General features: G+C 41.2%; 7 protein-coding genes across 15 annotated transcripts; 5 read left to right on the top strand and 2 right to left on the bottom strand.

Moving 5' to 3' along the window:
• Positions 1–9,681: 9,681 nt before the first annotated feature.
• gcc2 (GRIP and coiled-coil domain containing 2) lies at positions 9,682–27,026 on the top strand. Its single transcript, XM_028393143.1, has 24 exons — positions 9,682–9,863; positions 10,251–10,319; positions 10,471–10,555; positions 10,634–10,707; positions 10,796–10,900; positions 10,985–11,489; positions 11,559–13,396; positions 13,508–13,577; positions 13,680–13,780; positions 13,913–14,011; positions 15,004–15,123; positions 15,981–16,145; positions 16,339–16,443; positions 17,228–17,390; positions 17,627–17,727; positions 17,937–18,014; positions 18,113–18,250; positions 19,273–19,394; positions 19,636–19,812; positions 19,927–20,135; positions 22,904–23,131; positions 23,389–23,528; positions 25,109–25,310; positions 25,521–27,026. The coding sequence occupies exons 1-24, from the start codon at positions 9,858–9,860 to the stop codon at positions 25,592–25,594; spliced, it is 4,974 nt and encodes a 1,657-aa protein (XP_028248944.1). The 5' UTR covers positions 9,682–9,857; the 3' UTR covers positions 25,595–27,026.
• On the bottom strand, positions 23,606–24,694 carry tmem223 (transmembrane protein 223). The gene has a single exon (XM_028393144.1). The coding sequence runs from the start codon at positions 24,612–24,614 to the stop codon at positions 23,751–23,753; it is 864 nt and encodes a 287-aa protein (XP_028248945.1). The 5' UTR covers positions 24,615–24,694; the 3' UTR covers positions 23,606–23,750.
• Positions 27,027–28,470: 1,444 nt separating the features above from the next.
• On the top strand, positions 28,471–49,674 carry lims2 (LIM and senescent cell antigen-like domains 2). Of its 8 annotated transcripts, none has more exons than XM_028393102.1 (11): positions 28,471–28,608; positions 42,472–42,631; positions 43,739–43,805; positions 43,927–44,047; positions 44,238–44,387; positions 44,763–44,913; positions 45,822–45,914; positions 46,655–46,703; positions 46,895–46,970; positions 47,259–47,448; positions 48,253–49,674. In XM_028393102.1, exons 1-10 carry the CDS (start codon positions 28,580–28,582, stop codon positions 47,401–47,403), a joined length of 1,041 nt encoding a protein of 346 aa, XP_028248903.1. In that variant the 5' UTR covers positions 28,471–28,579; the 3' UTR covers positions 47,404–47,448; positions 48,253–49,674. The 8 variants fall into 8 exon arrangements, 7 of the variants coding, with proteins under 7 accessions (XP_028248903.1, XP_028248904.1, XP_028248901.1 ...); XM_028393103.1 differs by lacking the exon at positions 28,471–28,608 and adding an exon at positions 32,441–32,528; XM_028393100.1 differs by lacking the exon at positions 28,471–28,608 and adding an exon at positions 33,982–34,242.
• A 341-nt stretch (positions 49,675–50,015) lies between these two features.
• ranbp2 (RAN binding protein 2) lies at positions 50,016–68,473 on the top strand. Of its 2 annotated transcripts, XM_028433642.1 has the most exons (30): positions 50,016–50,237; positions 51,336–51,403; positions 51,483–51,594; positions 52,320–52,472; positions 52,625–52,855; positions 52,938–53,080; positions 53,230–53,425; positions 53,654–53,794; positions 53,955–54,114; positions 54,229–54,410; positions 55,498–55,700; positions 55,896–56,019; positions 56,450–56,611; positions 56,763–56,900; positions 57,177–57,308; positions 57,442–57,663; positions 57,764–57,847; positions 57,991–58,129; positions 58,593–58,687; positions 58,778–63,233; positions 63,677–63,754; positions 64,729–64,905; positions 65,060–65,146; positions 65,224–65,399; positions 65,574–65,856; positions 66,110–66,199; positions 66,288–66,436; positions 66,516–66,789; positions 67,031–67,383; positions 67,514–68,473. In XM_028433642.1, exons 1-30 carry the CDS (start codon positions 50,166–50,168, stop codon positions 67,817–67,819), a joined length of 9,186 nt encoding a protein of 3,061 aa, XP_028289443.1. In that variant the 5' UTR covers positions 50,016–50,165; the 3' UTR covers positions 67,820–68,473. The 2 variants fall into 2 exon arrangements, with proteins under 2 accessions (XP_028289443.1, XP_028289444.1); XM_028433643.1 differs by lacking the exon at positions 63,677–63,754.
• A 708-nt stretch (positions 68,474–69,181) lies between these two features.
• On the top strand, positions 69,182–71,862 carry tpt1 (tumor protein, translationally-controlled 1). The gene is made up of 6 exons (XM_028393756.1): positions 69,182–69,335; positions 70,094–70,167; positions 70,663–70,847; positions 71,291–71,396; positions 71,567–71,683; positions 71,795–71,862. Exons 1-6 carry the CDS (start codon positions 69,308–69,310, stop codon positions 71,795–71,797), a joined length of 513 nt encoding a protein of 170 aa, XP_028249557.1. The 5' UTR covers positions 69,182–69,307; the 3' UTR covers positions 71,798–71,862.
• Positions 71,863–72,786: 924 nt separating this feature from the next.
• LOC114426382 (general transcription factor IIF subunit 2-like) lies at positions 72,787–105,376 on the bottom strand. The gene is made up of 8 exons (XM_028393755.1): positions 105,221–105,376; positions 104,744–104,817; positions 104,530–104,548; positions 104,099–104,243; positions 76,439–76,520; positions 74,993–75,092; positions 74,276–74,419; positions 72,787–73,565 (listed from the first exon to the last, which is right to left on the bottom strand). The coding sequence occupies exons 1-8, from the start codon at positions 105,284–105,286 to the stop codon at positions 73,431–73,433; spliced, it is 765 nt and encodes a 254-aa protein (XP_028249556.1). The 5' UTR covers positions 105,287–105,376; the 3' UTR covers positions 72,787–73,430.
• On the top strand, positions 88,792–89,969 carry kctd4 (potassium channel tetramerization domain containing 4). The gene has a single exon (XM_028393754.1). The coding sequence runs from the start codon at positions 89,008–89,010 to the stop codon at positions 89,782–89,784; it is 777 nt and encodes a 258-aa protein (XP_028249555.1). The 5' UTR covers positions 88,792–89,007; the 3' UTR covers positions 89,785–89,969.
• Positions 105,377–109,101: the final 3,725 nt, after the last annotated feature.

Below are 109,101 nucleotides of genomic sequence, written 5' to 3'. Positions count from 1 at the left end.
ATTTCGTCCGGTTTTACATCTCTCATGAATCAAGAGGAATGGCTGTGTTTGACTGTGGATATTGGCTGTCCTCTCTGTTTGTGGACGTGTGTGTGTGTGTGTGTGTGTGTGTGTGTGGGTGTGTGTGTATCAAATCAACCGTAATGGCTACAACCCATGCACATGAACAGCACACAGCATATTAGGTCTGGCTGATTATCATGGTCCCTGAAGTAATCACTAATTGAGGAGACACATTACTTATTAATTAATCAATTAATAATTGATTAATTAACAAGAGAAAGTGTGTCCAGTGGCACAACAGAACCTAATTATGGTACATAAGCAAAGCTCACAGTTTCTATAAATAGATAGCTAGCTAGAAAATAAGCTTACAGAGATAAAAAATTGTTTAAGTGTAACCTGAGGCTCTGAAGACATAGAGCTTCTTGCAATGCTCTATAGAAGCCTTAATGTATAAGATCATATACTGCTATGTTTCCAGGAGAGAAGGTTTTCTGAAAGAATAGAAAAATCCAATTTTTTTCCACAATGTAAAATAGTCAAATTTCTTTTCAGTGTAGTATGGACATATATTCATTGACAATTTTGTGCAGACAGACACCAGTCATTTCAGTGACAGCCAGCATAACAACCTACAACCTTACACCTAACCTTAACCAGTGGTGTTCTAATGCCTAACCTGATGCCTAAGAGTGGAAATTAAGATGGAACTGATAGATGAATGATGAAGCACTGAACCTGGGACTAATGGGTGATGGTACCTCCCAACATGGCTCCTAAAATGGCTGATTTGTGCTCATGTGCACAAAATAATCAATATTATTGTGACCATTTTACATAATGGGAGAGAGTGGTTAGTTTGGCCATCTAAATACTGGAAAAAAAACAGAGGGAGGATGAATTATTTGTGAATTGAGTGTGTCATGTTTTGTGCAACCCTTAACATAAATGTAGGTCATGGGAACCTTTGTACCCTTGGATTCAAATGAGGGACAGTACAAAAAGTTAGCCTGGCTTTCCATGTTTGCTCCTCTCTCTCTCTCCTTCATCCTCTCTGTCCTGCCTCCCTCTTCTTCTCCTCTACCCGGCTGACTGTCAGCAGGAAGGTTCTCCTCATGAGTCGGATCCTGTTCAAGGTCTCTTCCTGTTAAAGGGAGTTTTTTCTTGCCACTGTTGCTCTTAAGGGGGTTCAGGCTCTGGGTGTCTGTAAACACCTTGAGAAAGGCTTTTGAAAACAAAAACTATAAAAGGTTTGCAGAATTTTGAGATATTTGTCGTCACATGCAGAGAAGAAAAGCAGGTTTTAGCACTCATGAGCATAAAGTAGCAGAGTTACTCTGGCCAACCAGAATGAAAGCAGTAATCCCAATTGAAGGAACATTCACTGTCTGAGTTTAAAATACTGACGTTGACATTACATATTACAGGGTCACTGCATTGATTCAATGCACTTCTCAGCAGAGGGTGATTGCAAAATGTAATGTCTAAATCAATGAAGCTGAAATCCTAACGTTTAGTCCTTATGTGGATGCTGAAGCCCATTCCCTCTTTCCTTTGGTTAAAAGAGATTATAAGGGTCATATAATAAACAGAAACATATGAAATATATGAAATTCCCTTTACATTTCTTGGATATTCAACTCAAATGGCCATGAAGGTGCATTCAGCTGGTGAATATTTATGTGTCCCTTTAATATGTCACTGTAATCTTTCTGGTGTTTACTGTCACTGCAGCTGTACGGCTGTCATCCTTATGTCTTTGATATTGTTTAAATGAAACTGACAGTAACACCAGCTGAAGCAGAATGCTTGGACACATGCAGATGTACACAAACAACTGTTGTGTACCTTCACTGCTCTACCACAGCTGTGATTCATGTCTCTCTTCACTCTGTACAGGAAGCAGCAGATGATAATTGGATTCTCTGTTCTGAATGGGGAAAGATAATTAAATATAACATGAGCTAACCCATTTATCGATTTATTTTTCCTCTTAGGGATTGGGACACCCTTTCTTAATGCTGAGGAATGACCCTTAAATGGAGATCAATAAAATTGAAATCACATGCTTGCATTTTCTTTACTGTCTATTCATTGTAAATATTGTTCTGTACTGAGACGTCTGTTTTCTGATACAGATGAACTGCCCTCTCTTCTGTCTGTCTCTGTGTTGGAATTCTAAAGTAAGTTAAGTGCACCATCTGCGTCATTATAGAGGTGGTTTTTGGTTTGAGGCTGTGAGAGCGGACAGCTAAATGGATAAAGCCCTGAAGACGGTGATGAAGCCTGGAAAACAACAGTTTCTGAGTGACACAGGCAAAACCTCGTTTCAAAAGGACTGTCTGCTCTAGATACAACGGCTGACCTAGAATAAATGCCTCATGATGCAGAGAACCCTTTGTATGTCCATCACTAAGTCTGAAGTATACATTTCCATACTACACATATAGTGGTAACTACATCCCTTCAAGTGGTTTAGATAGTTTGATTTGAATGTTGTGCTTATGAACTTTCTTTCTTATTGGTTACCCACAAGATAAAGGTGAAGCTCAGGGTTATTTTTAGTTTAGTTACTACTTCATGCTGGGGAATTCTAGGGTGTTCCTATAGGCCAGATCACATACCTACTTCTTCAAGCAAATCCTGGAACTAGCTGTTCCCAGCTGAGCAATACAGTCCATTGCTCATTGTCCAGGACAATCTCCATTTGCAACTCCATTTGGATGTATGAGCACCTCACTCAAGCTGCAACTCTTAGTGCTGAAAAATATTGTTGGATACAAATATGGGTCCAAAAATCCAAGATAGTATTGACTAAATACCAAAGTCACATCATGTGTCAACACATCTTCACAAAGATTTAAAAAAAGAAACACATTTATAGTTTTTTTTTATTATTTCCTTTTTTTTGGTCCCATGATAGTTAGTCATAAATGGTAATGGAACTATCCTGGGTAGCATGCTAGCATAGTGGAGTCTGGGGTTTTGACGCCACAAGGTGCAGGTTCCTTTTTCAAGGACTTACATATCAAGCTCATGTTATATTGTCCTGCAGATGACAGGCTGGTGTTTGCCCCCCCTCTTATATATTACGTTCTTTAGCCACACTCAATAATGCAGAGCCGATCCTGCTTTGATATAAAGCCAATCAAAATTGCAAAATAAATTGTGTGTTAAGCTGACACCTTAGCCTGAGGGCACGTTGTTTATGGACATCTGCTGCACAGGGAATGAATATTGATTAGAATTTCTTTAATGCCTGGTGATAACATGACAAAAATGTATCCTGCTGGAGGCAAACATATCCGGTGTCAGCTTACAGCTAATTAGCTTAAACAAAATCCTGCTTCTGACCCAAGTATTGGACAAACAACATAAGTGACTCATGATGCAAACAGACCTTTTCTCCTGAGAGGCAAAATGGAAAACTGAACACATTAGTTATTGCTGTTAGGTGAAAACTGCTCTGACACTGTAAGTATAACCAAACTGGCTGATTGTATCCACACACTGTGCATGGATCCCTCTCCTCTTGCACAAGGTTTAATGACCAACATGATAAAGATTAATGCTGCTTAGTAAGCACTGTCTTTGTGAAGGTATTAGTCTGCTGATGTTAGCATTTAGCTCAAGGCACAAAATATCAAAATATGCTGTAGTCCTTAGTTTTAGAAAGCATCTTATGTATTTGGGCATGAATAAAATAATTATGTGGAGAATACTGAAATCTTGGTTGACATTTATTGATAAAAAAAACAAAAAGATATATTGAGCAAATGCTCAAAAAGAAGGACCTGATACACAAAAAGAATGTGTAATAAATGCCACAATTAGCATGCAGCCTTGATCAGACAGGGTTTGCAGCCCTTTCAGTCTATTAAAACGATTCCTCTGCATTGATTTATTTGACACAAAACAAGTATAAAAGAAAACAGGAGCAAGAGGGTGTATTGATTGACCCCTTCTTAAAATAGGAAGGAAGCCATACTCACAGATGTGGAGAATGCACAGTCCATCATTGTGATGCAAAAGTCCTAACTGTGACGTTTTGACACCTACAATGGTCAACAGGTCTCAACATGCACACTTCAGAGTCCTCACTGAGGCCTTTCCATGTGTTAAAAACAATGATATTAAATGAGTACAGTAGACAGTTTGTGACATCAGAGCAGAGAGGCAGATGCAGTATAAAGTATCTCTTTCTGCAAAATGAAATGGGTTCTTCAGCAGAGGCCGAGAGGCTATTTGTCTCCTGGTCCAAACAAGCTGAATCTAAATAGAAGATCGATACTGATATCTTTAGGCTGCTAACTGCTCCACTAATATATTATTGATGTCTGGGTCTCGCTGGATTAAATTTGGCCTGCGCACAACAGTTCATCTTGATCAGTATACACACAAGAGGGATGCTCTGACAGATAAATAAATAAGAATTCCCCAGAAATTGTGTATCTGATGCTCATACAAGCACCAAAAAACACAAAGGTGTTAAAGGAGCAGCCTGGGTGAGTAATGAACAGGGTTACAGGGAGTGACTGGCCACAGCCTTTGGTTTTATTTATCCAGTGTATGTGGCTGCAGGGTCTGACAGGAATGCTTGTCCATGGCCTGAAGGATGAGCTGAGCCACTTATCACTTACCACTTGCATGGCCTTTGACCTCATTAACATTAACACAAACTGCTGCACTTCACACCATCAGCAGTCACTGTAAATATCAACGCCTGGGACGTTTACCACAACGCAACTGTTTCTAATGATATGCTCCTATTCACGTGAATGGTTGCAATATATACTTTACATTACTTTATTGTACACCACAGATACATTGTAAAGCTTGTGTCTGGGTTTCCTGCACATATCATAACTAATGAATAACCAATTGGAATTCCTTTACTTGTCTCGTTAATTCGCCTCGAACGGCAGCACTCTGCAGCACTCGTAATTCCACTAATGGAGTGCTTACCATTCAGAGCCAGTTTTCTGACAGGGACTGATGCTGCTAAACTGATGGAAAAAAAGTATGAGCAGCTCTGAGGATATTGCTAAATACAGCTGAGCTACAGAGAAGGCAGGACTCTCATCATGAGACCAAGACATGCTAAGAACTGGCTCACATAGGAGTAATATTAAATAACTGTGTGCTAATGCTGAGTCAGGCCTCTGCATTTCACATAACAAAGCAATGATTTTGCAGGGCTAAAAATTAGCAATATTAAAACTAATAGTACAGAAAAAACTGCTAAGTAGCATAGGGGGAAAAGTGATATGAAGGTATTGGGCAGCAGTGGCTCAGTGGTATAGCAGGGTTATAGCAGGGTTGTCCAATAACCAGAAGGTTGGTGGTTCAATCCCAACTCCTAGTCACTGTTGTGTGTCCTTGGGCAAGGCACTTTACCTGCATAGCCTCCAGTGTACTCACTGGTGTATGGAGCTCTTTGCTGGGCTGCCTTAAGCAATTTCCCCATTGTGGGACTAATAAAGGTTTCTTAATGAATTTAATTTAATTTAATTTAAAATTATTCAGTAACATAATTTGGACAAAAAAATATGTATTCCTTAGACAGTCATGTTCAAAGGTTAGTATCCTCTGTTCTTTTTCAGTCTTTTTCAAACAGTGGACCATGCAGCATGTCCATGTATCATGGTGGCATCACTATGTTTGGTTAGTTTGGGTACTCAGCAGTGTCCATATCAATATAAAGACAAATGATGTTTTTGGAGATGGAGCAGCAGATTTTTATGACAGTGTTCATCAGAGCATGCACTGAGTTTCAACTGAGGCAAAGTGACACATGTTGGAGCAATGTTCACATCAATATTCATTCTGAGTAAGGCATGTCTCAGGTCATACTCACCCACACTGTGTCCGCTCTGTATGCAACAGTGAGTGTGTGAAACACTCTTAAATCTTGATCAAACTAAATGGTTTACAGCAGTAAAATGATGAAGTCACTGTCTCCCTGCTGAATAGCTATTTTGATGTAGGGGCTACAGATAACTGTGGATGCTGAGCTTGGACTTCACACACATTGAATGCATGCAGAGCTGTACTTGTGTGTGTCTGTGTGAGAGCTGAGCTGAAGATTGGCCAGCGCTTCCATTAGCTTTGATTGAAATTGAACAGTACAGATAAAATATATGCAATGTAAGGTTAAGAGTCTTCCTCGACACACACACATGCACATAGCTGCTGGCCGATGGTTACAGGCCACAGCTCCTCCAGACTGATGGTGAATGACAAGAAGCAGCAGAGAGCGAAAAAGATGGAGGGAAAAGAAGCATGAGAGGGAGATGGAGCGAGGGAGGAGGCAGTATTTCAGTCACACTTAGTAAACGGCTGTCACTGGAGAATCCAGATGCCTCATCACTCTGGAACCATCAGCTGCTGTGCTGTATCCCCACTGCTGATAATGAAATCAACACTGACCGTTGTACGTGTGTGTGTGTGTGTGTGCTTTGTATTTGCAGTGTGCTTGTGTTTTTAAAAGGATCATCCATTAAGCAGGACTGGCGTTTCAGGGCTGCCTCACTCAGCCTAGTGAGGCAGCCCGTGGTGACTGCACAACGGAGTAATGTGCAACACGCTGACAATGAAAAATTACGTTTACACTGATGGTTTAAGAAAACTGTTTGCAATTCTGCAACAGCTGGCCTGTATTAGTGTTTAGAACTGGTCCTGACTGCTTGGCAAAATTCCTACAGAAGACAGGCGACACATCAGAGCTTTGGAGGTGGATGACGGCATCCTTTGCATACAGGTGGCTAAATCCAGCATTAGAGTTTCAGCTATGATGAAATCAAACTTGGTGAAAAAAATGACCTGGTTGAAACTATGTTTTTGGGAAGAGGAGACAGCATCTGTACAGGATGTTTAAAATGTGGAGTAAGCACTCGGAGGGACAGCAATTTGAGAGGAGGAGGAGGAGGAGGAAGAGAGGAAAACGGTTGTAATCAAGGCTGGGTGCTAGTCTAAGTGCAGACGGATGCAGGTTGTGCCCGTGGTCCTTGATGAAGTGCTGTTCTCCTGCTGAGCCACCAAACTATTTATATACAAAACCCCTGACAGCCTATGGGCATGGAAGAGAATACTGCTCTCTCATCCTAATCACTCCATCCCTCCATCCCTCCACTCCACAGAAACAAGGGCAGACATTTACTAGACATTAAACTTAAAAAAGACAAAAATAAAGTCAGGCTATTTTATTTAATAAAAAAAGGCTTAACACAAGCTATGCTCACCTGTTTTCTTTGGTCTTCACACAACCTGAGATTCAGATCATTGGGGATCACTGGATCTACTGGATAAAACTGTAGATACAAGGATAAGAGAATAAATGACAAAACAAATCTTAGAAAAAAATGATAATAGGAGAAAATGTTTTGATAATGTTGATATAAGATTAAAAATTATATTTATTCATAATAGTAAGAAGATATTTAAGAAAGATAATGGCATTTTCTTGGGATGTTTTGCCTCTAACCCTTGACATAAAGCCAGTAACATTAGGTGCCTACACAGCATCTGCACTTCTGTAAAAAAAAATCTTTCAAAATAATAATAAAAAAAAATCATAATGAGCTGTTGAATTGCAGTGGTGGTTTGGCCTTCAACATCAATTCATGCACGATTTGTTTCTGAATGTTCATAAAAGTAGAAAGTGTATTAATCTCCCATTTACAGCATGTATAGTTGAGTAATGACACCCAGGCACTGACAGATTGCCTCCTTGTCTGTTATGACACACAGAATTAACTAACCTGTTGTGTAAAGAGCCAACCTTATTAACAGCTGCACAGGACGTAATGGCATATTCTGTCATCTTTCAGTCGACTAAGCTTCGGTCATTTATTAGAAACCCTGCACTCTCCGGGTCTGTAGTGAAAAGAACAATCTGAGAGGTTCAGTTCCCACATTAATACATTAAAATGTCAAAGCTATATGTTAAAATGTCAACCCTATTAATGGTTCTGCCAGTCTGCTGAGGTAAAATGTCAGCAAGGAAACAAAAACAGGACACAATGCAATGTGCAAAATAAACCCTTAGTAAAGGTGACGGTCTTCGTGTTTCAGATAAATGCAAATTCAAGGAGGCAGGTGGGAATGAATGAGCACTGCTAATAGAGGGACTAGTGTTCAAAGATTGAGGGCATTAGAAAGGAGCTTGTGGAGTCACATCCTTGAAGCTATAACGTCTTAAATTCACCTATACACATTGATTATTATTAATCAGCTGTCCCTGTTGTTTGGGGTTATTTAAGCTTAAATTAAAATCACAGTGTTCTTACAGTGAAATTGTTGTTTTTCCCAGAGATAATCAACAACTCTCTTTCCAAGGCTTCTGAAGGGCCCCCAGTGAGAGGCTTCAATCACTCTGTGGGAGTCCGTGACATAACCACCCCACCCCTTAAAAGTCACCTTTTCCTGATTGGGTAGGAGCTTGAGTGCAGTGGAGTGGAGGAGCAGGTGGAGAAAAAAGGATGACTGTGTTGTCCTCTTCTTAAACGACACTGACTGATTTTGTTAGGATAGGTGTGAAAATTATTAGCAATTTATACATTTGCAAAGTCAGTTTTTCCACTTCAAAGTATAAAAAGTCTTTCCTACCCAAATGTTTAAATCAAAGAGAGGAGGCAGAGAGAGATGAATGTAGCTTTCCACGCTAGTTTGAAATGTGGTTGCTGTGACAAAAGAAAAAAGTGAGAGAGCGATGGAAATAAAAGAAAGACAGAAGCATGAAGGAGCGTCTGTTGCTCCTCCTGATAGACCCAACCAGGTCATTCATTACTCCCTGAACGCCAGCCAGTGTCAGTTATATTACTGCAAAGCCGTTCCTGACTGACGGCCACGAGTGGGGGGAGAAAAATGGCAGCAAAATACTGCTCCATGCCCTGGGAGAAAACAAGGGAGGGGCCGTGATGGATGGGTGTATTTGACCCAGGCGGGTTGGAAGCAAAGATGGGTCCCTTCCAGATGAGACAGGGAGTTGGCAGAGTCTCTGCCCCTCTGTCCAGAGCATCCCAGACTTGTCAGGATGAGAGGCATCTCGCTAAGTTGCCTCCGTCAGTGCTTCTATCACTCGTGTCAAAACAGACGCTCTCCATATTCAACAGATAAACTGGACCTCACGTGATGGGAATACAGAAGCTCAGCTCAGCTCTTCGCTGTGTTCATGACAGCCCTGAAGTCAGCAAGAGGGCAGAAACCACCAACCTCTCTACAACAGTCCCCAAAACAACATCATTGTAGCAGCATGCAGACAGCTTTAGGATGAGCACGGATGGCCTCATGGGCACAGTGATGTAACAGGTTTTAGGCTCAGGTATGGAAGGAGTGCAGCATTTTCTGACTTGATTATACTGTTCGCTGCTTATTCCTATTGCACAGTAAATAGATATGAATGTACTGTACTTTGGCAATGAGATTAAAATGTAATTCCTTGACAATGGCAATCACTCTTGATTAATTATTATTAAAATAATGAGGACACTTATATATCCAGACTTTTAGTAACATGTTTCACGTCTTGATAAAAAAAACCCTATCCAAATTATCAAAGATATAATTATCTTGTCACATTTAAACTTAAAATTTTGGGTATGTTGATATTTTATCTTGGGGGCGTGGGGTAAGTGAAGCTGTGACGTAACTTAGAGAACGTCACATGGCTGACGATTGCGGAAGCAAGCGAGACCTTTAGCTTGTTATCTCAAAACCAAAACAGAGGAAATATTCTCGTTTTAAATCGCGGAGGGATCGGAAATAATCTTAGATATTGATTTGACTCTCGAGTTAAATTACCTACTTTCTCTCCGTGCTTGAGAGACGACTGATAAGTATCTAAATCGACTGAGATGGAGGTAAGTGTTCAGCGTCGTTAGCTTTAGCCTGTCTGCCAGAACTCAGTATTGCATCTTCAAGTTAGCCTTTACAGTCCTCTGTCGTGTTGTTAATTGCTACTTTGAAATAGATGTTTACAGTGAGCACCGTTGGAAGCAAGCGATAGTACCATTGTATTAAATGTAAGAAAGACGCATGAGCTGAACCAGGAAAAACACCACGCTGATAACGCCGAAAAATGGGTTGTAATAAATCCGAACATGTTAAAATGTGCTCTGTCAGTTTTACACTTTGGCAAATAATCAGAGCAACAGCTGCCACTCTGGAATATTATCAGCCGCATCTGTTTGGCAAAGAGGTGCAAGAACCTGTACAGTCAACATCCTCTGTTCTTCCACTGTTCAAAGGACCCTGGTGGAACTGGAACTGAGTCAGTGACTCCATCACCAGCTGGAGCAGGTGGACCCAAGTCAAAGGTAACGTGAGCCTTAGGATCATTTAGATTTTAAACCTTGCAGCTCAGGATATCACTCAGAAACGTCTCTCCTATGCATGATCTTGTTAGAGTTGTTCTGTTTTTAATATAGCAACTTTCTGCTATATTTTTACTTTATTCCCTGCTCTCAGCTGGACATGCTGTCCAAAGATGACCTCATCAAGTTTGCCAAAAAGCAGATGGCTGCCCTCCAGAAGCTGAAGACAAGCTATGCAGGTAGCTATAAATGTTATTAAAGCTTATATTTGTGTAAATGGTTAAACGTTTTTGATGTGCATGTTTTTGCCTTTACAGATTTGGAAAAAGAAGTTGAATCTCTAAAACAGCAATCCAGTAACAGCAGTTCAGACGACTCTTCTTTGATACAGGTTTGTACAGGTTTGAGTCCCTCTGTTTTCATGCTGCACTTCATTTTCATATCGCCTCATGTAAAACATGTTGGTTTGTGTGCAACAGGAGCTAACTGAGAAAATGGATGCATTGCTGCTGGAGAAGGCAGAAACTCAGCAAAGTCTTGCACTGACCCGTAAAGATCTAGAGAAGATTAAGCAACAAGCAAAGGTGAAATACAACATAGTTATTCCAGATGCATGTTTAATGTTTAATATCAGATTGTCGTAACTACATATCTGATATTTTGTTCAGAATGATCAAGCGGCGCTGCAGACTGAGCATGAGCATGTGATAGATGACTACCAAAAGAAGATCAAAACCCTGGAGAGCAAAATTGAGGAATCCAATAGCAGACACCAGGAAGATGTGGCCCACTTCCAGAAATTATTGCAAGAGCGAGAAGAACAAGACAGAGAGAGGGAGAGTGAACGAGAAAGAGCACACCAAGCAGAGAATGCCACTGCAAAAGAGAAAGCGGAAGAAGTCCATCGTAGCCTAGAAGCACACCTGGAAAGCCTTCGAGCTGAATTAAAAATGATAAAAGAGCGAAACTCCCAGGAGGCTGCTGAGCTAGAGGAGAGCCACCAAAGAGAGCTAACCAAGGCCCAGCAGGAGGTGGAGAACCTGAAGGAGGAGCTGGCTCAGAGGGGTCTGCAGCATGAGGAAGAAATGAGAACTCTGGAGGAGGACTATGAGATTGAGAGGGAGCGCCTCTTGTTGCTCCACGAGGAGCTGACTGAGCAGCTTGCTCTAAAAGGTACAACAGCATTTTAGTTCAATTCACTTTGAAATGACAGTTTCTGAACTAACATTACCCTTTTTTCAGATAGTTTCCTCCAAGACGTGCAGGAGGAAGATGAGGAACCTGCCCGTGGTTCAGGCATTGCCAAAATGCTGGAACTGTCTGCTTGTAGTCAGGGAGACTCCAGCCATAATGATGGAGAGGAGAGTGAGACCAGCAGATTGAGAGTTTCACTGGATGACCTTCAAGCCCAGAACACCATGTTACAAGATGAGCTCACTCTGCTCAGCAATGTGAAAGGTGAGCTTGAGGCAGAGCTGGAGAGGGCCAAAGAAGAGTTCCAGATGGAGAGAGAAGAGCTGGAGTTTAAAATCAATGAGCTGCAGATGACCAAGGACAACCATAACCCTGCCGAACCTTTAATTACTCTGGATCCTGACCAACAAGAGGTCCCTGAAGAATCTAAACAGCTGGTCACCAGTCCAGCCCAAGACCAGGACTCCCTGAATCCTGAAGAGGAGCAGAATTTGGACCAGAACCTGAGGAGTCAATGTGAGGCCTTGACTGGAGAGCAGGACTCTGCACTAGCTGAGTGTCCGCACATGAGAGACATACTTCAATGTGTGGAGACAGAACTGGGAGAGAAGCCAAATGATGGTGTCTTACTGCACAAAGCCATGAAGGAACAGGGAACCAAGGCTGTACAAGACCTCCAGGACAAGCTCGAACAGCTCAGCAAGGAGCGGGATGAACTGTTAACAAAGATGAGGGAGGCTACAGAGGAGAAAAACACTCTGATGGAGACTGTGGAAGGCCTGAAGCTGAAGCTTGACATCCAGGAACTCCCATCCTGTGACCTTGAACAGTCTGTGGTGGATCTGACCAGGCATAATGAAGAGATTCTTTCCCAGCTGGGTATGAAGGAGAACATGACTCAAGATCTGAAAGAAATGGTCACCACACTGACTGAAGAGAGAGACAAAATACAAACTCTTCTGAAGCTCAGAGAAGAGGAGGTGCACAAGCTGACTGATGAGAACGCAAGAGAACTTGGGAATCTGCTGGAGGAGAAAGACAGAGAGGCACTTTTGCTGAGAGACAAAAGGGAGAAGGAGTTAAGGAGCTTGAAATTAGAAACAGAAAATGAAGTTCAACATATAAAGGAGGAAAGAGAAAAGATAGAGAGACGTTTGAAGGAGGAGTTGGGACAATGTGAGAAGATGGTTTCTGATTTAGAACTGACTGTGAAGGAGCTCTCCTCAGAAAAGGCAGAGCTCCAAGAGAAACTGAACGCAGCCTTCTCTGGTCTTTCTAAGGCCCAGGAAGACATGGAGCTTTTGAGCTCTAAACTGGCAACTATGGAGACTCAGCTGGAGCAGGAGATGTCTGAAAAGCAAGAGCTAGAAGCAAAGGTGAATTCACTTACCGAGCAGGCAGAACAGGCCTGTGCTTCTATGAGAGGACTGGAGGAAGTTCGGTCTGAAGAATTAAAAAAATCAACAGAAGATATCAAAGATCTCCAAACACGCATTGAAGAGCTGGAGAAGGAGAGAAACCTGTTGTTGAGGAGTAGCCTTGAAGAAACACAGGCAGAGAGAAAGTTAGAGGAAGTGCAACAGGAGTTCCAGGCTCACATCAAAGACCTGGAACAGGAGAAAAACATGTTAAGAACAAACATGGAGGAAGTAGTGAAGGATGCTGAGGGGCTGCAGAGAGACCTGCAGGACATGAAGTCAGTTAATGAGAAGATTAGTGAAGAGAACCAGAAACTACTGGCTCAGATTTCTCTCATGACTAAAGATGAGGAGGAGGAGGGGAGCAAGGTGCAGAACATGGAAAAAGAGTGCAGAGAGTTGAGAGACCAGCTGACGGACCAGGAGAGCCTTATTTTACAGATGAGGAGTGAAATGGCTGCTGTCCAGGTGAGTGCCTGTTTTCTATCAGTTATAGCAATAGGGTTGCATATGATAGTAGTGCTAAACAAAACAACAACAGTAACACGTCGATAAGTAATTTGGGGTGTTTCTCTGTAGTCTCAGCAGTCGACCATTCAGTCTGCTTCCTCTGAGGAAAATGCCTCCAGTGAACTCGCAAAGAAAATAGGTTTGGACATGACTGTCATTTTTTACTATTATGTAAAGTGTATATCAGTGTGTAGATTGAATTTTTAAGCAAGTTGTGTTATGTACCCTTATGTCCCCTCAGAACTCTTGGAGAAAGAACACAAAGAAAAGGATGACAAGATGAATAAAATCAAGGCTGTTGCTGTCAAAGCAAAGAAGGAGCTGGGCATCAGTAAGAAAGAGGTAAATATCAGAACTGCGAAATATCATTAATCCAACATCTTGAGCACAGTAGATACACAGAGATTCCCTTTCATTCATCTGCTGTTAGTTACAGCACGTGGCTAATAACACAGTTTCTTTCTTTCCTTCCAGGTTATAACCCTAAAGGAGGAAGTAGAAACCTTGAAAGCAGAAAGGGAGAGAGTAAACAATTCCATGAAGGATATCATCCATGGTGCAGAAGGCTACAAGGTAACTGTAATCCAACCTGTAGTTTCTGACCGAGACACCAGGTAGTGTAACACATTCAGTTTGAAATTTAGTTGATCAGAAAGAGATCCAGTTTAAGTCAGGAAACCATGAGTTTGTTGGTAACCTGTTAACAACAATGCATTATGGGGTATTTAGTGCATGCTGATAGAAGGTGGGCAGTGTCTAAGTGAAGCTATAGAGAGGACTGCTGTGTGAGCCATCTTTCATAATAAAGAAATAATGGAAAATTCCTACTGGAAAAATAGACATTCTGTCCTCCATGTTTAAACGGAACACACCGTAACAGTACAATACTTACAATTGTTTGTATATATTTATATTGTATTATATCTAAGTCCTAAAAAGATGTGACTGTTACACTTTTATACCGTTCTTTCAGTTGATCTCAGATTCACACTGGGTGCATACTTTAGTCAACATTCAAGTTATCAGCTCTAAACATGCTTTGTTTTGTATATATTATATATTATTTCTCGTGTGTACTACAGATTTTCTTGCATGTGCTGCTATAGTGCTACTGCTATATTTTTATCTTGTTCTGCCTTTCCTCCATTGCTCATTATGTATCTTGGTATATCAGATGTTATTCCAGCTGATGGACAGTTAAACCATTAGTTTTACTTCAAATCAGCTACATAATTTAACTTAAGGTTTGATTAAACATTTGATTAGTGCCAAGTGTTCCTAATATAGTATGTTGCTAATTGGCAATTGGAAGAAGACTTTCTTGAAAACAGACGCTGTGCGTAACATTACTCCCAGTGGTCTCCTTAAACAGCCCCCAGACTGCACTGTGCTTTATGACTGTGTCTCCATTAAAGAAGAAACCACTCTGTTGTGTCTAATGAGCATTTTGTCCCATGCTAAAATGTAAATTCAGCCAATATTTGAGATGCATAGTGTTTACCTTCACTGAGCTGTTCAGCCGGTTTCCAGTAATGAATATTGAAAGCGTGCGTGTGTGTGTGTAGAACCTGCAGATAGATTACGACCGGCAGACAGAGCAACTGGATAAAGAGAGAGAGAAGGTGGAGGCGGCAGAGAGACAGATTGCTGAGCTGACCAAACGACTCAGCAGTGCTGTCACACAGGTAAAAACAAATACACACTCAATCATACACTCTCACTAACAGACACACAAACCACCCTCACCCTCCAGTAAATCTAAGCAATGGCACTTTGTCCACCAATGCATCTCTGCAATACTTATCGCATAACTCAGTTTCCATGTGATTTAGAGGGAACATTTTAGCCCACAGCATGTCACCCAGCTATATCTGACAGCACAGGCAGCCCCATCAGATGGGACTGGGTGAGCTAGGGAGAAATTGTATATATATATATATATATATATATATATGTATACACTCCTTTTCCCAAGCTCATAACTGTCTCTTTCCAGTGAGAGAGCAAGAAGCAGGTAAATGGAGCGAGGTATAGCCTCCATCTGCTGTGTGCCAGTGCTTTTTCTGAATCACAGGTTTATTCTTGTGTGTGCTCATGGTTCTCAGGGGGTGCGTGCTGACTGGAAGTAGTCGGGGAGGACGCCTGGACATCTCTGTTCACCAATCATAGTTTCAGTGTTTGGTTGACAGACGATGGGGGGGGGGGGGGGGGGGGGGGGGGGTAGCTTTCTGCAGTTGCTGGTGGCTCAGTGTTCCTTGCAAAGAAAGCCCACAGAGTCTGCTGCTGTCAGATGTGCATGAATGGTTTTTAAAGGCGTGCTTAACATCCTTCTAATTTAATTTAATGGCACTCAGTCGAACTCTGCAGAATGAAGTTAAATTGAGTAGACATTGAGTAGAATAGATCCTTGAGGTTAAACAATACTATGGTACAAAAGTTAGCGTTCACATTTCTTTACTTTGTTAAACAGAACATTAAGAAAAGAAGTTTGTCTCAAACTCTATATGCATGAGGTGACACTAACATAATAATTCTTTTGTAGATAGAGACACTGAGCAGTGAAAAAGAGGACATCCTGACCGGTATGGAGACCCTGAGGAGCACAGTGAGGCAACTTGAGGCCAAGAACCAAGAGCTGCAGAGGCAGACGGCGAGTTTGGACAGAGAGCTGCTGGCTGAGAAAGCAATGAAAGAACAAAAGCTCAAGGTGGATATTTTGCTTTTAAGGTTTCTCTGCTGACCAGAAGTCGCTGCGACCTATGTTCCCTGTATTATTTAAGTAGAAGTATCTTCATGGAACAAATCATTCTCTTTACAATATAGAATGTAAACTATGTAGATGTGGCTCTTACAGCTAAAAGAAAAGCCCTCTGTATGCATGTGTCTGTGTGTCTCTCCAGGAATTGTCATGTGCTACAAAGGAGGTGGAAGAGCTGACAGCTCAGCTCCGCAAGCAGCAGCAGCAGTCTCAGCAGACTGCCCAGGAGCTGGAGCAGCTACGCAAGGTATACACACACACCACGAATAAAACACACAAAGTGTCTCTCAGACTCTCGAGCGTCTCAGAGGGCCTATCCGGTCAAGCGACTGAGCTGGTGATGGCCGGCCTGCAGCTACAACAGCGCCTCACAGAGAGCAGTTCTAGCCCACGGTGCAGGAGCTGCTGTTACTTTTCCATTAGTGGAGACCCACATAGTACAGCAGTATACATGAAAGCTGCCCTTAGCTCTTACCCTGTCCTATGTCCACTTTGTGGAACAGTCTGACAAGATCACCGTTTTGAATGATATATTTTAGAGATACAAAGAAGTGGAAAGATAAAATACACATTAAACAAAACCTTACAGTTTGCTTATAAATTGACCTCATAGCAAAAATTAGTTCAAAGGCACAGGATGTGCATTTTTGTTATGCACTACCTTTGGTGAAAAAAAAATTCTGCAGCACATTTTTACACACAATTTTATTTACATCACATTTGAAGTCATTGTGTGTCATTGTGTGTTCTCTCAAAACATGTTTGACCAGCTGGTGTGCCTGAGCAGTTGGATGAGCGCTGTCTTTTGCTGATGATCTGCTGCTCACATCACACCTACTGTGCAGCCACAGTGTAAATCTAAAGGTTACACCAGTTACACATATGCAGATTTCTTAAGGACATGCAGTCTGTTGTATGTCTGTGCTTAGCAGGAATTTTTAAATGTCTACCTTAAAAAGTTCAAAATAAGTCACCTGAGAGATATTCGTTTTGTTCCTTTTCAACAAAATGTGTGGTGACTGTGCCCGCAGGAAGCGCAGCAGAGTTCTCTGCTGGACATGGAGATGGCTGACTACGAACGTCTGGTGAAAGAACTCAACACCAAACTCTCAGAAAGAGAGGAGTATGCTGAGGAGTTAAAAACCCAGATAAACACACTCAGTCAGAAGGAAGAAACACTCAAACACGAAATTGGTATGGATTTCATGTTCCTATTTGCACAAAAATGCTGCATGAACTTCTGGTTGTTAATGAAATGGGATTTTGGCTAGATGATAGTAAGTTCTCAATAGTAAATACTCTATATTGGAAAATGTCCTTAGATCAAAAATTCACTTTTTAATTTAATTTAAATTAAAAAAAAAAAAAAAAAAACAAGCTTTCTGTTTGTGAGCATGTTCATGTGTCTCTTCATGCGTGTCTGTCTCCAGAGGCTTTGAAGTCCCAGCTGGACCAGGGGGAGGAGAAGACCTCTAAGATGAAGCAGCTGCTGATGAAGACCAAGAAGGACTTGGCTGATGCCAAAAAACAGGTCTGTGTGTGGATCTATGTGTCTGTACGTGTGTCCCAAAGAATTACTGTGTGTAACATTGCTGCATGATGAATGTGAGAAGTGTTATGCAACCACATGTGGGCATGATTGCGGGAATAGTTAATCATTTGTGTGTGTTAATGTGTTTGTGTAAACAAGTGTATGCATTTCATTTTTCATGATGTTTGTGTATGCATGCATATGTGTAGGAAGGGGACCTCATGGTGCTGCAGGCCTCTCTAAAAGGAGAGCTGGAGGCTAATCAGCAGCATCTAGAAAGCGCTAAGGTAGAAAACTCCAGCAAACCAGTCCATACCTTTAGATAAAATATTGCATTTGGCATCTCACGATTTTTCTAAAATTCCTGCGTGTTCTGTGCATCTAGATTGAGGTGTGTGAGCTGACAGGCGAGTGCCATCGTTTGCAGGAGCAGCTGAGGTCTGCTCTGGAGCAGCAGCAAAGAAGCAGCAGCTCCCTGCAGCAACGCATACACAGTCTGCAGCAAGAGAGAGACACTGCTAAGGTACACACTCAATGTTTCTCTATTTTGAACACCTTCTTACACACACACACTTAGTACTCCACCAGAATGTATTGCTTAAGGGCACATGAGCAGTAACCTTCAAGGTGCTGTTGCTATGTATCTGAGTCACATCTGACTGATGAAATCAGGCAGCCCCAGTTTATGCTCAGTACTTGAAGGGTGTTAAATAAGGCTGAGACTAATGAACCTTTTCATTATTAATCCTACTATTATTTTTGGTTAATCATTAAATCTTTAAAATGTGTGATTGTCATATATTAGTGCCCTAGGTAACAATTGGTAATTGCCTGTCTTATGTACCCAAAAGGACCAATGTATTTAGTATACTCTGATATGAGCGGAACTACAATTATAACTAAAATTGATGTATTATTTATTTAGAAATTAAGACAGTCTCTTTTGGTATTAAAACGATTACACCATATAGCTGCAACTTTTCCCCCAGAGCAAGGGTTAAAACAGACTGCTGTCCAGTTAGTGGAGGATTTCAGCCAAATGGCAGATTCATACTTCTTACAGGAACTCAACAGCTTTTTAATCCAGCAATTCTGCAAGTCCAGCTAATCATTAAGTTGGTTGACTCTGCTGATTAGACTTTTTTTGCCCATAAAGAGTGTTGGAAAGAACAGAAATGCACATTCAGTAGAAAAATCACCTAAATCTATAATTATAATATGCACGTGCAAGCTGAAACACAAGAATGTTTGAGATGGGTGTGTTTTCCTGTTAAAATGTATATTAAAGTTTTAATCACCGGAGTCCTTTACCTGGTGATGCTTGCCTATGTGAGCTATGTGAGCAGCAGTCATCAAAGAATATTATTCATCATGGCAAAGATTACTTTACTTACTTTACTTTACTAAACTTCTACGACAAGAAATAAAATGTTCTTAAAGAATCGTCCGTTTTTAAGAGTTGTATCTACATTTTTTTGAAACAATAGATGTTGTGTTATGATATTTTATGTTACGTGTGTGTGTGTGTGTGTGTGTTGATTCCAGGCTGAACTTTTGGCAACAACAGGCGAGTTTGAGAGTTATAAAGTACGAGTGCACAATGTACTCAAACAGCAGAAGAGCAAAACTGTTTCCCAGTGTGAAGGAGACTCTGGCAAACAAGAGAGGTATGCTCAGCAAATGACAAAAGGCTTTTCCCTGCATGTTATATGATATAACCTCCGTTAAACAGTGATATAACTGCTGTGTTGGTCCGGTTCTCTAGCTCACTGGGTTTGAAATGAAAGGTTAACAGACAGACTTCTAGCACCAATTTGGTGGTGTTCACATTCAAGGGTGCAGCATCCAGACCCAGGCAGTCTAAGTCCTCATATGTGCCCCAAAGTGAGTGTCTGGCATGTCTTGCAGGGAACAGTTGTCCTCACAGGTAGAACAGCTGAGGACCAAGTTGGTGGAGACTCAGCAGAATCTCCAAAGCAGCACAGCAGAGCTGCAGCAGCTCCAGGCTGAACACGACACTCTCTTAGAGAGACACAATAAAATCCTCCAGGAAACAATCAGCAAGGAGGCCGAGCTCCGTGAGAGGTGAATCACAGTTTTTGTTCAATTATTTTGTAGCACCACGTTATTAACATGTTTCTCACGCTTCTGATGTTGTCTCTTCATCAGACTGTGTGCTTTCTCTGTCTCCACCACCAGGCTTTTGTCATTGCAGTCAGAGAATGTGACCCTGCGCTCAGACCTGTCCCAAGCTCAGGCGGACCTGTCCTCTCAAGTTGAGGCCCAGCGGCAGACCTACAGGGAGCAACTGAGGAAGCTGCAGGACGACCACCGGGCCACTGTGGAGACAGTGCAGGGCCAGCTGACCCGTGTTGAGGAGCAGCTCTTCAACCTGCAGAGCCAGAACAGTAAGCATCTGGAATTTAAACAGTCCTGTTTAAAAGTTTTTGAAAGTCTTAATGTTAGGCATATACACCTCAGACAAACGACAACATATAACATTTTTTCACAATGATATTATTTATTTAGCATAAATGAAGCCAAAAGGAAAACAACAACATGTAGGTAATACAAAGTTACCTCGTGGTTTAACAGCTTGTAGATCCTTCATCAGTCTCTCACATTATTGTGAAGAATTTTTGGTACTTCTTTACAACATTCTTTCAGTTCAGTTCGAGTTTTTGGACATTCACTTATGCACAGTCCTCTTAAGGTCCCATCACAGTATTTTAACTGATTTGAGGTCTGGACCATCATCTGGACCAAATCATTGCAAAACTTTAATTCTTTTATTTTTCAGCCATGCTGATGTAGATTGTAGATTGTTTTGGATCATTGTTCTGTTGTATGACCCGGTTTCACCCAAGCTTAACTGTCAGACAGATGTCTTCATATTTTCTTTAGAATACTCTGGTGTACAGAGGAGTTCATGGTCCACTCAAAGACTGCATGGTGTCCAGGTACTGTGGCTGCAAAACAAGCTTGACAGTCTGTATGAGGTGTTTCTGCTTAACTGCAAACAACTCCACTTTGGTCTCATCTGTCCACAGGACATTGTTCCACCAGTGTTGTTCTTTGTTCAGATGCAGTTTAGTGAACCTCAGTCCTGCTTCCATGTGCTTTTTAGACAGAAGAGTCTTTCTCCTGGTAACCCTTCAAACAAACTGTACTTGTTCAGTCTTCTTCTAATTGTGCTGACACATTAACACTGAGCATGCTCAGTGAGGACTGTAGACTCTGAATTTGCTGGGACGTCCGCTCCTGTGAAGACTTGACAGCTGTCTTGAATGTTTCCACTTGGGAATAATCTTTCTCACTGAAAAGTATTAAATGTTTAACAAGGTCTGTACACCTGCTGATACTCAGTTCATCAAGACTGATGATGAGCAGCACTGCTCACCTAATTAAATCCTATGGAAGCAGTAAGAGAGGACGCAGTGTTGAACACATTTATTTCTTTTTGGTTTCATTTTTGCTAAACAAATTATTATACACAGTAAAAAAAGTTCTGCTGCTGCTTGTCTGTGGATGTAGTTGCTTAATACTAAGACCCACTACAACTAGATGATTTGATTATGAACATGACTCTTAATAGCTCTTTAATAGCTAAGTGTTACAGGTTAGGTGTTGTCTGCCATGTTATGTCTATCATAAGTAAAGGTACTCTGATGATACAAAACAGCTTCACTGGATAACACAGCATTCAGGGTGTGAATAACATGTAGCATGTAAAGAAATCCATCAAAGCATCAAGTAGCTTATAGTGTCTCAAGTTTGTCTTTTCTTTTCACTTTTCCTGTCTGTGTGAGGAATGATGGTCTACAGAAGGAGAACAGTGGAGTGGGGTATCAGTGTGTTTATCGGTAAAACAGCACTGAGAGCTCATTCATCACCTCCCACACAGCTGCCCTCTGGAGTCAAACAGCAAACACACACATAGTAATGACCAGGAAAGCCAAGTGTGTATGTGTGCGTCTTCTCTGTCACGTCAGACTGGCCAGGTGTTGGCATGGTTTCCTCAGAGCTGTCCCCGCCTCTCAGTGTGGCAGACAGCTCACTGTGGCATCTGGAGAGACTCATCATTAGTGGCTCGCAAATGGATGCCAGGATTAGCTCGATATATGGCCTCTTTTCTGAGCCTCTTTTACCACTGTATTTGGGTTTAATGGCTACTAAAATGTTGAAGGATTCAGTGTTATGATGTGTTTTACTGACCCTATTGGATACCATAAGTCATAATAACCAATAGGTACGGAACATGGATTTGTCATCTTGTTAGGTGTAATATGTGCTTTCATTTTAACATTTAAACAGTACATAAATACACACTACAAATACTACTTATACAGCTCTCCATTTGTGTTTGTGAACAGTATAAATCTGTGGTTTCCAGTATTATGTCCATAATCCTAATTTTTACCATTTTTATTGCTTCATAGACAATTTCAGTCTGACACACCATATCTTGAATCTCTTTCCCTGTTTGATTGATCCCTGAATATAAACTTTATAATAAGAATTGTCAGGAGCAGGAAGTAGTGATGGAGCACATAACACAGGCTAAATTGTCCATTGTCTGATTGGCCCAATCAGGTTTGCTTAATGAAGCTTTCTACTACTCTGATCAGATTACAAAAACTAGTCTTACTGTAATGTATTCACAGACAACAAATGATGTGGTGTGTAGCAGGCTCTCTAACCAGCTGGCTGCATGATAACGAAGGGCCCAGACATGATGTTAGGATGTGAGTGGAATGGTTAGAGGTCTGTCCCCCTGGTTCGGGTTCATCAATCACAATCCTTTTCGTTTGTCCACCCACTGCCTCCAGTGTGTTATCCTTCCCCTCTCACTCTAGTCTTCACACTGCTCATGCCAGCTGAGCTGGGTAAACGCTGAGGTTGTCTGGTGCCCCCTCATGTTTCAAATGAAGTAGGACACTTACAAACAACCACTGTATGAAGTATGAAGAATCCAGAGGTGGTTTTTCCACAAAAAACAAAAACATAAAAAACTTTTATTTTCAGCTCCGAAAATGTTTTATTGCTCTCATTCATCTGAATGAATAAAATGAAAATCTATATTTCTTTTTTTAAATGTAATCCTAAAGTTATTGGAATGTCATTTTATATAATTTAAATATTTATTATAAACTTGTTCTTCTACCCACCCATTCAGGCTCAGTGCAAGTCCAGTCCAGCCGGAAGCCCCTTACATCAGACCTCCAGCGTAGAAACACAGATCAGAACCAAGCAGGATTAGGACTGATGGCCCTGAGCGAACTGCAGTCTATGGCTCGGGAGGAGGGCGAGGGCATGGAGACCATTGAGACCGAGAACTCCTCCCCTGCTCTCACACCTTTACCCTCTCTGGAGCAGCTCCTCACATCTCCTGACCCCAAACAAGGTGCGTTAGAAAACAGGGGTAAATACCCGTTTTATGACCCTATGTTCATTTTTTAAAGGTTGGATTGCAGTTTGCTTAGGTCTCAACTGCTATATTCTGTCTCTCTTACCATCATCAGTATAGAACTGTCATTACTTCAGGCAGGAATAATAACATACTGAGGTTTACATTTGTTATTCTAACAAATCATATACAGTTATTGCCAACACACTGATTATGAGGCATGAACTAGAGCTAACCTTTATGTGTGTTTCTAGAGCCATTTGTATGGACAGTCGCGCCAACCAAAGAAGAGCTGAGTGAAAAGCTGATCACAGCCACTCGCAGCATGGAACACATGAACAGCCTACTGCATGAAACCGAGGCCACCAACGCTATTCTCATGGAGCAGATCACTGTATGTATGAACACTAAATTATACACAGAACACCATGATGTTGACTGGTTTACTTTTACAGTGCTTCTAACCATATATTAGAAATTTCTCTGTATTTGAGAGTGTGGAGACACCATCGATTTTATTTAAATGTGCAGATCAAAAATACACTCATTAGTTTGACAACCAAGTCCCAACTCAGATGTTTCCAGTGGTGTCCAGTAATAATGTCCGTATCACAGCCTAAAATGGCCGGTATGCACCAACAGTGACATCAAACAGCCTGGCGTTGTTCACAGTCCCCTCTTTGTCCAGAAGAAAGTACAACCTGTATCCTTTAATCTTGAGGGGAATGTATGAAGGGGACTCCTGTCTGTGGGCGTGACAGGCCACCTGGGACAGTGGGACTGTTATTCTCCTTCCTTGGCCTGGTCTCAAGGGCGACTGTGTGCAAACTGTCACCATCTTCCCACCTTGATGTAAAACCACCTTGAAAACAGAGCGCCGGCAAAACAGAACCCCGAACCCGGCTATCCCTGCTCCTATTGCCAGGCACCCGAGCGTAAAGCCGTACCTCCAGGCGCTAGACCCCAGATTCATGTCAAAGCTCCACATCCCAGCCAGACCCGTGGTGGTGCTGCTGCTGCTGGTGGTGGTAGGGACCTTTGCTTTCTCCTTTACTGAGGTGCGACTGGTATCTTTGAGTCCGGTGTAGGCGAAGTCAGCCAGGTATGTCCAGAAGATGAACTGTCCACCGCAGAACAGCGACAGAAGGCGGAAGAAGCGAGTCCTGTCGTGCTCGAACAAGGTGACATCTCTGGGCGGTTTGGCGAAGCTGCAAAGGCCTCGGCGGGGTGTCAGCTGGCGGCCTGTACAGACAGATAAACCGCTGCACAGTCCCGAGGCACCGCACTGACTCTTTACACCGCTTTTAAGCAAAGCCACCCACGTGTTACCAAAGAGTCGGATTTTCTGCTGTATGTCCCCGAGTCGATGCTGCCTGGTGGAACACCGCAAAGCCGCACACAGGAGGCGCTGTAGTCCCATTTTTAGCGTAAGATGTAAAACCTTTAAACTACGACAGTTTAGCTTTGACTGCACATACATCGCCTTTAACTCTTCTTTCCCAAAGCGCAGGCCTTCTGTGGCACAGAGGGCGCCGCCATACTTGTTATGTGTGACGTAAGTCGTTTAAGTACGGAAAGAAGCGCGGGCCAAAACTAATGCTGCCGTTAGACGCTCTCTGTGCATATTCCAAAATTTCTTTTTCTTATTATGATTAATGCTCGCATTTCTGATCGAATAACGACCATATTCAATGACAGTGTACACCAAATAATTAAGAACTGCTTTATCATTGTATTTATGGAGCGATTTTTAAACGAGATGTTGATAAAGTTTTGATTAATGTTTAGTTACATACTTCTACCATGTGTTATTAATTACTATTTTTTTTAAAGTTAGAAATATTTCTGTTATTATTATTATCATTATCTTTAGACATTAATCAAAATGATTCCTCAGTAAGAAATGAATAATGGTATACAGGTTTCAAGGCAAGCTTCAGTGATTAAATGTTGCTGGTGTTGTCTACTTCATAGCTGTTGAAAAGCGAGGTGCGTCGTCTGGAGCGAAACCAGGAGAGGGAGAAGAGTGTGGCCAATCTGGAGTATCTGAAGAACGTACTGCTGCAGTTCATCTTTCTGCGGTCAGGCAGCGAGAGGCAGGCACTTCTACCTGTCATTCACACCATGCTGCAGCTCAGTCCAGAGGAGAAGAGCAAACTGGCTGCCATCGCACAAGGTAGGCACTGTAGCAGGAGGAAAGCAGTAATCTGTCCACTAACTGAAGAGCTTCTAATCACAAGGCTTGTATCTGTAATATCGTTTTAGTGGTTGTAGTTCATTTGTGCATTTACATGTTTGGTCTACATGGATATAACAGCTACAGGATATAACATCCTTATTGCCTCAGTAATTTCTAACCTAAGGTATTTTTTGGCTCTCTGTGCAGGTGAGGAGGAGGGGACCGGGTCTCGGGGGTCAGGCTGGTCTTCCTACCTCCACAGCTGGTCTGGGATCAAATAAATTTGATGACCAAAACAACTGAGAGTACAGTGCAGAGATGTTACTGAGCCCTTTTGTCTGTGAAGTCCTGCATTATGCAGAGACACTGTACATTTAAAGAGGAGCAACTGGCAGGTCAAAAGGGGGGCATTTTCTAATGGAGTAAGAGAGGACCAATGAATGTATCAGTAAAGAAAAGGTGTGGAAGACATATTGAAAACCAAAACAATCAACACAATTGATTTGAATTTGCAGTGCAATAGGTTTATTAGTCTCTTACCAATGAATGTTAACTGTGACTAAGTTTGGTTTTTGTTAAGCTTACTTTCTAACTGTTGACATGTACATTTATCTATAGAAACCTTAGTAGTTATATCAGTTCCTTGAATAGGGGCTCATAAGGCATTATAAAGAATTCCTAAAATAATACATGATTTAAAACAGGTTTATATTATGTTCAAATCACAGCCTTACATTCCATGTGTTGTTAATAAGTTGAGAGAAACAGAATAAGTGAAGGGAGGAAACACATACTGAAAAATTACCTGAACTAATTTTCATATGTTTAATTACTTAAAGTTTTTCCTTGTGCCTCTGAAGGGGTTGTGTACGTTTTAACAACCATTGTTGTGTTTTAGCTTTTCTGGTACAGATCACACATACTTTACATTTCAGTTATTATCAAGGGCATTCTTACGTAGACTATTGATTGTGGGTGCGTTAACTTAGAGTCAGTCATTTTCTAAAAATCAATGTGTTACTTTCTTGGCACAAAAATCACATCTGCTTTTACTTTTTTACAGGCTGTTGCTTGGAAGGTAAAAAAGGAAAGATACTAAAAACATTAAATGCAGCATGCTTTGGAGAACATCAGCAGCAGCGGTCAAACATATCGCTGATGTTTCTGTTGTATCATTAATCTCAATGCAGTTAGAAAGGATGCAGGTCCAACATGATGGACAGGTTTGACAGTTATTCACTAATGCCTCACATTCTTAACTCAGGACCAGAAGCATTTTAATTCACAGAGGTTTATTTCAGCTTAGCCCATTTTCATGGTTGGTTTGTTCTGACGGTAATATCAAATGATTATTTTCATTTTTCTGTATATGTCTTGTGATTGATTTATGGTTCCTGAAGCTGCTGTGATGCAGTTTAATCACAGAGCCAATGACAGCAAGCACATGTGTCATATCATAAACTCTGACCCCTTCTTGAAAAAAGGCAAACACTCACAGACATCCTCCCTCCTTCCAGCTTATAACATCTTTACACATACTATGAGGAATCAGCCTGTTCTTATTCCAGTGGCAGCTTCTTTTGGGATTCATTTTGCATAAGTGACTGTATTTCTATCCAGGCTTTTATATTTAAGAGAGGTTAAAGTCGGAGTGGTGTGAGAGATGACTGTAACTCTAAAATCTGTAGAATAAATACATTGAAGTTCCTTGAAGTTTGTGTGATGTAAACATATAAGGGTGATTTTCTTTTCATTTATTTCCAAAATATAAAAAAATAAATTAACAAGATGAGAGTGATCGCTGACCCATTCAGTTCTGCTTATTTATTAATTATGATGGTTTTTGATGAAGCTAATAATCTGCATCATGAGCTATGCCAGACTCAGTGTTTATTCCCCCCTCTCCACCTTCTGGATTGGATGCCTTGGGTTTCTCTGGAGGTTCTCCTCCTCCCTGAAGGAGGGCAGAGGGAGTAGGGACATTCCTTTTAAGGAAATAAATGTGGTTCTTGTATCATGATGCAACCGGGGGGGAGGAAACGACACATAATAGCCACTGTATCTGTCAGTAGTCTGGGAACAGGGAAACATACTGTTATGGTCTTACCTCCGGGGCAATATTCACCACTTACTGTTATCTGCATTCTACCAAACATGTTTTTCAGTTATTTTATTTATTTGAAAATTTCATTTTGTGTCATCCGTTTTGCAGATTGACAGCAGACACTTTCTCTCCAAAGTTGGCCACATAAATGTAATAAAATCAATTTAAAGTGATTTTTTATTAGCGGGCACGCTGGCACCCACCGGCCATATTGAACTTCTGTGCAGTTTTCCAAGAGTCGCATATGAAAAGTCAGATTTTCCATCTATCCATAAACTGGTGCTTCCAGACAATACCGCAGGACTACTGCGCAAGTACACGCAGCAGCCGCAATCTGACTAATAACATGTGTAATGTGCTGATACAAAAACAGACCTGGCACTGACTGCACAGGGCGGGTCTTCCAGTTTCCTGCTAGTAAAACATAAGAAAATACATAATTCGCTCGAAGCACCCACAGATGTTGCCACAGATACACAGAAAAACAATAAGAGCATCCCTTGGTTTTCAAAATAAAAGCACAGAAAATGTCTCCCCTCAACAGGAGTGTTCTTGTTTGAGCATCTGTTCAGTAGACTGCAGATGTGCATTATATCACCATCTCTTACAAATTCACCAAATACCAGTGCTTTTGAAATGATTGTCATCGTATTATTGTGTACTGATGCTAATCATCACCTTTTTACATTCACTGCAGCAACAGTGATTCAGAGATTACATAACTTTATTTATCAGATTTCATTATATTATTTACATGTTTGTTTTGCCATTAGGGTAATTGAGACAAAATGTATCTAGAACAGGGCATTTCCTGAACAAAATGCAAGTTGTCCTCTGTGACGAAGAATAAAAAAGAAGAAAGAGGGTGAAGAACAATAGTTAAAAACATACATCTTTGTGTGTTTATCTTGCACAGGACAGTGTTTTCTTAACCATAACTCAATTGCAATACTTCTACTGATGTTCTGTGCAAATTCAAACGAAGATGCAGTCACTTATTGTGCCAACAGTTTTACTTTGAAAGTCCCGGGCGGAAGTGCTCCGTGCCGCGGTGGACTGAGGCGAGGCCGCTTCTCCGCCATTCTGCTCGGAGAAAACTTAACATCCAACATCTGGGCATCTGCAGCACAGCTCAGAACACGGTGTGAAGGAGAACGGAGAGATGCTCGGTGTTACTGAGATGACCAACGGGTGAGTGACCACTTTACACGTGTTTTTCCATGAAGGAGCATTTGAATAAAAAGTGTTGAAGTTGACAGTTTGTTCGCGGCCCGCGGCGCTCCTGCTTCACGTGCTGTGATTTACAGACACACAGTTTAAAGCCTTCGCTGCATTTAACCACTTTAAAACAACTTGGAGCTCGTGCTACTTAACGTACGTTACAGACACGCTCTGTGCAGCCACAATCTTACAATGGTCCCTTTAGCTGCTCATTAGCGCCACCGAGCGTCGCAAGGTTTATACAAACAAGCTAGCCACTTAAAGTCCTTATTTTTTGAGTAAAGTTGTCTTGAAAGCTCCTCTTACAGCTGTTCACTGTGTTGTGTTTGTGTGGAAAATAAAATAACTGGGTTTATTGTTGTTTACTAGAAGGAGCTGAAGCTCAGCAGTAGCATGGATAAACATCAGTGGCAGTAGGTGACAAAGGCATTCTAAAAGAAGGGAGGATGTTGTTCTTTATGCCCTTTAGTCTCCTCCCTGCTCAGGAATGTCCACATAAAGTCAGTGGACAGTAGTTACTGTTTCCAAACCACTTCCTGACCATCCGTCCCCCGAGGACTCAGTTCAGAACCCTGTGAGGACTGCTGTGAGCATGTGGCCTGGGAGTCTGGCTTTTATACAGTGAGAGGGCTGTGGAAGCTGAGAGAGGGCCAGTCTGACAAAAGCCAGAGGATTGGAGCATTCCCAGTCCACTACAGTTTCATCTGGTCTCACTGCTGTTGATACAACCACAGCTTAGAAGAATGCCTCAGTCTCCAGTGTGGGCTTGTCCTTGTTTGGAAGCAGTGGATTTACTAGCTGTGGGAGTTTACGGTGCATGTTTGAACTGGATGTGTGTGGAGCGTATTCATGTTCCACTGACATCAGAGTGCTAATGTAGGGTTTGATGCCTTTGTGTAGACATTTGACAGAAGTGTGAGAAGAGAACAACACTCAGTTCATAGGCTTGTTTTGAGAAGATTGCACATGTGCACATGTGTGGTGACCAATAGTTGGCCTCTTGTTCCTCTGGCAGTCCATGGCAGGCTTGTTGGTGATGCTGATGCGGAGACTTAAGTGGTTGTTGTTGCACCATGTGATGTAGTTCTCTGTCAGTTGACTGGCTGGCAGACACAGGGATGCACTGAGCTGATGTTATTGTTCAGTATGAACCCTAATATTAAATACAATCTGAGCTGGGCATTAGACACGACCATGCTTTTAAAATCAATGTAATCGTAGTAGATCTTGCTTTGAAGCAATTGTTGCTGCACATCAATCTAGAAAGGCGTGTGAAGTTCACTGTTCTACAGTCAGAAAGATTCAAGACAGCTGCCAACCTTCCCAGAGCTACGTCTCTGAGGCTCACTGAGCATGCCCTTGATGAATTGATCATCAGCAGGTGCACAGACCTTGTTAAACATTTTTCTACATTGAGAAAGATTCACATGTGGAAAACATGTAAGACAGCTGTCAATCTTCACACGAGTGGACGTCACAGCAGATTCATCCCCAAGATCAGAGAAATACAAAAAAACCATGAGCTACATGTGAGGGACGGTTGGTTTGGAAGGGTGCAAGGACTAAGGCTCTTCTGGACTTTATTGGCACTAATGCTCAGAGGCATGTCTGGTGACAACACAACATGTGAGGATTGTCAGCAGAACTCCTCATACGGCCCGCCCACTAAACTATAAGGAAAGACTTTACTGAGTTTTTTAACACACCACAAGGACGTGTGCCATGGCAAGAGGGCATTATACAGAGAGGGGGCCTGCAACAGCGTGAGATGTCCGGCGATGAGTTGTGAAAATGCGACATTAAAAGTAACAATAGCAAAGATTCAGTGTTTGTGCCTTTATGACCACATTTGCACATCTACTGTGTTCCAATGTGCCTGCGATACTTCAAACTGTCCGGTGATGAGCTGTGAAGATGCGACATTAAAAGTAACAATAGCAAAGATATACAGACATTGTTAACGAGCCTGTTATGCCCGGGTATGTAGGAGTATATAGAATGGTAATAACAGTCACCATCTGGTATGTGTGAACGGCTGTCTGGAGTTATTGGTGACAAATCACCCTGACTTGCCTTTCTTTCTTTCTTTTATTGCTCATCATGCAAAACCAGTATGGTCTTATCTAAATCTGTTGAATCAGTGCTGTTTACACACCTACCTATATACCTGGAGAGGCTCTTGCGCTTCTCCACTTTCATCACGCCCACAATAAATTCCGACCAATCACAGCATGGTTGCCGCACAGCCTTGAAAGACAAAGTTCGGCCCGGACCCTGTGCACAGGAGTGCGGATCAGCGGGCAGTCAGAGTCATTTTGTGGGCGTAACGTCTGCAGGGGGGAAAAATGTCTTTGTCTCGCGGAGTATGGATCCAGCTTAAATGTTTCCATACTTACCTGTCCAGATGCCTTGCTTCAATCTTCTCTACGTATGATGACCTGGATGACTGAGAATCTTCATCAACATGTGACCTTAAGATGAATGTGCTTTTTCCTTTTTTTGGCTTCATTTTTGTAAGTAAATAATTGAATGGTTAAAAAAATAGTTAAATCAACAGTGTTCATGTTTGAATGTAGAGTTTGTTGAACCTCTTCTCTAAAAGCAGCCCCAGATTGTTGATAGGCAGATCACTTGCTGAGTATATTTTGAATGTGACTGTCCTTTTCCTAACAATTCCAAGGCTAACATCACAGATATTAAATCACTGACAAACAGAAAAAATAATTAGTAGTGAAATCTTTTAATTGTGCACTACCGTTCAAAAACTTGGGGTCACTTGGAAATGTCTTTATTTTTAAAAAAAATAATAATGAAGATAAGATTAAAGTAATCAGACTACAGTCCAGACCTTGTTAATGTGGTAACTGACTGTTCTAGTTAGAAAAGGCTGATTTGTAATGGAATAACAGAGGCCCTTTTCCAGCAGCCATCACTCCTTTGTTCTAATGGTACATTGTGTTAGCTGATCGTGTTAAAAAGGCTAATTGATGATTAAAAACTCCTGTGAAATGATGTTAGCACAGCTGAACTATGCTGATCAGAGAAGCTATAGAACTGGCCTGGTGACCCCGAACTTTTAAACGGTTGTGTGTTTCAACCCAGAATAGCAGCTCAGTCCAAGGGATTACAGTGCAGACTTTAGAGTGTTTTGGCCAACAGTGATAAGATGATTGCCTGACTGATTGCAGCAGGAAACATTGAAATAGGATGTGCAATGATCCTGCATTGGTTACAGAAGTTCTGCAAATAGGAGTGTCATCCTATTTTATTAGACCTTAATTTCATTAATCCCTATGTAGGCTAATCTACAGTACCACAGATGCCTCACTCTATTTTGGTTACTAAATTCATGGCTGTGTGTGTGTGTGTCATCAGATCAATCGTGCTGGTTTATTAATGATATTTTGCAGTCTTTATTAAAAAACAAAACAAGACAGAGGTGTTTCACATGTTCTAACTCACAAATCACTGACAACAGAGTGGCTTTTCACCTTCTTGATGGAAACTGGAGAACTTGACATGACAAGTTGGTGAGAATTACTTTATAATCCATTCAGTGTGGACATTACACCTCCATCTTCCTCCGTCTCCCTGAAACTTCTCCTCACACCTCTCCTCAAGCCTCCTCAAAGCCTGCCTCCAATGAGGCCACTGAGATCCAACAACCTGAATGGCACACAGGACTAGAAGTGTGAGTGCTGCTGTTTAGAACCCCTGATCTCTCAAACAGTGCTGGCACACGAGGACACACACATACTACACACACACCACAGCAAACAGGAAGTGATGTGGCCATAAGATTAGTGCAGTAGGAGTGTTTGTAGTGACAGCAAAACGGACTTCTGGCACAACTAAACGGCTCTCAGTCACCAGAACTTCACAAAAAAGTGGTAAGTTGAGTTTATTTTATTGGTATTATCAGTGACAGTCCACTACTTGCCATGTATTTGATGTACCAAAAGCTGTGGTGTGTATTTGTAAATGTGACATAACAGCTGGACTGGGGGGTTTACTTCTGTTGATGTGTGTGCCTGAGACACTCAGCTTATGCTTTTAAAATACATAGTTTCAATGGGAAGTAGGATCATTGCTGTAGATAAACAGTAAGTTGAAAAAAGGTTCATTTGAATACATTTAATTTAATATAATAAAAGGAAAAAATGAAGTTGTCTTTGTTCTGAACATAATAATTAAGCAAGTAGTTTCAGTAATGCCTCAGCAGCACTGTAGTCTTATTTTCACTTCATGAGAGTGGACATTAATTCAAATGGCTGTAATACTGGTGTTGTCCACAGAGTGGCAGTGCATTCATGGCAGAATGCAATAAGGGCTTGTAGGAGATATTTGCTGTAGTTTTACCCAGAGGAGACTGTGTGATCATGTGGAGACACTGTGTTTATAACCAGACAACAGTGTCAGCATATTTATACAATTTCTAAACTCCGTCTTCTCCAGTTGTTGTGGTCCAACCTTTCTTGTATTTGAAATGCGGTGTAGGTGACACAGTGTGACATGTTTTTAAACTGTATTTTTGGGTTGATTTTTATGAATCAAAAGGCATCAATCAAAACTTGTGAACATTGTCAGACATGCTGTGGTTGATGTGATTTGAAGCTGATGTTGAAGTTCAACATTCACAATCTACATGTGGTGCGTGTGTGTTTGTCAAAACCATGTGGAATTTGGAGCCGGTCAAGGCAAGCTGTCTTTTGAGTTCATGTAGCGGTTTGTACATATTATGGAGAGGGACAGTTTCTGTCAGCTGTGACGCTTCAGGCACCGTTTTAACAGCTTTAAACGTCAGTAATATATTTTGTATCATGATGGACTTTGCTCACTAAAGAAAGGCTAGCTCAAACAAAGAGCTGAACAGTGGTGTAGCAGGTGATTTCACATTGTGTGTTCAAAGCTTGTTCCCACATTATGCTGTAATGAATTATTCATTGGTTGACATTTTAGGTTTTCTCAATTGTTTGTTGTCTTAGCTGGGAAAATAGGTTCAGTTTACAGTAGCTTGAGTCAACTCTGTAGGACCATGATCACAGCTGTTTTATTCTTCTTTTTATATCATGTGTTCATAGAAAACACACTCACAGTCAAACTGTAGTATTATACAGATGATCAGACATCAGGATTCTGTTGCTTTGTTTTGTTTTAAAGAAAGGAATAAACCAGAGAAAAGAAGGAGGCAAAGGGAGATGAAGGTAAAGGCCTCAGTCTTCGTCAGTCTCTTTCTCCTCTCCACTTCTACACACATCTCTCTACCTGCTGCAGGAGGGAGAGGAGGAGCAACCAGTGCTTGATAGGTGTGTATAGGCTGAAAGGCCACACCTCTATATGTGTCCTTCCTCAAGGGTTTGAACCCAGGAGGTGTGTATGAGAGAGAGAACAAGAGCACCAAAAGACCATTTGGATCCAACGTTAAGGTGCAAGCTTTCTTTGGAGTGGACAGACTCCAAGTTGTAGGAAGGAAGGAAGGAACAGGGAGAGAGGCAAAGTGGAGATGAACTCTTTGAGACTAAAGGAGTTGTCAAACTCAGACTTGTACAGACGAAGACAAGAGCGACCAGACAGCTATGGAAGCTTGGCGAGGAACAGCCTCAGGTGAGAAGATTTATTTTTCTGTAACATGGCAACACGTTGAGGAGACTGGATTTGGGAATTCTTCATTCAGCTGTATGACTACTCCTACTTGCACTGTGTTGCTGGTATTGTTGCCCAACATTTGAATGTGATTCTTAGAGATTGAGCCAGACAGTGTGCAGTGGTCTTTCAGGTAGGAAGTACTTAAATAATTGATCATTCATGTTCATTACCTACCTACCTTATGGAGTATTTGATCAGCTTTTGTCATTTCTAGATTGTCTAGTTTTCAGCATCTGGACATATATGTACATATGGACTCTCATATTTGTGCCCTCTGGTCTGGCTTGATTGTCATTAGTAGATTATTAGTCTTAGTATTAGTAGCTGCAGCATTTTAAATGTGTGTAATAATGGTGCATTCAAAGACTCTGAAGAGAAGTTCTTACCTGTGTGTCATGTCTTGACAGGGATAGATAAGGTGAGATGTCATGGAGTATTTGACGCAGCTGATGGTTGAATTCCTTCCTTCCTTGTAGAACATTTTGCAATATTGATTTCACAATAATTTAACATCTGTCACTTTAAAGTACTTCTGTTTTGTGAAGCTCCTCTTCGTCTCTGTGTGTGCTCCTGACATGCTGGGAGGAATGTAGTAATTTGAAGAATGCAGACAGAGAGGGGAGCTCTCTCTTTGTAGATGGGTCCTTCGGTCAGACCACAAATAATTTCTGGCACTGTAGCCATTATAATGTGATGAAAAAATAGCAGACTGTTTAATGCATTGTCTGGCCCAATAATTAACAGATATAAGTCATTTGACATGGTCACTGGGTTTTTACTGTGAATTGTACTGTTATAAATTAGGTGATTTTTGAAGGCCGTGAACTATAGCAGTGCTGTTGTAATATTCCACCAAAGAGCATGGAGCCAGGTGGAGTGAGCCAGCTTGAAAAAGCTTACCATCAGGGACAGTTATCATAACAGGATATTAACTTTTTCTGCCTCAGACATGCACTGCACATTTACATCAAACTGGACATTTGACACAACAAGATTGAGCATTTGACAAATTGTATACAGGACTCTATGGTGGTTATCATTAGGAGATATAGCAAATATTAATTAGTGTGGTATAACTACCATCATGATAAAAAAAGACCAGAGAAACCTGCTGACATCCATTCGCCTCCCATTCAATTAATATAACATTTTAACATTTTAGCAGCACATTTCATGGCTGCTTTAAGCTGAAACTCTGAACTTAACCTGATCCCAGCCAGGTTAAGTTTTGTAGCATAAGCGTAGTGTAGTGTGTAGTGATCTAGCTCTGTGTGTGTGTGTGTGTGTGTGTGTGTGTGTGTGTGTGTGTGTGTGTGTGTGTGTGTGTGTGTGTGTGTGTGTGTGTGTGTGTGTGTGACAGAAAGACCCACTTCAAGATGTCCCGTTATAAGACACAAGTTGCAGTGTGATGAGTAATATGACAACCAAAGCATTAAGAATTTCATCCACAACCACTTACTTAGTGCTCATTATGTAATGTGGGCATGTGGGAAACTTCATGGCACATTCACTTCTGTATCATCCTGCCCTCATAAATATATCCTGGTCTACCAGTCTCCTGTACTTGTTCTGTCTTGTTCCCAATGCCAGAACATAATGTTTAATAACGTTACAAGTCAACTTTAATGCAATGCAAAGTGACCTGTTTTCATCATGATCGTCTCTCATGGTTCCCATCCTACAGCAACTTCACAATAATAAACACATGTTGTGTACTACCATTGTTTGTTCTTCTTATCCTTAAGAGTCAAATGAAGAACAGCCTGTGATAGACCCTTGGGACAAACAATGGAAACAAAGGAAATACTAGTTAAGTGTTATGTGTGCAACTCATATGTATGTGTTGTGTGTTCATGTGTTTGCTCGTTTTAGTGTTCACATATAACACAAGAAAAAAATGTTTTTTCCAAGCAGCCCTGGTGTCTGTGTTGTCATGGTTGCTGTTGACACAGTGAGTGTGGGTGTATGACTAGGGTGTGTTTGATTTGTGTCTCTTGTCTGAGCTGAAAGTTCGGATTGTTGCATTGGGTCTAGAAATGTTACAGGTTAGTTGGAAAGAGATCAGTTTAGCCAACATTAAGAGGATACAAAAAACAAGTGTAAATAAACTGTTAAAAAATGTTGTTCTGCCCACACCCTCTGCAGATAGCGTGCAGATTTTCCTTTTTCAATGGAAGAAAATATATCATTAGATGAGGTTTAAGCAGGAAACGACAATTTTTAGGAAAATAACCCTTCAAGATCATCAAGGTGAAGCATGTTTAACTGGAACACTGGCTAATGCAAAGTGAAAGATACCATTAGATATTCTAGCTCTGTTCCTCTTTTACTTTCTGAGGGATTGAACAACTGTACTGTGTTTGCTTAATCTCAACATTAGGATTTTAGTCAAGAATCACAAACCTATTTGTAGCTGTTTGAGAGAGTGCAGTAGATTAACTAAAGAATGTCCAAAGTAAAACCTGGTTTCTGACATCAATGGTCAAAAAGTGTGACATCTGCAAAATGTTGTATCCTGTGCAGTGTGGCACACAACATGTCAGTCTGTGTTTTGAATGCTTCTAGAGCCCAAGACTGGCATCTACAGAAGCATACATGACTAAACACAGTCATTTTGAGTATTGACCAAACGAGTACAGGAGTGAGGTCATAGGTTTAACTTGTCTCAAGTCAACACCAACTGTGACAAATGGAGTCTCTGGCCTTTTCAAAAGCATATCGTATTTATCTAGAGTGATAGTCCATCGTATGTTTAGTGTGGTTGGCATCATAGAGAGAAAATTCCCATGTTTCACATGAACAATGAATATTGTCATGTCAGCCCGGACAGCAGAGAGCGTAAGCATTTTAGGGTGGAACACTCTCTAATCAGGAAAGTTTCCTGTTGAGTACCCACCCTCTGTCCATTGTACCCCAGTCACTCAGCACTAGTTACCAGTGGCTGAGATTCCCCACATGTGAGCATGTGACTTCTCTGCAGACAATGTTCTGTTTTAAAATGGCTCTAGGGGTTTTCTGTGGTGCCCGGTGATATGTTTGGAACATTATGTTAGTAGCTTCAGAAAACAGGCGGCCACTAGGTAGAGAGCAAATAAAAGTGCGCAATATGAGAGTGAGGCCATTCATTTTACATTTCCTGTTCATCAGATGGCACAAAGGCAGTTTTGTTTTTCCCGTGATGCAAGGTCTTACCATAGACTGTATGTTACTATGAATAAAATGACGTTTGCTACTTGTTGGTCGTTTTTATGAATATATTTTTTTGAAACTTTGTCAACTATGTTAATTATTTATTGCAGCCCTATTTGTTGAGAAAATCTGCAAAGGTACACATGCATTTAATACCTTCAAAAACAAAGCAACATGACAGTGACCATGTAATTGAATGACTTTTTGTGTTATATGCAGTTTGGTAGCCTCTTTCAGAAGAAGCAGAGTTGGCCTCTACTATGTATACAACCTCTTTCACACACATACACAGACACAAAACAGCAGCTGCCAGCACCTAGTTTGGAGTTGGAGGCTCCACTGGGTGTCTATTTGTAGAGTGGAGTCATGTAGATGACCGTTATACTGAAGGACTGAAATATGTTTCAGTTGGACAAACACACAGAATCACATGTTGACATCCATTAGTTTTGTAGGATTAGCACAGCGACCGTGTTCCAATGGAACATCAGACAGATGTCTCTAGAGACTATTTCCGGATCTGGCTTGGTGTTGTTTTGATGGTTTAGGAATTAATTTCAGATGCTAGTTGAGCCAAACCACATAAAGAGTTATTTACACACAGAAAAGAGAGATTTATGAGTTTATAGGAAAGACTATGATGGAACCAACACAGGATTTTAAAGGTTGGATTAGGTCCAGCTATAGCTTCAGGAGTTTTAGATTGATACTCCAGCCGTTCTCATGGCTTAGAAAGGAGTCACACCATGTTTCTAAAATGTTTAAAATGTTTCAATCATACCAGGGCCCATTATAGTAAAAATAACCAGTTCATAATCACATGACAGCTAACAGCAGAATAGCTAAGTTGTATCTAAAATGGTGAACGTGGATATGAAAGTGTGATCAAGTCATGACACACGTCACATCTGCTATTACTCTTCTGTATGATCTACTGATGTGCTGTGATCTACTGTGCACAATGGCATAGTAGGCACTATTATATACTACTATACTGCAACTAAAATCTGATGTGTTTGAAAGGCCAGTATCAGGTCTAAATTTCATATCAGGAGGGCAACACTAAACACCCAGCTGCAGTTTTAGACCTTGTATATTCGCCCGACAGCCTGGCTTGTTTTTCTGGTGTGTTTATTCAGTGATGTCAAACAAATGATGACATAAACAGAAGTTTATTTGTTAGGTTCCTGTTATCAATACTGTATCTAAGTCCTTCCGCCTCTCAGCTTTGCTGTGCAACATTCTTGCTTTGCGCAATACAGAGCTGGGACCATGCTGTTATTTCTGCCAGAATGATGAGAGTTCCAGCTGTTAAACTCACAAACACATTATACAAAGATTTATAACATCTGAAAGTGTTAGCTAAACATTGCATGCACTAGGGATACAAAACACTGAAAAGCTACAGTTAGCGGGTGAGTTTCGTTGGGTGTGTGCACAGCATGACACAGTGACCTCTATCTGCACAGGCGTCAGGGTGGGCTCTGTAACCTGCCCAAGAATAGACTGTGAGTGTTACATGAAGGGAAGCCAAGTGTGTGCGAGTGAGAAGGAAAAAGAGAAAGAGTTGATGGGGGAACGAGAGAAAGGGGGAGTGTGTCCATAAGAGAGGGTGTGTGTGAGAGAGAGAGAGAGAGAGAGAGAGGATACTCCCACTCCTTCTCACTCTATGGATTACAGCTCTCACTCCTTACAGCATTCCCATTGCTGAAACCTCACAGGGATTTTTATTGGAGTATAAGGATTTGGAGTTTGTTGAGTGGTTAGATGGACAATAGCTGTTAGTTCATACTTTTGTAAACGAGCATGGAGATAAACGGCCGTGCCCTGCCACCAGCTATACCTGAGGATGGTGAAGCCCCAGACCATGTTTTTCATGTAGAGATGAACGGCTACCACCAGAGGATTCAGAGTGGTGATGGGGGAGAAGCCGAGGTGCCTGTGTCCAAGTCCCAGAGGCGGAAGAGTGATGTCAAAGTCTATAAGGAGTTCTGTGATTTCTATGCTCGCTTGTAAGTAGAAGACTCTCAGGAAGACAGGATTCACTAAACTATAAAATATTCCTACTTAAACTTTGATAAATGCATATTTGAGATGTTCTAGAGATGCAAATTGAAACAGTTGACACACTAAAGCCAGTTATAGGTGTATTGTAGCATGATGTTTTAAGTGTTTCAGTACATTTTCAGCAACTGATCTGATGGCTGTGCAGGGAATGCAGCGAAGCTGTGTGATGAGGAATTTGGTCTGCCCATTCACTGACATGGTGTTAAGTGTGAGCTTACTGCAGTGTTACAGAATGTGAAGAATTCTGATGTACTTGAAGCTGGGTTTTTACCAGCGGTTTGATTTGCCTAAGCAGCCTTAGATGCCATGTTTGTGCAGGGATAGCTCTACGCCCTACAGGAGGGAGCACACAGGAAGGGTGCTATTTTTGTGTGAAAGGGGGGAGTTGTTATGCAAAGCAGAATATGCCAACTGGCATTCCAAGTATGTGTTCTTGAGAGACAGGAAGGCTAAATATACTTACTGTATTTCTGACTGATCTAGTCTCATCATAGGTTGTAGGAAGTCAAGAGCACAGGGTCACACACCGGAGATATTTTAAAGACAAGAGACAGAAAAGTTGGAGTCAATAAAAATGAGAGTTGTGTCAGAGGCTTGGAAAACATCAATGTGTGGGGTTTAGCAATTAACAATGTAGTGTATATAGGAAAAATGTAAAGGGAGTTAATCCTGATATATTTACTAGTGACTGATATAGTAAAACACTAAGAAAAAAAACCAGAGCAGCCAGGTAGAGCAAAAAGACGGTATCCATAGAACACAGGTTACATGCTGCATCCTTTGCCCTATGGTGACAACCAGTCTCCTTTTATAGACACAGACCAGCATGGTGTGCTACACAGGGGAGTCGTGTGGTGTTCACAAAATCTGCATCATTTGTTTAGCTTTCTTTTACCAGAAGTATTTTTGAAGTGTGTGTGACAACGTGTAATCAACAGATGTAAACATTTTGATCCAACACAGTGGTGCTGGTTATTTTTATAAGACTGGAGGGGCTAGGACACTATTTTGGGAGTTGGGATGTTGTAAGTGAGAAAAGCATTATGACATCACTCTACACAACATGGAAAAACTGTTAGTGGGATGCCAGTGATATAATGCTTTTCTTTTGTCTACGTCCATTGCAATGCCCAGTGTACACTAAAAAAATCCCACTGAAATGTATCTTTATCTTTTCTGAGAAACTTGACACATTTTTGTTATGTCAGCCAAATCTTGATTTGTTTTTTGTTCAAATAACACTCAGAAACCATTCGGACTGTGTTGGGTGTGAAGGAAAAGCAAATGAAAGATAGAAGCGTAACATAATTGCTCACTCACAATCTCCATGGGTGCATTGAGGATGAATGTGACACACACAAAGGCAACATATCTAATGATAATGTTAAAGATGTCTTTTCATTGTGTTGTGGTAAAACTGTGTATAGGCTTGTCTTTGACTCATACTTCATGCTAGTGGCAGATAGGAGGGTGGAAATGCCTAAGGGATGTATCACTTCCTCCCACAGATCCTTTAGCAGGGCAGGGCTCTCAGTTTGTTTGATATCAGCCCAGGCAGGCTATATAAAACAATATGTATTTGATAAGGATGCAGTGGAAACATCTTGTTTCAATGTGGTTGTTGTAAAGGTGCCAGTTACTCTACCCATTTCTTTGTAGTGCTGCTGGTTCTTAAAGGTACCTCGTTTCAAATGTGTTTGGAATTCTTATGATTCCCAGTTTGATCTAAGTGAGTTCAAATGAACAGATGGCATCACTCCATAAAAAAGTCCTACATGGTCGTGTGTGTGTGTGTTGCCTAGCTACACTGTGGTATTCCGACCTTTAAAACAAAGCAGAGAAGCCAGAGAAGCCGCGATTGTCCCACCATCCTTTCTGCCCCATTCTTTTGTAGTGTATCAGCCTTACTTCCAGTTTGTTTCAGGTATTAAGGATGTTTTTACTCTCAACAATGAGACAGATGCTGTTAATCAATTAGTTTGTTGCAGATTTGGCATAAGTTTGCTATAGCACTGTTGCCCATAAGACATATAGCTAAAGTGGAGAAGTGTACTCAGTTTTCCCTCTGAGGTTAAAGTCTTGAAAACATACAACTGAGAAACACACTGGTGTTTAGATGATAGCGTGACTTGCTTTATCTTAGAATCCAAACCTTGTCAACAGCTATAAAAATGCTAAATGTTGTAAATATAAACTAGTGCAGATGGGCATTTGTTACTATAAAGTGTCGTTTTATAGGTTTTCAGATGGGCGTGCTTCATGTTTTATTTAAAAAGCTTAGAGTACTGATCCTGTGAGACATTCTGACATGTTTTTGGGTGGGCCACTAATATCTCTAATATAAGAAAATATTATCCTGCGGTCTGGCTCATATTAGGGTTATGTTTTACTGTGAGGCAGTAAAACACCTGGAGTTGTCTAAATCAATAGGCAGTATGAGCTCCACCTATCATATCTGCACGGTTTTATTCTTTAACTAGAGACTCTCCTACAGTTTTTGTTCATATATAATACATCAACCCACATCTGTACATGCAGTCACATCACTTGAATGGATAAACAGTCAGACATCGTTTGTCTTCCCAAGACAACAGGTTTCCCTTCTCACTAATTCCCACACCCTGATAAGTGGAGCCAAAATAAACCTTGACCCAAGATTCTTTGTGTGTGTAGACTTGCATCACATTTTCCCACTCTAAATTCTTTTTTTACTGAGTACACCTTATAGCTGTTTTCATGGCATGGGAAACGTGATAACCAATTTTAAAATGTTCAGTTTGGCCTGATATCATATTCATGTTCAGAGGTTTGTTCTTTGGGATTTATTGACAATATACACTGCAATCATCAGCTGGTCAGTCCTACTTGCAAAGTTTGGTTTGCTGTCATTCTGAATACTGTTCCACTGACTGACCTTTTTTTTCTTTTTAGCAACATGGCCAATGCACTGGCCAATGCCATGTGTGAGCGCTGTAAGAGTGGTTTCGCCCCTGCAGAGAAGATCGTGAACAGTAACGGAGAACTTTACCACGAGCAGTGCTTTGTTTGTGCCCAGTGTTTCCAGCAGTTCCCAGAAGGACTCTTTTATGAGGTAAGACACACAAAAATCTTTGACACAGTAACTGACTGCACACCTATGGGATATTAAATTATATTCAACACCTGTATAGCCAATGACGTAGACTTTTTACTGCGAGTGTGGTTTCATGAAAGGTTACTCTGATTGGTCTGGACATGCCTAAAACAGCAGCACAGCAGCAGCTGTCTGTACTGGCTCTGTAGTTGCAGGTTAAATTCTAGTGTATGTGACAGATTGATAGGTGTACCAAAATGTTGGGTCTATAAACTGAGCGATTGTTCTGAAGAGATAATTGTTGCCGTGGTTACATGTGTGTTGGGTTAACCAACTGAATCTTGCTCTGCAGACAGTTAGATCACTGTATAATGCCAGGACGCTTAGTGCACAGCCCTTAAACAGAAAAATATAAACGTGTGATCCAGCTGATCTAAATAAAGAGCAGGTACAAGCAGTATTGAATTGTTGGAAACCTTCTTCCAGTAAAATGGCACTAGCACACTGGCCTTGACACAAAGTCAGATGCACCAGAGAGCCTGTGAGTCACTTTATCAATGAGAAAGTGTCTCTATAGCTCAGATCAATATATGTATCAAAGCCAAGGATGTTACATTAACTTTTCAGTCTACAAACATTATCTTATCCCAGTGATCAATGATTTTTCAGCTAATTGTTTCAATAGGTACATTCCCTTCTCATTGCTCTAATAGTTATTCATTTGTTATGAATGTTTATGTATGCTCCTTGATAATTAACCCAGTTATTACAATAATACAATGTTTTGACTTTGATAGAAAACGTTCTTCAATGACTAATGTCCCAGTTGTGTCTAGAATTATATGCAGAGTACATTTGGGCTTAACCAGACCTGGAAGGTTTCTCACTCTCTCACCTTCCTCTCCAAGTGGTGTTTAGTGTATAAGGTTACAGCTGTTTCAACTGCAGCCATATTCACAAACACTATGATGAGCCATAGTTTTACCTGCTTTACATGACGCCGCGACCCTTCCCTTCTCCGAGCCTCCTGTGAGTGATAATTAGTCAGAGATTTACACTGCTGTTGCAGGGTTTCAAAGGTTAATTTTATTTAAAGTGTACAAATGATGTGAATTCTGTTTACAGTTCGAAGGCAGGAAGTACTGTGAACATGACTTCCAGATGCTGTTTGCCCCTTGCTGCCACCAGTGTGGTAAGTTGACTTTCTACCAACTGTTCATTGTTACGTGAGCAGAGAGCTTTACGTTTAAGCCCAAAGACAAAACTATTTCAAAGCAGCTTTTTACTCATGAGCAAGTCTGTTCTTCCCTCAGGTGAGTTCATCATTGGCCGTGTTATCAAGGCCATGAACAACAGCTGGCACCCGGACTGCTTCTGCTGTGATATCTGCCAGGCTGTGCTGGCAGATGTTGGATTTGTTAAGAATGCTGGAAGGTCAGTTCCTCTACACCCAACCACAGTCATTTCACTACATTACATATTAATATCGAAGGTAGAAGGTTGACTCAGGGATTACCTCTGCATTAGTTGTATCACACAGAACAAATAACAACTGAAAGACTCGCACTGCAACACATTACACCGCATCTCTTGCTCTGTTTTGATTGTCTCTCTCTGCCATCAGGCACCTGTGTCGTCCATGTCACAACAGAGAGAAAGCTCGAGGCCTCGGCAAGTACATCTGTCAGAAGTGTCATGCCATTATCGAGGAGCAGCCTCTGCTGTTCAAGAATGATCCTTACCACCCGGATCACTTCAACTGCAACAACTGCGGGTAAACATGCACGCGCACAAAAAAAATTATTCACGCCATGTAACACAGGACGATACTGCAGCTGATACAAACTGTTGGGCTGGGAATAGTCCTGAAAAGATTTTATTTTCATGCTTACATTTTGTCATCCTTCAACAAAATGTTTTATAAATATAGTATAGTGCACAGTCGAGGCAAAATTAGCTTTAAAAAAGCAGTCTGCAACAAAAGGTGTGCCAAAGAGTGCTCTCTGGTGGACAAACTATGTCATTTTAGTAGCATGTAGCATGTGATATTGTAATGGTTCTGCAAGTTTGTAAACATTTGTTTGCATCACTGATTAATGCATACACAAAGTATAGGTGATGTGGAGGTGTTTACCTCTTTTCTCTGCAGTAAGGAGCTAACTGCCGATGCCAGGGAGCTGAAGGGAGAGCTCTACTGTCTACCCTGCCACGACAAGATGGGCGTCCCCATCTGTGGAGCCTGTAGGAGACCCATTGAGGGCCGTGTGGTGAATGCCATGGGCAAGCAGTGGCATGTGGAGGTGCTATGTTAAACTTTTGTGTCTACATCTGTTTTTATCTGAACTTGTGCAGGCTTTCTGAACTCATTTGACTGTCCCTATAGGAAGTTCTATTGAGTTATGATTTTTCTGTAACGTGTCATATGTGTGACTCATAGTTATACCAGTTCTATCTCCACAGTACCTTTATCTCTGAGCTGCATACATCATGTTCCAGTATCTGTAAAAAATATTTCTCTTGTCAATATCTTTTCTTCTGTATTTTCACATTTCATGCACTTTTTGCTCCTCCACATGTAGCATCATGTGTGTACTGTGTGTGAGCGCCCATTTCAGGGCCACCCATTTTATGAACGAGGTGGTCGCGCCTATTGTGAGAGACACTTTGATATGGTGAGGGGATTCAGGAATTGGCCTTGTGTTGATTGCCTGCCTGGTTACAATCTCCCGGCCTCCATACAAGGGTTTTCATGGTATATTCTCAGTAGTTACCAATCTGTCCTTTCATTCAAAGTTACTGTAAGCTTGATTACATTTCAGTGTCCTCCTCTTTTAAATTGAATACACAGTAAGCTCAATGAAATTTAAAGAATATCTAACTCATGCCACTAGCCATAAAAATCCACTTTACAAATATCTACATTGATTATACACAGACATATCCTCATACATTTGATCTAATAATATAATATTCATTATCATTAATTGGCGATAGTATATTCCTCTCATTCCATAGTACTGATATCCCCTCTAGGTCACTTTTATATCCAGCATTCTGACTCTCTGTATGGACGCAGTAACAGAAGTGAACTGACATGGTTGTGGCCTGCCCTGGTATTGTCTGAACCAGACTGTGCTGCTGCCTTTAACATAGTGTTTAGTGATGATCGCTGCTAACCATGTATGCTTGGCCCTGGGTTTGCTTGCAGCATTTTGTGTGTGCTAAGTGTGAGAAACCTTTCCTGGGACACCGTCACTATGAACGCAAGGGCCTGGCCTACTGCGAGACCCACTACAACCAGGTAACACTCAACAGCACTGGGAATATTTGGAACACACCAATGGGAATAATGTAGATGTTTTGCCATGCTTTCTTCTCAGGCTTAATTGGTTAGGAACATATAGAGTTTAGATTAACAGCAAACCATGGCTGCTAAACTATAAAGTGATGATATAATTGTTGATTGTTTACTGTTATGTATTTTGGATCTACTAATACAATTGCTGGACTGGATATCAGGGAAAAAATATTGCACAGTGATTCATCAGATGTGCCACATCCACTGAGCAGCAGATGTCAAGTGAACAGTAGCTGTAATATGAGTGAGACCTGTCAGCAGCTCTGTTTTCATGTCACATGTGCAGAGTTATATATAAGCTGAGGGAAGGAAGCAAATTAGCAACATAGATGCAGAGTGTTCGCACCATCCCTGGTGTATATACAAGTAGCGCTGGTTATTCCACTTGGCAATTTTTAGACACGTAAATGGATATAATACATTCTTATTAAACAAGACAACATTTCTTAGTATTTACATAATATTTTTGATTCAAGCAATAGTTATAATTAGCACCACTTAAATGATTATTTAAAAATACAGATTTTGAAGTAAAGTGTGTTATTTCAGTGATTTATGTCCCATATATATAAAACTGCGGCATGTGCTCCCCACCCCCATGACCTCTGCATGTTTACTGTACATAAAGTCATGATAATGCTGATAAATTGTATCACGACATCTGAGCTTCTTTTTCTCTCCAGCTGTTTGGGGATGTTTGCTACCACTGTAATCGTGTGATCGAAGGAGATGGTGAGAGCACTGATTTTGATTAATAGCTGGGTTTATCAGGGCACTCACAACTTTGTCCTGATTGTATTGATGTGCACATTATGCATAGGTTTGTTGAAATGATGTCTCCTGGAAATGAGATTATGACTCCAGACTTAACACCACTTTAGATCATATGATGATGTCTCATGTGACTGCTCTGTTCTCCTCAGTGGTTTCTGCTCTTAACAAGGCTTGGTGTGTCAACTGTTTTGCCTGCTCTACCTGTAACACCAAGCTCACCCTCAAGTAAGTTCAGTTCATTTTAACTGGATAAGGTACTTGTAACAAACTAGTATCTAAACTCAGACGGTCACAGGCTTCTCTGTTATTGCTTTTACAAGTCTTGCTGAATTTTCCACTTCGTTCCTGCTTTTCTCAACCTTCCCTGATTGTCCTCTTTTTTTCTGTACCTCTCCTTCTATCCTCATCCTTCCACTTTGTCCTCTCCTCTTGTTTCACATTTCCTTCCCTTTTTCCCTTAACAACTCTCTTTCACACCTTCCACCTGTCTTTCCTTCCTCCCTGCTTTGTCAGGGATAAGTTTGTGGAGGTGGATCTGAAGCCGGTGTGTAAACACTGCTATGAACGCCTCCCAGATGACATGAAACGCCGGCTGTCCAAGCGTGAACGTGACTCAAAAGAGAAGAAGAAGAAGTTATTGATACCCATGTGTCTGTGATCCTCTCCTCCTCCTTTCTCCTCACTTCCAATTTCTCTTCTTTTGGTCAGTTTTCATTTTCTTTGCTGTCTGTTATGCTTCAGTATTCCACTTTTAATTCTTATATCACTGTGCTGTAGTTGGTAAATAGACGCTGAATAAACATTTCAGTGACCTAACACCGGTCAGTGGTCAGAACATAGTCACATCACAGCAGGGTACTCTGGTAACCTTTGCAATGCAAACAGTAAAATCAGAGGAGGTCACATGGTGAACGGAAGGCTTTGTTTCTTGGGTTTCCTAGTCTGTCTGGTGTAAGGAGTAAAGCCATAATCACTTCCGGCAGATTTCTGGCCTCTGCTGTGGAAATGCCGAGAGCCCACTGGGTATGACACGTGCCCACGGTCCTGGCAGTGATTATCTGCTTTGAGAGGGATTCCTTCAGGGGCAGCTCAAGGTTTAGAGCAGGGCCGTAGTCAGTAGAACACTGTGTTTAATTCAGGAAACAAGCAAAGGACTGTCAAGCAAACAAAAAGAGGGGCACATACACCGTATAACCTTCTTACGAAACAAAAGTATGATACAATGGTTGCACCACGAAGCCAAATAGATGAATTAAAAGCAGTCCGACAATTGGAAATAACAAAAAACAAACAGGCCGCACAAAGCCAAAGTTACAGACTACAATACAGGTAGACTCAGTTTGATATTCAAAGAATGAATAATAGAAATGCCACAAAACAATAGTCTACTTTGTTTCATTACACAATGTCAACATGTCAGTGCACTGTATAACTGTTTGTGCTAGTGTACTAGTGTAAGTGATAGCATCCATCTTACAAGCTGTAACTGCTCCTATCTCCTCCACAGGAACAAGTTTGTGGAGTTTGACATGAAGCCAGTGTGTAAGAAGTGCTACGAGAAATTCCCTCTAGAGTTGAAGAAGAGACTGAAGAAGCTGTCCGACACTGTGGCACGGAAATGAACACTCAGCTAGATGGAAGGACACTGTATAAGACAGTGAGGTGGCCATGTACCCAGAACTGATAAAATGTGTGATCGTTGGTATGTTACATTTAGGTCTGATCGCCTGGAACTGGCTCAATCATTTGGTTTTGCTTTAAACTATTAAGTGCCTTTTGGCTTATATACTGCATTTAACTGCTTTTTTATATAGTATAAACACATGCAGGTGGGCCTATACTTATATATGATATGATTTATTTTAGAAAATATGGAAATAATATAAGTTAAATGCTGTGAAAGGTTCTTTAACTTGTCTTGTAATGACAAAACACAAATACAAAACCGTTTGATGTTACAGCTACATTTCTGCAATATCTCAAAGAATGCTTCAGTTGTACTGAATGTAAATACAATGCAAAGTGTTTTTCTTGGTTCTCCTTTTTGCCCTACATGTACCAGTAATATGTATTTTCTTAAATTTTATGCAATATAATAAGTTGATACATTCAATGTATCATGCTACAGCGATGGAGCATACTGTATTACAGTATGTGCTCTGCATTTATGTGTGTCACAATTTCTGTGCAAATCATATTTATTCAGCATTTTCACATTCTCATATAATATAAAATGATCCAGCACAGCCCTGAGATAAATCACAAAGCTATAATGTTGACCTTTATCTACTTACTTATCTATATTAGGGCTGTTGAATCTATTTACTGTGCTGCAGTCTGTTTCAATGTCATAAACAGCAGCTTAAACTATTCTACTTGTCATATTCATACTGTCAACAAATGCTGAACACATTGAGCTTCACAGTGGCAGGAGTTACTGCACAGCAATTGGTAGCTGTGTGTTACGACACGATGGCTTGTGGAATGTGCAGAGACAGGATGTGGGAGTAATGTTAGATGTTAGAACACTTGCTCGTGTTATTTGTAATCCAGAGAAAGTGATCCTCTTAGGGAGGTGTACCGACTTCCTCAGGGCTCAGACTCACTTAGGAAAGAAAGCCAAATGCTTCACTTAAATAGTATTTGATCATAGAAAGCTTTTATGATGACGTTCAGTAGAAGAACACATTCCACAGAACCTAAACTTTTCTCACTTGTTTCATTTGATGCATTGTGGTCCAGTACATGGTTTTATTTGATATCTTAGTACTGTACCTGGGTGACAGAGATGCCTCTGCACAAATGTATTGTATCTTTAATCATGTTAACATGCCAAAAATGGATGCGCTACAGTCAAACAGAATGTTATTTTTCATTATATCAAAGGTAATTTTGTCAGCCTAACTAAATAAATACATTCACCAATTCATGTTGTGATGTATGTTATTAATATAACTCTTGCTATCATTCTTATTCCTATTAGTGGTATTAATAGTTGTAGAAGTACAACGCATTTGTTATAGAATTTGAGGAGCAGTTTGATTTTGTAATTCCATGTTTAGTCTTTTATAGAATAATGTAAAGTGACTGATTTATACCAGTTTCTATGAATCTATTGAATGCTTCAATAGATTCATAGAAACTGGTCCAGACAGACAGGGTCAGAGCATAGCTGAGCCCACCCCTCCTTCAAAATAATGTGCGTCAGCGTGCGTCAAACCAAATACACTCTGATTTCATTGGTTGAGGATCACGTGACCGCCTGCCATTTGACGGTAATGAGGCTGCGCAACAGCACCATGGGGAGTTAACGTTACGGAGTGACAGACGAACTGATATTAATGTCAGTTTTTAATATTTTGCGAATTTCTGATATTCTATGCACCATAATCGTTAAAGAAGTACTTGACGCTGAAAGCCATGCGGCGGAGTAAGGTTGAAGTGGACAGATATGTTTCCTCAGTACAGAGTTCCTCTCCCTCACTCAAAGAGGTAAGTTGAGCCTGCGGCTAATGCTAGCGTGCCGCTGCCACCATGTCAGACCAACATGTGTCAGCCAGCCGGTATGAGCAGAGTATCTGGACACACGTTGATTTAGCACTAGCTGGTTTGTAGTTATAGTTTTTATTAAACACATTAAAACAGTTAACTTGAGATTTAGCAGCGTGTATAACCTCCATGAACCGTCCCCGGCTAGCAGCACGGCTGCTAGCTAACCGGCAGAATGACGCCTCGTCGTGTCCTCCCCTTTATGCTCCGAAAATGCGCGGCATGAGTTTGCTAGCTGTGACTGTCTGCTAATTAGCTGTGGTAGTTAGCCACGGAACAGCTAGGCTAAACGCTACTTGGAGATCGTATACTGTTTGGGTCGGTTTCATTTATCGGTAAATTTCATTTCTTAGTTTCACTTTGCACTAAAAAAAACATGTTTCCACGAAAGCTGTTCATACGGTGTGTGTATGCTCATATACTACTCGTAGCTGCATACCACACTACTTTAACAAAGCTCCTGGCACTTTGCTTAAGTGGAACTGTCTAAACAGATCTAACTGGATTGGTATATGGTCAATCTGCAGTTAATGCCGTGTTGACGGGAGGACAAAGTCTGCTGCTTGGTAAAGTAGGAAGGAAAGTCATGCGACATGACACCCAACTGTGGTCAAGGTACCTTCTTGATTTGTGGGGTTCGGTATTGAAGATTTGTGCAGACTTACCGGTATTTACTTTACGAACAGTCCAAACTAATGCACAGGTTTAGTTTGATTTCCCCGCTTAGTAAAGTACAGCTTTGTGCGCTGCAGCTCTGATTTTCTCCTCTAGGGAATGAAAAAGATATGAAAGATATGAAAAGAATAATAATAAAAATAGAGGTGTATTGTAAAGTTCCTCTTTTGGAAAGCCTCACAGATCTGTCCTCTGCTAGAGCATTTCCTTGTGTTCAGTTTCATACATGTATCAGCAATACTGTCCCTCAAGCTCCCACCACCATTGAACAGTGCAGATAGTATGGAGATGGCCAAATTGTCCCCCACTTATTAAGTTATTATGTTGCACAAAATGGTTCTAAAACATTGTTTTTTCTTTCCATAGAAGCCAATCAAAGGATTTTTGTTTGCTAAACTGTACTTTGAAGCAAAGGAGTATGAACTTGCAAAGAGGTAAGAATGTCACCACTTGTTTTATTGCTTTTCATAGCTGATGTATTACATTATTCTGATGATTTCATTCTCTTCCCAGGCATGTATCAGATTATCTCAAAGTCCAGGAGAGGGATCCCAAAGCACACAAATTCCTTGGACAGCTCTATGAAAGAGAGGGAGACATCGACAAGGCAGTCGGATGTTACAAGGTAGCAAGACGGCGTCCCTTCTTTCTGAAAGACAGGGACTGCTTCACACATAAAAGCTTAACTAGCCAGAATCAGAACTAAAAATGTCAGTTGGAGGTGCCATAATCAGGATATGGGGTTATGAGTTGAAGGTAAAGGCTATTTAATTTAGCTGTTTAATTACACCCATTCAGATTAAACAGATTATACAAACAGGTATTATGGCCTGGCTTTAAGATGTCTGTAGGGAGGGAAAAGGTGTTTTATTTACAAATGCAATCAGTATTCAATACAGTAGGTAATCTATCAGAGTGAACCTTTTAATTACCTTTGTTGGTTTATTTGAAATGACATTCAGGAATTGATAGTAATGAAAACCTATCTAGAAGAAAGAACAATAACAATATATATTCTAAAAATAACTGATAAATGTATGCATGAGAAATGCTAGTGCTCACCTAATGAATTTGATGTTGATTAGGTTAATGACCTCAAATAATGATTCATTAATCTTACCTAATGTTGAGCCCCTTGTATTGGTACCATTTATATCTTGAATAAATAAAGTCAGCATTGAGAGCCAAATGTGCATAACTGAAGCCTTTTAACTATATAATACCAGTTGATTATCTTTTTTTAAATGATTTAGCACTTCACTTCTTTTTAGACATATTTCTGCAGTTGACTGAAAGTGCAGCCTCTTAATGTTTTTTTAATAAGCTGATGCTATTTCTTCATCTCTGTAGCGGTCAGTGGACTTGAATCCTGCCCAGAGAGACCTAGTGCTAAAGGTGGCTGAGTTACTTGTTAGTAAGGAGGAATGCGACAGCAGAGCAGAGTTTTGGGTGGAGAAAGCTGCAAAGCTACTGCCAGGAAATCCAGCTGTCTTCAACCTGAAAGTGAGTCAAACCATGTAATCCCTCTCTTCACATGTATTTTATACACACTTGTCAAACCCTTACTATGTCCGTAACTTTGGCTTCATAGACTAGAATATAGAGGATTCATGTTAGTCAGTGTATTTATTTGTGTCTTTGTGCCCCTTTTTCAGGAACGTCTGTTGAGTCGTCAAGGTCAGCAAGGTTGGAACCGATTGTTTGACCTCCTCCAGGCCGAGCTGACAGCGCGGCCGGCTGATGCCCACGTAAATGTGAAGTTGGTTCAGCTGTTTTGTCAAGATGGCCAATTGGAAGAGGCCGTTAAGCACTGCCTGGCTACTGAGAAAAGAGGCATGCTGCGCCACAGTCTGGACTGGTACACTGTGGTGGTGCACACGCTGCAGGTCAGTAGGGCTATAGTATGCAGAACTTTATAAGGTTAGAGAAGTATACTTCTGTAAATGCTAAAAAAAATCTTTGTTTCAGGAGTATTTGGCTCAACCTAGTGTGTCTAGTAATGAGAAGATGTACCGTCGTCTCCAGAGAGAGCTGCTACTGGCACACTGCAGCCTGCTAAGGATCACACTGTCTGAGAGCAGTGTGCAGCCAAGTCTAGAAGCACTCAGAAGGTGGGTTAAGGTCTTTTATTGTTGTAGAAGGTAACTTTGACAGTTTAGTACAAATCAAAAAGATATTGAATCGTTATGTTGTTTTCAAAACTCCACAACAGCAGGAATCGTTTTGCGTTTGTTTTTACACTGTGTGTGCATGTCTGTAGTTTTGATCAAGCTATGCAGACGCTGAGCAGCATTGCAGTCCGTCACACAGATGAGCTTTACGAGGCGTTCCTGGAGATGAGAGGACACCTCTACCTGCATGCCGCTACACTGCTGTTGAAACTGGCTCAGGATCGCCAGCAGACCTGGAGGGTTGTCATTGATCTGGCTGCACTTTGCTACCTGCTAGCATATCAGGTACTGTAATACCCAATTAATACTATTATACCTGTGAGCTGTGTAGTTACCACTGATGATTGCCTTTATAGTAAAAGAGGAGCTCGTTACCAGATTCAATATAAATTCCAAAGAATGTCCAATGGTTTTCAGTGTTTATGTTTCTGCAGGTTATGCCTTTTGCATTCCCATTTACAGATATTATCTGGCACAGTATTGGAATAGAGTTTGTTGTGGTTTGTTTGCCAGGTCCCCAGACCCAAGCCAAAAGTGACCAAAAGAGATCAGTCAGCCCCACCATTTCTGGAGATGCTGGCCAATGACCGACAGAGCCAAGCTGGGCACATGTTGTTCAATCTGAGCACTGATTCATCCACCTTAATTAGAGAGGTCAGTCATTCTATAAGTATTCTGTTTAATTAAAGGCTATGTGTTCACTCTGGAGTAAGATACCTAAAGGGCAACATAATCAATTATATACAGCACTGACAAACCAGTGTTTTATTGATGTTTGTAAGAACAGATGTATTTATGTGTTTTCTCTGTACAGGTGGTGGAGGCGTTTGGGAATCGTAGTGGTCAGGACTCTCTGGTTGAACTCTTGTGGGGTCAGCAGGCCTCCACTGGCCCATCTTTTATTGCCAATGATGACATCCGTTCTATTAACTCGACAGCCCCAGAGTTTTCTCAACTTGCCAAATGGGACACAGGTACAAAACTATTAATCTGTCAAATGCTACTGGACCTAAAGTAGTCTTAATTGAAGCTGAGATGCTGGTGACAACCACGCCTATAACTGTAATGGCATCCTGCTTTCTCTGTAGGCTCCATCCTATTGCACAGCGGCGACTTGCAACATCTCGGCTGGTTGGGGCTGCAGTGGACCCTTCTGACCCAAAGACCGCCACTGCGGGACTGGCTACAGCAGCTTTTCCCCAGGCTTACTTTGGAAACCTCCAAACTAGACACTAATGCACCAGAGTCCATCTGCCTCCTGGACTTAGAGGTAAGAGAAAATTATAGTCCGAGCTGGTTTGACTCCACGTGCCACAAGATGACATCCTGGAGGAGAAGGTTACTGAGACAGTGGTGCTTGTTTTTAAAGCCTTTATACTTTTCTTTATTTCTGAGTATGTGACCCAAAACATTTGACGAAGCTTGAAAGTAGACTAGGTGAACCCAGTCAAACAAATAAAATGCATGTATTTATTTTGGAAAGTCATCCAAGTGATTAAATGTTTCAGGAAACTGCTGACAGCAACTGGTTTTCTGAGCTTATCCAAATTCTTCTTTCTTTGTGCCATGATACACTTGCAATCAGACTATAACAGATTTGTGTTGGTTAAGTAAAAAAAGCACTCATTCAACCTGATTCTCATCACACTACTGAATACACTGCTGAACAGATCTCTAATATGGCTTTCACATTAACTGCTAATCCTAGAGTTCCACATACTTTTGCCCCTCACATACATATATTTTGAATTACGGGGGAGCTAAGGGGAGTCGAGCTCCCCTGAAAGCCTACTTTAAAACATGTAGGGGGAGCTGTGACTTTGGATTTTCTGTACAGTCAGGTTTGTGAAATAAATATAGTAAAACACGTCAGTGCATGTTTATTCACAACACAATGCGGTGTCTATTCTGTTGCTGACCACGAGAGGCGGGCCTATGTAAATCACTACGTTTTTAGCGTTACGTTGCTCCTCGAATACATGAACATGCAGTGTACGTAAACTATGCTAGATGAGCTGGAGGTGGAAGGGAACACCAGCTCCACCGGCTCCCCTGAAAGTCACTGTGTAATTTGAACACTATAGATAGATAGATAGACAGATAGACAGATAGATAGATAGATAGATAGATAGATAGATAGATAGATAGATAGATAGATAGATAGATAGATAGATAGATAGATAGATAGATAGCATTTTTCTGAATAAATGATTAAATATATTTTTGTTATTTATTTTTGACTGTGTGTTTGGTATCAGTAATTCAATACATAAGTAAAGTCAATCACACATTTAGCATTTGTCCCAGAATGACAAAGTCTCAGTCTCTGTTCTGTTTTGTTTTTTCCCTCATCCCAGGTGTTTTTATATGGTGTGGTGTTCTGTAGCCACTGTCAGCTTCAGGAGATGGCAAAGATCAGCCGTGGAGGGAACCAGCAGCAGCAACAGCAGCAGCTTTATGAACCTCGATGCCTCCCTCTTCCACTCCTACGCCTTCTGACCACTGATAGACAGAGGGAGTGGTGGGATGCCATCTACAGTCTCATTCACAAACGAGCCGCGTGAGTGGCAGAACTGCTGCGATACTGATGTATTATGACACTCAAAGAAGAAACTTCTGAAACTGAATTACACTAAACACACCCTACAGTGGACTAAATGTCACTCAAGTAACACAAGCGGGTCAAAACAAAGTATTGTTCACAATTTTAATTTTATTTAACTTTTTATGTGTTTATTTTTATGTTCTCTTGCAGTCCTGGCATGTCTGCCAAGTTGCGAATGATTGTGCAGCATGGGTTGAACACTCTGAGGGCTGGAGAGAAACATGGGCTTCAACCAGCTCTGGCCATCCACTGGGCTCAGGGTCTCAGCCAGACGGTACACACACACACACACACACACTGTTAATTAAAGCCCAGCAAGTTCCCTGTGGTACAAAAAACAACGAAGTTTTTCAAAACATTGTAGCAATTTCATAAAGGTGAAGCTGTGCTTCTTGAACATCATTCTAGCTGTTAATGTCCTTTATTTGAAACATTACCAAATTATTCCACTACATATGCCACAGTTATGAGGTGGAAGTCATTTACACCCAGAGATGAGCTATAGTTGGGACTGAAATGCATATCTTGTCAGATACTCTGAAAAACACTCACACCTGCTTGCTTCCATCAGCCACTACAGCTGCTGAAGAGAATTAAGTTTAAGTTGTCATAACAGCCACATGTGCCTCTCTTTGACTTGCATCCAAAAGGTACTTTATCTTCTCTTGGACATCTATATCTTGGTGTGTGTTTTAATAACCCAGGGCGATGGCGTGAACTCATACTATGACCAGAAGGAGTACATCGGCCGCAGCGTCCACTACTGGAAAGTTGTCCTCCCACTGCTGGAGAAAATCAGAAACAGACGCAGTATACCAGAACCCCTCGACCCCCTCTTCATTCACTTTCCATCCAAGGATATTCAGGTTAAATTTTCTGTCACAGCTTATTTTTTTAAAGACATTTGGGATGCAAGTTGCAAAGAATTGAAGAGTCCGTAACTGTCCAGAATATAGAATTTGCGATAGATTGTATACCCTGTGAGCTTACAAATTCTGTGTCCATATTCCATTTCAGATTTCCTCTGTGAAAGGTTATGAAGAAGAAGCCAAAATTGCATATGCGGTTCTCCTTGACATTGAAGGCAGAACAGAGGAGGCCATTGCTACCTTGGAAACCATCAATAACATGCCATCCATCTGGCATTTAGCTCAGGTAAATCCTAACTAAAGAGCACAGCATAGTAGGCAGACGTGTTTATAATATTTGAAAAGGATGAAAGCTCCTTAAATTGTATTAATAGTTAAACCTAACAAATGATTATTTAAGCATTTGTCAACTCTAAGAAATCAGTTAATTTAGTCTTTCATTTATGGATCTTTCAACTGATATGTGGGCTAATGCATGTCTCATACTAAAGCTAGCAGTGCTGACACCTTTAAAGTGGTCTGTCATGTTTGTGTTCTGTAACATCTGTTGATTCCTTGGCAGATCTATCAGAGGTTGTCAGAGGAGGCCAGCAATGGGGTTGAAGAGACTCAGGATAGATGCATCACTTTCCTAAGAAAATTCAGAACCTACCTGTCTAGGATCTACAATGCTAATGCAGATGATGTTGACAAGGTAGGGCCCAAATTTGAATTTTCACAGCATCAAAAGCAACACTGGCACGTTAAACATCATAACTGGTGGTTAATTAAAGATGCCTTATTAAATTGTTAGCACTTCTATATCCTTGCCTCTTGTTGCGTTCTAGCTACCAGTGTCCATGGAAGAAGTTGTGGACCTCCTGAATGATGTAAATCAGCAGTTGGGTGACAGTGGGGAAGCCATGGATGAAGAGGATGAGAAGGAAGAGGGTCGTAAAGGTCCTGCCCACTCTAGCCCAGCTCATCCTACTGAGACCAGTGCAACCATATCCCACATCAAGTTTTCTCCCTCCCCCAATAAAAGCTTTATCTCTCCTTCAAAAAGGCTGGTATGTTGAGAATTTTTCACAAGTCAGAGTATATTTGTTTTGTGTTTTCTAGAGTAAACGATTAAATGACCATTTTTGCAATTTATTCACCCCTATTCAGATTTCTCCCAAGACTCCACCTCACTGGGTGGAAGACCAAAAAAGTCTTCTTCAGATGCTATGCCAGCAAGTTGAAGCCCTCAAGGTGAGAATTACTTACAACAGTCTAACCTCCAATTGAGTACAAAAATAACTCATCGAATTAAGCATGGTTGTGTGTCAAAATGGATACGAAAGTTTCAAAGGGAGGGAGAGGGAGCCGCATCTGACAGACCCTCTGTTTTGCAGAATGAGGTACATGATCTGAGACACAACTCATCAGGAAATGTAGGCTCTCCTCATAAGATGTATGGGGAGACCTATGGAGCTGAGGGCCTGCAGGAAACTTTTACCCCTGTCCAGTCCTATCATGGCGCCCCTTTAACAGGTCAGTATGTTATATAACTGGAATATGTAAAAGTGAATTTCTATATACCATATTTTCTGGACTATACTTTGTACCGGCGAAACATGCATAATGAAGAAGGTACACTGTATGCTAACATAACACATTGATTGGTTATTCAGCTACATGAAGCATAAACTCAATAGGCGTCTGGTATGTTAACGTAACATGTTAACACACCATACATACATTCAGATAGCTATAGCAAAAAGAACATGTGGTAAACAAGTTAACCACACTCTTGATCCAACCCCCTCACTAAATCCATTGAATTCTTTATTGTGTCACTACCATGTAAAATTATATATTTTAATATAAAAAAGGTCGCACCTAAATATAACTCAGCCAAAGTATGAAAAAAAGTGACTTATAGTCCACAAAATACAGTAGTTGTCTCCATATATCTGAAAAACAATTATTAAAAAATATTTTGTTTCTTTTTAAGTTGCCACCACAGGCTCCTCTGTGTACTACAACCAGTCTCCAGCTTATAACTCTCAGTACCTGTTACGCCCAGCAGCAAATGTAACCCCCACAAAGGTAACTATTTGTGTGTATCATTGGTTTATGGTTATATGGTTATAAATCTGCTTAAAGTTTAAGTGACATGTTTTTTTTGTTTTTACACAGGGCCAAATGTATAGTGTGAACCGTATGCCACCTCAACAGCACATGTATGCCTACCAGCCGCCCACTCACACGCCTCCACTGCAAACAGGTCCAGCCTGCATCTACCCTCCACAGGAGCAAGTCTTTGGTGCCCCTCTTCGCTTTGAGTCTCCAGCCACAAGCCTTCTTTCCCCATACAGTGAGGAGTATTACGGTCAGAGTGTTACCCAACAAACAACTAACCCTCCCTTGCCAGAACCTGGCTACTTCACCAAGCCATCTGTAGTCCCTGTTCAGCCACCAAAGAGCATTGAAGGCAAGCCTATGGACTTTGGGAAGCTCTCCTTCAGCCAGCAGGCACCTGCTGAAGTCCCCAGAGTACCTAGCTTTGGAGTAGGAGCAGCCCAGTCAACACCTTCGGCTGCTTTTAAATTCAACTCCAATTTTAAATCCAATGATGGTGATTTCACTTTCTCAGCTTCTCAGGCCAAGCACAGCGAAAGTTTGCTCGGTCTTCTTACATCAGACATTCCACCTAAGACAGATTCTGTTCCAGAGAAGCCTCCAGCTCAAGAGCAGCCACCCAGCCAAACTGGCAGTTTCACATTTGGCAATAAAGATGTTACTAGCTTCTCATTTGTTGATTCTATGAACAGCCCAGCCACTGGAAGTCTATTTGCCAAGGTAGAGCAGCCATTTAATTTTGGGGATTTTGCCAAGCCGGTGTTTGGGGTGGACAAGTCTGCAACAGATCGGGAAAAAGCAGTGGAAAGTGATAACGACAGCACACATGTTGAAGAGGATGAAGATGGCCCTCACTTTGAACCTATAGTACCTCTTCCTGATAAAGTAGATGTGAAAACAGGTGAAGAAGAGGAAGAGGAAATGTTCTGCAACAGAGCAAAGTTATATCGATTTGACACGGAGACAAAAGAATGGAAAGAAAGAGGAATTGGTAATGTTAAAATCCTAAAGCACAGCACTAAAGGAAAGGTCCGCCTCTTAATGAGAAGGGAACAGGTTCTCAAGATCTGTGCAAACCACTACATCACTACTGATATGGTCCTGAATCCAAATGCCGGCTCTGACAAGTCTTGGGTGTGGAATGCCATTGATTATGCAGATGAAGAGCCGAAACCGGAACAGCTGGCCATCCGCTTCAAGACAGTAGATGAGGCAGCACTTTTCAAAGCTAAGTTTGAGGAATCCCAGAAAATTTTGCTCAAATCACCAGAAAAACAAAGCCAACAGAAGAAGAAAGAGGAAAGCTCAAACAATTCTGAGTCACTGGCAGCAAAGTTTGCACTTAAAGAAGGGGAATGGGAATGCACTGTGTGCTGTGTGAGAAATAAACCCATGGATGTCCAATGTGCCGCTTGTAATTCTGCCAATCCCAAGGCCTTGTCAAAATCTGACATTCAGTCAGCAAGTGACACAAAAGCCAGTCCATTTACTTTTAAATTTGGTACTGATTCATCAAAGCCAAGTAGTTCTGGATCTACCTTTACTGGATTTGGTGGTTTTGGATCGTCTGTACCCTCTTCATTCACGTTTGGCATCAGCTCCTCAAAACCTGCTGACACGGTAACCAGTGCATTTGGTAGTGGCTTTGGGGCTCAGTTTGCCAAGAAGCCAGGACAGTGGGACTGTGACACCTGTTCAACAAGAAATGAGGCCTCTGTGGACAGTTGTGCATCTTGTAAAACTGTTAAACCATCAGCTAAAACAACTGCAACAGCACAAACTACAGATACACCAGCAGCACAGCCGCCTGTACCTGCTGTTACCACTGGATTTGCCCAGTTTAACATAAAGCCTGGGCAGTGGGACTGTGATGTATGTGAAATAAGAAATGAAGCGTCTGCTGATAAATGTCTTGCCTGCAGTAGTCCCAAACCTTCTGCTAAACCTGACATGACTCCAGTAACATCAAATCAGCCAGCAGTGTCAGGATTGGAGAAGTTTGCAATGAAAGATGGACAGTGGGACTGCAATTCCTGCCTAGTCAGAAATGAAGCATCAGCTGCTGAATGTGCTTCCTGCCAGGCCCCAAATGAGAATCCCTCCTTAGAGGCCATATTTGGTAAGAAGGATGGAGAATGGGATTGTGACACTTGTCTGGTGAGAAATAAAGCCTCAGACAGTAAATGTGTATCCTGTCAGACTCCAAATCCTAATGCTAAAACAATAAGCAGCAGTGCATCATCTGCTTCATCAGCCTCTAAATTCAGCTTTACCTTTGGAACAAACGGTTCATCAAGCCAGCCTGTTGGAACTGGATTTACAGCGCCTTTTGAAAGTGGCACTTTTCAGTTTGGTCAAAACAAAGAAAAAAGCTCAGCTGCTTCTTTCAAGTTTGAAGCTTCTCAGTCTGCATCCAGTACCACTAGTTCTTCAGGCTTCTCTTTTTCAATGCCTGTTACATCTGGTGGTTTTAAGTTTGGCATTCAGGAACCTGCCAAAGAATCCCTCTCAGCTGATGAACAAACACCATCTGGGTCAGCGTCCAGTTTTCTTAAAAGTATAGCTGACAAACACAAGGAGAAAGAGAATACTTCAGCTTCAGTGGTGGGAGAAACGGAACTGGATCAAAATCCATTAATCACTGGAAAGGGTAATATGTTCAGTTTTGCAGACTTGGCAAAATCCACTGGAGGGGATTTCCATTTTGGCCAGAATGATCCCAGTTTTAAAGGATTCTCTGGTGCTGGTGAGCAGGTGTTCTCATCAGTCCAAGAAACATCAACCAAGACAGAAGCTTCAAATGAGGTGGATGATGATGACATGTATAAAACAGAAGAAAATGATGATATCCAGTTTGAACCAGTTGTCCAGATGCCAGATAAGGTGGACCTCATTACAGGGGAGGAGGATGAACAGGTTCTTTATTCTCAACGCGTCAAATTATTCAGATTTGACACCGGCACCAGTCAGTGGAAAGAGCGTGGTGTTGGAAACCTCAAATTCTTGAAAAACAATTCCAATGGCCGACTAAGAGTGTTGATGCGCAGAGAGCAAGTTCTGAAGGTGTGCGCTAACCACTGGATCACCACCACTATGAACCTTAAGCCACTGGCAGGCTCAGACAAAGCATGGATTTGGATGGCAAACGACTTCTCTGATGGTGATGCTAATCTTGAACAGTTGGCTGCAAAGTTTAAAACCCCTGAGCTTGCTGAGGAGTTCAAGGAAAAGTTTGAAGAGTGTCAAAGACTACTCTTGGACATCCCCCTACAAACCCCTCACAAGCTGGTTGACACTGGCAGAACAGCGCACCTCATTCAGAAAGCTGAGGAAATGAAGTCTGGATTAAAAGACCTGAAGTCCTTTTTGACAGATGAGAAAACAAAGATCAAAGATGATGACACCCAGGGAGACATTACAACTTCCAGCAATGTATCAAGCCTTGGACTCAAACCTCATGGTGAAACCACTGGCCCCACTTTGGAGTGGGACAACTATGACCTAAGAGAAGAGGCTTTAGATGATACTGCTGACTCATCAGTATATGCCTCTCCAATTGCCAGCAGTCCCCTGAGAAAGAACCTTTTCCGCTTTGGAGAATCCACTGGTGGTTTTAGTTTCAGTTTCCAACCGGGCATCAGCCCCTCTAAGTCTCCTGCTAAGCTTAACCAGAGCAGGGCTTCAGTGGGTACTGATGACGAGCAGGACATAATCCAGGACGAAGAGCGTGACGGGCAGTACTTCGAACCTGTAATCCCATTGCCTGATTTAGTGGAGTTTTCTACAGGAGAGGAAAATGAACAGGTGGTCTTCAGTCACCGCGCAAAGCTGTATCGCTATGATAAAGTACAGGGACAGTGGAAGGAGAGGGGTATTGGAGACCTCAAGATCTTGCAAAATTTTGACACCAAACGAGTGAGGCTGATAATGAGACGAGACCAGGTACTTAAGCTCTGTGCTAACCATTGGATCTCAGCGGCCATGAAGTTGGAACCTATGAAGGGTGCAGAGAAGGCCTGGGTCTGGAGTGCCATGGACTTTGCTGAAGAAAGTGCGGGTAAAATTGAGCAGCTGGCTGTGAGATTCAAACTGCAGGACACTGCAAATACTTTCAAACAGGTCTTTGAAGAGGCAAGGACTGCACAAGAAAAGGGAGAATCCATGACTCCAGTGACATCTAGAGTCCCTGCATCACAAGAGAGCGGGACCACAGGATCTGCAAATGTTGCTGGTCCTGTGTGTGGGAAGGCAGCCATTGCAGTTCTGGAGGAAACAACGAAAGAACCTACAGAGCTTTCTCCGGACGTCAATTCATCTGGATCTCAGAGTCCAATCAATCCCACTAAGACTGTGGTATCTCCCCCCAAGTTTGTCTTTGGCACTGATAGCCTTCAGAAGATTTTTGGCGCCCCAAAAACTCCTGAAACAGACGAGTCTGGATCCAAAGCCAAAGATTCTGGACGCTGCATCAACACTTCAGTTGCCGTTCCTGCTTTCAAAATTCCAGAGAAAGGTAAACAGAATATCTGCTTATCCAATATTTATCTATTTTTGAATGAGTACCACAGCTGTTTCTGTTCATTTTGTGTTTATTCCACTGCCTTGTTCCATCTGCATTTTACCGCTCCATCATTTTAGATGGCCAGACCCTTCAGTGTTTCCCTTCAGGACAGAAAATCTAATATATTTTTTCATGTCCTACCCATGCTGCTACATTATACATACTTAGTTTAATCTTTCATAAGTTACATTAGTTAAGATTGTGTACAAACAATATCCACAAAAAGTTCTGTAGTGCACATGTATCGCATGCTTGCATCATTGATTCCAACATTTTTATCAAATTCATCACACAACCAGTATTTCACTTTTGAGCAGTTTTGGCATTGTTTTCTGATTATGACTCCAGCCTCACAATTAGTTTGTCTTCACTCAAAAAAACCCATCATCCTTTAGGGCTGGATTTTAGGCTTTTCAAAGATAACCCAATGGCTTTTTGGACCAGCACATCAACCACCCAATTTGACCCCCCAGGTACTTAATCACTGCAGTGTGTGTTAACTCTTCTCAGCTGTCACCTGGCTGGCCCTAACTACTAGAAAGAAATAACCTAAGTGCACGGAGTGGAGAAAACGGTGAAGCTAATGTATTGCATGTCCATTGTGTGGAGGTGCCTTTTTAGTTGTGCAAGCAATAATAATTGCACATAAACCTGCATAAAATATGTTTTGGTTTTCTAGCCTCAGATTAACTTTGTGGTGGAAATGGTGTTTTATTTCAGTTTACAGTTGCATGCTATTTATTTAAACTTTTCTTTACTAGACACAGTGACAAGGTTGCTAATTGTAGTTCTTGATCAAAAACGCAGGTCTTTGTGTTCAAAAGGAGCGTATCAAATACAAAAGAAAAGTTTAACATTTCAAGGATGCGATGTTTGGAGTATGTGGGTGATGAGTAGAACTTCTTTGGTTGCCAGCATTAGAGCAGAGTTCTGCATAGCTGCAGGAGGCACATCAGTAAATATTAACGATCCAGTGAAAGGTGAGCTGAGAACTGAGGGTGTTCGTTCAGCAAGGAGTGCACTGTGCAAACGTCACACTTGCCATTTTTAGTGCTGGGTGTGTAGCAACAGCATGAAATGTATCTCCCTGCCTGTTCTGACGCCCGTCAGTGATATGCACCTCAGCAAAGGCTAATTAGAGCTAAAGCTCAGGCATTTTCGCTGTTTAGTATTACACTAAGTCACATATTACAGTGTGTGGTCTATGCTGTAAAATCAAATGAGTAAAGCACAGCAAGTAGTGCTCCACATAATACAGCTTGTCCCTCACTATTCAATCAAATGCATGCTGTGCATTTTTGCCGAGCATGATTTTTATGTTTGTGTGTGAACCTAACATTTGTGGTTATAAGGGCAATAAATCAACACACATTGTTTTGTTTTTTGTTTTGTTTTTTCCAGCAGCTCCTTTTCCAGCCTGACTTTTTATTGTGTCTGTCACTCATAGGCTCCTCTCAGACAGAAGGAGGCAGTGTGGGGTCAGATGAGGACTCAGAGGTGGAGGTTATTTACGTCAGAGAGCCCACTGCTGAACAGGCAGCTTTAGCGAGGAAGCTTCTCCTGCCTCTCACCTTCTTTTGCTACCAGAATGAACCAGGATACACCAGTGATGATCAAACAGACGGTGAGGCCAATTTCATTTGAGTTTACCACAACACTGTCATCAGTGTCATATGTATCCTAATTAAAAGGAAAGCTGCCCACAATTGGTATGTAAAAACCATAATGTGAGGAAAAACACACATTTCATTGTAAGTAGTTTTTTTCTGAACTTTCAGATGAAGACTTTGAGTCAGCAGTGAAAGCCTTGAATGGAAAACTCTACCCTGATCCCCCTGAGAGAAAAGCAGCAGCCTGTGCTGATGGTACATGTCTAACTCTGTTTTCTTTAAGTGATTGTTATAAGTTGTTTGCTTTAAACGTACGTGTGTGCTGCATTCAGAGTCAGACTGCCAGGTGGTGTGGGAGAAGCAGCCAACACCCGAGGAGGAGGAGAAGGCCAAAAGCCTTCAGCTTCCACCCACGTTCTTCTGTGGCTTGAGCACCACAGACAGCGACCCGGACCACGACAAGCCTGAAGACTTTGAGACAGAAGTCCGCAAAGTACAGCAAGACCTGGTAACACAGCACTTTGTCTTTTATTTAGTCACAGTGGCTGCATTTTTCTCAGTCCATGGGTATCTCAATAGTAGATAGAACGACAACATAGTCATATAACATAGACACATAGTGAAACTATGAAACTCTTTTTAAGAATGCCAAAGAGTGATGATATTTCTGAACTTGTTTCAGGCTGCCCAGCTAAACAAAACTGAACAAGCCTCCAGCAGTTCTGCAGAGGCCCCAGAGGAGTTGCCAAAAGGCCTGTCGTCCACCAGTGCTGATCCTGCAGGGACCATATTTGCTCTGGACAAGCAGGCCTCAGACCAGCTAACAGACACTCAGAATGAGCAAAGTCAAACTCAGAGCAGCAGTTCTCCCATTGATTTGTCAACTAAGAAGAGCCCAGAGCCAGAGTCCATTGCTGCTGCAGATGCTGCTCCCTCCACTGCTACCACAACCACAACAAGCCAAGGTAATGGAACACTCTTCACTACAGAAATATGACCTCTGCTTGTCCGCCTGTAGGAACCTGCAGTGGTATGTTAAATCTGAAACAAGGCTCTCGTAGTCAAGAATTAGTGATTTGAAAATGGATAAGAGATAATAATATTGGAAGTGAGTATTAGTAGATACTTTTTCAGTGTTCCTGTGTCCAGAACACAGTCTGCTGCTCATTGACATATGCAGAAAAATTCTTTGTTAAGTAACTTTACTCTTACATCCAGACTCCTCTGCCTTTGGCTTCAACACGTCTGAAGGCTTCTCTTTTGCTGACCTCGCCAAAAACACAGAAGGTTTTGCGTTTGGATCAAAAGGTTGGCTTCAACATTGTTTGCTGTTTTCTATCGTCTAGTTTCATTACAACAAGCTAATTTGTTTTGTGTTCTATTTCCGTTTATCTAGACTCCAGTTTCTCATGGGCAAATGCTGGAGCGACAGTGTTTGGGTCCACAGTTTTCTCTGCACCTAAAAATGATGAGGAGGGAAGTGATGAAGAGGAGGCTCCTCAGAATGTGGACATTCACTTTGAGCCAATCGTATCCCTCCCTGAGGTAATTGTCTGCTCTTCATTTGTGTTTAACAGTGTATTGAATAAGGTACACTCATCCTTGGACATTATATGTTTCACAGGTGGAAACAAAGTCAGGAGAGGAGGATGAGGAGATCCTGTTTAAGGAGCGCGGTAAACTGTACCGATGGGACCGCGATCTGGGCCAGTGGAAGGAGCGTGGTATCGGTGATCTCAAGATCCTCTTTCACCCAACCAAACATTTCTACCGAATCCTGATGAGAAGGGACCAAGTGCTGAGGGTTTGTGCCAACCACACCATCTGCCAGACGATGGAGCTCAAACCCATGAACACTTCAGCTAATGCACTGGTCTGGACTGCCACAGACTACTCGGGTAAAGTCCTGTTCTACTGTCTGTTTTTTAGCCCTAGAAGTTGCCACTTAATTTTAGTTGGCTGCTGTAGACAAGTCATGTGATGACCCTTCTGTACTGTGATATATCTGCACATTCATAACCTGCATTGTACAAAGCCTCTTGTCTTTATTTCTTCTGTAGGGATGTTATGATCCAACAGCAGAGCTGTACCGTTATTGATGTTTTGATTTTCTTTTCTTTCTTTTCTTTGCATTTCCAGATGGTGACGGTGCTGTGGAACAGCTAGCTGTCAAGTTCAAAACCCCTGAGATAGCTGAGTCCTTTAAGAAGACCTTCTGTGAGTGTCAGAGCCGCCTGGGCCAAACAGACGATTCTTTGTGCGCCTTCTCACCACAGATGTCCAGAGTTCAAGAGCACTCCAGAGACACTAACCCACAGGTGTTCCTCAAAGTGGCAGCTGACGGCCAACCGCTGGGCACTGTCACTATAGAGCTCTTCTCCCATATTGTCCCAAAGACCGCAGAGAACTTCAGGGCCCTCTGTACCGGTGAAAAAGGTTTTGGGCTGCAGGACTCCATCTTCCATAGGGTCATACCAGATTTCATGTGTCAGGTGAGGGAGTTAGAGCGCACACTTCATTTAAGATTTACTCTTGTTACATTTTTATCATTAACTTGCAATGGATTCAGGCATCAAAGAATGCATTTTGCACATTATTAACAAATTCCCTATTGGTTTGTAGGGTGGTGACATCACCAACAGTGACGGCACTGGAGGCCGGTCCATCTACGGCGGCAAGTTCGAAGATGAGAACTTTGATGTTCGGCACACAGGCCCGGGCATTTTGTCAATGGCTAATCGTGGACGGGATACCAACAACTCTCAGTTCTTCATAACCCTCAAGAAAGCTGAACACCTGGACTTCAAACATGTGGCGTTTGGTTGGGTTCGAGAGGGCATGGATGTGGTGCAGCAGATGGGAGAAATGGGCACAAAGGGAGGCATTCCTTCAAAGAAGCTCGTCATCACCGACTGCGGACAGTTGTAGCTTTTTCAATTAATTTAACATTTCCACACCCTCTTTATCAATCCAATCTTTCAAAATCCTTCGCCACAGCTACCTGCCCCAGTAGGCTGGATTGCTGTCCAATACTGTTGTCACCATTGAGGAAACATGTACTACATGGAGGAGGCTGTTGGAGCAAATGTTGTCTACTTTTTGCACTTCTGTCAGTGAATTGTCATGTTTATTTTGTGTGTATAGTTGTACATGAACTACTTTTTAAATGTTTTCTGTTCTTTTGTGTTGCATGTGCTGAAATGCTCCACTGGCATTTTTTCCCTTTTAGGAAAAAGTCTTAATTGGAAAACGGTATTTGGGTTGTAACCATGCTCCTGCCTTCTCTCCAAATGCTGCCTCTGTGTACTTCCTCCTGTCGGGCACCCCAAGTGGTTTTTGCCTTTCTGTAAATGGATTCACGATGCAGATTAGGTCTCATACTAGCCCACATAAACTGAAGTCATCTCACTGTGTTTCCCTGCAAATGGAGGGTGGACAAGACGATGAATTACATCTGGTTTGAATTTGAAGTTCTTAAAGGAAAAAATGTATAGTTTACGATTATTACAATACAGTTGAACTGGTGCTTGTTGTACCAAACGATATGCTGATAATTAAGAAATAAAGTTGCTTTACAAGTAATTGGTTGGATTGATTGCATTATGTTTATTGTGTATAATTATGAAAGCTTCTCATTTAGGTCATAATTTGGTGACAACATTACCAAAAGTTGGTAACATTGGTCCCTTATAAAATAAAAACAATCAGTGCCTATGGAGACTGTTCTCTAATGTAGAATGACATGTCTTACAATGTATTTTTGAAATTGTCTAATACATTACGACAGTTGCATATATATATATCATTGTGTATTCATCTGTGGTTTCAATAACTTTGTAATGCCTTGCAAATAGTCCTTTTTGGACCAAAATAAATATTTAAACAAATGTCAATGTCTGTTTTAAATGATTAAATATATCTAGCTGCTTTAAGAGTCTCGTTTTACTACACAAGGCTCAAACATAGTGATGCAAACCTTTTATGCCACTGAAAAAAACAATCAATTAAAATAACTTCCTGCATGTCTGGTAGCAGTGGGACTGGACTTTTATAAAATCATTAAAAAATCAATTTCAAAGTTATTTATACACATACAAAAATATATATTGACCTAGTGAAAGTATTTTCAATGTTATATTATATTATTCCTGTCGCTTCGTTTCATATTCTTACATATATATATTTTATATACCCTATATTTAGCATATTATTTCGGAGCTAATATACAGTAGTAGTACCGCTTGTGGCCACCGTGAGAAGGTGGCAGCAAAGCTTCGGACGGAGCTTTCCCGCCGTGACGTCAGCAGGATGTAAACGCGGCGCTTCGCGGCCTGATCGGTCTTTTTGCTTTCCCCTGCTGTAAGGGCGGTTGGCCGGCTCTCTGTCTTTGGACGATTTCACACCGAAGCAGCCAAAATGATCATCTACAAGGACATCATCACCGGTGAGTCACAGTACTTGGTCTTGTTTGTCATGTTTATTGAGATTCTGGTTCTGGCGCTGTAGTTATTTTGTCTGTTCGGATGTTAAGTTAGCCAAGCCGGCTAGCTAACTCGTGTTAGAGTATAGCGTGCTAGCCACCCTGTCGGCTAGCCGACGATGCTGCTGCCTCGGTTAGCCGTGATTATGGCTCAGTTACTGGAAACTTTTTAAAAGTGACGCAGCGCGTCGGCCCGAGCTGTGAAACAGGCGCTGCTTCAGGGTAGAAACCTGGATCAGGGCTGTTTTCGTCCGATTGTTCCCAAATGATCGCCTTACTAGTAGCTTTGCTACTTCATAAATGATCAATTGGAACTTCTTTATTTCCCTGAAGTTGCTGATTAAAACAAGATAAGTGTAATTTATACATTACTTACATACACAGAACACCACTTATCGGACCACCCGGTCCACGGAGGCTGGTGTTGGGCCGGACATTTGCTTTGTGCTGCCGGCTGTTAAGTGTGGGATTCTGGGCCTCCCTCCATCTCACCGAGCGTTAGCTCAGTTTAGCTCGGTGCCTTGATGCCGGGATTGTGATCAGTGTCTTATTCTTAATGTATTAGCCTTTTACTTTGATGTTAGCTTTAGCCTACCGAATGGTTCCTGATTGTGTAACTGTGGAGACAGACGAAGTATTTCGTAACTCTCCCTTTAACCACATCACGGAGCCTTCCAGCCGGGGTGGCCCTCTGTTACAGTGGCTTCTTCTTTCTCCATCAGGTGATGAGATGTTCTCGGACATCTACAAAATCAAAGAAACTGCCGACGGGATGTTGTATGAAGTGGAAGGAAAGGTGAGTGAGTGGGGCCTGTGGACAGAAGGGTTCTTTCTACATGCCAAGGAAAATATGACCAGGCCACTGCATTAGACTAGCTTCCTGTCTACTAGAGCCTTTACGGTACAGCATCAATTAGGGATACCAAAAATAAAAGTGCTGACATGACCACTTGCTGTGTTCTTTGTATCTTCAACGTGACATGGGCCTCCCCTGTTTGTGAATATGATCCGTGCTTTGACAAAGTGAAATCAGAAGTTTAGTTTTCCAGCTCTTTTTAGTATTTTCTTGAAGTTTAAGCAGCACAAGATTAAAAAAAAACACAAGATGATACAGAAAACTGCACAGAAACAAACTCGCAACACAAGCAACTATTACAAAAAGCTAATAAATGTAATAAACTCGGTGTGTTGAGACTTGTGCCCTGACTATTCTATTGTTGCTGACATCATCACTGATGGAGCACCATGAAGGATGTCCCTCATATCTGTCCTCTCTGCTTGATGTCTGTAGATGGTGAGCAGGACAGAAGATTTTGACGATGCTCTCATTGGAGCCAACGCTTCTGCTGAAGAAGCAACAGAGGCCAACGATGCTTCTTCGGTGTCTGGCGTGGACATCGTCCTCAACCACAAACTGCAAGAGACGTCTTTTACCAAGTCGACATACACGGCTTACATCAAGGACTACATGAAGGCGTGAGTATCAAGGATCAGACTAGCAGGGTCCGTGTACTGTTGACGTTTAATTCAGAACCAAAAAAACACTTACTTGCTGAATTTGGGTTTGCTATTTAAGGTAGATTCAGTTCATTTTAAGACCCAAAGCAACCAGCCTGCAGTCCGTGGGTATGTGAACTACCTGCAGGTCTTGCAGACACCTCAGACCAGCCCAGTCACCATCATGCAAATCTCTGGCAACAATGTATTCAGCTGATTTACTAAACTACTGCCCAACGAGGCTTCGCTGGACTTGATGCTAATGTAAAACTAAAGCTCCTAAGTTACCACACCTGTGACAAGAAAACAGGCTTGTTGACATGTGGTCACACAAGTCCGGCTAGAAGTCCATGGACTGTTAAAATGTGATCATAGACACTTTTATGTGAATGAATAACACATGTGACTGTTTGCTTGTTCAGTGTAAAGGCCGAACTGGAAAAGTCCAATCCAGACAGAGTGGCTACCTTCCAAGACGGGGCTACTGCAGCAGTTAAGAAGATCCTAGGAAACATCAAAAACTATCAGGTGGGTGCATATTTCTGTTAACGCCAACACGAGTACCATCAATCACAGGAAAGCCTAGTTCTTGGAGTATAAAGCTGCTCCTGTGGTAACCTTGATATGATTTAGTTTTACTGTACATTAATGTGTGGCGGCGCTCTATGCTGACCTCTGCCCTTCTGTCGATGCTGCAGTTTTTCACCGGTGAGTCCGTAAATCCAGATGGGGCGATTGGACTGCTGGACTTCCGTGAGGACGGAGTCACACCGTTTATGACTTTCTTCAAAGACGGTCTGGAGATCGAGAAATGTGTAAGTCTCCAGGCCCAGCTAGGACTGGATGTAAAATGAATTCAGTAGTTGTGCTGCAGTGCTTTCTGACGGGGCTCGGCCGAGTATAACGCACATTCTTCTCTTTTACAGTAACTACCTGGAATCACATCTGCTATTCAGATAACTGCTGCTTCGAACACGCCCACCCACTGCGCCCCCAAAAAACAGACTGAAGGAGCAGTACTCTGCATCTCGTCTGAACAGATCCACTCTTGTCCCATTTCTTGGATATCCACATGAAATAATTGGTCCCCGGCTACAGTTTTATCTCTTGTTTTTGAAGCTTTTTTCGTCCCTGGATTGGCAGAGTTTTGGTGATTGAGGTCAAAAGCCAGATCAGCGACTGAAGCTCTGACTCCAGTTATTAAAGATGTTTCTTCAGCATATTGTTTTAGCAATGATCAGAGGTTGACATCACCAGACCTCTTTGTTTGAACTCATGGTTGAATTAAATACGATTCCATCTTCAATGAAAAGACTTCCTGGTTTGATTTCAATTTAAAAGTTCTGCAGCTCTTTCATTTTTTTAAATAATCCATCTCTTTTTTTGGAGGAAAAATACAGCCCATAGACCAGTGCTAGGTGCTTTACCTGGTGTGTTGCAGACCTGAGTAAATGGCAGCAAATGAGCCTTGCAATCATGATAGTATTAAAGAAAACAAAGGTATTGTAACTGTATTATTTGGTGCACAAACATGAGGACCTGTGATGAAAACGCATGTGGAAACTACAAATGGGCATGTAATTACAGCCAGGACATGTTTACATTGAGCTACTCGTACATATATAATAGTAAACAGGTATATGACCATCTGTAGTTTTTTTTTCCAGAGAATGTTCAGATACCTCAGTGTGTACATGCACGTAACATAACCAGGATATTGTAAAAGGCTAATCACACATAGGGTACTAATGCATGTGTGAACACACAGATCTTGCTGAAACAACTACATGTGTTGGTGTGACCAGTGTTCTATCAGCCTGCTGTCTGTGTCCACAAACACTCATCTTGTGCATATTGAGATAAATACGGGTCAGAACACTAAAATATCAGCTGCAACCCAGTGAAGTGGAGGCAGAGCTTTGAGGAGGAATTCTGTTTGGTCATGAAACAAATAATTCCGATTGTGTGTTATAACGTAAGCATATTGTGTTTATTTCCCCCACGTTATACATCTGTCTGTAACCATCAAGTTAAATCAAAGTGCTGACTCCACCTTAATCAGGCTTTCAATGGTTAATGATAAACACTCATAGCTGGGTGTGGTCAGAAGCACAGCAGGTTCTGCTCTGGGTGAGTCACTGTAAATATAGTTTACACAGATGCACCATGGAAGTGAGTTTTGCTCTGTTGTTCTTTACTGCTGTGGGAATTTAAAATAGCTGAATAGAATCATATTTAGGCTGCCACCATGTTGTTCCAGTGCATGGAGCCTAGAAACAGCCTTTTTTGTGTCAAACACAGGTCTAAATATCTGCCAATAATTCCACTTGCTTCTTTTTACAAGTCACAATATCTGCTGTGAAAGACATTTGATTGAGGGATGATAAATGAGAATGACAATGACAACATGACAATAACGTTCGATCATAACTTCAGAAAAAAGGAATTTGTATTTCATTTAATTTTCAACATCAAGCTAGCTTGAACTCCAAAGTATAAACTAAAACAACCTGATTTCCTTTAGATGTTTACTTCTTTAAGTCGAAGGTTTCCTGTTGTGACCTAGGCAGACTCCATCTCCTCCTCTTCCTCAGCAGGGCGGTAGTGGCGGTACTCTGGCTTCAGTTCCCAGGTGCTCTTATAAGCTCCTTTGCTGTTGTATGTTCCAATTTCCCTCATGATCTCTTTCAGGTAGGTCTGCAGAAAAAAACTCAACAGTGAATGTATTTACATGCATTTTGTTGTAACATAAAAAAATCATGACAAAAATGTTTCAGCAGTTGAGACACCTCAAAAGCAATACACAATGCAATGATGCATTTTTTAATAATCACTCCTTATCTAGGCCCGCCTGGTCATTCACTGAGATGTGATGCACTACTCTAAACTGACCACTAGGTGTCTCTGTTGAGCCAGCAAAGAAGCAGCCACTCTACCTAATGAATAGCAGCGATGTGTTTCAAGACTTTTCATAATAGTCATTTCGGTTACTTTCGTTCAGTTAATTTGAGTGTTAGCCAAGTGCTTTAGGAGCGGAGTGATGGTGTGTGGAGTGTATTGGGGCGTTTGACTCCTACTCAGCCCATGGTTATGCAATCAGATGCAATCAGAGGGAGAGGACGACCTCGAGGTCTCATCAGCACCTACACATTGCTGCTCACTGCGCGCTGGAACCAATCCACTGCGCTGTATCGATTCATCCCATGTTTGAGTGTGAGTGCGTGCACACACGCTGGCTCAAATTTCAGCCACAACAGATAGTGTGAACAGGCATGGACGTCACGCTGTGGGCGATTTGTTCAAATTTAACAAAGAAAGGTGGATAGTGGGCAGGTGTGTGTGTGTGTTTCTAACCATTTAAACTCTTAGGTGCATATTGCATGTCTGTGTGTGTCTGTGCTGCTCACCACAGGTTGTTTGGTGATGTCCACCAGGTCCTTGATGTTGTAATACTGGTGCTTCTCGAAAGCAGAGAAGAGCATGTCTAACACGACCTGCCGCTCAGCCCTCACCATCTTCCCCTCGGACTTCTTCTTCTTCTCATACTCCACCTTAGGATCACACTGACCGTTACCACTGATGACAGTGACAGTGATTTCAGTTCAATACATACACATGTATCGCTTTTAACTCTGTTTTTTGTGAATACATGAACTAATAAACGTCATGGTAAAAGGAAGGTTATATGTCGATGACTGACGCTGTATTTACCTAATACCATGCCCACCATGATCAGATGATTTGTTTAACAACAAAAGATTGAATTAAAAGAGAGTTACTAACGTTCACTCTGATTATGAATGTAGGTATATTTTGACTCACCTTTACTTGAGTATTTATCAGCAACTTTATAATTATCCAATCAGTGGTAAAAATTTAACAAGGTACACCCTGAGACTAACTACATAAAATAAAACTACCTTCAACAGCTTTAATTTTAATGAGATGAAAACATTCAAATATTCTCCAAAAGTATCCATTATTCTGACGCGTACCATTCTGCATATACTTTCGGTACCTTAACTGGACTTTGATTGCTTATAGGTAATTTAAATGCATGTTTAAATGTCCTTTGATTATTCAGTTGTTTTAAATGATCCAACACACACACGCTGCCTTCTTACATTGAAGTTGTGGTTGGCCACAGGCTTAAAGATGGTGGTGACGGCTCTCTCCAGCTGCTGTGACAAACGCTGAGGCTTGATGGACTCTTTAATCTGCAGCCTGACACACACACACACACACAGAGTAAGATTAGGTATGACATCTCGGTCTCAGTTGACAGATGCACCCTTTGGCACGATGGCATCTGTTAGCACCTTTAAGCTAAACCAAAATAATTTCCAGCAGCTGCTCTATTCAAAGATCTTTGCACTCTATTTATTTCGGTGTGTTTGCCCTCTGTTCAGCTCATCATTTCGATAACATGCATTTGTTTGCCTTTTAAATGATCTTTTCAGTTTGCAGAATAGTGTGCTGGAAACAATCACTTGGAACATGTAGTGACAATTCCAACAGAACTCTTCTTGAATACACAGTGGCACCATGACAACATTATGTCCTTCATCTCCTGTAGCCTGCAGTAATGGAAGGACATTTGTCAGCTGCCATCCAAATGGAAAACACAAAAACTGGATCCAAAAGTGAAGAGTTTTGTTGTCAAGTTTGTAAAGAACGAGTATCAGTTCACTCTGTGCTCTGACGGCGTACAGAGGAGAGTTTATCATCCTGTAACCTGTCAGACCACAGAAGAGTTGCCAGGTCAGAAGGACTTTAACCCTTTCCTTCTGTGTGTGGTTCACCTTACTGATTTGGCACACTGTTCTCATTCTCTGTGTGTTCATCCGCCTTGGGTTGTATTGTAGCAGTGCATCTGCCACAGTGATGCTGTTGCTATAGCAATACCATCCACTAACTCTGGCTGGAACAACATTCCAATGAGACATAAACCTTGTTTTTTTGTTTTTTTTTTCAAGGCAGAGTGGATTCAAGTGTTTTGTACACAAATACAACAATGCCCCTGTCAACACGACGTCCACTGCTGTTGGAATTAATTCACAACACTTGAACCCATTGTGATTTACGCAGGGGTGAAAGAAACAAAGCTCGTCAGATAACAGATGCGGTACTGACGGCTTTGTGCATTTGTCATACGTTTGTGTGTTTATTGTTCTTATGAAACAGTCATTGTTGTCAGGTGCATCTCTAGAATTTTCACTTCACTTCACTTTTGACTCCTACAATGTTTCCAATATTGAGAGGCTACAATGACCATTCCAACATTCTCAGAAATATGCCTACAACTGTGCCATAATGATGCTGGAAGGACATGTGCATTGTTATAGTTGCACATATTAGTGGATAACTTCTCTTTGAAATCCATAAGCAGGTAAAAAAGAATCTGCATGTCTCGTGACAGTGCACCCCTTGTGTCCCAACTTACCCACATCAACATGTAGACCACGCGCAACTTTTAGGGACAGAAACATTTTAAAAATTCATGAAGTAACTCTGGTTACTTGACAGGTTGTCAGGTGTGTCTCAGGCAAACTATTTCAAAGCTCACTCACTTTTTCAGCTTCATGTAGTTTTCAGTGACGACCGGTCTGCATTCAGCTCTGTGCACCACCATCCCCTCCAGACTGATTTCATCTGCAACAAAGACAGTGACTCAGCTACATCGCTGTGATTCACACACACACGCAATGAGGCTGGGGAAAGAAATGTCATGCAATCTTCGTTTAGTTGATATAAAATGTATATAAGAAACATGTGTGCACAAACACAAGAGTCAGATCTCAAAATGCTAGTGGCAAACGCTATGTGTCATAACAGTGATGTGGGTCATAGTAAATACAGAAGGCCTTTATATAGTTTTGCATGTACACAATATAATCCAAAACAAAGACACAGAACCCGATCAAACACATGAAACTTATTCCTCAGTACACAACAGTTACAGAACAAAGGCCCAAACCATGACACTGCCACCACCATGCTTCACAGGTATTCTGTCATTCTTGTCGTTTTCCCAGCAGTCCTCTGGTTTGTCCACATCACCAACTGCGGCAGGCAGCAATGTTCTTTTTGGAGAGCAGAGTCTTTCTCCATGTACACCATGGCTGTTCATCAACAGTAAAAAAAACTATGGGTTTCTGAAGTGCTGTTTTGAGGCTCAGTGGAAGGCTCCAGGACAATCGCCATGTCGGTTTTGTGATGGCTTTTAACCTCATCACAAAACTCCACATATAGACAGAGAGGGGAAGGCGAGTGGAGCTGAGGTGGACAGGAAGGCGCGGAAGCAGGCAAACCCGCTGTCACTCAAAGCAGTCCATAATTATGCATAATTTTAATGACGAGTTGATTTTGGACTTCTTGCTAGAGACCAAAGTGATTTTTTTTAACCAGGCTGTAAACATGTTTATTTCTGCTGTGATGTTGGCGATTTTACCATGGGAGTCTGTGGGGATTGACTCACTTTTGTCAGTCAGTCCCTAGAGGCTGCGGTGTGAACTGCCGTTTTTACCACTTTCCGCACTGGCATCAAGTCTGGTGGGTGCAGCTTGGGTTTTTCACTGTTCTCCTGATGGTGGATTTATCAGCCAATAAGAGAGAGGCCTTTAGCTGCTTGGAGGTCATCCTGGTTTTTCTTTTGAAACCCCTGACCTATCTTATTTTTGTAGTAATCACTGTCAATGCAATGGACCTGCCTCCATGTGTACACCATCTGTGTGTCTGTGGATGTGCCGAGTCCAAACCCTTTAGAGCTTTTCCAGCCTGATGAGCTGGAACGACTGTTTGAAAGAGGTCAGGGAAACAGGACACTTACTGACAGCTCTCTCATCTTATTGACTGAAAACACCTCTGAACAGAGGACTCTAATTTGACCAAAGCCTAACCCTAGAGGTTCAAATACTTTGACCACTCACAACTAAACAAGAACATTTCTGTTGTTTGGCTTCTCCTTTTCTTTTTTCAGGAACTGTGTGAAAATCTGCTTTTGAGTGGGCCGTGTTTTTATGCAGAAGTATAGAACATTCTAAGGGGTTTCACAAAGCTTCAAAGACATAGAACTATTAAGAATCTGACAAATACCAAAAACTTCATCAACTGCTCTGACGTCCACAACTATAAGACACTAACAAGGACAAAGACACAGCGTTTCTAGGTGTCCTTCACACTGTCTCTCAGGTTAGTGTGGGGTTAACATGTCTGCCACCTTTTTCTCACACTTTAAACAATGTAGTGGAGATGCACTGTTCATCATCAAGCGGCCGTGACAACACTTGAGGGTCTGAGAGCAGCAAAAAACCTTGAACCTTAACTGATGATCTACGTACACATGAAGACTGCAATTTACTTTCCCCTTCACCTTGAAAGCAGGAAAGCATGTACGCAAGAGCTACAAATCCAGGTGTGCACATCTGGGAAAGAGCCTCGAACACACTTGTAATTGCTGTCACTGTCTCCAAGAGTGTGTATAGATTTCTACTTTCAACACACACACACACACACACACACATATATATATATATATATATATATATATATATATATATATATACATTAAAAAACTGTTACATCTGCAAGTTCAATGAACCGTCCTCAATTTCCAGCTTGGCATGGTTTGCTGTTCCTAACTCACCTTGCATTTGTACAAACTGTTCTGTCATTAGGTACTTTAGACCTTTTTCCTGAAACATCTGATGCCTCTTCTGCTGCACTCCAGTCATTACTGTAGCCACTTAGCCACAATTATTATTATTTTTCTGTCTGCTTGTTTTTAATAGACTGTCCAGGAAGTGGTTTCTGTCCAGTTGGTGAGCGTTGGTGTTATATTGGCAACAGCTCAACCTATTGTGCATCATTGCACCATATGGCATCATTTGTGTCTTGGGCATGTGATAGGTCCAATGAGGAATTACATTTCACACCCATCAAAAACCAGAAGACAGACAGGGCAGAGATGCTGAAAGGGCATAGGGAATGGCCTGAGTGACCTATAGAAGAGAGGGACAACATCTCCCTGGATGTCCCCCTGGGTGGGTGGGTATCTATCCATCTAATCCACAGGTGTGGAATACCAAGTTACTAAATCTTCTGTGGATACATTCGTTTTCATCTTGCTTGCCTCTCTTTTCCTTTTGTCATAATCACTTAGCACTTCAAATGTGTGGGAGAAATGCAAAGAAAAATATTCAAGGAGAAACTCTCTCAAGCGTCATCTACAACGTCAGTCTCTGCTGACGGAGGCACAGCAGGATCACCTGCCATTCGACTTCTGTTGTTCTGTGGTTCCCTCGTCTGCAGCATTCACACAGATGAAGCACTGTACTGTCTGGCAGTTATTGCTCCATTCATGTCTTCTCACATGTCAAAACAATGTAAAGAAAAAGATTCGTTTTGTGTGTCTCACTGCACTGGATGCACATGACGCAGTTCTACTGAGTGGCAAAGCACTTTTTGTTTTCATGAATTATTTACTTCTCCAGTTGTTCTTGTGAAAAAACTCTTTAAAGATTGATGACTGGAATGCCAGAGGAATCATTTAGGGTCCTGTTATTGGTTGGGACAGAACGTGTGTATTGATCCAGAACATTTTGCAGTGGGTGGATTTGTTATTTGTTCCCAGGGCATGGCCGCTCTGAAGATGTAATGTGTTAATCTCCATAACATACTCATACAAACTGTACTTAACTGTCAACTTGTGGCTGGCTCCCAAAGCAAGATACTACCATCAGGTTTAAAATATAAAGGTGATTTTTTTTACACATATAATTTGTCATGTTCACAAAGTTAATGCCCCATCTTTTAATTCTATGTTTCAAAGCTCAAATAATATTCCAAAAAATCCAAGATCCATCAATCCATCAGAGTCTACGGACCTCACTGAGCATGCTCAGTGTTAATGTGTCAGCACAATTAGAAGAAGACTGAACAAGTACAGTTTGTTTGGAGGGTTACCAGGAGAAAGACTCTTCTGTCTAAAAAGCACATGGAAGCAGGACTGAGGTTCACTAAACTGCATCTGAACAAAGAACAACACTTGTGGAACAATGTCCTGTGGACAGATGAGACCAAAGTGGAGTTGTTTGGTCTTAATGATCACCACCATGTCTGCTGAAAACTACACAGCATTTCAGCAGAAACACCTCATACACACTGTCGAGCACTGAGTGAGTACGACCCAAAAAACTGAACTCCAAACACATGATCACTACAGTTACAGTTAACTGCAGGTTGCTGGGTGACACGGGTGGCACGCTTCCTCAGACCAGACAGACCTAATTAACAACTGTTTGTGCATCCTTCAAGGTCTACATCGAGTATTGATACAAAAAACAATAAAGCTGCAGTAAATGCCCACAATGATGTCATCTAGTATTTGAAGTCATTTCATATCTTAGCACAGAGGAATAAGTGATTTAAGCAAACATACATAACTGTATTCACAAAGCTGAGCAAAGAACAGGTGCAACTGCCAACACAGTCACCATGGAAACCATCACATCACCACCTGACATCATGTGTCACAAAACATTCCATCAACTGGCCGTAAGAGTCACTTTTTAATCTTGAGGCAACGAACACTTTGCAGTACGTGTCAGAGATCTCACTAATGTTCATCTTTGCCTTTTCCACAAATGGATGCAATTATGTGCAATTATTGGCTGGTGAGTGCCAGAGCACAGATCAACATGTCTAACACACACACCCACACATAGACAACATGTGTGCACACATGCTGAACAGGCCTGCCCTACATCTCTGGTTTGAAAAAGTCCAACAGGTTCCTGGAGAGGCGGAGCAGTTTTTCTCCTATTTGTATCTTCCCATTTCTTCTTAAGGTCGAGAAAGAAGGAGAGGGATGTCTTTCTAAACATGGACTCACACATAGTAGAGAGAAGGCCAGCATGAGATGACCACAGCCCAAGGCCTCTGTGTGTGGGAGGAACCACTTGAGATGAACCGTAGATTCTTGCACACTGGCTTCGCTACACAACTCTGCAGAGCTAAATTAGTGCCGAGACCTTCATTTCATATCCTGATTCACCTACGCAAATCTCATCCAGGACCTCATTACTCTGCAACAGATGTAGTTTTCACACAGCTACGTCAATACCACAAATACAATGTGACTCAATAAATACTACTCACCAGCTTTAGGTTTTTTTCCCCACACCTGTTGGCTCCGTGCAGAATATAGTATTTGAATTAAATGTGTGGCCTGATAATGGGAAATGTGTATGTTAGCTTTCTTTTTCAGAGTGAAGCTGTAGCATTATGAATTTGTGCAGGAAACTTAATGGATCTTCTTATTAGATTAGAGGCTTTTCCTCTTTGCATGGCGGTTTTAATTTGCATTTGCACATATAATGATGAACTGTGGGTGACTTACAGAAGTGCCTCAGAGCTCAACAGTGATTTTCACCACAGAACCATTTATGTTTTTTGATGCAGTGCCAACATCCACTAATGGTTTTCAGCTCTGTCCCTTGTGTGCAAAATGTTTCCCCAGATCCTTTGAATTATTTGATCATGTCTAGCTTTACTCCTGAAACACTCTCTGGGATGTTGCTTTTATAGTCAACCTAGCTGCCAACTTTGCCCACCAGTGGCATTTTCAAATGATTACCGAATAATTGCATGTCATTCCATGTACATCTAAATCGCTGTCACCTCCAGCAGAATGACAGGATGATGAGACGCCTCCCTATTGGATGAGACATGAGTGTGCGGTGCTTTACATGGTAATACACCAGTATCAAAGATATACGTACGTCAATCTTGGCTTTAGCTGTTATCAGTCCTCTCCCACATTGTTGTGTAACACACACACACACTTGCTCTCTGCCTGCCCATCATGCCATACTCTAAACTCCAGAGGTCTGAATTTAACACAGATAATGTCAAAACAACAGAAAGCTGGTACAGACACATGCTATCCTGAAAATAGATGCACAGTGAGGAAAAAGCAGCTTCAGGTATCGCCATGTCAGAGTGTGTGTTCACTGAATGCATCACAGTTAAAAAGTAAGTGAAGCTCACACAGGTTACCTGAACAAAAAGCCTAGGATTTTCCATTTCCACTCCACTTTTATGAATTCTGAAGCCCAAATATGTTTAGCAGTTTGAAAGCTAACCACATGACTTGAATGGCACCACCACCAAGCACAGCATCCTTCACCTGTTCAGAGCAAGTACTCATTGTCCCTGACAAACCCTTCTCTTTTAGGCATCTATCATATTTTGTGTCATAGAATATAATGTGAAAATCATGACTGTTTTGACCTTAGGCCTTATGTTGAGTACACTTTGACTTTCAGACGAGGGAATCAAATGCCAAAATGCTTCAAATGTCTGGGTTTAGTTACTCATTCTATTCTAGATCCCAGGCGTCTGTATCCAATATTACTATTCAGTCCCAATAAATACATGGTTAATGTAGGGAAAGAGGGTTTTCTAAGTGTTTTTTGTAATTAAGCATAAATAATTCCTTTACATTTACTGAGCTGTTTATCATACATCAGATGAGATGGCTGATGTTAGCTGGTGCAATACAATCCTTCAGCATTATCATTATTTTAGGTTACTAAAGTTATCAAACATTTATAAGACTGTGATATGAAGACAAAAGTAACAAGAACAGAAGGACCTGCTGAGAAATTCCAGGTTCTCAGAATATTAAACATTTGCAGCAGTGGAAACACCCACATTTTATTAAGCAGCATAATATGTTAATGCCTCAATAGCTTGCACATCTCAACTCTTTTACTCCAGCTGATTCCCTTCATAATATTAACGCCTGCCTAGATAAACCAGCAGAACCTTATTAAATAGTGGCATATTCACACAGGGAAGTATATTAAAATATGTTGATACCATGCTGATTTAAGAGTTTAAGAACAAAAACAGGGATTAAATTATATTTACTGTTAAACTATCAGGCAGCTAACTCCTTATGAGAAGTGAAGAATGGCTGAGAAAGACAGCAGAGGAGGAGAGAGACAAATGCAAGGGTGAGAAGGTCAGTCATCCACCCCCTCACGCTCATCTCTTTCCTCCATCTGCTCCGAGGCCTTTTCCTCAAAGCTGTGACCTCCCTAATGTTAAACACAACAAACAGCTCACCGCCCACTAGGCCTCCATCCACCATCAGTGTCTCCAGCCATCAGTCCTCATCTCTGATTTAAAAACACAAGAGCCTACACGTAGAGTCATGTAAAATAAAAAACATGTTGGGTTTCATCAGCATCCAACATGGACACTCTATGGCAGCTCTTTGTCTCTTCAAGGTCTCGGGCTCCTTTCAGGACCTACAAAAAGAATCTTTTTTGTCTTTCAAAGCCCTGACCCTGCTGCTGCTTTCCTGACGGCGCCTCAGGCTGATCATGTGACCCAGGTTATCTCTTTTTTCGTATGATTTCACCACTGCTTCTCTAAAGCAGCCGCCTCACTCAGACTTCAGCTGAGATGTGACTGAAGCCTGCTGACCTGAGTTTGTGTATTAATGATACACCGCTTCACACAGACATCAACAGGTATGATACAAAGACAGAAGGAGAAGTAAGAAAACCTTTACTAAACCTAAACTATATATACAGTGGACTGGTCTACATCAAAAATATTTAGCAACTTTAATTAATTTAATTCAAATTCAAAAATCAGAAACACATTTGAATATAAAACGCAGCAGCAGAAGGCAGGCTGGATACAAAGGGTAATAAATGTGGATTTGTTTCTTTGCTTGAGATATTGCAGAGAGTGAGGCATAAGTCAGAGGATATTCGTTTTATTCTATGATAAAAACATGCAGTGAATACTCTATAAATAATGTTGTCTAAATGAGTTTGTTGGGGACACTGATGACAGTAAATATGGCAAGCTTTACTTTAGTGACTATATTTAGGCTATATAAAAATTAAAGTGTCAGTCTATTCACCAGCTTGGTTCATCTCTAAACCTCCAGGCTGGTCTACAAACATCTCTTCATCACATTAATAAACAGTGTCTCTCACGTGAGTCTTTTAATGACATCTTAATCATATCTATAGTGACTAAATGTCCTGAAAATGGACAAAGTACATGCAAACAGACTGATACACCGTGCTAATATCTCCAAAGGGGCTCTAAACAGTAGATACACAAGGACCCTGGTGGAGTTTATAAAACAGAAGAACCAGTTTTAGTGTTTGCAGATGTAGAATTCTGCTTAAACAGCTCCCCCAAAAGCAATCTGATCACACAAGCCACACTAAAAAAATGTCACTGCATTAAGTAACTAAATGCCAATGACATTCATTTTACAGAAAAACTGTGTTTTTTCTTAACATCTGTGCTTGAAATCAGCGCACAGTCCAGCAGCCAGGCTCTGTTTGTGTTTCAGGCAGCACAGCAGAGCCTCTGAAAACGGACTTCTTTCTCTCTGTGGCATCCAGTGCATGCTCTCTAGGATTTAGCTGAGAGGGGGGGTGATTCCAATGCCCTGACTTCTCCTGGCTTGAGTATTCTTAAAGTGTGTGTGTGTGTTTTTGGATCATTAACCTGCTCAAATATCCACTTTTGATTTATTTATTTATTTATTAATGAATTGATTAACTAGTAGCATATTGATCTCTGAGCTTGTTATCGCTGAGCTCTACTGATGTCTGCGCAGTATCTTCGCCCTTCTGATTACAAAGTAGATGACGCTTTACATGTGAGGAGTTAATGATACAGGTGCTATAAAAAGCCACCACCATGCACATGATGACTGCTGCTCCAGCCTTGCTGGGAGAGCTGTGAAAATGCAACACGTCAGGTGCAACTGGTGCTAAATCTTACAGAATATGCAAACAATGAGTGCCTATGTGCAGTTGTGGGAATATACATGTACCTTTTGTGTGCGTGCTTAGTCTGATAATTGTTGATATTTCTACAACAAACATTTATTTACAGTTTCATACGTGTATTTTTCCATCCACAGAATTTCAGTCAGATTTGCTTCTTATTCTTTCAGCTTTGTAGACACACAAACAGTTTATGTAGTACAGTGTATGCATGTAACAACAACAAGGAAGCAATGTGGGTGGATGGTGAGGGGGGGGGCGTCACTGATTGGATCTCCAAATATAATTTCCCATTAGAGCTCATCTCTGCTTAGCCCAGAGGCTGATTCATTAAGGAAATTTAATGATTCCGTTTGTTAACTCTGAAGTGATTTTCCGACATTTGTAACCGGTATTCAGCCCACTCGTTTGAATTTCCAAATCCATATGCAACGAATAGGCTTTGAAGTGCTTCTAATACAAAGAGAGAACTGCTGGGCAGTTTAATTACCGGACTTGACTGGTGTGCACCCTGAAGGCTAATTGACTGTTTTATAAAATAGAGCATAACACATGTTTTAAAATGCAGCAAAGCAGGCGGATTTTAAATACTGAAGACTGTCTTTAATGATTTCACTGCCACGGTCAGGTGGAGAAGTAAAAGATGCAAGAGATCAAGGCTGGGTGCAGCTTCTGCAGGGATGCTGTCACTATGTCATTACTTAGTGGTGAAAAAGCACTGAGCCATGAAGCAAAGCTCACAAGTCACCATCTCTATTGCTAAGAAAATAGCTGCTTTTACCATCTTTGGTTGGATCAGGTGGAAAATAAACTAATCAAAGGATGAACCACAAATAAACCTACAACACGTCCTCACGAAATAAAAATGGCAATGATACATCCATCAGATATGACACGTGGTTTTGTTTGTGCTAACCGAACAACTACGTTTACATTAAGGGAACATATGATCGTATTGTTTAATGACATCCAATACGGCCTCATGTTGCATTTTCCTGGGTATACATCAACTCACAATGCTAAGATACAGGTATAATATTTATGTTGAAGTCCATAAAACAGCAGCTAATATGACATATGCATGTTCATAGGATATACAATATTTAAATGCTGGTACAAGCTCAGCCTGAGCCAATGAGATTAACTTGACCCATGACTCACAGACTCCATACGGCAGATAGACTTCCATAATGAATAAAGCGAGAGATTGACAGCTCTGAGACCCTATTTTAAGTGGTTGCCATGCCAGCTTCACAGCAGTCAGTGACTCCATGTAACACTACAAGCTCTTAGAGCAGAATGAATAATTCACCACCTTTAAGAGGGAAGGAGCGTCCTACATACAGGCATTTTGGGAAATTCAACTCAAAGATCCGAAGCAGTTCATTTGACAAAGAGATTAAAACTCACAACAACCAGATCTTCGCTAACTTAAAAGACAACGATCGCCCCCCCAATGAACCAGTTTTAAATGAGCAGGACGTAGAAAGCAGGTCAAACCTCCCACAATCCTCTCTGCTGCATCTTGTCCTCGTTTGCAATTCCAATTGAGTGTTGTTAATGACGATCCATCTAATCATTTATGATTAGAAAACCGCTGCAGATATATGGGGCTGTCAGCCTGAGATCTTCGCTCAGATAAACACCCAGAGAAGCAAAGGGAAGCTGCACAGCTTCAGTCTGCCACCTCAATTAGCGCAGCAGTCACATGTCAATCTTCAATCTTCGCCTACACACAGCACTTTCATTTACAACGACTGAGGAGTAACTGGTTGACAACCTGTTGCATCAGTGAAACCCACCTGTTGCTCTTTAAGATGAACAAGGAAACAGGAGATTATCATGATTCTCATAGTGTCCACATGCAGCAGCATAATGCTGCTATTCTCACAGGTTCTAATACTGCACAATGGCCCTCTACTGTAAATGGCAAACAGCAGTGGTCAACTGGGCTTATTTTAATTAACATTAATTCATTACTGGCAAGCTCTCTAATTAAGGTAAGCATGCTAACCAACTAGCCTAATACCACCAAAGGGCACGCGCCTGTCAGCTTAAAGAAGTTGCTCGGTTTCTTGCTGACACAGATGTAGCTCTCCTCTGTGACAGTGCTATGTCGTATCAATGTCTGACTCAAATATCCAGATCTGGGCTACAGATTTCTGAGAGACAATCACTACTTTTACTGTTGTTTTTTTAAAAATCGTTTCTTACTCACCTCCAAGGTTTTAATACACTTTGATTAATTAAACAAATCAATCAGTAATGAAAATTCCGACTGGTCGCTCCAGGACCCTTATTCTCTGTAGCCTGCAGTGTTTAGGGACGCCAAGTTATTACAACTCCCCCCCCCCGTCAAAGTAAAGAAAGTGAAATTACTTTACTACTTTAAATTAACCAATAATTGCCCCTGGTATATAAATATCCTTGTAAAAAGCAAGCACACTGCCTCTGTTAGCCCTGCATTGACAAATGCTGCTACGATCCAGGTATTTTGTCACTGCCAGACTCCTGTGTAAGTGCTGATAAATTATGCAAATTGACTGGCACAGCCTCCATGGTGTAAAAACACATGAAGGGAAGGTTACAAACTGTCTGCACTGAAACTGGGCTCAGAATTCATCCATCCATTTGTGAGACATGTTCAGTCACATTCTTAAGTCTAAGAATTCCCTAAAACTTATTCAACTGCAACAGCAAGAAACCTGACATTTGACAAAATGCAGACTGCTGCCACCAGAACTCCACAGTTAGTCTCTGAAACACTGGAGAGAAGCCAGGGCCCTTTCTGAAATTGATTATTGGTTTACAAAATCATTAACTCACCGTGTGGTAGCTGAAGAAGTCAGAGCATGTATTCAGTACACATTGATTTTCTAGTCTCTAATGAATCAAACACTCCTAGAAAGAATCCCCTGCCAGCAAACACACATCAAACAAAAAAGAGGCAAGTGTCTTTTACTTGTTTTACTACTGGCTTTTTAAAATGAGCAACTCCTCAGCTTTGAGTCCTAATACAGAGCATCGGACCCAATCATCCACCGAGTACACACACACACACTTTTATGTTTTTGTCACACACAGAAACCAAAAACATTAGCCTAACACACACAGCCCTGCCAGACCCCAAGTGTTTCCTCATGTTTGATATGAACTGTGATTTTTACACATTTGCACTAGAAGAGACACAGTCATGTGAAAACACACACACACACACACAATGGTGGTGTGAGTCGTTAGTAGCAAATGGCCAGTCTACTGCAGGGGGCTATACAAGCCAAAGCATCAGCCAATTCAAAACCTTCAGTCCTTTATGGCCAGACCACCATTCACTGTAATTAAGACTTTCCTTCACAGAACGTCGTAGCCAGCACACAAACAAATGATCAATGCACAGGCAACGTGGTCATACTGAACGGGAAGAAAACTGGACACAGGTACGTATACGTAAGGCTAACAGCCCACTTTTTCTGTCATAACCAGAGATGAGACAGAAAAAGCATGTTGAAGCCCCCCCACCACCCCTCTCTCCCTGAATTACAGTGGATTCCCTTTCAAACAGATTCCAGTCCACATGAAGTGCGCTGTGGTAAACAGATGGATTTGGCTGCAAAAACAGTTTCATATTCAGACTCACACAAGCTGAGACAATTTCACACCGCAAAAATTATGGAAGCAACCCTCCCCCCTCCATCTGGTGAGAGGAGGGTGCATGCATGTGTGCACACGTGTGTGTGAGTGTGTGTGTGTGTGTGTGTGTGTGAGTGTGTGTGTGTGTGCAAACTAATTGCTGGAGCTCAGCTTTGCACCTTTTTATCCAAGATAATTAAGGACAGAGGGAAAGAAAAGACGAAAGCACTCCTGGAGTCCATACTCTTCTGTCGTTTGCTCACATATCCCCTCGCTCTCCTCCCTGTATGTGACGCTGTCTGCCCACCCACTCTTAAAGAGAGCGAGAGAGAGAGAGAGACATCCACAGAGACTAAGATGGAGAGAGAGAGAGCAAGAGGGAGAAAGAGAGAGAGAGAGAGAGAGGAGGGACAGGAGCAGCACAGAGCCAGTCTGTTTTCAGCTCCCAGTTCACTGAAGCTCTTCTGCCAGACAGCACTCACCACACACTCTTAAACACATCCACTCTCACTATACGACAGCTGACAACACCTTCTCATTTTCTCAGCTGCACCACAGACCCACACAGTCAGATCCCAAAGAGAGAAGGATAAAAGAAACTAATCTGTAGTGCACACAGAAGCAGGCAGACGCACCAGCTCCGAGGAAGCTGGGTCGAGGCTGGAGAGGGTGACTGGAGAATGGAATGGAACCTCAGAAGGATGGAAAGTGAACTGAGGCACATCAACCCGGACCTGCTGCAGCCCAGCAAGAGCTTCAAGAAGCCCTCCTCAGGCACCATCACCCTAAATGTGGGTGGGTTCCTGTACACTGCCCACCGGACCACCCTTGCCAAGCACCAGGGGTCCTTTCTGGAAGAGCTCGCCAACGGTAAAAAGCCGGTCCAGCACACTGATTCCATGGGCAACCCATTCATCGATAGAGATGGTCCAGTTTTTCGCCATGTGCTCAACTACCTCCGAACTGGAGAGCTCCAGCTACCTGATGACTTCCGGGAGGCGGGGCTCTTGCGAAGGGAGGCCGATTTTTACCGTCTAAGCGAACTAGTGGAAGCCGTGGTCGAGTGGGAAAGTCAGAGAGCAGCCCAACGGGAAGCCGCCTTTCTGGAGGTGACGGATAGCCATGAGAGATCACAGGGCCTCAAGGTGTACTGCAGTGACGCCGCCTTCATCGATAAGGTCAAGGCGCGGCTGGTGCAGATCTCCAAAAGCCGCCTGGATGGCTTTCCAGAAGAATTTGTGGTGTCGTCCAATGTGATCCAGTTCAGACACTTCATCAAGTCTGAGCCTGGCTCACGTCTTGTCCTGAAGGAGGACAGCACGTTCCTGTGCACACTTGACTGCCTGAAACTAGAAACAGTGATGCTAGCGCTGAGATCAGGCTTCAAGCTAGTCACCAGCCTCGACAGCAGCAAAGGCTCCGTGGTGATGGCTGAGGCCCTACACTTTGTCAAATAGAATGGAGGGAAACAGGGAGGAGAGGGAGGCAGAGAGGGAACAGAGTAGTGCCTGACTTCATATCCACCCCACTAAGACAAGGTATTGGTTTGAAAGTCTTGTAAATGTTGTAATGTGTCATTGGGTAGGAGAATGGGTGGGTTAGACTGTCTTTACTGCACAATCGTGGCTTACAAACACAGAATATACGTTTTTGGGTGATCATTATCAGCAGAATGGCATGTTGGCAACCTTTGCACTGCTTTGCGAGCTAGTAATTATTCAGAATGATCCAGATCTTTGTGGCAAATATGAGATGTAAACTGCATAAAAGTATAATATGGAAGATAGGCCAAGACCGAATCTGAACATCAACAGCTTTATCAGGGGATTTGTTTCTTCACAACAAACTGCTTCTGCTGCTTTGTCAACGGCAGTGCCATGAAGTGCACTGTTGTGCCATTCAGCTTTTACTACAGTGTGTATGTGTCTTGTTTTAACACCGTGTGTGCTGTGCTTAGTTGCTTTGATAGCTTGTGTTTAGTTTATCAGCCTCTCTGGGAAGCCGAAAGGAAACACTTTTTTTTTTGAACAGAAAGAAAGTTCACATCCAAATGTCCGGTCAAGTTAAAAAGCAAAGAACTGTGTTGTAAAGGGCTTTGAATCTAGCATGATGCATGTGCACTAAATAAACATGTGTGTTTGTTAGTGCTGTGAGACTCTGTGAAGCCAGTGCCACAACAATGCCTATTACTTTTCAGTGTGAATATTTTACAAATAAAAGTGAGACCCAAACTCTTGGTTCACAGTTGTTTTGGAGTGTATGTGCCTGGTGTAGCAATCCTGTCAAATCCTAGTTTTATTTATATTAAGCGTGGATATGCTGCTCTATTGCATATAGAATGTCATCATTTACTAGATGTGGGGTTCAACACCCTTTTTGGAATCATGCACATGTAAAACACCATCTGAAAGTGTTCAGAGACGAAAATAACACAGACTGAATGGCATTTCTTTGTTCTTTGTTACACTCTCCAGCACAGTGGAGGGTGTAATTTTCCTGGGTTTCAAATCCCAATTAAAATCCCATTCTGCACAAAATAATTAAAAAGTGGATTTAACTGAACAAGCTATGGGAGGCTTGGAGCCATAGAAACCTATTAACAACCCTACTTAGAATTATTAGCTGTAGGGCTGTTCAGTTTTAGCGTGTTCACATCGTGTAATTCTACTAAATTTGATGTGTATTGCATAAATGTGTGTTTGCAAAGAGAACTCAACCAAAGGCCAAAAGTATTGACAGCAGTTATACTGCCTGGTTCCTGATCGGTCACCACTTCTACTTAAAGTTTAGAGTGAAATATGTTTTGCTCCAAAGCTGATAATGATGATGAATGATAAATAACTGAAAATGCAGAAGTGTGATTGTCTAGGTTTCACTCCAAAAACAGAAATTTTAAAGCTCAGCGATCAGTACATCGCCACACTACTGTCAGTGTGTGATAATACACACGATCAGAAACTTGTAAAAGTAGGTATGTATATCATTCCAAACAGAAATGTGAAACTTGTCAACTATAACTGCATAATTTAAATGTGAAGCCCAAATAAGAGCTCATAAAATCCAAATATTTATCATGTCTGAATAGAAAACTGGAATATACATACACATTTATAGAGGTTCCCAATAAAATCCCGACTATTATCATGTGCATTTAAACCTATGGACCGATGCTGTTCTTAAACTTTTGTTTATTATGTTTTGTTTTAGCTGATAACTTCATCCCCTTACACACATCCTGCATGATCACATTCTCAGGTTAGCCTGTGAGCAGCGTTTAAACCCATTTTGCATCATTAACGTCGCCCAATCATGACACGGCGACATTTGTCACACATCGTCAATTAGTAGTTTAATTAAACCGTGCTTGGGTGCATGCTCACCTGTGATAGTCATTGTCACAGTAGGTTGTGCTGGCTTGCTGCCACAGCAGTGCTTCACCTGCAGGTGCCTTTAGGGAGCACGTTTAAACCCTCACAGACTTAATGAAGACGTTTGGCATTTTTAAAGTAGGTCAGTCTGCTGGATAAATCCTGGCCTCTTCCCTCAAGGAGGATCTCTTTTTATCTCTCTCTAACTACATTGTGCTCTGATGTGTGTCATCATCGATGTTGCCAAAAATATACTATTTTTCCAAACTTCATCAGTTGACACAGACTAATACACGAATCATTGTGCCAGTGAGTGGAAAAGAAGGACAGGCATGTCAGAAACGACAGTAGACCTCATGTTTGAAGTGATTGTTTTGCATTGGTCACTACAGGACAGACGAGATGTTCTCTGTAACTGGGGGCGGGGGGGCAAAGTGAGTGAGACAACATTAGTAAAACTAATATCAGTAAAAATCTAATAGCCCATCCAATGATATTTTCAGAGGAACCCGCCAATGATAGCCAGGTAAAGAAGGAAAAAAAGATGACGGGACAGGAATATGATGCACAAAAAAAATAAATCAACATCACATTAAATATATTAAAAGGCCACATTCATATAATGAGAATAAAAAGATTAAAGAATATTCAACACATATTTGTCACCAACTGTCGATATAAATGTCAACAGATGGTGGATTTTACCAACATTTAAGTGCAGTGCAAATTAAGTAATACAGCACATGTATATACTAGGTCAGGATTACAGTGCATGCTTATGAAAGTGTGTAAGGATGAAGAAGCTGCTCTGGCACGGGGTGAGGTTCTTTGTGCCAAAGCAAATGCAAAACAAGTCTAGCCTGGCCAATATCCAAACTATGTGGAGCAGGGATGCGTCAGGATCCATTTATGGAATCTTGTGGGAGTAGAAATGTTTAAATTAAATTCCAAGAACTAAAAAGCATTCATTACCTCTTTTTTCATTATTGGAGAGAGAACCTCTGTGAGACAGGGGCCTCTGTGTGGAGCTGTCTCAGCATAAGGACAGCAACAATCAGCCACTTTTGAACGAACAACATTGCTCTTGTTACCTTAAAGTGTGGCCCCACCCCACCCACCCCTGAAACCATCTGCTATAGTAGGCAGCGTCGTCAAACCCATGGCCCAGCGGCCGCCACCAACCGTCATGACTCACACGTCCACATCAACCTCTGACATCAGGCACAACAACAACGCACAAACACCTTGGAGAGAGGGTAAAGTCAGCACTGACGCTTTACTATCAACAACATCAAACCTTTGGCTGTTTTTAATTGCAGATCAGCAGCATGCATTTTTTATGCCAGTGACTGATTTAGTTATTAGGTGCAGGGTCAGAGTGATCCATGCATCATCAAAAGAAAGCAGAGGGGTGATAAGACAGAGAGAGAGAGAGGCAGTGAGGTAAAAATCTACCATCAGCTGCCTTATCTCAGTCTTTTCACCTGTTGCCAGGCAAAATCAACTCCTACATCGTGCACTCATGAGACTCTGTGTGTCTCTAACACACCCATCCTTATCATGACGCCTCGGTCGTGTGGTGCCGCTCAGCCAGAAAATGACTAACACACCTCAGATTTTTATCTTTTAACTCCGGAAAAAGAAGCAAGGCAAGAGGAGGAGGAAGAGGAGGAGAGACTGAATGATGAAGAGGAGGGGGAGGGGAGGTCAGGGAGGCCTCTTCTTCCACTCTCAGCTCAAACAAAAGAGGCAGCAGCAACCATTATACACTAACAAATAAGAGATGAGAAACAGATGCACAAAAAGGCAGGGGCTGAACAAAACAAGGTTTAGGGAAATGTTCCCATGCAAAAATATTTTACGATTCTATAAAATATTCTGAAACAACATAAACAACTCTGTAGGCTTATTTTTCTGTTTTAATGTGGCATGAGATCAGTGTATGACTTTCTGGGGAGTGGTAATGCAATGGTAAGTACTAGCAATAGAATTTCTAAACTTCATAGATTTCCCCTCCTGAGAAAGATCCAGATTAACATGGATCTGTAGATGCACATACAAACTGAGAGGGAGTAGCAAGAAAAGTGTAGATGTAAGGAGGGTAGAGGATGATGGATCTCCAGCAGAGCCACAGCTCACAGACAATGAGCTGGAGGAGGAAATCAGCGCTAACCTGCACTCTACCCCTCTACTGTATGTGTGAAAGGGCCAATCAACACACTTTGACACCACATGATGACACTGGAGAGATTTCTGCAATAGTGTTTGCTGCTGTGTGTGAATTAATTAATTGAAGTCAGTGCCAAAACGTATGTCTTTGAGAGACGTTTCTATGATTTGTGCTTAAAGTGTACTAAGAAACAACACTTATTAGGACACAGATGGAAAAATCAAAAGGTCTGGTCCAGGTATGTACCCTCTGTATGTCTGCAGCATTGTGAGCTGTCAATCAAACTCTGATCCTGACCAAACAAGCAGTCTGAGCAATGGAGGAGAAAACAAACATTACCAGCTCCTCTCTACAGCTGGCCTCATGAGACATAAGCCTACACGAATGTTTCTCACAGCCACAGTAACAGTATTAACCATCACGTAGAACTGACATTTTAGGTTCCATCATTAAAATGTACATGGTGGTCTTTTGATCACAATATATTTAAATTACAAAAAAAATCATGCTATCAAGTATCTACTGTGTCCAAACCCAGTTTAGCATGAGCATACATTTGAATAATGCTAAAAATAAAAAAAAAATAGGCCAGAAGTTTAGTGGCTGGCATAGACGCAGTCTGGGGTTTGTGTGCCCTTTACAGCTGTTTGCTTCTCTCCTACTTGCTGTGCTACATACAGTGAATTTTAATACAAATTCCCAGTCAAGCTGGAGTATTACTGATCCCACTTCCCATCCCACTTTTAACAAAAAAGTGACTGGGCTGCACTTTCAGTCATTAAACCAGCATGTTCAGATGCTGTCAGATTAGTTCTGAAAGAAGTCACTGCCACATTTTCTGAATCGGACCCCAGCTCAGGAGCATCAGGATCAGCTGCTGCAATCCATTCTAATGGTGGGTGAGCAGAATGAGGCAGCTTTGAGTAAAATCCTCCCACACAACAACAACTAATTTACTCTGCTCAGACATCTCATACAAAAAAAGAAGAAAAATGTAGCCTGTGTGATCTGTGTGCGCATACACATCAGCCCAAACTATAACTGTAATAAAGAGCCCAACTAGTGCCCACATGACCCGGCTATAATGTGTGTTTTTAATGTGTTTTTTATTCATGCATCAGTGACAAAGGCAACTCTAATATACCTCTGAAAACCCACCGGTGCAGGTCACCGGAGTTCCTGGATGTTAAATGCCGAAATGGGCTGTTAGAGTAAATTAGGTTCCTCATTTGAAATGCAGCAGTGGAGAGAGGGAAATAAAGCACAGCACCAGCTCTCTGACTCTTTGATACAAAAAGACAGACTGCTGAAAAGAGAGCAGAGAATGCAGACAGAATTATGGGAGGAATGACAAATCACAATTTTACCAATTTCTTTGAGTTGAATGTGCCTTGTATAAGAGAACTGAATAGAAGTAATTGTAAACTAAAGGGGGGGGTTTCCATTATGTGAGGGTGGGCTTTGTAGGCAATGTGAAGGTCATGAAAACACTGCGTTTTCCATTTTCATAGAAAAAAATGAGAGCTGTAGAGGCTCACATTTGCATCACTAAAAACCTTTCTCAGCGTCCTACTATCAGATAAGCACATTGTATCTGCTGACGACCGAGCATTACAATCTAACCCTCCATCATTATTCTGGGTGTGTCACGTGTCTGTTGTGTGGGAGCCCAGCAGGGGTCAGATAAACCTTTATTTCAAGAGGCAAAACAGAAATGAGAACATGGATGACATTTCTCTAGCTAAACAATTGCTGGCTCACTCACATTTTTCACTTCATGCAAAAACAAACGCACTTTTCCAAAGAGAATAGCAGAGCTAGTGACTCAGCGCATCGCATCCCTGTAACTAAACAGAAAATAAATCTGCATTTTTTTTAAAAGAACCTCCGAGGTACAAACAACGATTTTTAATCCATGTATTTACACCTCTGACTCAAGTTAGTGCCCAAAAAACAGCAACAAACCATCTGCCTGCTTTCAGACTAGCTCACTCTCCGGGGTCTCTGCAAACCTTTTTCCTATTTCAAAGTTTTTCTATACAGGTGAAATGCTCCCATCATCAGGATGCCTCACATCTATCCAACCATCCCTTTTTCTCACTTATCTGAGGTCAGGTTGTGGGGGCAGCAACCTAAGCAGGGAAACCCAGACCCTCCTCTTTCCAACCACCTCCACCAGCTCATCCAAGAGGACAGCGAAGTGTTACCAGGTCGGCCCAGAGATATAATCAGTATTCCTTGGATCTGCCCCGAGCCCTCCTCCTGGATGGAACAAGATATGTTTGCATTAGAAGGGCTTTCAAAGTGTAGTGATCCACAAATTAAAAAAGCTTGAGCTATATGCTCCTGGTATGGTCTCACAAGGCAAACAGGGGTGACAATCCTGACTAAGACAATCCACACAGCCCCTAATGGAAACATGAACCAGGATAGGGTACCTGAGGGCCCACCCTGGAGCCAGGCCTGGAGAGGTACACACTGGTGAGGAGCTGTGACACAGAGAAAATAATGGAACATTTGTTGCCCACTTTTAAATGAGCCTTCAAAATAGGACATGCTTGTGGTAGCCTTCAAAGTACGCAGCTGCTGAGTGAAGACACAGCTAACACTGTGTGCAATATCCCAGAACACACTCCAATCGTATTTAAGTGCATTGTTAGAAGACAAAACATTCTAGAAATTAATATTCATTTAGACTTCTTAAGCTGCACAGTATTATTGTATTGTGAAGTTGTGAGCTAAATAATTCATTATTATTACATCAGTGTATGTTTGTGGGTCATTTAGCTTTCTGTGTTAATTTTTTTAAAGTAAAATTCAAGCTGTGGTAACTTAATGAATCTGACTTGGTAATTCAATTTTTGTCCACACATAAGTCATTATTTAACTCATATGGATTTATTCTACTAATTGTTCTGTTAGAAACAGATATAAAGGACAATTCTACTTAAACTACTCAGGCTGTTAATTTGGGCATATGCTTAATAGTGATACAGTCAGCCAGCAGACCTGCCAACACTAAATGTATGTTTTAAAGTGTTTAAGGTGTTCTTTGAGCTTGATGGAGTAAAAGCCAGTACAAAATGAGTCTCAAGGAAAACATCTTCTGTTGCAGAACTGATGAAGCTGCTTGGATGAGCAGCGAAACGTCTTCTAGAAAACTCTACAAGTCCAGACGCCTTGCTTCAACCTTCTCTACATCTTCTGTTGCACTTCTTCCAGAACATTATTTTATACAGAGATGTTGTTTTTCATGGACAGTTTGTTGAACTGCTGAATTTCTAAGCCCGATGAACGAAAACATTGAGATAGGACAATTTTGCTTAAAACTTAACCTTAACAACTGGTGTTTATAATAATGGTTGAGTCTATCTTTATGTGGTACCTTAATAAAAGTGCTTGTTATATATAATGGAATCCATACATTCAATAGTCAGCCTAGTTTTGTCTCTTCCTACTCATTGGTTTTAACGTATATCAGCTTGTTATGTGTTACAACCTAGAAATATTTTTAATGATATAAATTTTATGGAAATTGAATTTTTCATTTTTTTATCGTTTTTTTTGAATAAAAGAACGAACTCTATGACATCAAGAAGTGAGAAGCATGTGGAATATAAGAACACAAAGACCAGTGTTACAATCTGTAACCCTTCAATGGGCTGTTGTAAAAAAAATGACTAAATTAAAAACTTAAGGTAAGAACTGGCACTTTATGTACTTTAAGGTGCAAAAACACCTTTCAATTATAGAGGAATAGCTAATTAACTCAACTTGCTGGTAGAATATCATTTCAGAAAAAAAGTTCTCATAACTCTAAAAAGATTAAAGCTATTTATTTATTTAGCCAAACAGAAGTTTCAGTGTGTATAATAAAGGCAACAGTTAAATATATAATAAAATGTGTACTTCACCTTTAGATGCACTTAGCTGAAGCTGTCCAGCCCATTTATATCAATGAGGCTAGAAAAAAAAACACTTCTCTGTATAATGCAACACAGTTCAACAGCACCGCACCACAAACTGCAGCCTCCATAAGCACTGCACACTCGAATTAAAACCTCTCTAAAACACCTCCAACACAACTGCCCATTACACCCCACAGAGGTGGGATTCATTGCAGAGGAGCTGCACTACGCAGCATCCGTTTATCGATATCATACCCACAAACTGGCAATTCTGTGTGTGAGGGACAGAACATGCAATATGTGTGTGTTTTGGTACTGTTCACAGAGTGATGTGCAGGTGCCCATGTGACGGTGACCTGGATAAATGAGAAGAGGACAGCTGAGCCAAAGTGAACAATAAATAACCAGTGCAACAAATGTCAGGAGGTGTCAGGCCTTTTTCTGCATAGTTTCTGGTAGTGCTCTGAGAGAGTTGACAGCTTCAACCAGCCCTGTCAGTGAAAATACCCCTGGGGCTTGAAAGCAGAGACTCTAAAGAGTGCAATAAATGTGGGCAGAACAGCCATGGAAACAGCCCAGCTATAGCAATATTAAAGCACAACTTCCAGTACAGAGACAGGATGGCTAAAACCTGGAGACAAATGCCAAAAATTCATACCACAGGCCCTGAATCCCTCTGAATGGAGTCAGATACAGTGAAGCATGGGTTGCTAGTTTCGTCTGAATTTTTTTCCAGGAGGTATCCAGTGAAGAGATATTCCTCTTCAAATTCTCTGCAATTCATGAACCACACTTTTGGAATGAGCCTACAAAGCTAAACGGGCCACGCTCCTTCAATAAAACTCCTACGACAGTCTGCCCAGCATCCAAAAGGTTTAGAACATAATGCTACTGCATGAGAGGAATTTTAAATAAGACAGCAGGACTGCAGCTAGTCCTTTTCACAACAATGTGCTCAAATGTTTCTATATCTTTATATTGAGCCTGCTTACAGATCTCTGAACGGATGCCCACATCTCTACTTCTGTCAGTGACATTGTTTTCATGGTTTCCTGGTTACAATAACAGCCAAGCCCATCACTGCCACTGATACTGATGAGTGGTCACACTACAGACAGAGGACAGAGGACTTGATTGGTTCAATCCATTTATCTATCAGGTTTCCTTGAAAGGACACGCACTAATACAATAACTGAAGGTATCTTTTTCAGTACCGTCACAGATGACTGCATCATGACTGAGCAACACATCAGTCAGATACTGCTCGAGGTGGTCCACGTATCCATCTGCATGTGTGCTTCAAGGAACGTGTCGCACTGTGGGGAGCACAGTGCTCCAACTAAAAGCTGGTTAATAGGCTCACCTTCTCAGTGAACTGGATACTGGATCTGCTAAACAGGCATGCCCAAAGCACATTACTGTTTTTGGCTTATTAGCTTGAACTGTTTTCATTTAGACGAGGTAATGGATGTTTCCAAATCATTACTGTACGTTATATTCTTGCATTATTTATTTATTTATTTAATTTTCGTCAAACTATAACATCATTAGGCTGGAAACAGTACTCACATGGTAGTACCGGTAGTCATTCATTTTTAATGTGTTTTTCCTATGACTGGAAGCTGATGGATGTTTCCTAACCAATAATGAACGTTATAGACATTTAAAATATGTATTTTTATTTCAGTAATACAAACTTTAATATCTATACGCTTGTTGCTAGAAAAAACAGTAGTCAAAGGATAGGATAATATCTATAAGATGCTTCATATAATGTGGAACTTTATTTAAGATACGGAGGTATCGGTAAAGGTCCTGTAAAGCCGTTTCCTCAAATCAGTATATGCCGTAAGCACAATGTCACAATGCGATGTTTCTCTAATCCAAGTTGAGCATCATCAACGTCACTCCACTACACGCAGCAAAAAAGCTTCTCTGCCATTTTTGTGGTTACTATGGTGAGGAGTTCCACCACAAACACATTTGACATGCACTTTAAGAGAATGCCAAGAGGAATCGATTCACTTTCGTGCCAATGATATTTTTTATTTATGCTAGCACTTCTTGCTTTTTCAAGGTTAGACATCAAGTCCATTCATAAAACCCTATTGTTCAACAAGTATGCAAAGTAACACTTCTCGGAGCAAAACCGTGGATTTGTTGAGCTGACATCCTTTTCAGTCATTTCAATAGGACTCAAGGATTGCAAAGTTCTAGTACAAGGCTTTACAGAGGCAGCTGAAGGAAAGTCATACTGTAACAGAGCTGTGCATTACATCTGGCTTTCTCTTCTCCCCTGCACGCTTCTGTGGCAGCTAAAGCCTGTTGCTAGGCAACCTCTTAATCAATACCTGGTCCTTTGCCGCCGGAACAAAGCAGAACAACGAGAGGGGAAATAATGGAAGAACATTTAGCTAGCAGCCGTACAGTACAAAAGCCATGTGTCAGACGCTATCCGTGTATGTATCAATCAGTGACGGTCACCATTAGCAACCTCTTGCTATTGTTGGCACTTGAATAACAGAGGTGGAGGAATGCATTATGCAGACTCTGAAATACTTAAATTAAAGAGATTAGGCACTGCATGACAGGCTGAATTACATATTTTCTAACAAACAGACACCCAGAGTTTTTAAAGAGTAATAAAATTTGTGCGTCACCAATCACCTAAAGTCACAAAGCACAGCAATCAACTTCTCTTCATGTGATATTTAAACATTGTTGTTATAAGATGCTGAAATAAACATGGTAGTGCTTCTGGGAATTCAGAGATATCCTGCATTCACCTGTTACTGCTACTAGATGAAAAGCAGGGGATACTTTATGTGAGTAGGAAATTATCCAGTGGGCACAATAATTGTCTTGTTAAATATGTCATTAGCCCCACCATGCTATAACAAAATTGGAGCACTAATTATTAATATCACCATCCTGAACTGTTCCTCTCGACTACAAACTTTCAATCTCCTAAGCTTTATTTGCATACATGGAAGTGGGTAAGCTGACAGCCGATGTACATTATTTCTAAAATGTAAACTTTTACAATGTAGACGTGCTGTGTCAAAAAGCAGTGTGTATAAAAGTTGTTGTGAAAAGAAAAGTATCAGACTGCAAGTGTAGATCAAACAAGTGAAGGTGTGTATGCGCAGGTACAGTAAGGTTGAAAAGCTGCTCTGTGTTTGTTTGCATGTTTAAGAGAGCGAGACTGAAGGAGAAGTGAGTGGGAGACCGGTGTCATACTGTACACCTTCTTGTAGGCGAGTGGGGGTGGAGCTGAGCATTGGTCAGGTAAATAGAGACCACACACCAGCGCATCTCAAAGGACATTATCTTTCTTCTTGTTTCAGGTGCACTTTCAAACCAGCTATCTGGAGCACTGACACCTTTAAAACAAACTCTGCAGTATCCTACTTTATCTACATTCACAAACAGAGGATGGCAACACTGATGAATCTGACACACTGCTTTTGTACTGTTTTTGCTTAAATAACAGCAATGCAGAGTGTGCTGGAGTGTTGCTGTTTATGGTCGTAATAAAAGACCTAAGTAATAGAAAAAAGGAACTGAAAAATCCATTATCGCATGTAGGAGGTATTAACACACATGCATGTGTGGGTGCATTTAAAGTGCAGGAGGGCGGTGATAGAATAAACCCTCATAAAGAATAAAGAATTCCATTTTTCAATACAGTTTAGCCACAATTTATAGACACAAATGTGATCATAATGATGATGACAACATCATTATATTAGTATAAAACCTTTTCTAATAGTAAAAATAATTACTATATAATAATAATGCTAATATAATAATACTCGATTGAGTGGCAGTGTTTCTTTTGTCAGATATGGCAGAAAGTGGTTTATACGTGTGTATTGAGTTCATTATAGGTAGAAATAATATCACATCCCATGATGTTTTTGCACTGAAAACTGTTTTTTATAACCAATAGCAAAAAGAATATCAGTAGTTATCTTCTGTTCAATTTCACTTTCCTACACACTTAAACCATTTGAAAGGATTGCATAATATCTTCAAAATTCTGGATGAATACTAGGCTTGTGTTTTGGACACCCTGACAAGGCAGTGCAGGGATTTGAATTTACACTAAGTAATATGAGATCAGATTTAATTGCATTATATACATATAAGTACATGCTGTTCTGTCACCCTGCTACGTGCTCTGCCGATAACAGAAATAATCTCAGAGACGTGCCCTCAGGTTGCATGTAGTATATTCTGTCACTGTGTGCTGAGCTGATTAATGAGAATCCTTCTGTTCCCACTCAGTTGATCCTCATAACGTGAATCAATGTGCGTGTTGATTCACTGCTGATGCACCAAGCTCAGACTTTGTTCATCACCTAAAGGATCACCTAATCCTGAAGGGGCAGCTCTTTTTATCTGATTCAATTGCTTTTCTATTTGCATTCAATCATTCATGATGAAATCATCCACAGGGACTAAGCACATTCTTATCCACAGGGACTTCAGGGAGTTTGACCATGAACGTACACTAGAAGTAACTGACATAACAATGGGAGTTTTTTCCTGCCTCATACCAGAGCTTTACACCTAAAGTGTAAATGATTCATGCCGTGATCTTGGAAAGGTTAACCCTGGACATTCAACAGGGTGTGTGACATGGACTCCATATGCATTAAAGGTCAGGGCCATTACGGGTTCTGGTCACTGTTAAGAGGACATAGAAGTGAGTTTGCACACTGTTGTGAATGGTATCTACAGTGAATCTATAGGCATGAATAGGCATTGTGCTGCAGCGCCCCCTTCCTGAAAAAAGGGCTCACATTTGCCACTGAGATCCAAGTGTACAAGCAGTATGCCACCTTGGACAAGCAGAGCACATAGATCGAGCAAATATTCTCATATTTGCAATGTACTCCCACTTCTTCATTATTCATTACAGTGACTAATCTGTTTACAATAAAAAACTGATGATTTCACTTCATATGTGTGGTACAGCTTTGTGGTTTGCTTGTGTAAAAGTTCCTTTCTTCTCCAAATAACACTGCTCTTTTTGGATTGACACCTCCTACACAGGATACAGGTTTGGCCTCTAGTCAAAATATAGGCATTAAGCTAATTTGGCCATGCCCAGGGGACATTAAAATATGCTTCTTGTTTTAAGACAACACCGCTCTAAATATGTGCACCCCTTTATCAGCATTAGAAAGGAAAATACTACGAGAAGCAGTGATTTCATTATTACAGAGCTGAGGCACCATGGGAGGTACAGAACAGCTCTTGACACGTTGCTGATTTGAGCACTCAGTCCTCTCTTTATTTACTTCTTCACTAAATTCAATTTCTTACTAAAGCAGGGCAACAGTCCCTGATTTAATTTTATTGAATTTCTGTTTCTGTTCCATTTCAATTCACTTTTAATTGTCAGTAATTCCCATTTGTAATGAAACAATAATTAAATCAGTTCATTTTTATTTAATTTCATCACTGATCCAGAGCTGTCCCTTCCCAAAGTAACATCCTGATCTACTGTCATTCTATTTCACTCAAAGACCACCAACTATACAGTTACAGCTATTTTTAAGAGCATTAGGTCGATGCAAATTCATTTGGCTCAGAAAGCAATATGATGGCAGATCAAGGCTGGCAGTGGGCTGCCTCCACAAATCTGAAGCCACTCTGAGCATCCTCATGAATTTTACAGTGCAATCAATGTGAATACATCACCAGGAGCCTTCCATCAGAGCATGTTAAGCTAAGGGACTTGATGAGCTAAGGCTACTTCAATCAGTAATGACACGTCAAGTGAGCAGGTTTTCTGTATATTAGCTGCTGACAGAGCAAGCAACAGAAAATTCTTGACCATGTCTAAGTCAGAGAGAGGATTCACCACACTGTGGATTTTGATCTTGTTTTATGATGTCAAAAGTCCGTCCTAGCCCAAACTATTCATGCACAAAGTAATGTTCTTGCCCATAAAGTAAACAGACAGTCACCAAAAACAAAAGAAACTGGCATTCATCTGGACTTAGGCGGCAATATGACTCGATTTATTCTCATGTTTATCTTATCATAACCCATCTAACCTGTAAAAACCCTGACCTGTTTCATTTGGTTTTGCTGGTATTTTGATTAAAGCTGTTAAAAAGTGTCTAAAGTTTAAGTCATATATCTGTTGAAGTTACAGACCTTCCTAGCTTAAAAAGCAAACTTCCCTGTGGACCGTCACAGAATACAGTGTCAATTCTATTTCAGTCTGAGCCCTCTAGCCGCCTACTGAACATATGTTCCCGATCACAGAAGAAAAACGAGGACTGCAGCAGCTGAGTTGGAAACTGACCTGTGTCGCTTTGGCTGAAGACAGCCATGGTCTGTCCGCCTACTGTGTGCATAGTGAAGGGATGATCTCTTGGGACCTGCAGTGATGCATTGTTCTCCCCCACAGTGCTCAGGGCAGTCAGCTCCTTGTTCAAGCTGAATCGTACCTGAGAGACACAGTCAAAACACAGCTGAAGAGTCATACCGACAGCCTGCCCTTTGAATAAATAGGGTCACATATGAAGTGAGGAAACTGTATCGACTCTAGCAAATGGTTGTAATAGGATGCAACAAAGCAGAGAGAGAAAAACAATAACAAAGAGGAGTGTAAATACAGATGTGATTTAACTGTAAGTGTACAGTGAGAGTAGTTCCTGTGAGACAGCCGCCATCAATCACCATTTAGAATCACACATACACACCAGCTGTGTGCAGGATTATATTGAAGCTCACCTCTGTTTTACCCTGCTTCCTGTCAGGAGTGTAAGACAAATATGCATCACTGGTAACATGGTCACTTTATGACATGTTAGCATTAATCACCTGAGTTTTAACTGAAAACAGCATGTGTTCAATTCAGTTTAGTTGCTAATCAATTTGCTGTTGATCAACTAATTGGCCAATCATGCATACAGCAGATACAAGTCTTATTAATGGGAGCACATACTTTCCAATGGTCATCTTTCCAACTTCTGCCTTTTCCGCGGCTTTGTCCCACTGCTGTGACAAATACTTGGGAACCTGTGGAAACATGACACAGAGGTCACACGCACATCACCACATAAACCAGTTTAATCTCTAATGGGTTTTCAGAATAAGGACTTAATTCCTCCAAAATAATGGCTCCACACTTGAAAATAATGAGTCTGACTCTTTTACAAAAATAGCCTCCATGTTGCAAACTAATGGGAAGGTTTGTTAAAATAATAACTCTCTGTCCATATGGTGTAAATAAGATGAAAGGACTGTAGAATAAGTGGCGTTCTGTCTGGCTCCTAAATTCAGCAACATTTAATATAAGCTACATGAGTACAGCATGTCTGAATGAACTTCGGTCATCAATGAACTTCAAGTCAACTTACGACACGTAAATCACACGTTTGCATTTCACGTGAATGTTTTCGTCGTTTGCAGGTGAACAAACCTTCACAAGCCACACGCCTGTACTTTGCCTGACTCCAGTGAGGTTGACCTCCGTTTTGTCCGACATTTTGTTAAAACTGTGAGAGTTACGACAAAGTGTACGAATAAACAGGAACAAACAGGAACTACAGTCAGCGGCGCATTCGCTCGAGTTTACACAGAGGCCCCCAATTAAGCTGCACAGCTTCCGGTTTACTTCCGGTTCTTATTTCGTTTTAATTATGGAACAAGGTGTGAACCTGTTTTTTATTTACTTTTATAATTATCAAAAGTAAGAAACATTTTGTTTGTAATTTAAACTCAGAAATTACTAGTACATTTTATAAATTAATTAGCCTTTAGTATATTTGAGGGAGAATTCATAGTTTAATTTTTTTATAGGATATTTTAGCCGTGATGGGCAAATAAGCTACAGCCTGCAGTATTCCACAACTAACAAAAGATCCTTATCATCATTAAGGTTAAACAGACTTAGGACAGATGTAACACTGCAGCAGGAGCTCAGCACAGTTTAACCTAACAGGTCTGACCTGTGTGGCCCAGTAACAAGAAGTTATTCTGGTTATCAGGCCACTGATGTCCGTGCACTGGCAGGTGGCGTTCTTGATGTACTGTTGCTCCGTTGATCACTAACATTTAAATCACCAAACCACCTGCTGCACGGGGGAACCTGTCAGCCACCTCACAGCAACATGCAAATACTGACCTTTTCTTATTGTTGTGCTTTCATTTTGAAATCCTCCTACTGGCTACCTGGCTGTTCATAGTATGGATTTGCAGATAAATGTCCTATTGATATAGTAGACTCAAGGTCAATTTACCATCTTACACATTACCAAGAAGAATGCTTATTCAGTTACAATTTAAAGAGTCAATATAAAATTAGGCAGACTCAGAGCCTGTGGATCGACAGCAAGCACTAAGGAAACATGGAAAAATAACTCCCTTTCAACAGCAAATGAAATGTCCAAGGAGAGGGCACTGCAGGTGCATAACCACCACCATATTTATCATCGTGTTTGTTCACACTCAAAAGGAATACCAAGACAGTGCATTCACACAAGGCAACAAATCAATCTGATTCAACAAACAGAATAAACAGAAAACTAAGTGAAATCATTAGAAGAGATTTTAAAGGCCTGGTATTACACAAATAATCATCATATTCTTTGTCGTCTTCCATTCATTTACAAATGTACAGCTACTAAACTTTGTTTTATCAGATACTGGCAGCATCACCCTGTGGACTGTCAGAAAACCTGCACTTAGAGATGGAGGAACATCAATATGAGGTAATACTATGTGAAAACCCCCAAATTACATTGTTTTCTCTGAATATTAGAAGTGGAACAAATATCAACTGTCTCCTTCAAATGTCTTTCCTCTTCTGTATACAGCTGTGTGATATGCATAAGTTTAAAAAGGCCACACCTCTTCAGCCTTCAGACAGAGAATTGTTTCTGGTGTACTTAATTAATTCTGTCCAAAGGTTTGAGAGAAGAAAAAAATCCACTTCTTAACACTTTGTGCTTTTTTGGCAGTCACTATACTGTCATAGATCACAGGGATAGGTAAGCCAGTGCAGCCCTGCACTAATTATTGGACTAAATAAATAATTTATGTAGAGCTTCAGAACAGACTAAATCAAGATTGGCCTTCCATATGATTAGCATTAATCACAGTGTACGTGCAATTAATACAAACAGCTCTACATTAGTTTGAAAATACAGGGAAGGTGAGAAGAAATATCTATGGAAGTTGTTTTGTTCATTTCTAAAGAGCCCGTATACATAACTATGACATTAAGACTGCGGGCTGCTTGATGTGGGGACAAGTGCGCTGCTAAGAGGACAGGAGTGTGTGTCCACAGCTAAACCATTGTTATCTGAGCACTTTGATGTGAATACATAGAGGAGACAAGAGACAGAGAGGAAACAAAGCATCAACGACATGCTGCATTGATAGCGAGGGCAGCGTTTAGCTTATTTGTATGTAGCGCCATCTTGTGGTCAAACACTAGAACTAGAATAGGTGGTACTGAATGAATAAATATATGAATGAATGAATGTCAAGTGGACACATTTATTAATGTACTCATGGCATCACAAAAAACTAGGAAAGATATTACAGATATATAAAAGTTTATTGTCAAACATAGAGGGCTACATTATACACCACCATAAAACAAGATTAAAAAAATCATAAAAATATTATTATTATATCAAACAGCAACTTCAACCACAATATCAGCTAGGGAAATAAAAACACAGCCCAAAGAAAGGACATCATGGTTTCTAGTAGATGCATTGTGATGTTAATAATTTGGCAACAAGAAATTTCCAGGAAAGGAAAAATTGCCTTGAAAAACATGTTCATGTTCCCCCAGCAACCAAGCAGTGTGACCTGGATTGAGAAGTAATACAGACGGTCAGTCAGCTGACCAGCCGTCAGCACATTCACATAAAGCTCTCATCTACATCAGGACACTAAGACAGAGGTGTGTTTCAGCATCATTGGAATGTGTTGAAAGTGTGATGTGTGTATGTGTGCTTGAGACAATGAATCCAAAGTCTGACTTCCTTTTATTACACGAGTTCAAAAAACTCTGTGAAACCCATTCAGTCCTTTATCAGTCCTCTGCTGGCGGAAAGGCTCAGAAATTGCTTTTCATCAGCGATAAAATGAACTTGGCACTGACTGGCTGATGGTTTTGGCTTTCCTCCTCAAGGTCAGTCTCACTTTGAGGTGGGCGGATTTTGTCCACAGTCTGGTTATATTTCAGGGCAAAATGATAATGATAAACAACCCATTGTAATTAAATGTCAGCGCTCTGATTTATCCTAAAATGTGCCCACACACAGACTAACCTTCAGATGATGAAGAACATTCTGATTTAATGAACATTGTTTCAGTAGAATTGTTTGATTTCTCACATAATGGAGTGTTTTTTCTCTGGAATCTGCCATGATTTGACATAAATATAATACCAAACATGATTATATTGTCTACAGTTAGTTCTTACAGTGGGCTGATGGTCTGTTGCCATGGCAACATCCATTGTGCAGACACAGTCTGTTTGGAAACAGGAAGCCAAAGGGAAAAAGGAAACAAACATTTTAGAGAGACATTAAGACCAATCATTTCTAGCTCTGTGTTGCTAATTCGGATTTTTTTCAGGACTTGCAGGCGTTCTGTAAAGGCTCCTGTTTCACCCCATCACACTTAGCTGATGTCTGCAGCTTAATTAAAAAGCCAGCATCTTTTGGAGCTGTTTTTACACAGTTTGTACACATGTCATGCTCCATCAAACCAGCACTGCATCTTATCACTAAAACTAGTCAGTGCCTTTGACAAAAATGATGAAGTCTATGTCTATATGCAAATATCTGTTTGCATATTTATATTGGAGAAGGTAATTATGATTGATACAAGTAGAATGTATTTGTAACTGACACAGCCAATCAGATACAGGGATTAACCTGAAGAGGGGGCTAAATTAAGTGTTTTTAGTGCTCATTCACAGATCTTACATGAATAAAATGATTATTTATGTTGTTGTGACAAAAATAAGCACTTCTCAATGTATCAGTATAAAAATGTTCTTTGACTTATTATTTTAAAAGTGAAATATGTCGGCTTTTTTATCATCATATTTTTGGTGTACCCAACATTATCATCAATAATCCTTTATTAATATTCACTTCACATTTTATTAGAGGATACAGTAAGTATATAAAAGATAGATTGGAATATTTTGTAACCTTTTACACACTCCTGGATACACATGTTGTCCTACATTGTTTCAGTGTCTTGAATGTGAGTCAGTGCCACCTTAGATTCTCTCGTTCATAATTAAATACAGTATTTCCAGTGACTGCACTC

This window comes from Parambassis ranga, chromosome 21, assembly GCF_900634625.1.
Source record: "Parambassis ranga chromosome 21, fParRan2.1, whole genome shotgun sequence".
NCBI classification, from domain to species: Eukaryota; Metazoa; Chordata; class Actinopteri; family Ambassidae; genus Parambassis; species Parambassis ranga.
The sequence above is the reverse complement of the archived record's forward strand: the minus strand, read 5'-3'. Positions and strand labels throughout refer to the sequence as shown.

What these genes read in the sequence shown, in the direction of transcription:
- gcc2 (XM_028393143.1), top strand. An exon ending in TGGCTGATGCCAAAAAACAG is followed by an intron (nt 17,728 to 17,936) that starts GTCTGTGTGTGG and finishes GCATATGTGTAG; the next exon opens with GAAGGGGACCTCATGGTGCT. An exon ending in GACTCTGGCAAACAAGAGAG is followed by an intron (nt 19,395 to 19,635) that starts GTATGCTCAGCA and finishes CATGTCTTGCAG; the next exon opens with GGAACAGTTGTCCTCACAGG.
- tmem223 (XM_028393144.1), bottom strand. Translation starts at nt 24,614, where the DNA reads ATGTATGTGCAGTCAAAGCTAAACTGTCGTAGTTTAAAGGTTTTACAT.
- lims2 (XM_028393098.1), top strand. Translation starts at nt 39,280, where the DNA reads ATGGAGATAAACGGCCGTGCCCTGCCACCAGCTATACCTGAGGATGGT. An exon ending in TGTGATTTCTATGCTCGCTT is followed by an intron (nt 39,486 to 42,471) that starts GTAAGTAGAAGA and finishes TTTTCTTTTTAG; the next exon opens with CAACATGGCCAATGCACTGG. An exon ending in TTCAACTGCAACAACTGCGG is followed by an intron (nt 44,388 to 44,762) that starts GTAAACATGCAC and finishes TTTTCTCTGCAG; the next exon opens with TAAGGAGCTAACTGCCGATG.
- ranbp2 (XM_028433642.1), top strand. Translation starts at nt 50,166, where the DNA reads ATGCGGCGGAGTAAGGTTGAAGTGGACAGATATGTTTCCTCAGTACAG. An exon ending in AGGCAGTCGGATGTTACAAG is followed by an intron (nt 51,595 to 52,319) that starts GTAGCAAGACGG and finishes TCATCTCTGTAG; the next exon opens with CGGTCAGTGGACTTGAATCC. An exon ending in TTCCATCCAAGGATATTCAG is followed by an intron (nt 56,612 to 56,762) that starts GTTAAATTTTCT and finishes ATTCCATTTCAG; the next exon opens with ATTTCCTCTGTGAAAGGTTA.
- tpt1 (XM_028393756.1), top strand. Translation starts at nt 69,308, where the DNA reads ATGATCATCTACAAGGACATCATCACCG. An exon ending in CTACAAGGACATCATCACCG is followed by an intron (nt 69,336 to 70,093) that starts GTGAGTCACAGT and finishes TTTCTCCATCAG; the next exon opens with GTGATGAGATGTTCTCGGAC. An exon ending in GAAACATCAAAAACTATCAG is followed by an intron (nt 71,397 to 71,566) that starts GTGGGTGCATAT and finishes TCGATGCTGCAG; the next exon opens with TTTTTCACCGGTGAGTCCGT.
- kctd4 (XM_028393754.1), top strand. Translation starts at nt 89,008, where the DNA reads ATGGAATGGAACCTCAGAAGGATGGAAAGTGAACTGAGGCACATCAAC.
- LOC114426382 (XM_028393755.1), bottom strand. Translation starts at nt 105,286, where the DNA reads ATGTCGGACAAAACGGAGGTCAACCTCACTGGAGTCAGGCAAAGTACA. An exon ending in AACTACATGAAGCTGAAAAA is followed by an intron (nt 75,093 to 76,438) that starts GTGAGTGAGCTT and finishes TGTGTGTGTCAG; the next exon opens with GCTGCAGATTAAAGAGTCCA. An exon ending in ACATCACCAAACAACCTGTG is followed by an intron (nt 73,566 to 74,275) that starts GTGAGCAGCACA and finishes TTTTTTCTGCAG; the next exon opens with ACCTACCTGAAAGAGATCAT.